Consider the following 144,179-nt stretch of genomic DNA (forward strand, 5'->3'; position numbering starts at 1 on the left):
TCTGGCCATTTTATTGGCACAATCCAAAGCTTGTTTGAACAACCACTGAAATGCTGGATAAAACCAAAACAAATGCTCAATTGTTTCGTTCTCATCGAAACAGAAGTAGCAAGTACTTGCAAGCTGGAAACTTTTGTCTTTCAATTTGCACTGGTTATTAACCTTATCAAGTGCTAAGAGCCACACAAATATCTTGGCTGTAGGAGAGGGATGGAAACCCTGGACGGTGTCATTTGGAAAGTGGTCTACATCTTTACAGCCAAAAGCATGGCTAAATGAAGCTATAGAGAACATAACACATCCGTCACATTTCCATATAAGGAATTCTCGCTGTCAGAAATTTTCCATGGGCCTAAAAATCCAATAGCCATAACCAAAACCAATCTTCTACCTCTTGCTCCTTGAAATTCCTTCTGAATTCAGTGAACTAACTAGCTCTTCCTTTCCAACATTCACTTACAAGTATGCTGTTATCTCTGTTTATGTGAAAAAACGGTGGATATCTTTCAGCAAGAGTTACATCCCTGGACCATAAGTCTGTCTGGAACCTCAGCTTGACCCCTTTGCAAGCTTGATTTGAACCATAAACTTAATTACCAATTCAATCACCCCCCTTTGCAAGGTCGTACTTCCTTGAAGATTTGATTATTTGGTTCCAGCCAACCACACCACCAGCTGAGATAGAGCTACCATTTCCACGTACCAATCCATTTATCCCCTTCACCCAAGCCTATGGGACCAAAAAACAAGTTAGATTCCAGATTTGTTCAAAGCTAACAGTCAGATCTGCCTATGATTCCAGTAAGTGTTTTAAAATTTAACATTCAAAACAAAGAAATCTTCTGAAAAATATTAAATCCATAGAGAAGAAAGAGGTTAGAAGATTAGAGGAAAAAGCATGAAGATGAGATTAATAGATCACTTCGTCATGGCTGCTCTAATTCTGTGTCAATTTTTGTCATTTCAATTTGACTCAATGAAATAGGAAAGAGAAAATGAATATTCTAACTACAACAGGTTGATGTCCCAACTCATTAATCACATGGGATGATCTCTCATAATAGATTAATCCTCACTAGGATTGAGTTAATTTTTTTTTATTAGTCAAGCTAGGTTTGCCTGAATATGGCCCGGTTGAGATAGTGTGACTCCAACTGGTACTACAAATCAATTACACGAGTCATTGATGACAATGATACAATACTAATGCATGTTACGTAAAGCAAAAATAAAAACACATATTGAAGAAATGCCACGTATCCTTACATCTTGTCCTTAAGAGTTAATTAAACAGAAAGATGAGCATTGTCAGGGATAGAATGGGCATGTTACAAGCTGTTTGAAATTACAGAACACAAAAAATTTGACATGAAGCAAGTTGAAGGAACTGGGAAAAGGAGGAGCTCAGTAAAGATTGGAGATCAGCAATAAGCAGGAATATTACTATTGGGGACCATAAGTTTAGCTTTAAGCAACAATGGGATTACAAAGCAAATTGTGGTGCATAAGACAAATACTAGTTTTGATAATAATGGTGTACTTTGCTATTAATTGCATGTTCTGGATTTTCATGAGAAGGTGACAAAGCAATCAAGACCTAGAATGAATTGATTCGGCGTAATATCCCTGTTATGAAAAATGTAGTAGACATTCATTCTATTGTATGTCAATGGCATTCTAGATCCAAAAACCTTGAAAATTCTTAAGCATTTACGGCCTTGTGTGCGGTATTATAATTACCCTTGTTTTCCTAGACTACAAAATGCCTATGTCACACAGACTCGGCTAGGGAGGTGCCGCACCCGAGTCGACACGCCCCGACACGGGTGCGGCTTCGGACTCGGCCCGGACTCGGTCAACGCCGAGTCAGACTCGGTCAACGAGTCCAGGCCGCGTCCGTCCACATTTTGGACTCGGTCAACTTTGACCGAGTCCAAAAATGTCCATTTTTAAGACAAAAAACAAAAAAAAACAATTTTTATATATCTTTTTTTTAATATATAACCAGACTGTGCAATGCATGCAGTTGCACAGTCACAGACTGTGCAACTGCAACTGCACAGTCATTGCACACAGTCTGTGTGACTGTGCACAGTCTGTGTGACTGTGCACAGTCTGCACAGTCACAGACTGCATTGCACAGACTGTGTGCACAGTCTGTGTGACTGTTTCACAAGTCACAACTTATGTAAAAATATGTATAAAACACGATAAAAGGTAACCCAACCATTTGAGATAGCTAAATAAATGCTTTTCCAGTTTAAAAAAATACTGGTTTCACAAGTATTAGAAAAGCTAGCTTAAGAACTACCATAAAGAAATGGGAATGCCAAATTGAAACTTTCGAAAAAATTAAGGTCATAGTTTTGGCTACTTAATTTTAATTGTTTACTAGAATTATATATATATATAGCCGAGTCCCCGTGTCCAAAATTTTTGAAATTGTGCCGCACCCGTGTCGCACCCGCACCCGCACCCGCACCCATGTGACATAGCAAAATGCCATGGTTTAATTTATCAGGCACAATGTAAATCCTATATGGTTTTTTAATTTTCTTTTTGTTTCCTAAATTCTTTTTACACACATTAAAGTAGTGGAAGGCTGTCATGCTTCATCCATGTTTTTTTTTTCTTTATTTTTGATAGATTTTGTCACTATATTTAAGTTGTTCATACTTCTAACTTTTTGGTTCCCATTTGCACAGTCCATCTCTCTTTCTTCCTTTCCCTTCCGCATTAATCCTTTTTAGAAATGTAATGTTAATTACCAAGGTTTGATTTTTAACTTCCTGAACATTTGTCTCACTAACCAGTTGACTATCTTCTGCAGGTTAAGCTTAAGAACATGTTGTACCATACTGCTCGTATAAATTGTGTGGCTTGGTCTCCTGATAGCACAATGGTTGCTACGGGATCTCTAGACACAAGCATAATTATATATGAAGTTGATAAGCCAGCTTCAAGTCGTATAACCATAAAGGGTGCTCACTTGGGAGGTGTTTATGGATTAGTTTTCAATGATGATTGCACTGTTGTAAGCTCTGGTGAAGATGCATGCATTCGTGTGTGGAGATTAGTGCAGCAGTAACGGGATCGTAATTGCAATTGATGGTTGATTTGGTTTTGGAAGCAAGTTGTGTGGCCTTACATTTCTTGCTCTGTGCAGTCTTCGTCAAAAGAATTCTCTGTTTTGTTTGTAGGAAAACCCTTTCCAGTTTGTCTTTGATTGAAGACTAGAAGAACATAGCAGAATGGCTCGTGTTTTGATATGATTTTGCTGATGTGAGTTTTTTGCCTTTTTTGGGTTATATTGGGTGTTTTTTTTTTCCTTCTCCTTTTGTCGGTCTGATCAGCCATGCATACACCTAAATATTTTCCATGATCATATTTGTGTATGCAATGTTCATTGCTGGAATTGTGATGAAATAATAGAAAGCTTAATCCCTTGGCCTATTCGCACTCTCTTCTTTGTTCAAGCATGGATATTGCTTTCTTTTCGGGGGGGGGATGAAAGAGACATTCTTTCGTAGGAAAGAGAACTTTTACTAAGGGAGGTGAAACAAACATCTCCATGGAAAACATGTGGTGGTGTTTACATAATAAAGGCAAACAAGCATCTTTCCTGTCAAAATGGGTTCACACCACTGTTGTCTGTATCGGAATCGGACTTGTATCGTTTGGCCCAATGATTCAGGTGAATCCTCCAATATCCATTCTCAAGTGAATTATTCTGAATTGGCCAAAAAATAATTAAAAAATATTGTGTCAATCAGAACGTGACACATGTTAAAGCCATTAAAATAATAAAAAAAATTAATTTTAATCTATTTTTTACATTTTATTAAAAAATAGCCAATTCAGGTCAATATTTTCTGGTGCATCGACATTCAGGCCAATATCGACAACACTGGTTCACACCTTCCCCCCATGGGAAAGAACTTTTTCTCATGCGTCCCTTCAAGAAGTGGCTTCCCTTGGGTGGGGATGCAATAAATGCCCTCTTGATGATATTTCGATCTTAAGAATGTGAAATAAGTCTCCATATGGGAACTGGTAGTTGGAGGGAGTTTATGCATTTGACAAAGTGGCAGCAGTCCATTTCTGGATTTGGCATCTACCATTTTATGAGGTGGTAGTTGCTAAATCCAGTTTTCAATGCAAATACAAAGGCCGTCTCACCTCCTTTCTCAAATGCATAAAGTGCCTTAACATCATTCTCTGGCACAACTGCCACTCAGTGAATCATATTTTTGATCCTATATCCGACCAAATTTGATTGTTCAGTTGCATTTGATAAGCTAAAACTATTCGAGTATAATTCGATTCTGATTTTGCTATCAAATCTGATAAATATCCAAATTTGAAGGATATCTGAATCTGTTTATATGTAACATATAACGATTACGTAATGATTTATTGTGATAGGTATTATTATGTACAGTGATTACTGTGATAGCGATTACTATGTATAGTGATTATTGTGACCTATGTATAGCGATTAGTACGTATAGCGATTACTTTGATATTGATTATTGTGTATATGATTACAGTGATAGCGAGTGTGCAACGATTATTATATATAGGAATTACTGTGTATAGCGACATGTAAAAGTACAAATGAGAGTAATTTTGATTTGGTACAAATAATATGTTATTTTGTGCTACACAGAGGTCAGAAGATAAGTAGAGCGCCAGGTGAAAAGCTCAAAGGGCGGTGTCAGTGGCCTGCAGTTCTGTCGTAATATGGACATCTGAGTGAATATCAGAATGATCAATTATGAAATATGCACTTCAGTGGCTTTCTCGTGTTGGAACACTATGACCCACCCGGTCAATAAGTGAAATCATAAGATGAACACATTCCAGTTTGATTCTTTTGAGATCACCATGACCCTAGAAGATGTGCCACAAATTACGGGTCTTAAGTGCCATAGAATTGTTGTCCTAGCATGAGATTCAAACTATAATGCAAGGGACAAGTGCACGACCCTTCTAGGAATGTCGATGGAGGATTGGGGTCAATGTATTTTTGGTGAAAGCAATTTCACATTAATGAAAGTTTCTTCTTTTCGTAATAAATGGGAAGGCCGGTCTGCTACATGTGCATCTGAAAGAGCTGACCAAGAGTTGCGCAGCTTCCTTCTTTATTTTTTTGGACTTACTCTATTTTCGGATTTGTCTGGTTCGAGGTTAAGTTACCTGTGGCTGCAGTTCTTGAAAGACTTCGATGAAGTAGACAACTATGCAGGGGGTGCTACTATTCTTGCATTCTTATGCAGTCAACTTTACAGTGTGAGTAAGGGTACAAAAACCGTCGAAGGGTTTTAGCCATTTGTTAAGGTAATTATTTATTACATATTTGGTAGTTATAGACTAATGTCGTTGAAGGTTATAGTCTTACTAATATATTATTTTTGTAGGCCTGAGCATGAGAGCATATTGTCGCCTTTTGTCCTCAGTGTGGCCCTGCGATTTATGGTTTTTCCAAGATCGACCGATAGGCTACAATAAATGTCAAGGAGGATAATGCTAAGTTCATTTTAGATGGTCTGCAATTAAATGAGGTAAATGGTTTAAAATCGTTTATAATCGTTTCAGCATTTATCATTCATTAGTATAAATTGTTGAAATGTTTAGCATTCTTAAGTAATCATCGCTGCAAGAATTTGTCTTCGTTAGTACAAATCATTATCGCATTAGCATTTAGCATTCATTAGTATAAATCGTTCTAATGTTTAACATTCTAAAGTAATGATTGCTTATAAGATTTTGTATTCCTTAGTACAAATCGTTATTGCTTTAGCATTTAACTTTTATTAGTGTAAATCTTTGAAATGTTTAGCATTTTTAAGTAATCATCACTGTAGGATTTTGTCTTCGTTAGTACAAATCATTATCGTATTAGCATTTAGCATTCATTAGTATAAATCGTTCTAATGTTTAACATTATTAAGTAATGATCGTTGCAGGATTTTGTATTCCTTAGTATAAATCGTTATCGCTTTAGTATTTAACTTTTATTAGTGTAAATCGTTATAATCTTTAGCATTCTTAAGTAATGATCGTTGAATGATTTTGTCTTCGTTAGTACAAAGCGGTATCGTTTTAGCATTCATTAGTGTAAATCATTTTAATACAAAACATTCATTAGCAACAATCGTTGTAATATATTTAGCACTCGTTATTATAAATCATTTTAATATTTAGCATTCATTAGCATGAATAATTATGCCTATACCTAAACCATAATCTCCAATGTACAGGTTGTGTGGAGACTGTATGAAGATGGGGAGGACGAGGACCAAGAGGTTATTGCTGAGGCTGCGAGACTGTCTGGCTGCAATATTTGGCTATTTAGCAAATCTGAAGCCAAGTTGCAGCATGGTAGTCAAGTTCTCCTGTAAGCTGGCTTGGGATAGTCTACCCCAAAGCAGCTTGTGGAAGTGAGAAGGAAGATGAATAGTGGTGGGGTCAGGAACGAGAATTAGCACGAACACTTTAGGAAACAATTGGATAGCTGGAACAAATGAGGTGTTTGTAACATAGCATATGATTATAAAGAACGACAATATGACCTCAACTATTTTAAAAAATATTAGGAACCCATGCATCAAAATCTGGAGATTGAGAAGAAGCAACGTGAAAATATTGGGAACCCATGCATCCCTCCCGTCCCCCAACATGTCATCTCCCAGCATAGAAAAAATGTTCATTGTGTCCCTCTGCCTACAACAACGATTCCCTCAGTTGTAGTACACGGTGAGGAGCAAACACAACTCACAAAAAAGAAGGTAGTCTCTGTCACAAGGTTAGAGATGTTGGAGAGAGAGAATAAGGAGTTACGGAAGTAGGTGCAGAATTTGGAGAGATAAATGCGATCACAATATGGTACACTGGTAGAGATGATTACCAGTGGTTTGAATAAGTTCGAGGAAACCAAGAGGCCACCGAGAAAAGAGAGTCCACCAAGAAAAAGAAAGAGACGATTTGTATATCATAGTCCATCTGAGTCGTCAAGTGCTACTGAATAAACATTATGTGATTTTTGTATCCCGATAATTATTTATTGTAATTCTATAATTCTTTGTTGTAATTCTATAATTCTTTTTTGTAATGTGACATTCTATAAATATATAATTCTTTTTTTAATAAGTTCAACACACAAGTGCTACTGAATAAATTGTTGTAATGTTCGGCCTTCATAAAAAAAAATTGAAGAAGCATTTAGCGTTGTGTACTACAGAAATTATGATTTACTTTTACGACCTTTCTTCCTATCGTGATTTACACAAAAAATGATAAAAGGCTGAAAGGATTTGTACGTATAAAGGCTACATGTTATCGCGATTTGCTTGATACCGATTGGCTTGCAATCAGTTCTATAAGAGATCGCGATTTGTTTTTTATAGAAGAAGTGTTCTATCACGATCTGTACACCCATGAACATAAAGCAAAAATGATTTGTCCTATCATGATTTGTGTTTACGAGCTTTGTCTATAAGAATGATATGCCCTATCACGATTAGGGTTTAGGTTTTTGTGTTTTAAGGGTTTAGGGTTTTAGAATTTAAGGTTTAGGGTTTAGGGTCTAGGGTTTAGGGTTTGGTGTTTAGTGTTTTAGGGTTTAGGGTTTTAGGTTTTAGGGTTTGTAGTTTAGGCTTTAGGCTTTAGGGTTTGGGGTTTGGGGTTTGGGGTTTGGGGTTTGGGGTTTATGGTTTAAGTTTTGGATCTATCTATATTTCAAATGGATCATCTTAAATAAAAAAAAATTGGGTTTATTTGATACCCAAATAAATTTAATTAAAAAATATATATGTAAATGTGTATATATATATATATAATAGTTTAGATTGGGTTTGCCTTTACGAGCTTTGTCTAAGTGAACGACACGTCATATCGCGATTTACACAATGACTGATTCATAAAAGGTAAAAAAAGAAAAACAATAAACAAATCGAGACGATGTTTAGACTTAGTAAAGAACAAATCGAGTTAACTTCAATGATACAAATCAATGTAACTTTATAAATACAAATTGATTTCGTTCACAAAGACATATCATTGTCGCGGTAACTTCATAACTACAAATCGATGTGATTTACAACCACATTCATTTACAAAAAATATGAGTATTTAGTTATAATACATCATAATCAATGGTTTGGCTTAGATACAATACATGACCATCATGGATATGGAAATAGTTTAGACTCAGATCAGGGTTTGGACTGGACCTATAAGAGATTTGGATCCGTTTAAGACCCAAATAAATCTAATCTAATGTAAAAGTATTTTAGATCCATTTAGAGACCAAATTGGATCCTACTAAGAAAATAAGATATCGAATCTACTTAAAGACTCAATTTGATCTCATTATGTATATTAACATTTAGACCCATTTGGAGATCCAATTGGATTCCAGTAAGTAAATAAGGCTTTTGGATCTACCTGAGACCTAAATGGTTCTCATGAAGGTAAAATGAATTTGTTTAAATCTGAATTCAATTCGAGGTCCAAATAACTCCTACTTAAGAAAAAAAGAATTGGATTCACTTATGATCTAAATGAATCATTTTAGTGTACTGTGAATTTTACTAAAATATAATAAGTTTTTGATCTATCTAAATTCCAAATGGATCATACTTAAATATAATAACTTTTGGGTTCATTTGAGACCCAAATAAATTTAATTAAAATATATATATGTAAATTTGTATCTCTCTCTATATATAATAGTTTAGATTGGGTTTAAATTTGATGAGAGCTAAATAGGTCTCACATCCAACCCAATCCAATCACTCCCCTACCTAAACCCATCTGACAATCAAATACATCTCATCCCACTAAATCCATTTGAATATCCTATTACGATTTGCCTTTAAGAGCTTTGTCTATATGAATGATATGTCCTATCGCGATTTACAAAATGACTGATTCATAAAAGGCAGAAAAGAAAAACAACAAACAAATCAACACAATGTTTAGACTTAGTAAAGTATAAATTGAGGTAACTTCAGCGATACAAATCGAGGTAACTTCATAAATACAAATCGATTTCATTGAGAAAGACAAACAAAGGCATATTGTTGCTTGATATTGATTGACTTGCAATCAATTATAATTCATTTTTGCAAAAGGCAAATGAAATGATGTTTTTTAATTAATGTGCAATGCAATTTATTTGTGTGCGCTTTTTTAAAATGAGCGGTATGTGAAACGATGTTTCCTTTATAAATGAATGACAGGTCGCACAAGTTTAGGAGGGTGTCGCTTCGCTTTGCTTCGTCAGTAAAGAATAGACGAAGTGACATTTCTTTTATAAATGATGAGTTTGTGGTTTGAACATATAACAGACAAATTATGTAAATCTCTCTGGGTTGAAATAAAAATTAATTTTACTAAACACGTCAATAAGTTGGATTGTTATTTGTAGCAAAGGTAAATCGTTGTCTCCGACATAGATGTCATTGTGTAAATCACTTAAGGACATTATCTGGTATAACGATTCAAATACAATATATGTACAACAATTTGAAGAATTTTGCAAAAGTTTTGAGAAGAAACTTGGAGAAAGAATGGCAATTTTTGTGTTTTGAGCCAAACTTGGAGTATTCGAGCTTGGAGGAACCGAGTAGGATGCCTTCCATCCTCATGGTATCGTGATGGACATGAAGGGCATCCACCATTGTTGTTTTAAGTGCATCTCTGCTACTGTTCGTGACCCATAATGTTGCATGTGTTCCTTGGTGGCAATTTTAGATTACACTTCTTATCTTGTGACCACTAGAATTGAAGAAACATGTTTGTGGCTTGAACTGGCCAATTTTTGTCTCCATCAGTTTGGCTAAAACCCAATTGCTCTATTAAATTTGTGTTGTGGATGTTGTTATTGCTTCTTAAATCTGTCATCTCATTGTTAGAGTTGGATTGTGTTGCACCATATTTGAAACATGCATGTCTTTTGAATGAATACAGATTTGTTAAGTTATTTTCTTGAAAGCTTGTGTGGTTGATTATCTTTCGTGTTTGAGTTGAGCATTGTCTAACCGGAGTTGGGTTTCAGAGAAAGGGCAGTTGAAAATTTGATAAATCACCATTGGAAGTATATTTTTTGTGCAGGTCAAATTTTAACCACCAAAAAATTAAAATTGAAAATCAAAACTTGTGCATTTGTGCTTGATGTGTGTTTATGCATTTTGGTTTGTCTGACCCAGTCCTGATAATCAGAGTGTATCTTCGTAGATATAGGTCTATTTTGTGCTTACTTAGATTTGTTGAAAATCTAATGAACTCTCCTATATTTCCAGTGTTCAGTCCGCTGACAGATTTTGTATTTGCAGTCACCAAAAATAGATCTGAACAAAGAGTACAGTCATTCGAGTGACTGTATTTCTGGTGCATCATTCAAACCGGTTATTCATACCATATCATGGCACCCCGATATCAAAAAATTACAATTATTGATTCGTTGGAAAGATATTTTTGTTTTATGTGTTTTCTCTGTTAATCAGTTTTTTCAAATTTAGTGACCTACTAAGTCAAATTCTAGTAGTATCAGTCATTGTCATATTCCATAAAATTTCACTTTGACTGCTTTTGCAATAGAATTTTATTTCGATGTCTTGATCACGAACTGACTTATTGTCGGTGTGCACCATATTCCATAAAACTAAATAAAAGGATAAAGAAACTACACAAAAATACCTTTTCAACGATACCTGATTTGCAGAAAAACTACGAACGAGATACAACCCTGACAACATTCTTAAAACAAGAGCTGAACAAGCATGGTTATTCCTATCCCAATTATTCTATACTATTTTTTAGCCATTTATACTAGAAACCCAAAAACATAATAAAAAGAATAGAGGCATATCGAGGTGTTATATTTCCAATGCCACCAAGGTTACCATGATCTAATGAGTGGTTGGAGAGAAACATCCTTTAAAAGTTAGACTATTTGGTTGTTCCAGTCTACAAAGCATGTTTCGTTTCCAATTTTGTAACTCCAACGAGAACCTTAGAGGGGTTTTCAGTTCTGACTCAAAATAGAAAACTTATTGACATGTATCTTAACTTTCCAACAACTTAAAAATATATGTTTTCAACGTTGAATCAGAGAGATACATATCTGAGAACAATGAATGTTCAACAAAAATTTGTAAATATGCGAATTTTCTCCTAAATACACGATCTTCCTCTTAAATATGCAAAATTCCTCCTGAATATGTGATTTTTCTCTCAAATATTTAAATTTTCTCTTAAATATGTGTCTAAGTATTGCATCCAAGATTTGCTACAGACTTTACCACTTATTTTTTACCCAAAAAATGAAAGATTATGAAAAAATATAAAGAAGAACAAACAAACTAGGCATAAATACATTACCAACGATACTTGATTTGCTAGAAAATGATAAACGAATGCAGGGATACAACCCTGATAACATTTTTAAAATAAAAGATGAACAAATGTGATTGTGCCTATCCTGATTATTCTATGCTATTTTCTAGCCACGTGCCAAAAATCTAAAAAAATAATAAAAAGTGCAGAGAGATCATGTTGTTCGCTTTTTAATGCCACTAAGATCAGCTTGATCAGATTAGTGGTGGGGAAGAAACATTCTTTGAAAGATAGATTGTTCAATTATTCTAGTTTGTAGGGCATATTTCTGTTCTATTTTTTAAACTCAAAAACATAAACCTTAGAAAAGTTTTCAGTTCTTACTAAAAACAGGAAAGTTACAGGCCTATATCTTCTTCTAACGACTATAAAAATATAGGTTTTCATTATTAGATCAGAGAGATACAGATATGAAAAAAAAATGGTTTTGCAGAAAATACGTGAATATGCAAATTTCTCTTAAACATGTGAATTTTCTCCTATATATGTGTTTTTTTCTCTCAAATATGAAAATATTCTCCTAAATATGTGAATTTCTTCTTAAATATGAGAAATTTCTCTTAAATATGTGAATTTTCTCTTATATATGCAATTTTTTTTCCAAATATATAAATTTTCTCCTAAATATTTATTTTTTCTCTCAAATATATGAATTTCTTCCTAAATATGCAAATTTCCTACCAAATATGTGAATGTCCTCTCAAATATATGATTTTCCTCCTAAATATGTGAATTTCTTCATAAATATGTGGGTTTCTTTCAAATATGCGATTTTTTGCTTAAATATATGATTTTCTTCTCAAATATTTAGGAGAAATCACATATTTAAGAGAAAATTCACATATTTGGAAAAAAATTTGTATATTTGAGAAAAAATGCATATATTTGGAAGAAAATTTATATATTTAGAAGGAAATTTTTATATTTAAGAGAAAAATATCATATATATAAGAGGAAATTCATATGTTTAGAAGGAAATTTACATATTTAGGATGAAATTCGCATATTCACATATTTTTTGCTGAATAATTTTTGTTCTCAAATCTTTATTTCTCATATCCGAAGTTGAAAACCTATATTTTTATAATAGTTGGAAAGCGGAAACACAAGACTGTAACTTTTCTGTTTTAAGTCAGAACCGAAAAGCCCTTTAGGGTTCCCCTTTCTCAGTTTCCTAATCAGAACAGAAATATATTCTGCAGACTGAAACAACCAAACAATCTATCTTCTAGTGGATATTTTTCTCCAACCTTTCATCAGATTAAGGTGATCTTGGTGGTGTTGGAAAGCTAAGGCCTCAATCTGTCTCTTTTCTTTTTATTATTTTTTTGGATTTTTGATGCAGGTGGGCAGAAAATAATATAGAATAATCTAGATAAACACAATCACACCTATTCATCTCTTATTTTAGGAATCATGTCAGGGTTGTTTCTCAATGCTTGTTCATTGTTTTTTAGCGAATTAGGAATCGTTGAAAATGTGTTTTGTCAAGTTTCTTTGTTTTTTTATGTATTTTTCAAAAATCCTTCATTTTCTAAGTAAAAAATTAATGGCAAATTCTAACACATATCTTAAATGCAATACTTTGACACATATTTAGAAAAAAAATCACATATGTAGGAGAAAATCACATATTTAGGAGGAAATTCATATATTTCGGAGAAAATTCACATATTTTAAAGAAAATTTGCATATTTTTTGCATGACAGTCTTTGTTCTCTGATATGTATCTCTCTGATATGATGTTGAAAATTTACATTTTTATAGTTGTTGAAAATGAGATACATGCATGTAACTTTCTTGTTTTGTGTAACAACTAAAAACCCCTTTAGGATTCTCGTTTTTGAGTTCTAAAACTGAAACAAAAACATGCTCTGCAGACTAGAATAACCAAACAGTCTATCTTTCAAAGGATATTTCTCCCCAACCACTCATTAGATTAAGGTGATCTTTATGGTATTGGAAAGTTAATGCCTCGATTTGTCTTTGTCCCTTTTGTTGTTTTTTCAGATTTCTACTGCAGGTGGTCATTAGCATAGAATAATAAGGATAACCACAGTCGTGCCTTTTCATCTCATGTTTAGAAATGTTGTAAGGGTTGTATCTCAACATTTGTTCACAATTTTTCAGCGAATTAGGTATCGTTGAAATGGTATTTATGTCTAATTTCTTTGTTCTTTTGTGTGTGTTTTTGAAATCATTTATTTTTTAGGTAAAAAATCAGTGATAAGGTCTGTCATAAATCTTTGATGCAATACTTGGGAACATATTTGGGGGGAAATTTGCATATCTGAAAGAAAACCACTCATGCAAAGGTTAAAATGGTCTTTTTAATGACAGATATTTGCAATTTTGGACATCAAACAAATTTTTGAAAATTATAAGGTTTTTCGTGAAATGCATCATTTTTGTCGTACAATACTTATGATAATTTTTCATACTTTTATTATCTCCCTTTCTGCCCCTCTTAAAACATATTGGCATCAATGCACTCTTAAAAAGTGTTTGCCATGTAGAACATTTGTCGGTCGAACAAGCAAAGCGACAAATGTTCTGGATATAAGAATCTTGAGTGAGAGACAAATGTTTTGGACTTTTGCATCCCCTCAATTAAATTGAGCACAGAACACACATGATAGGTGAATCAAATGCGGGACAACACCTCAGCAGGGAGTGTGGTGTCCCTCCAAGAGATTCTTCGGTGAATCAAACACCCCCTTAACATGATTGCACATCCACAAAATCATTTTTCGAGTTGCTGGTCCATAATAATTCTACATCCACACACAAGGGCTAGTACCAAGATCTAATCAGTCACCAGCAAGGCACAATCTAATCGGTCAAACCCACCATTAGGTGTAAAAAAACTAATAAAAATATGTAAGTGTGCACAAGTCTCTTTGAGTTTGAGATTAAAGGAGCAGCTAACAACCATGACTATATGACACTAGCCAATCACACGACAGCATTGCATGGGGCCCACAACTACAAAGTTTAGACCCCACGTGAAATGTTGTCATGTGTTTGCCTGTGTCAAATAGCCATGGCACTTAGCCATTCTTTGAAATACTGCTCTAACAACTTATGAAATTGGGATCCTCAAAGGATTTTTAGCTTGACCCCCTTGCCAAAAAGCCTTGCATTTTTGGCAGTTTTAAAGATTTTAGATCCACGGATTTGAGATCTCTCATTTTAGTAATTGGAGGATTTGGCATGAGTTACCAATGGGGCTCGGCGTGGTTGGTAAGAGCTATCAGTGTACGTCTCCTTGTGGTGGGATGTTGCAGGTTAAAAAACCTTAGTGGTACATTGAACAATAACTGGTGGGGTTATGCCTAACCCCATCTTGCCTTTCTAAAAAAAAGGATTTGGCATCTGTCTAATTTGACTTCAATCCAGAGATCTGTAACAAACCAAACTCATCCCTATTGAAAAGTGGATTTTTTTTTTTATAATTGTGGAAACTCTACCCAGAGATCCGGAGCCTTACAGATATAACACAATCCAAACCACAAGGGATCTTACATTAACCCAACAATCGACTAATTAACTTTATTCATCAATAATTAAAGTTTAAAAACATAATCAAATAAATGTCCTTAATTATAGAGCCACACTGTCCCAAACAAAATATCAGAAAGTAGTCATGAAGCCTCATAAGCCCCATATAGTAGATGTCCTCATCATTGGGCTTCAGGACCTATGAAAAACATAAAGAGCACAGGGTCAAAATTAAAGATCCTGTGTACGAATTTTTCTAAAGATACAAATAGGCAAGAGAAGTATAAATCAATTCATATAACATTTTTAGAGGAACATGACTACAACTATCTCATAATCCAAACAACCAATCATGCATTTAATAACAATTAGCATGCAACAACAATATCTCACATGAAATGAAAATAGGTAAAGGTGCATAAACTAATTTCAGAATAGTAAATATGCATGATATCAATGCACATGCATGAATAGCTTATTAAATTCTTGTCAGAGTTTTCTTTTGTATGCATGTCGCTATTAAATGTACACAATTTTAGTTTCACTTTTCATTAAAACCTACGGATATGAAAAAATGGGCACAACAATTCCCGAAGTTCAAGATATCCTAGTTATAGCTTAACACATAATTTGTGTTTTATTAATGGGTTTCAGATTTGGCCCTCGACCGATATCAAAAATCAATGTCATACATCAGAACATTAGAAATCAACATTTAATGTCGGAACACCAGGAAAATCAACATCTACTGATATCACTTTCTTGGTATACCAATAATAACTATGTCTGCACACCACCCTCAGGCAAAGTGACAGAAACTCCCTAAATCGTGGCTGAGAGGTGAACCACCATATCATATTTAGGAGCACAATCGCACACAGAGTTTTAGTATCCTTACGGTTCTCCAAAACCGCCATCTAGGATTCCCATAATGTAAAAGGAACATTCAAGAAGAAACATTAATTACACTATTTTATCTTTTTTATCTTTTATCAAAAGACATTCTTTTCAAAAGATTTATTTTACAAATCAACATGCAAAATACAACATGTGACCTTGGCCCGTTACAAAATTTAACAGTGCAATTAATTCAGAAATCAATAGTTTCAAATGGATTTTTGCAATGCATAGAATAAACTTAGAGCAACACCTGCTCATGGTCCACATGGCCTACAGTGGATCACATCTGACCACTGGTGCATCTTATGCAAAGTGAACATGTGATCACATAATTATCCAAACATGTTCACAAATGCACATTCATTCACACACAATACGAATGTGCATGAATAAACAATTTACATATGCATATGAACACATGCTTTCAATATACATTTTTATTTTCATGATTCATCTCATGCATAATATACAGACGTACACATGATCATGCTGATGCAACAACAATGTAATTTCAGAATTCACGTGTTCACTATATGCATATTTAAGCCAACACAAAACTCAAGTTCATGAGCATATGTAAACAACCACATCTTTACCAAATTCGAGTATGCTCGGGTTACCAATCAAAACATACTGAGCCCGAAGGTATGTTAATCATACACGGCATAACACTAAGACCTCATTGGCAATCGGTTAGGCTTAGGCAAAACCATCACAGCCTCAACCGATAACCATATGCAGTCTCATATTAATTTCTCCACGTATGTGGTGTCGCTTTACGACACAACCATATAAAAATTTTGTGACATTTTTTGATACAAGAACAGTCACATAAAAGCATGCATAATCAGTCACATAACATATTTTTAGTAATATTCATAAGGCATGACAATCCTGTAAAAGTGTGCATAACAGTCATATAGAAGCACACATTATGTAACGTTTTATAAAGCATGAACAGTCTTATCATGACATACATGAACAATCACATGATTATGTATTTAACCAGTCCGATAATTTGTCATGTAACCAGCTGAAAATCAACTATATGACAGGCTGAAATTTTTGTTATGAAACAGGCCATAAACTGACTATATAATAGGTTGAAATTTTTATTATGTAACAGGCCATAAATTGGCTATATGACAGGCTGAAAATATGTCATATATCAGGCCAAGAATTCGGTAATGTACATGCAAAAAATCAACTATATAATAGGCCAAAAAAAATCAGACTTACTACAGTTCATGTGGCAGCAACAAAACAAGCCATATTCAATCTAACAGTGGCAGCATACCTGATCTTAACTTAGAGTTCAAGATAAAACTTTAAAGGTTGTTTTGATGCTGGCCTAAATGGCAGCATCAAACAAAGTTGGATATGGGTCCTAGACGATGATAATCGACTGGGCTAAAACCCACTGACATTAGCTCCATTTCATCATTTTTTTTGTTTGAGTCTATCCCAGCTGACTGCAGTCAGCTGGAGTGTAACACATGAGATCTGCTCAGCTGACTACAGTCAGTTGGGCTTGACAGGCTTAGAAACTGCTCAGCCGACTACAGTTGGCTGGGCATGACAGATTATAAAATATGATCAGCCAACTGTAGTTGGTTGGGCACAGAAGTGTTTGAATTATACTTAGTCGACTGCAGTTGGTTGGGCATATTAGTGTCTCGTATTATTTTTTGAACCCTGCTCAGCTAACAACACTTGGATAAGCCTGTGTACTAGAGAAACTGCTCAGCCGACTTTTGTCAGCTAGGTTGTTCACAGTTCATAAAAAAAATGAAATAAATTTGAAAATCAATCCTAAAACCATAATTTACGAAATTTGGGTTTTGGTGACATAATGTAAAACATGAACAGTCTTATATAATGCATTAAACAATTATATTAGTATGTTATATGACCAGTCTGAACACTTATCATGCCACAGGCCGAGAACTGATCATGTACAGACCAAGAACCAGCCATATAATAGACCAATATCTTAATCATGTAACAGACCAAAAATCTAGTTATGTAACATGCTGAAAATCTATCGCATAACAGGCCAAAAAAAAAAAAACAATCATTGACATCCGTAGATCCGGACCAAATTTGCACGTTTATGAGGCTTGTCAGATCTGTCCACCATTACAACAGGCAGATCTATCCACATTTGTCCATACACATGGTAGGACAGATTTATCCTTGTGAACAGTGGAACAAATCTAACTATATGCACCGAAAATCGAAACAGCATGCATAGGCTAAAAGAATAAAATTTATGGATGGTTATAATATATATATATATATATATATATATTATAACCATATATATATATATATTATAACCATATATATATATATATATATATATATAACTAATGTAATGTTATCTATCAATCTCTCTATATATATATATACCTAGTAAAATCATATTCTCATTTTTTTCTTCTTTTTTCATTCCACCAAAAACATTACATAAACCTCATCTGTGCTATTTCTCTGCATTTGAATCAAGAAGGAAGCCTGTACCTTTTTTTGAAGCTCAAAAGAGACCAGGAGAAAGATCGAATGATCGGAAAGAAAAAGAGCCTTCTTCTCCTTCTTCTTTTCTTCTTATTTTTTCTTCTCTTTCTTTCTCTCCCACGGTTTCTCTCTCTCTCTCTCTCTTTGTTTCTTCTTTCTTTCTTTTTCAAGTTTTATATCAGAGGGGGCCTCTAGAGGGTGACGCCCCTCTAGGGCTTCCTCACATGGACAAGAGATAGAATTTTCCATATGGGATTCTATCTCCAACCTCCTTTCCTAATCTTTCTAGATTTTTTTTGTTGACTTTTCCAACTCCTTCCTCTTTCTAATTACTTACTTTTTTTTTAAAGCAACCAAAGGGGCTCTTATAGAGACCCCACTATTTGGTAACTACCATATCTAACTGAAATTTCAAATTAATTAATTTTTAATAATTAATTAATTAATTAATTAATTAATTAATTAATAATTAATAATTATTCAAAAAATCTAGAGGGTGTCTTATCCCTCTAGGAGTCTTTTTAACCTTAAATTTTCTTAAATTAAACCTTTATACTAAATTTAAAGCTTTGATTTCGTTGGACCTAGATTTTGGATCTGAATTTGGATCCAAGATCCAAATCCATATTCAATATTCATATGGATCTTGAATTGAATTAGATCCTAATTAATATAGGTCTTCGACTGAGTCTAGATCTATATTAATTTGGATCATGCGGATCGGATCTAGTCTGATCCAACCTGAACCCGATCCTATCGAGATGGGCACTTTTTTAAAAAATGTAATTTTTGGGCGAACTATAGTTCGAATTCAGGAAAATAAAATATCATTGAATTCAATATTTCAAGGTGCATCCAATGATGTATAACTTGAATTTTGCCTCCGATTTTCACATGAATTTAACTCAAATTTTGCTTAAATTTTACTTGATTTTAAAGGTAAAAAATAAAAGTTTTTATCATATCTTGTTTAGCTCGTTCAGGTCTTGTCAATGAGACTTGAGCCAAACCCAAACTCAATTGACACCACCTAAAATTGAGGATTTATCAATTTTTCTGCAACACAACCAAAATCTTTGAATTTGACTGTGTAAAAACACACGATATTACATCCCTACCTTCTTAAAAGAATTTCATTCACAAAATTAGAACGTACTGAATAGGTGTGGGTAGTGCTCATGCATATCGACCTTGGGCTCCCAAGTGCACTCGTCCAATCTGTGATGTTGCCAACACACCTTCACGAATAGAATCGTCCTACTGTGCAGTGTCCTCTCCTGGCGATCCACAATTTTTATCAGCTTCTCCTATGTCATCAAGTCAGGTTGTACATCAACCGCCTCATAGTGGATCACATGTGAGGGGTCAGTCACATACTTCTTCAAGATCGAGACGTGAAAGACATTATGAATCTAAGAAAACTAAGGGAGAAGTGTCACACGGTATGCGGTCTACCCAACACTCTCAAGGATCTCTAAGGGTCCAACATATTGAGGACTCAACTTCCCCTTCTTCCCGAACCGGAAGACACTCTTCGTGGGCGAGATCTGTACAAACACGTGGTCACCCATGGCAAAGTTGAGCGTCCTACGCCGTTGATTGGCATAGCTCTTCTGCCTGCTTTGTGCTGCGACCAACCTCTGTCGGATCAACCGTACCTGGTCTGAGTAGTGCTTGATGGCCTCTGGTGACTCCACTGCTCTCACTCCAACCTTATTTCAGCACACTGGGGATCTACATGGTCTGCCATACAGAGCTTCGTATGAGGCCATACCAATGCTGGCAGGGTAACTATTGTTGTATGAAAACTCTACAAGCTTTACAGCCTATCTCACTCTCCTGCCCAATCTAACGCGCATGCTCTAAGCATATCCTCTAGTGTTTGTATCATGCGCTTTGTCTGACCATCAGTTTGTGGGTGAAAAGTCGTGTTGAACTTCAATGTGGCACCAAGGGCCTTCTACAACTGGTGCCAAAAACGAGACATAAAATGAGGGTATCGATCTGACATGATCGAATATGGCACCCCGTGAAGCCAGACTATCTCATCCACATAGAGGTCTGCTAGACTCTCCAAGCTTTGACTGATCCTGATCGGTAGAAAGTGGGCACTCTTCGTTAACATGTTCACTATCACCTAGATGGCATCGTGTTGACAATGGGTCCACGGCAACCCTATGATGAAGTCCATTAAGTTGTCATCCCACTTTCACTCTGGAATGTTTAATGACTGAGGAAGTCCACCAGGTCTCTAATGCTTGATCTTCACCTACTGGTAGGTAGACACCGAGACACAAACTCTGCTACGTCCTGCTTTATCTTGTTCCACCAATACATCCGTTGGAGGTCCATGAACATCTTAGTAGAACTTGGGTGAACAAAATACCTCGACCGGTATGCCTCACTCATCAGCTCCTCCTGCAGTGCCTTTGGAACCCACCATCTGTCTTTGAACATGATGGTTTCATCCTCCTCACGACAAAACTATGCATCATGCTTCTGGGCACTCATGCACAACCTCTCAAACTCTAGATCGATTGACTGAAGCTCCTCAATGTGGTCTATAATCTTAGGTTACGCCTGCATCCCCGCATAAAGGATGCATCCAGAATCATCTGCAAATGGTTGTCATCTCACAAACTCTTTGATCATATCCCAAATATGCCCTATTAAGCTAAGTATCATGACTAAAGCCTTCTGCTAAGTGTGTCTGCCACTACATTTGCCTTACCAGGGTGGTAGGTGATGGAGAACTTGTAGTCCTTCGGGAACTCCAAACACTTGTGTTGCCTCAAATTAAAATCACATTGTGTGAATATGTACTTGAGGCTCTTATGATCAGAGAGGACCTTAAACTATTTCGCATACATGTAGTGACACAAGATCTTCAGTGCAAAGACAATTTCCGCTAACTCCAAGTCATACGTGGGGTAATTCTTCTCATGCACCTTTAGTTGTCGAGAAGCGTACGCGATCACCTTTCTGTGCTGCATCAAGACACAGTCCAGTCCGGTCCCTGAAGCATCATTGTACACAATGAATCTACCTGTCCCAAAAGGTAAAGTTAATATTGGGGCCGTGGTTAACCTCCTCTTCAGCTTCTGAAAGCTCTCCTCACATCAAGGTGACCAAACCAACTTTATCTTCTTCTATAAAAGTCGAGTCATTGGAGCCGCTATACGAGAGAAGTTCTCAATGAATTGACAGTAGTAGCTCACCAATCCCAAGAAACTCTTGATCTCTAAAATTGTCTTCGGTTGCTTCCAAGACAACATTGCCTCCACCTTGGCTGGATTGACCTCAATGCCCTTCTTAGAGATCACGTGGCTGAAAAACATCACCCTGTGGAGCCAAAACTCACACTTCAAGAACTGAACATAAAGTTGATGTTCTCTCGGTGTCTGCAACACAATCCACAGATGCTCTCAGTGCTCCTCCACGCTCTCAGAGTAGATAAGAATGCCATCGGTGAATATAATGACAAAAGAATCCAACCATAAACTGAAGACCCGATTCATCAGGTCCATGAATGTTGCAGGGGCATTGGTAAGTCTAAAAGACATCACCAAAAACTTATAGTCCCCGTATCTGGACCTGAATGTGGTCTTTAGAACATCCTCTGCCCTGATTCACAACTGATGGTACCCGAAACAAAGATCTATCTTACAGAACCAGCTCCTTCTTCAACTCAACCAGCTCTGCAAGTGCCATGTGATACGGTATTCAGGAAACTGGTGTCATGCCAGGCATTAGCTCGATTAAGAACTTGATCTTCCTGTGAGGTAGCAAACCTGGCAAGTCCTCGGGAAAGACGTTCAAAAACTCATGAACCGCGTCCAACTGCTCCAAATGTGTCACCTAACTGTCTGTCGCAGACACACTGGCCAAGAACACCATACAACCTTGCTTATGGTACTTGGAGATCTTCAATGTCGAGACAATCTTCACCTCGCTCGTTGATCAAATCGCCTAAAACACCAATACAGACAAATCAGGGCGCTCTAACGGAACCTCATTTCTCCAACACTAAAGAGTAGCATTGTATTTAGACAACCAGTCTATACCCAAAATGACATCATAGAAAGTCATGTTCAGTATGATCAGGTCAGCAAACAACTCATGCCCCTCGATGATAACTCAGACTGTAGGAAAATATTTCTCGCAAGAAGAAGATGTACCCATCGGAGACATCACGTAAAAAGCCTTCTCGAGGCTAGATGTAACAAGATCAAGCAAACTCGCAAAGGAGGAGGATAAAAAGAATGGGTAGCACCCAAATCAAACATCACACGAGCATAGTGTTCAAAGACTACGAAAATACCTTCGAGCAGGTCATTTTGATTACCCTGTGTGGTAGTTGTTGCAGCGTACACTCTCCTGTTGGTCCTCTGTTGCGCCTATTGTTGAGGCCTATGTTGCTACTATTGTTGTCCTCCATGAGTCGTTGGCTTGTTCGGACAATAGATAACGATATGTTCGAGCTGTTGGCACTAGTAGCAGACTCCCTTAAAGAGTGGACAAGAGCCCTAATGATGACTCTTGTTGCACCTTTGACACATGAACAAAGTCTTCCCCTATTGCTTCCTTTGTTGGGGTCGACCCTTCTGATGCCCTTGTTGTGTACTCTGCCTCTTTACCTTACCCCCTGCCACCCACAGGTGGGTTCTTCCTCGCTTCGCCACTGGTGATGCCCTGGTTACCCCCCACTCTTCTGTGATTCATCCTTGAACCTCTTCCACTCCTCATTCAAGATGGATGCAGACTTGATCACATCACTGAATATAGTAGGACAACTCGTCATCACACGAACCTGGAGTTCGTCTTTCAGCCCACGAACATACTTCGTTGCCCTTGCCTTATCATTAGTAAAAAGGTTCAAGTAGTAGCGCTCCAAACTCCTGAATTTGGTGGTATAGTTCACCAAACTCATGTTCCCCTGAACAAACCCCAAAAAATATTGCTACATACGTTCTCGTGCATAAGCAGGGAACTAAGCATCTAAGAAATTCTCATTGAAAGTCACTCAAGGAATTACCTCCACTCTGTCGTATTTCACTCATCACAGGGTGTCCCACAATTTCTTGGCATCACCCTTCAATTGGAACATGCCAAAATTAGTCTGCCTATCCTCAGGCACAGGCAGGATACAAAACGCCCTTTTAGTCTCCTCAACCCAACTCTCAACTGCCTCTGGGTCGGCCTTCACTGAGAAGGTTGGAGATTCAACCTAAGAAACTTCTTGAACATCACCACGGTGGGGTTTGGAGTGACCTCGGCAAGATAGACACACATGATCTGTTGCGCCACCTGTGCCTGGACGTATGTGGTCACTATCATTGTCAAGGTGTTCAGGGCATTCAACATGAAGTCCCTTTGCTCCTGTCAATCAGCGGGAGCACCAGAAGTCAAAGCTCGGGAGCGGGTATACATCTAAAACATGAAAAATAGTTAAAAAATTTGCACCCTTATCAAACCTACCCCCTTAGGATTGATCCCCTCAACAATCATAATTGCATATTCACATCAAATTCCTAATTCACATAAAAAGGAATTAAATTAAGCCATTCTCACAGTCTATCATATGAAATTTAAATAAATTGATATTAGTAAAAAAAAATACCAGGTAGCCCTTACTAGTGATGGAGACTGCTCTAGAATACAAGTCATGACTTTCTGATAAAATTTGGTATGGCTTGATTATCAAAAGAAAATTCTGGTACACAAAAATGATTAAAATATAATATTTTATGGTCGACTCTGATACCAAACCTGTAGCGACCCCAACTCATCCCTATTGAAAAGTAATTTTTTTTTAAAGCAATCAAAGGGACTCTTTTAGAGACCTCACTATTTGGTAACTACCATATATAACTAAAATTTGGAATTAATTAATTAATTAATAATTAATAAATATCTAGAAAATTTCATAGAGTGCCTTATCCATCTTGGAGTCTTTTTAACCTTAAATTTCCTTAAATTAAACCTTTATACCGAATTGAAAGCTTTAATTTCGTTGGACCTAGATTTTAGATCTGGGTCCAGATCCAAGATGCAAATTCATATCCAATATTTATATGGATCTTGAACTGGATCAGATCCTAATTAATATGGGTTTTGGATTGAGTTCAAATCCATATTAACTTGGATCATACAGATTGGATTTAGTTTGATCCAATCTGGAGCCGGTCCCATCGAGACAGACCCTTTTTTAAAAAATATGATTTTCGAGCAGACCATAGCCTGAGTTCAAAAAAATAAAATATAGTTGAATTCAACATTTTGAGGTACATCTAATGATGTATAACTTGAATTTTGCTCAAATTTTGCTTGATTTTAAAGGTCAAAAATAAAAGTTTTTATCATATCTTGTTTGGCTCATTTAGGTCTTATCAATGACCCATGGGTCAAACCCAAACTCAATTGACGCTACCTAAAATCGAGGATTTATCGATTTTTTTATGGCACTTAGCCAAAACCTCAAATATCTCTAAATTTAATACACGATATTACAAGATCTCGGCACTCAAGCACACCCTCATAATTGTTAGGGAAAAGTAATATGTTTGACTCTATATAATTAGGGGTGTCAACGGGTTGGGTTTACTTCGACCAAACCCTATAGGGTTCGGGTTTGGTGACAAAAAAGAATACCCGATTAAGAATCATGTCCCGACTTGAAGAACCGATTAATATATGGACCCGAGTATAGTTTGTGAAATTTTATACCAGACCCAAGCTTGACTCAAGCTTTGATTAAGACCATAAATTTTCAATGTAAAAATGATAAAAAATTATTATTTTATCAGGTATGATCTGGGTCTGGTTCATGTAGTTCTTATTGGATCTAGGTATGATTTATCTTATAGTAGGCTCGATTAGACCTGGGTCTAGACCCGGTATCCTACCCAAAAATCTGATCCAAGTTTGGTTCCACCTAGGTCGAACCAAAGCCGACCTATTGACACCCTTACATACAATGTCGTAAGCTTAAAGTAAAAACAACCACGATCTAACATTAATGTAAAAGGCTGACATGATTCCTGAATGAGTAGATGCATCATTACGAAGGGCAATATAAGATGGGGAAAGCATTTGACCCTCTAATTGGAACTCACAGGAGAAGGTTGGTTTGAGCAAATGTATTCAACATGGTCGAATTCGTAAGAATGAACACTTAGATCATATTTTTTTATGTAAAAATATTATTTTTTGAAGGTTGAAAGTTTGGTACATTGTAGGCCGTTGATTTTTTAACACTGAAAAAATCTCACATGCATGTTATAATAACATGTTTCAAAGGTCCTTTTCTACTAAACTAAACATGTAGATCGTGTCAAATGTGCAAAAAATAATAAAAATATTACAGTTTTTCACTGAGGGGTTCCTTACCCACGAGGGATAGCAAATATTGTCCCATAAAACGGTCCTGGTTTTTTTGTGAGCAAACTTTCTTGGATGACATCCAATCACTAAAGTGTCATAGTGAGTTTCCACTTTCTCAGTAGGATAGAGTGTGCGCTTAATTGTTGGGTAGTTCTGGGGTAGGACCTTGTCTCTGTGTGCTGGAACAGGTCGCTAAGGACAAATTTCACCATTGTGCGCTTAAAAAGTGACTATTTAGAAAATATTTAAAAAATTTTAATGTTTAATTCTTTAGGATAATGACGGCATCTATTTTACAATTTAACAATATTTTAATCTAAACTTTATTTTCTAATGACAATAAAACCCGTATCGAAGACCAGGTCGCTTAATGGGCTCGGCCCACTGCGATATAAGACCCTCAAAGATTAAGACACAACCACCCTATTTTGTAGATTCTGATCGGGTGCAATCACATGTCACAAAATTTGTGCATTATGCACTTGACTGCCCTCCATCAGGCCCTGGGCCCCACAACTGACAGGCTATCCTCAAGATGGAGGGTGATCAGGTGCTTAATGTTGGTGCAATTATATTGTATCTGATATTTTCATTGTTTTTATGTCCCCCGTACACCTGACGCCCGAACCGGATAAGCAATTCAAATCTTGTGCAGGCCCCTGTCAATTCCTCTGAGTTTCGATCTCGCGACCCTATCGTTGAAGTAAACTTTTCAGTTCAAACTTGATAACTGACAAAATCAATATGCTTCCCAGAAAGTGAATCAACTCACCATGTCAACCAGCCATTAGAATAATTTGGCAATCAAATACTTAAATTGTAAACCATTTTAGATCTCGAATAATTTGGCAATCAAGTACTTAAATTGTAAACCATTTTAGATCTCTCTCTCTCTCTCTTGTAGGGGAGCAATTCTCGTGGTCAAATATGAGGTCTCGCCCTTGCTTGCGGATACTTGATCGCGTTTTTCTCTCCCAGAACTATTTCACGCAGTTCCAGATGTCACTGCTTGTCTGCTGCCATGGACCATGTCCGATCATGGACAAATGACTGTTTCGTGGGGCGCAGGCTTCAAGGCATGTCGTAGGTTCTTCTTTGATGAATGGTGGCTTCGGGTGCCAGACTTTCAGCAGTTGGTAGGTCAATCGTGGGCTCAACCTGCTACGGGATCTTGGGTGGCCATCCGCATCCATGTTAAGCTTCTTCGTCTTCGAAAACGTATTAAGGAATGGCTAAGTTTTAATAACCTGAACAAGTTTAGGTTCATCGGCCAGTGGGAAGCTGAGCTCTCCGATTTGGCCCAACGTTAGGTCGATCTTGTTGGTGTACCGAAGGGTCAAGTGCTTCAATTGCAGGAGCGTATCGTCGTACTCTCTACTCTCGTTGCAGAATGGAGAGCACGAGATGAGCTTAGATGGAAGTTGAGGGCTAGAGTTGCATGGTTGGCTAATAGCGATGATAATACACAATTTTTTCATATGAACGCATCAAATAAATACAGTAAGAACTGTATACTCTCGATCGAGATCGATGGATGCCAGTTTGGTCTGCACAATTGCCTGCCAGCTATTACTTCTTATTTCTCCAGGTTGTATTCGGCCGACTTAGGCGTCAGGGGGGTCATCGGCGATATGGGCTATAAGCAGTTGGCGGCAAACCAATTTGTTTCTTTGCAGGTTAGATTCACTGAAGTGGAGATTTCGAATGCTATTAGCGAACTATCGGGATGGAAGGCACCAGGCCTTAATGGTTTTCACATTGACTTCTTTAAAGCATTTTGGTCAACTGTAAAAACTTACCTGCTCCACTTGTTCGATGAATTCTATCGTAATGCGAGGCTGCCTAAACCATATTATGTGGCAGTCATCTCTTTGATTTCTAAGAGGCAAGGGGCATCAGACATATCCAACTTTAGGCCGATTTCGGTGATGGGTGCTCTGTATCGCATTATATCTAAGGTGTTGGCTAATCGGTTGCGCGCTGTCATTGATCAACTTGTTTTGTCCGAACCAGGGTGCTTTTATTCCAGGTCGAAGTTTGCAAGGATCCTTTATTTGTGCAACTGAGCTTCTTCACTCTTTACAGTCGACTGGATCACCGCACTTCATGCTAAAATTGGATTTTCACAAGACTTATGACAGAATGGCATGGGATTTTCTGATTGAATCTCTAACAAATATGAAGCTTGGCAGCCGATTTATAGCATGGGTTAAGGAGTTGGTCACAAAATCCGTATCATCAGTTTGCATCAATGGAATGAGAGGGGAAGAATTCAAGTTGGCTAGAGGTGTACGACAGGGTTGTCCTCTAGCACCTATCATTTTTAATATCGCGGTAGATGGTTTACCTATTCTCATGAAAAGGGCAGAAGAAACAGGCTTCTTGGAATCCTTGGGCATTCCTGGTTTTGTTGGTCACACAATTCAATATGCAGACGATACTTTAATATTTGGACATGCGAATGTTAATCAAATGTCTAGGTTGTACTTCATTATTAAAGTCTTTGCTGCAATTTCAGACCTTCGCCTGAACGAGAGTAAGTGCGCTCTGGTCTTACTCAATGCTGACCCTCTTCTCCAATCGGCTGCTGCAAGGATCTTCAACTGCCCAATATCCGACTTCCTGTCAATTTCTTGGGTCCATCGTTGCACTCTCTACAATCAGCGGGAACTTCTACTTGGATGTCTACCATAGAGCGGGTGCAAGGAAGATTGCAGGCTTGGAAGGCTCAATATTTATCTTTTGCGGGACGAGTGATGCTCATTCGCCATGTTTTAGCCCGATTACCAGAGTTTCGAATGAGCATGTCTATTATACCGACGACAGTAGAGCAGACGATCAATCGTTTGCTTTCGCACTTCCTTTGGTCTGGGAATGTGTCGCAGAAAAAGTACCTGCTTGTTTCTTGTCAACAGATCGTGCTTCCGAGGCACCAAGGTGGCTTAGAGATTCCAACTATGAGAAAGAGGAGCATCGTTTTAGTCTTGAAGTGGGCTTGGGAAGCTTCTACATCTCAATCTTCTTGGGCTATGATTGTTAGGCAAAAATATGGTAGTCTACATGAATCCCTTCTTTCCACGCCCAGTTCAGTGTGTCATTCGTCCCTCTGGCTAGAGTGGCGGAAGACACTTCGATCCTTCAGTGGCAGAGATTTTAGGCCTGTCCATGGCATGACATGGCTTCACTGGGCCATGGCGAGCGGAGATAGGTTCTCCATTAAGCAAGTTTACCATTCCTTGTTGCCATCCGGGATGAACTGGTTTCCCAGTGATTGTATGTGGGGTAAGGAGCCAGCTCCAAGGGCAAAAGCTTTGGCATGACTTGTGGCGGATCGTGTTCAAACCCAAATTAATGTCAGGAAACGAGGGATTCAATTTCCAAGCATGTGTGTTCTTTACGAGAAGGTTGTAGAGGACACGACTCACCTATTTTGGCTCTGCTCGGTCATTTTAGACTTATTTTTTCAAACTTGGGGTGCGCCACTTGTTCAAACTCGTCCGTGCTCCGTTATTCGGGACCTCTTGCTTGGTCCCAGGATTGTACGACACAAAAAAAATGGAGATTACTGTGGCGGGTTTGGTTGCTTTCAGCATGGTGGGTCATATGGACTGAAAGAAACGACATCTTCTTCAGGGGCATCAAATTCGATTTCGGAAGGCTTCGACAATGGGTCATGTCTGATGTGTATCTGGCTCTTAAATTACATAGTAGGGGGGAGGGGCTGATCGACTTGTACTCTGAACTATGTACAATCGCCATCTAGATTGTGGCTGTTTTGCTCTTATGTTTCTCTTTTGTCTCTCCCATCCAATATTTTGTTGGATGTATTTTGGTAATGTTGAATGGTGAATGTTCTCTCTCTCTCTCTCTCTCTCTCTCTCTCTCTCTCTCTCTCTCTCTTGTACATGCGCTACAGAGTTTGTAACCCAAACTGAAACTACAACACCACACGTATATTTGTGCGGATGCATAAACATGAAATTTTGCCCATCCAAACGGATGGGTTTCATAGATTTAGGCGATGTTTGGAAACTAGTTGTCAGAAGTAGCCAGAGTGGGAATACCAACACCAGAATTGTTGGTGATGGATGGAGTTGTAAGAAATGATGCAAGTGAGATGGTATTTGACACATCCAATTCCACATTTTACATCCCACTTACATGAGGTGGTAGTTACCAAATACTACACCAGATCTCACACAGGTGACTGCTTCAACAACCTTCCTAACGTTCTTTCAGTATTATTTCCAACTTTTTAGTTGCATTCCAAACAGATGCACATGTGGAAGTGGTAAATCTCCCGTAAAATCAAAGTGGGCGATAAAGTAGTCGGAAGTCATAGGAAAAAAAGTTTCATTTCAAAAAAATTGCCTAGACCGGATATGTCTTATTTGCAAAATGGGACACCAGTTGATATGGCATTCAATCCATTAAGAGTACCTTCACGAACGAATGTGGGACAAATATTTGAATGCTCACTCGAGTTAGCGGGAGACCTGTTGGGCAGATATTATAGAATAACACCCTTTGATGAGATATATGTTGGGTTTCCCTCCTTTGTGGGATCCATTGGTTCGATGCACATTCAGTATCACTGCAGAATTTCAAGCACGATGCTTGATCTTTTCGAAGATGATTTGGAGTATTTGCTGGATAGCGATTTGTAGAAGTCCTCTCAGCTAAATGACTATTCAACTGTTCAGAGTTTGAGGTTCAGCGAGTTGTCGATGACGATTTGTGGTGAGTGCCTTCAGTTGCATAGCGATTTGTGGTTAGCGTTATGTGTTTCAGTCGGATGACGATTTGTGGTTATCGTTGGATAGCGATTTGTGGTATCGCTGGATAGCGATTTGTGATAAGGCGCATCGTAAGTTATGCAAGATATTTAGTCTTCCGCATTTAATGTGAGTCTTGTCTTCTATTTAAGGGATGGATGAGAGAGCAAAAGCAATGGGAGAGAGCAAAAGAGGCAGAATATTAGGGAGAGAGTGTGAGAAACACTTTTAGGGCACCGAAAGGGTGCGGAGGAAAAAAAAAACAAGAAGTGTTGCGACACTTCTTTCAAGACAGCTTCGTCAAGCTAGTTCTTCAAATCATTCGTTCTTTGTTCCTCAGTGAGGCATATCCTCTTGTTCATTTCGTTACACCTTGTGTGTTTGTAAGGCTTATGCCTTTTGGCCACTTTGTAATCTTTATTTGAAGATAGTGGAAGTTGTTGACCTATTGGTCGTCGTGGACATACCTCAGTTGAGAGGGAACCACATAAATCGTTGTGTGCTATTTTTATTTTTGCAGCTAGTTTGTTTTGGTTTATTTTTCTACCACTATCATCATCGTATTTTTTTCATCAATTCACACTTGTGGGGAGACCCGGTACATCCATTTTAACCCCAACACATGGTATCAGAGATTTGGTTAGTATATTTGTGTGTGAAGTCATGGAGAATAACATTGGGCGTATGATCAGTTTGAATGGCACAAACTGGATGGCATAGAAAACTAAAATAGAAGACCTCTTGGGTTATAAAGATTTGGATGGACCCATAGACGGTGTGAGAGGCAAACAAGAAGAGATGAAAGATGTCGAATGAAAAAAACTAGACCGAAAGGCGATCAGTTTCATTCGACAATGGATAGATGATAGTGTCTTTCATCATGTATCCATAGAAACTTTGACGCATGGTCTTTGAACCAAACTAGAGAGCCTTTATGATAGAAAGCCAGCAGTGAATAAGGCCTTTCTATTTCGAAAGCTTGTGAACCTCAAGTATAAAGAGGGCGGCTCTATTGCAGAGCATTTGAATGAGATCAAAAGCATTGTAAATCAGTTGGCCACAATGAAAATCACTTTTGATGATGAGTTACAAACTTTGTTGCTCTTATTTCCCTTCCTGAGAGTTGGGAAACCTTGGTGGTCACAGTCAGTAACTCTGCACCTGATGGAATGGTAACGATGAGCAAAGTTACCAGCAGTCTGTTGAATGAAGAGTCCTGGAGAAAGTCATTAGGTCCTTCTACCTCAAAGGCGCTTGTGATTGAAAACAGGGGGAGAAGCAGAAGTAAGAGCAGGGCTTTGCACTACCATGGCAAATCCAGAGGCCACTCACACTCGAGCTCAAAGAAAGACGTCGAGTATTATTATTGCCACAAGAAGGGGCATATGAAGCGACAGTGCAGGAAGCTCAAGCTTAAGGAGTAGAACAGAGAGAAGAGCTCAGAAGAAAAATAAGGTGCCACAGTCACAGATGGAGAGCTCATGGTTGTCTGTGATGGCACTAGCATAAATTTGATCGATCAGGAGACCGATTGGGTGATTGACTCTGGAGCTTCATTTCATGTTACCTCACGGGTTGATTTCTTCACTTCCTACTCACAAGGTGATTTCGGTAATGTCTGAATGGGAAATGAAGATGTGTCAAAGATTGTTGGCGTGGACGACATTTGCTTGGAAACAAGTGTTGGCTGTAAGTTGTTGCTGAAAAATGTGAGGCATGTACCAGACATCCGACTGAATCTGATCTCTGCTGGAAAGTTAGATGATGAGGGCTATAACAACACCTAAAGTGATGGAAGGTGGAAGCTAACCAAAGGCTCATTGGTGATAGCCAGAGGAACAAAGGCTCGTTCCCTTTACACTTTGTAAGCGAAGATCTGGAAGAGTGTTGTGAATGTTGTGGAGACTGGCTCGTCCACAAAATTATGGCATAGAAGGCTTGGGCATATGAGCAAGAAGAGGCTGCAAGTCGTAGTTAAGAAAGAGTTCCTGACAGGTGCAGCAGGTACATCTTTGGAACCTTGTGTTCATTGCTTCCATGGTAAACAAAATAGAGTTTCTTTCCATAGATGCATTGCATCTAGAAAATCTCATGTTCTAAATCTTGTACATTCTGATGTGTGTGGACCTTTAAAGGTCAAGACACTTGGTGGTGCATTGTACTTTATGACTTTCATTGATGATCACTCTAGGAAAGTCTGGGCTTATACACTGAGGACTAAAGACCAAGTTCTAGATGTATTCAAGCACTTTCAGGCCATGGCTAAATAAGAAACTGGCAGGCAGTTGAAGTGTGTTCGCTCGGATAATGGTGGCAAATACATTGGGCCATTTAATCAGTATTGCACCAATCATGGCATCAAGCATGAAAGAACTATAAGGATGACACCTCAACAGAATGGGGTTGCTGAGAGGATGAAGCACATCATTCTTAAGAGAGTCAGATGTTTGCTGTCACACTCTAAATTGCCAAGATCTTTCTGGGGTGAGACAATGAGGACAACAATTGATCTTATCAACTTGTCTCCTTTTATTCCCTTGAAGGGAGATGTTCCAGAGAAAGTTTGGATAGGAAAAGAACCTTTCTATGGACACTTAAGAGTGTTCGGCTGTAGAGCATTTATTCACATTCCGAAGGAAGAGAGGTCCAAGCTTGATCCAAAAGTCAAGCAATGCATATTCATTGGCTATGGACATGAAGAATTTGGCTACAGACTGTATGACCCTATTGATAAAAAGGTGGTCAGAAGTCAAGATGTTGTCTTATTGGAAGATTAGACCATTGAAGACATTGGTGAGTCTGAGCCATCAAAGTCCAGTACAGGTGATCTTATTGATTTAGATCCCCTAGATGCGCCAACTGTTCATGATTTCGTGGAGGAGATTCCACCTCCTCGCAATGATGCAAAGGAAGGAAGTGTTGAGTCAGAAATTGAGGGGGAGCCAACACCCCAAGAGTCACTTCCTCAGACTCCGATAAGGAGATCCACTAGAGAAAAACAGTCATCCAGAAAATACTCATCAAATGAGTATGTGATGATTACAGATCAAGGTGAGCCAGAAACTTTTGAAGAAGTTTTGGAGGATGAAAACAAGTCTGAGTGGTTTAAGGCAATGAAAGAAGAAATGGATTCATTGCATGCGAATCACACCTTTGATCTGGTAAAGACAACTAAAGGGAAGAAGGTGTTAAAGAACAAATGGGTCTTCAAGTAGAAGACTGATGAAAACAACTCTCAACCTAGATACAAGGCACGTCTTGTTGTGAAAGGTTTTGCTCAGAAGAAAAGAGTTGACTTTGATGAGATCTTCTCACCACTTGTGAAGATGCCCTCCATCTGAACTGTGCTCGATATAGCTGCAAGCATGAATTTGGAAGTTGAACAGCTTGATGTGAAGACTGCATTTCTATATGGTGACTTGGAAGAAGAAATTTATATGGAGCAACCTAAGAGTTTCATTGACAAGGGTAAAAAGCACCTAGTTTGCAAGTTGAAGAAGAGCTTGTATGGATTGAAGCAAGACCAAGGCAGTGGTATAAGAAATTTGATTTCTTTATGAATGAGCATGGATACTCAAGAACCTCCACAGACCATTGTGTGTTTGTGAAGAAATTTCCAGATGGTAATTTTATCATTCTCTTGCTTTATATGGATGATATACTGATTGTGAGCCAAGACATCAGCAAGATTAGCAAGTTAAAGTTGGAGCTAAGTGAGACATTTGCCATGAAGGATTTAGGTCCAGCAAAGCAGATTCTTGGGATGAGAATCGTTCATGACAGATCACATGAGATGATATGGTTATCTTAAGAAAAGTATATCAGAAAGGTTCTTGAGAGGTTCAACATGGACAAAGCAAAGCCTTTTAATTGTCCACTTGCAGGCCATTTCAAACTTAGCTCAAGACAATGTCCTACAAATGATGAAGAAGGAACAAAGATGCAGAAAATTCCCTATGCTTCGGCAGTAGGTTCGTTGATGTATGCTATGGTCTGTACTCGACCAGACATAGCTCATGCTGTTGGAGTTGTTAGTCGATTTCTGTCAAATTCAGGGAAAGAACATTGGGCAGCAGTGAAATGGATTCTAAGGTATCTTCAGGGCACATTAAAGATGAGTCTGTGTTTTGGAAAGGGTGAACCCATTCTTGATAGATTCACAGATTCTGATATGGCTGGTGATGTAGACAGTAGAAAGTCTACTTCTGGGTATTTGATTACTTTTGCAGGGGAGCAGTTGTATGGCAGTCGAAATTACAGAAATGTCTAGCTCTCTCCACTATAGAAGTTGAGTTCATTGCCATTATAGAAGCCAGTAAAGAATTGTTGTGGGTGAAGAAATTCTTGCAAGAGTTGGGCTTGAAGCAAGAAGAGTATGTTCTTCATTGTGATAGTCAAAGTCCTATTCATTTGAGTAAGAATTTCTCGTTTCATTCAAGATCGAAACATATTAATGTTTGATACCACTGGATTCGATATGTCTTGAATAAAAAATTGCTGCAACTAGAGAAAGTGCATACTGATGACAATACATCAGATATGCTGACCAAGGACAAGCATGAGAAGTGTCGATTCCTAGCAGGAATGGAAGAAGCTTCCACATAAGTCGGGAAGGGGGAGAATTGTTGCGGTTTCCTCCTTTGTGGGATCCATTGGTTCGATGCACATTCAGTATCGCTGCATAATTCTAAGCACGATGCTTGATCTTTTCGAGGACGATTTGGAGTATTCGTTGGATAGTGATTTGTAGAAGTCCTCTCAGCTGAATGATGCTTTAGTTGTTCAGAGTTTGAGGTTCAGCGAGTTGTCGATGGCAATTTGTGGTGAGTGCCTTCAGCTGCATAGCGATTTGTGGTTAACATTATGTGCTTCAGCTGGATGACGAATTGTGGTTATCACTGGATAGCGATTTGTGATAAGGCACTTCAGGCACATCGTAAGTTATGCAGGACGTTTAGTCTTCCACATTTAATGCGAGTCTCGTCCTCTATTTAGGGGATGGATGAGAGAACAAAAGCAGCGGAAGAGAGCAAAAAAGGCAGAACATTAGGGAGAGAGTGTGAGAAACACTTTTAGGGCACCGAAAAGGTGCGGAGGGAACAAAAAGCAAGAAGTGCTACGATACTTCTTTCAGGACAACTTTGTCAAGCTGATTCTTCAGATCATTCGTTCTTTGTTCCTCAGTGAGGTATATCCTCTTGTTCATTTCGTTACACCTTGTGTATTTGTAAGGCTTATGCCTTTTGGCCACTCTGTAATCTTTGTTTGAAGATAGTAAAAGTTGTTGACCTATTGGTCGTTGTGGACGTACCTCAGTTGAGAGAGAACCACGTAAATCGTTGTGTGCTGTTTTTATTTTCGCTACTGGTTTGTTTTGGTTTATTTTTCTACCAGTGTCATCGTCGTATTGTTTCCATCAATTCACACTCGTGGGGAGACCCAGTACATCCGTTTTAACCCCAACAATATACACACAAAAATTTCCATTCCTGCCACATACTGACAGCTTCCAAACAGGGCCTTACTCAAGTTTATAGAAAAAAAAATCTACCAAATAGAGAGAGAGGCATGGAAATATAATATTAGTAAGAAAGTGAAAGAGGTTGATTTGACATACGCAGGCATGGCTTAGTGATGTATTGGGAGCAAAATTAAAGGCTGCCCTTTTGTATCATATATTAGAATTTTAGTAGGAAATTATCACTTTAAAGTGTAAACATAATGTATACATGTATGCCTTCAACCGTTTCTAATGTGATTGTGATTTTTTCCCATTAATTGCAAGTTACAACAACAATAAAACCCTATGATCTAGAGCTACGACCTTACTTTCTATGCCTCGGTTGTTTGACAATAGATTTCAGTGCACCAAACAGTAGGGGATAAATTGTGAAATTTAATCAAACAAGAATTACTTAAGCCAAAGCCCAGCATAGGCGCGAGGGCGAAAGTCTTGACCTCAGAATTTTACCCCATTGGTGGTTGATCTATGATCTACCTGCGAATGGAACCAAGGTTATATATATATATATATTAATGAGTTTGTGCTAAACTCATTTGTTGCTAAACCACATGCTAAATGGGTTTTTTTGTCCTTTTTTTCATTTTACTTTTAAATTCTGACCGTAATGTGATCTATGTACTTGATTTATAGGGATCAGCTCTTGAAGCATTTGATTCCAATATATGGGTGGGTTTTTATAAGGTTCAAAAAAACAACGGTCCAAAATCTTTGTAAAATTTTTAGGCTCCAAACATTATTCCAGGTGTGGATCCTTAGTAAATCCACCATGCCCAACACATTTATAGAGCTAAAACTGCATAAAAAGCACCGAAGAAGCCCAAAAACCCATTTAGCATGCGGTTTAGCACGGATCCATCTTCCTATATATATATATATATAAAGTAATGCTAAGCTGCTTCGGGATTACCTACACACATAGTAAAATCATAGATGTAGTATCTTCTCAATCGGACTTCGTGTTCAACATAGTTATTTGATAAGAATCATGTCCGGATCATGTTTTTGGACATAAAATAAGATTTTTTAAATCATGAAACTTTGCTACATTTTAGGCCGTTGATTTTTTTAAGGTCTTAAAAAACCTATACAATGATTACAATCGCATGATCTAAAACTTGTTTTCTGTTTAAAAATGCATATAGATCACATTTATAAGGTCTTATCAACAAAAAAAAAAACTACAAGATTTGGAAAACCCAAACCTTTTACTAGATGGGAGTAGGTGCTCTATATATAGGAAGAGGGACCGTCCAACTATAAGAAGGTCCAAAATCTACAACCCATGATAATCCACGGTGTTCTTTTTCTAACAACCGAGTTTTATATCGATCACATTTTTTCAACAAAAGAAACTTTTTTTAAGCTATGAAAAAATTGAGCATTTGTGACCATTGATTTTTGAATCACCAAAAAAAAACACTTGCATAAACTGGATTCCCATGAAACAAAAAATTTGATCCCAACCAAATAGACCATGTAGATCATATCTATAAAGATTCACATAAAATAACACGAGCTATGAGATATTGCTCATTTCAACTCATTAATATTGTATGCACATCCCCACTAACTAACTAACTAACTATGTATATATTGTATGCACATCTCCACTAACTAACTAACTAACTAACTAACTATATATATATAAAAGGAAGACTCTATTAAACATCAAGAAGTCTTTTTTTTATGAGGAATGTTGAAACCACCTGCGAAATCAGACCCTGCGCTGGCTATGCATATCGCACATTCAGCCGTTGATACCACGGTGTAAACCCCCTGAGACACACCTTGTCTTTAGGGAGTCGTCTTGCTTCGGCACGAGCTAAAGGCATGATACCCTTACCCTTCATAATGCAAGGGGCTGACATTTGTGAGAAACTCTAACCACCCGCCTAGCAGCCAAGGGCCCTTCCATTACACAAAACCCTTTGGGGATACCAATCCACGTCTCCATGACTTGCTACTTACTATATTTGTATCCATGACTTACCACCCAAGGAATTGGCATCCACGCCATCTTGTCCGTTGAAGGGCATGACCAGTCTCCCTAAGGTTATAAATTAATGAGACATGATCAACTAGGCTAAGAGACTAATGGCTCTCACTTCTTTTTTTTGAAAGGCAAGGTGGGGTTTGGCAGACCCCATCAGTTATTCAACCTACCATTGGGTTTTGAACCTGCAACTTCCCACTACAAGGAGACATGCACTGACAGCTCCTACCAACAACACAGCTTTGGCTACTAATGACTCACTTAATTAGGAGCAAATATGTATTTTGGCAATGTCTTAACATAATCTTACTTAGGACAAGAAATAAATAGGAAGAGTTTGACTAGCCCTGAACCCATCATCTAGCTTGACTTGACCCATTGCTTGGTTAACTTTGAGTTTCTCATAGCTACATTTACAAACATAAAAAATGAACCAGAAGAGACAAATAAGCTGTGTTGATTGAGGGAGAATTGTCTTTTTCTTTTTATTTTTTTTTGCTGTTTGATGAGCAAGTTGAGGGATAACGCCATGAACCTGAGACCCCAATTTGTATATATTACATAATAATATTTTGTCAAAAAATAATGTTTTTTATATTTCAAAGACCTGTTTGTTCCATTTTCATGGATGGGAATGATCTATCATACAAAAATAGGCATCGATTTTTAAAAGCTCTTGCCAGTTCAATTTAATTGAGAGAAGTATGAAAGGATTAATAAAAGGTAACCAACGGGGGCTCTGCTTGTTTGGTAGGAGCTGTTAGTGCAAGTCACCATGTGATGGAACGTTGCAAGTTCAAAACCCAATGGTATGTAGTGTAACGGGTGGAGTCGGCCTAACCCCATCTTGCTTATTAAAAATAAGAAAGAAAAGGTAACAAAAAAAAAACTGAGACTCACCGATGCCAACATGACAATTTTAACTGTGATGTTTAAGGGGGTGTTTGTGTGTCATGGAAAATTCAAGTTTTTTCGCAAAAAATGCATCGATGGGCGTGCGTTTCTGCAGAACTTACAATGCCAAAACAAACATGGCGTATGGAAAAATGCCTCGACGGGTGTGTCATTTTACACACTTAACTCTCATTTTTCTCGAAAAACTGTTCTCATGTGGGTCCCATTTAGTTTCCGCCGCAGAGGAATCCACTAAAGAAGTGCCGCAGAACCCTATTCCTTGACAAGAAAACGCCGCTAAATGTTTGTTTCATCGTAGCCAAAAGACTAGAAAAAGAGGCGTCACATTTTTTAAATGCGGCCCAACTTTGACAATCCATGCAGCAAACGTCTGGTCGACTCGGAATCGTAGCTTTCTCAAAAGCCAGTCTGGTAAAAGGTCCCTCAAGGACAGAGTAGGATGCCGGACCCACTTGAATCCAGACCGAGTTCGTCCTATCGTTTATGAATGCCAATGGATTCACATAAATGAATGCACCATCTAAATCTAACCCATGGCCTAGTCTCAGAGTGTAACGCCCCGGATTTCCAAAACAAAGCTAAGTTAAAATTTTCATGAATTTCTTTTTTTTTTTTTTTTTTTCATTGCAGCGGAACTTAGAAAAGCTTTTAGCAGCGGAATAAGACGATAATGAGTCGTCAGTTTTAGAAAACTCCGAGCACGTTGCAGGTATGTGGCCAAGCAACTCATTGACCACCAAAGTGTTCCATTTTATCGAAAACATATGTTTATTACAACACTACTGCTTAGGAAAGCAGTGTAGGTTCAATAAAAAGGAAGCAGTACAACTCTGTCTAGAGAAACCCTGGAACTTGATGCCGCCTTGCTCCGCATATCGCCACGCAGGTTCAACACCTGAAATCCCCATTAAACGGGGTCAGAACCACTGATGGTCTGGTAAGTAGGCAAACACCTATCTGTTCAACTCAAGTAAATGCATAGACCACTCAGGGTCGCAGTTCGTAATACGACGCTCAAGCCTCCATGACTTAGCGTATATCGCACAAGCCTCATCAGGGCTATGAGTTGAACATCCACGCAAGTCGTCATGACTTCGCATAAGCCTCTTCAGGGCTGTGAGTTAGAATAACCTCTCAAGTCTCTACGACTTAGCCTTGACTTCCTCAGAGTCACGAATAGATGTCTAGCTCAAGCCTTTATGCTTGGCACATCCGTATCCTACGAATCTAAGGACAGCTCTCCGAGCTTCACTTAGTCGTACGGATATCAATGGGGTTCTTTCCCAATCGGTCCAGTAGTATACCGACCATGACACCTTCACAAAGGTTATGCAGGACTGACTCAACAACGTCATCCACTCATACATTCAAAGTAGCGCTGTACCTAAGCTAATGCTTTGTTTCGATAATTGCACCTCCCCCTGGGCTTAGGGGACTCATATCTGGGCGACAACGCGACGATCTGGGGGTTGATTATTCTATGTATTTTAGATACCCCAGAGGCCTGTTGACCCCATCCCCCTAGTAGGACGGTACAGCATACCGGAAGAGATCCTTACTAGGTATCCGAATGCATTCTGCTACTGCAGTAGTTGGGTTCAATCCTTAGATATTTAAGGATAACCACGACCTCCATACCTCTGAGTGACGAAGGCCATCAATGAACTCTATCAGGTTCGGGTGAAATATATGTCACTCAAGGCTGCGCCATCACCGTCTTCCTCGGTGAGAAATTCTGAAAGGGGCCTGCCGGTCTTACAATTACTTGACGAACATTGCATGCCTATAGGGCAGCCTTTGAGAAGTATGTACCCGACCCCAATCAACCACACGGTTTTCACCGTGGAACAAAAGTTTTATTCATATGCATGCTTAACTCTGCTCTCGGCACTTCGGCTTTGACGAGCACTTCACCTCTTTCGGTGGAAACAACACACTCCGGCTCAGCGGCCCTTACGAGTCTGGTTGTCTGATAATTCTCAATGAGCATGCACATGACTCGATCTCTACGGATCGGCTACTCGGCGTATTTTTACGCAACGGGCTCAGGACCTCGTCAAGGCGCTACCACTACTTTGGCGCAACGGCTCTTACAAGTATGATGCCCTTGCAGGTGTCAGGGAGACGAGTCATTCTGACATCGTTCCAACAAAGGGCATCATTGTGCCACTTAACTGGTTTCGGCAGCTCTTCTGCCAACCATTCTGTCAACACCTTCTCTGCTCTACCGGCAGTGGTGCGACGAACCTTTCTACATCGTAGAAGGCATTCTATAACTGGGTAGCACTTCTGCTACGTTCTTTCTGAGCCATTCTTAGCTCCTTCAGGAATTTCAGCAGCACTTCCTCTCTTTTACGGAGAAAGCGTGCGTTTCTTTTATCCGTTTCAGCGGCATCTCCCCTCTTTGGTGGGAAATCGCTACGCTTAACTCGGGAAATGGATGCGCACCGTTGTGCGTACTTTGCATCCATCAAGGTTGCAGGAACCTTGGGCCATAGCTAGGCCATACGTAATTGATTTAGTCTTTACGTAAAGAGCATTTTGCCAAAAGGCGAAGCCTTTCCAATAGGGGCTTCATTCGTCAAGCAGAATCTTGTACGAGGAGCGGTAAGGGAATCGCATGGGCGATTTTGGAGTTGATCTCCGTTTGAACGCTCACTTACGCGCCATATATGTAATATAAGCAGAAGCCTGTGCTTTATACAGCGGCGGCGTAAAGGAAATGCATATACTATTGTTCAGGGTGTGTAACTGAACGAAATATTCTACATATATAACAAAGCAGAAGCCTTGGCATCGTTCGACGCGACGGCGTAAGTAAATACATTGCAGAAAGCAGGAGCCTTGGCATCGTTCGACGCGACGGCGTAAGTAAATGCATAATCGGAAGTGCAGTAATCGGAAGTACAGAAAGCAGGGAGCCTTGGCATCATACGACGCGACGGCAAAGGTAAATTACATGGCCTGTGCGATATAAGACGCGTCGGCAGTATCAGCAGATATACACCTAGATCTGTATCCAACGATAGTTACGAGGCGAGCGAGTGAACACCGAAGTGTCCTAGAGGGCTCAACCAAGAACTAGGGTGAGATACTATTTTGAAGAACGCATATACTGCGTATTCGAACATATATATCCGACGATAGTTACGAGGCGAGCGCGTGAACACCGAAGTGTCCTAGAGGGCTCAACCAAGAACTAAAGCAAGATACTACTTCAGAAAGTATATTCTATATACAAACAATCAAATACTTGAGAGAGATGGTTTAATGAAGCGAACTTACTTCAAATCGTGGAAGAAACGGCTCCGGGTTGCTTCTTTGGCTTCGAGCCTTCCTTCGAGAGGTCAGACTAAGTCAGATGAAGCTGACTTAGTTGAGAAAGAGGTAGAGCAGGTCAAGCTACTCAACCTAAGTGGTTTGAACCTAACAGGGTTCAATCCAAGTCAACTGGGTTCAGTAGGTTCGAACTCAGCTCAAGTAGGCTAAGTCTGGGTTCAGAAATCCAAACCGGAATCTGGACCAAAAAGGACTTTGACTTTGACTTTAAACCCAACTAGGTTCAAGTCAAGTCAACTGGGTTTGGACCAGGTCAAGTGGGTTCAGACCCAGGTCAGGTGGGTTAGGACCAGGTCAGGCAGGCTCAGGCTAAGTCAGGCAGGCTCAGACCAGGTCAGGTGGGCTCAGGTGGGCTAGGCTAGGTAGGGGAGGTTTAGGAGAGAGAGAGAAGGCAAGAGAGAGAGGGGGGGTCGATTTTTATGAGAAGAGAGAGAGTGGGGAGGGCTATTTATAGCCCAAGCCCACCTCCTCTTGGGTTTTCTCATGCCCAAACTACCCCCTTGGCTTCTTTTTAATTCCAAGAGGTTCCTTGGTGTGGGGCCCACTTGGATATTCCATGGAATATTTTTGTGGGTCCCACCAGATATTTTCTGAGGAATATTTCTGTGGGTCCCACCAATATTTCCGTGGGTCCCGCAAGAATTTCGGGTTTCCGGCAATTTTTTCCGAAAAACTCTGAGTACGCCATTTTCTTCGTATTGACGTAACTAAGAAAGTTGGCTCGTACGAATCTATTGATTTCGTTTAGTTAGGAAGTTATGGCTTCCCGAGTGTTTGAGCATATATTCGCGATTCGACGAATATCCTAAGTATAACTGGCTCGCAGGAATTGATTCGTTTCGCATTCTGAGAAGAAATGCTATTTTTACCGGTAAATGCCTCATGAATTTTATTCAGATATTTTCTGAAAAATTGCGGGTCTTACATCATTACCCCCTTAAAGGAATTTCGTCCGCGAAATTCAGCTAAGAGTACAAGGTGAAGAGTTCAGGATATTTATCCCGCATATCCGATTCGGGCTCCCAAGTGCAATCATCGACTCCGTGATGTTGCCATCTTACTTTGACAAGTGGAATGACCTTTGTCCTTAGCACTTGCTCCCGTCGGTCCATGATCTCTATTGGCCTTTCTTCCACCGTCATATCCTCCTGGATGTCAATATATTCATGTTGGATGACGTGGGAAGGGTCGTGAACGTATTTTCTAAGCATTGACACATGAAATACATTGTGTATCTGTGTATACTGCGGTGGCAATGCTACTCTGTAGGCGGTCTCTCCTATCCGGCTCAAAACCTCGAAGGGACCAACGAATCTGGGGCTGAGCTTCCCCTTCTTTCCGAAACGAAACACACTCTTGGTTGGGGAGACCTTGATAAAAACCTTATCTCCAACCGCAAAAGCGAGTTCCCTACGCCGCTGATCGGCGTAGCTCTTCTGTCGACTCTGAGCAGCCAGTAGCTTCTTTCTGATCATGTGGACCTGCTCAGTGTAATGCTGTAACACAATGGGCGAGTCCAAGGTTCGCTCACCCACTTCACCCCAATGGATCGGTGATCTACAGGGTCGTCCATACAAGGCTTCATACGGCGCCATCCCAATGCTAGCGTGGTGGCTATTATTATAAGCAAATTCAGCCAACGCTAGGTGGGAATCCCAATCACCTTTCCATTCCAGCATACAGGCTCTTAGCATATCTTCAAGAGTCTGTATGGTTCGTTCTGATTGCCCATCTGTTTGGGGATGGAATGTTGTACTGAACTTGAGTTTCGTCCCCAGGGCTCTCTGAAGCTGCTCCCAAAAGTGAGAGGTGAACTTCGGGTCACGATCGGATATGATCGAAATCGGCACTCCATGGAGTCTAACGTTTTCCCGAATGTAGATCTCTGCCAATCGTTCAGTTGAGTATCGAGTGTTGATTGGCAGGAAGTGAGCAGACTTGGTGAGTCTGTCCACGATCACCCATATTGAGTCATGTTGTCTCCTGGATCGAGGCAATCCAACGATGAAATCCATCGTAATGCCTTCCCATTTCCATTCTGGAATCTCGATCCGTTGCATCTTTCCACCAGGTCGCTGATGTTCGATCTTAACTTGCTGGCAGATCAAACACTTCGAGACAAACGTAGCCACATCACGCTTCATACCCTTCCACCAGTACTTTCTCTGCAAATCTCGGAACATCTTCGTACCCCCAGGGTGGATAGTATATTTGCTACTATGGGCCTCCTGGAGTACTTCTTGTCTTAGCTCAGGGTTATTTGGAACCCAAATTCTCTATTCCATCCATATTCCTCCATCTTCTTTCAAATGAAAGAAAGTATCATCTTTTTCAGCACGAGCTTTTAATTCCAAGTACTGGGGATCCTTGAACTGTTCGGCTACGATGCGATCGAGGAACTCAATGTGGATCGTCAAACATGACATTTGGATTCTACCTGAATCAGCCAAAAATGGCTTCCACTTGACGAAATCCTCCATCAACTTCCATTGTCCGGTTAGGCTGGCCAGAGTGCCAACAGTCTTGCGACTAAGGGCATCTGCTACAACATTCGCCTTTCCAGGGTGATAGGAAAGCGTGAATTCATAATCTTTGAGGAATTCCAGCCATCGCCGTTGCCGCATATTGAGTTCTTTTTGAGAAAAGAGGTATTTTAGGCTTTTATGGTCCGACATGACCTCAAATTTCTCTCCATACAGGTAGTGTCGCCAGATTTTAAGCGCGAATACTACCGCGGCAAGCTCCAGATCGTGGGTTGGATAGTTTTTCTCATGGACCCTCAACTGTCGTGATGCATAGGCGATTACTTTGCCATGCTGCATCAACACACAACCCAGACCTGTTCCTGAGGCATCGGTATATGCCACGAAGCCTCCCTGACCAGAAGGTAAGGTAAGGACAGGGGCAGTGGTAAGCCTCTGTTTGAGAACCTCAAAGCACTCCTTACACTGGTCAGTCCATTCAAACTTGGCTCCCTTTTTAAGTAATTTCGTCATCGGTACGGCGATTCGGGAGAAGTCTTGTATGAACTTCCGATAATATCCGGCAAGTCCAAGGAAGCTACGAACCTCAGTGATATTTTCTGGCTGCTTCCAGTCCATCACAGCTTCCACCTTCGCAGGATCCACTGCGATTCCATCTTTTGAGATCACATGACCAAGGAACATCACTTTATCTAGCCAGAATTCACATTTTGAAAACTTAGCATAGAGTTGGTTATCTTGAAGGGTTTTCAAGACGATTTTCAAGTGCTCCACGTGTTGTTCCTTGTTCTCAGAATATACGAGAATGTCATCAATAAAGACGATGACAAAGCTATCCAAATATGGTCTGAATATCCGGTTCATTAGATCCATAAAGGCAGCAGGCGCATTAGTGAGTCCGAAGGGCATTACTACGAACTCATAATGGCCGTATCTCGTTCTGAAGGCTGTCTTGGGTATATCCTCTTCCTTTACTCTAAGCTGATGGTATCCAGACCTGAGGTCGATCTTGGAGAACACTCTCGCTGTTCTGAGCTGATCGAATAAGTCCTCAATCCGAGGCAATGGGTACTTATTTTTAATGGTTGCCTGGTTAAGCATCCGATAATCGATGCATAACCGAAGGGATCCATCCTTCTTCTTTACAAATAGTACCGGGGCTCCCCATGGTGACATACTTGGTCGGATGAACCCTTGTTCCATCAGTTCTTCCAACTGACACTTCAACTCACTGAGTTCAGCTGGCGCCATTCGATACGGGGCTTTGGATATCGGCGCTGTTCCAGGTAAGGATTGAATTCCAAATTCAACCTCACGAAGTGGCGGAAGTCCTGGCAATTCCTCAGGAAACACATCGGGAAACTCCCGCACTACTTCCAAACTCTCAAGGGGTTGGTCGTTGGATTTTTCCACCGAGAGACTCAACAGGAAGGCCACACCACCCTTCCTAAGGTATTTTTGTACCTTAAGTGCTGATATGAGCCTTTTTTGTGGAACTGGTTTGGATAACCGGTATTCCATCTTAGGTAATCCGGGTCGAGATAGAATCACTCTGCCCTCGCGGCACAGAATCTTGGCATTATTCTGAGCCAACCAATTCATTCCCAGAATGACATCGTACTGTATCATATCGATCAGGATGGCATCAGTAGGCAAGTGTTGCCCTGCTATCTCAATATCCAAATTTTTCACACACCGAATACATTTGGTGCGTGAACCCAACGGGTTATATACTTCGATCATTTTATCAATCGGTTGCACCGAAGCGTGGAGTTGTTCGGTGAAATCGTCAGAGATAAACGTATGAGTAGCACCACAATCAAACAAGACGTAAGCTGCATGTCCATTAACAGGTACGGTGCCTTCAATCAGGTCACCATTTTCGACTTGTTCAGTCGTTACAGCATATACACGACCTGCAGCAGGCCTTTGTTCTACTCTAGGTGGGGGTCGTTGGACTTGTGTTCGTTGTGGTACTTGTTGAGAGGGTCCGGCAGATCCGGCATTCCTCCTCTGCTCATCAATAAGCTTCTTCCTGCATTGTCTTGCAATGTGGCCCACTTTGCCACAGTAGAAGCATCCACCTGTGTCACGTGGACATGGTCCTCTTGCGTGATTAACATGGCATTTTGGGCAGTTTGGGTTGAACTGCAGGTTGTTTGGAGCCATGTTCTGCCTTGGCCTTACAACTTGTTGAGTGTTGTTCCCACCTTGGAACCTTTTCTTCTGAAAGGGTTGTCGTGAACCCTGGCCACTTGGAAACATTCTCTTCTTGTTCCCACCATCAACTATGGGCCTTTTTGCTATGATCACTTTTGATCGCTCCCAATCCACTTGTATTTTTGAAGCTGCTGCCACAGCCGTTTGAAACGTTTGGGGCATGCTGGTGATAACCCGTGACCTTAGCCCTTCTCGCAGTCCATTGATGTACTTGTCGGCCCTTTCTTGGTCGGTCTCAAATAACCGGGAGCAGTACCGTTCAAGATTTTGAAATTTGGTGGTATAGTCAATCAGATTCATGCCACCCTGCTCCAATTCCAGAAACTCCATCTTCTTCTTGTTCCTGGAGTGTAATGGAAAGTAATTATCCATGAAAGCTCTCCGGAAGTCAGTCCAAGGAATGACTTCAACTTCCGAGAACTGGATAATCTTAGTGGTATCCCACCACTTCCGTGCGTTGTCTTTCAGCCGATACGTGCCAAAATTGGTTTTCTTTTCCTCTGGTACTCCCAGTACTAAGAAGGCACGTTCCGTCTCTTCGATCCAACTCTCCGCGAGCTCAGGATCGGCTCTGCCAATGAAAACTGGCGGGTCAAGCTTGAGGAACTTCTCATAAGTTACTCCTCCCAGGTGCTCGTTTCGTGGTGCGACTGGTTCTGGCCTCGTTTCACGGATGGCGGTAACCAGGTTGTTGAGTGTCTCTAACAGGAATCCTTGCGTATGAGACTCCTCGCTTGGTATGGTTCTCCTCGTCGTAGGAGCCATTTATCTATGCACACACAAGCACTTGTTTTTAGTTTCTCGATGTATATGAGGAAGTAAAAGCTTTATTTACTTAATATACATCACATTTACACAAGCATTGCCTTAAACAAAACGTCATGCCGCACTGGCAGACTTTAGGCAATGAGAAACTATATACATGAGTCTACTGACTCCAAAACATCACCAGTCTCTTTAAGACTTGGATTTCTTTGATGAAGACGAACTCCAAAAGGTCCATCTATTGCCACATGGCCTTGGTGCAGGCACTACTAGCTTCGGCTTGGGCGGCACTTCCGCACTAGCAAGCGAATACTGGGGATATATGAGAGACTCCAGTCCACTTTCCCAGTTAGCAAGATCAAGACTCTGGGAGTCTGGAATAAGGATTGGCGAACAGAAAGAATCTCCTCTTTTGTTCCTGCCATTTAAGCTCGGCATATGTGATGCCGGATGGTAGCTTGGCGAGTGATAGACTTCTGCAGGGAAGTTCAAATCAAAATCCCTCAGCCTTGGTAATTCATCAAAAGATGTTGGGGTATGGTTGCGCCCAACACTAGAGTGATGCGGTCCACTGACACGCGAAGTCTCATCCCTGAGACCCTTTGAAGCCCGCCGACCCATATCGGCGGTATATTTCCTTTGGCATTCGTTGGCGGAATGCCCATCTTCGCCACAGTATTGGCAGTCTTGGACTTCATACGGGCATATCCACTCATCGTGCATGACCTTGCAGCGATAGCAATATCCACGCGAGTCATGAGTTGCCATCTATACAAAGATGCACCCAGATCAGAACAAAAGTATAAAAACATATACTTACAGTGCGATATCGGTACCATGACGGATCTTGAACCAGGTTTCTCAGACTCATGCTCTGATACCAATTCTGTAACGCCCCGGATTTCCAAAACAAAGCTAAGTTAAAATTTTCATGAATTTCTTTTTTTTTTTTTTTTTCATTGCAGCGGAACTTAGAAAAGCTTTTAGCAGCGGAATAAGACGATAATGAGTCGTCAGTTTTAGAAAACTCCGAGCACGTTGCAGGTATGTGGCCAAGCAACTCATTGACCACCAAAGTGTTCCATTTTATCGAAAACATATGTTTATTACAACACTACTGCTTAGGAAAGCAGTGTAGGTTCAATAAAAAGGAAGCAGTACAACTCTGTCTAGAGAAACCCTGGAACTTGATGCCGCCTTGCTCCGCATATCGTCACGTAGGTTCAACACCTGAAATCCCCATTAAACGGGGTCAGAACCACTGATGGTCTGGTAAGTAGGCAAACACCTATCTGTTCAACTCAAGTAAATGCATAGACCACTCAGGGTCGCAGTTCGTAATACGACGCTCAAGCCTCCATGACTTAGCGTATATCGCACAAGCCTCATCAGGGCTATGAGTTGAACATCCACGCAAGTCGTCATGACTTCGCATAAGCCTCTTCAGGGCTGTGAGTTAGAATAACCTCTCAAGTCTCTACGACTTAGCCTTGACTTCCTCAGAGTCACGAATAGATGTCTAGCTCAAGCCTTTATGCTTGGCACATCCGTATCCTACGAATCTAAGGACAGCTCTCCGAGCTTCACTTAGTCGTACGGATATCAATGGGGTTCTTTCCCAATCGGTCCAGTAGTATACCGACCATGACACCTTCACAAAGGTTATGCAGGACTGACTCAACAACGTCATCCACTCATACATTCAAAGTAGCGCTGTACCTAAGCTAATGCTTTGTTTCGATAATTGCACCTCCCCCTGGGCTTAGGGGACTCATATCTGGGCGACAACGCGACGATCTGGGGGTTGATTATTCTATGTATTTTAGATACCCCAGAGGCCTGTTGACCCCATCCCCCTAGTAGGACGGTACAGCATACCGGAAGAGATCCTTACTAGGTATCCGAATGCATTCTGCTACTGCAGTAGTTGGGTTCAATCCTTAGATATTTAAGGATAACCACGACCTCCATACCTCTGAGTGACGAAGGCCATCAATGAACTCTATCAGGTTCGGGTGAAATATATGTCACTCAAGGCTGCGCCATCACCGTCTTCCTCGGTGAGAAATTCTGAAAGGGGCCTGCCGGTCTTACAATTACTTGACGAACATTGCATGCCTATAGGGCAGCCTTTGAGAAGTATGTACCCGACCCCAATCAACCACACGGTTTTCACCGTGGAACAAAAGTTTTATTCATATGCATGCTTAACTCTGCTCTCGGCACTTCGGCTTTGACGAGCACTTCACCTCTTTCGGTGGAAACAACACACTCCGGCTCAGCGGCCCTTACGAGTCTGGTTGTCTGATAATTCTCAATGAGCATGCACATGACTCGATCTCTACGGATCGGCTACTCGGCGTATTTTTACGCAACGAGCTCAGGACCTCGTCAAGGCGCTACCACTACTTTGGCGCAACGGCTCTTACAAGTATGATGCCCTTGCAGGTGTCAGGGAGACGAGTCATTCTGACATCGTTCCAACAAAGGGCATCATTGTGCCACTTAACTGGTTTCGGCAGCTCTTCTGCCAACCATTCTGTCAACACCTTCTCTGCTCTACCGGCAGTGGTGCGACGAACCTTTCTACATCGTAGAAGGCATTCTATAACTGGGTAGCACTTCTGCTACGTTCTTTCTGAGCCATTCTTAGCTCCTTCAGGAATTTCAGCAGCACTTCCTCTCTTTTACGGAGAAAGCGTGCGTTTCTTTTATCCGTTTCAGCGGCATCTCCCCTCTTTGGTGGGAAATCGCTACGCTTAACTCGGGAAATGGATGCGCACCGTTGTGCGTACTTTGCATCCATCAAGGTTGCAGGAACCTTGGGCCATAGCTAGGCCATACGTAATTGATTTAGTCTTTACGTAAAGAGCATTTTGCCAAAAGGCGAAGCCTTTCCAATAGGGGCTTCATTCGTCAAGCAGAATCTTGTACGAGGAGCGGTAAGGGAATCGCATGGGCGATTTTGGAGTTGATCTCCGTTTGAACGCTCACTTACGCGCCATATATGTAATATAAGCAGAAGCCTGTGCTTTATACAGCGGCGGCGTAAAGGAAATGCATATACTATTGTTCAGGGTGTGTAACTGAACGAAATATTCTACATATATAACAAAGCAGAAGCCTTGGCATCGTTCGACGCGACGGCGTAAGTAAATACATTGCAGAAAGCAAGAGCCTTGGCATCGTTCGACGCGACGGCGTAAGTAAATGCATAATCGGAAGTGCAGTAATCGGAAGTACAGAAAGCAGGGAGCCTTGGCATCATACGACGCGACGGCAAAGGTAAATTACATGGCCTGTGCGATATAAGACGCGTCGGCAGTATCAGCAGATATACACCTAGATCTGTATCCAACGATAGTTACGAGGCGAGCGAGTGAACACCGAAGTGTCCTAGAGGGCTCAACCAAGAACTAGGGTGAGATACTATTTTGAAGAACGCATATACTGCGTATTCGAACATATATATCCGACGATAGTTACGAGGCGAGCGCGTGAACACCGAAGTGTCCTAGAGGGCTCAACCAAGAACTAAAGCAAGATACTACTTCAGAAAGTATATTCTATATACAAACAATCAAATACTTGAGAGAGATGGTTTAATGAAGCGAACTTACTTCAAATCGTGGAAGAAACGGCTCCGGGTTGCTTCTTTGGCTTCGAGCCTTCCTTCGAGAGGTCAGACTAAGTCAGATGAAGCTGACTTAGTTGAGAAAGAGGTAGAGCAGGTCAAGCTACTCAACCTAAGTGGTTTGAACCTAACAGGGTTCAATCCAAGTCAACTGGGTTCAGTAGGTTCGAACTCAGCTCAAGTAGGCTAAGTCTGGGTTCAGAAATCCAAACCGGAATCTGGACCAAAAAGGACTTTGACTTTGACTTTAAACCCAACTAGGTTCAAGTCAAGTCAACTGGGTTTGGACCAGGTCAAGTGGGTTCAGACCCAGGTCAGGTGGGTTAGGACCAGGTCAGGCAGGCTCAGGCTAAGTCAGGCAGGCTCAGACCAGGTCAGGTGGGCTCAGGTGGGCTAGGCTAGGTAGGGGAGGTTTAGGAGAGAGAGAGAAGGCAAGAGAGAGAGAGGGGGGGTCGATTTTTATGAGAAGAGAGAGAGTGGGGAGGGCTATTTATAGCCCAAGCCCACCTCCTCTTGGGTTTTCTCATGCCCAAACTACCCCCTTGGCTTCTTTTTAATTCCAAGAGGTTCCTTGGTGTGGGGCCCACTTGGATATTCCATGGAATATTTTTGTGGGTCCCACCAGATATTTTCTGAGGAATATTTCTGTGGGTCCCACCAATATTTCCGTGGGTCCCGCAAGAATTTCGGGTTTCCGGCGATTTTTTCCGAAAAACTCTGAGTACGCCATTTTCTTCGTATTGACGTAACTAAGAAAGTTGGCTCGTACGAATCTATTGATTTCGTTTAGTTAGGAAGTTATGGCTTCCCGAGTGTTTGAGCATATATTCGCGATTCGACGAATATCCTAAGTATAACTGGCTCGCAGGAATTGATTCGTTTCGCATTCTGAGAAGAAATGCTATTTTTACCGGTAAATGCCTCATGAATTTTATTCAGATATTTTCTGAAAAATTGCGGGTCTTACACAGAGTGCAAGCAAAATATGAGGGACCGACAATCTGCCGTCGGTGATGATTTTTTATTCTTCTTTGGGTTATAAAAAAATATAATAGAAAAAAAATAGATACCAACGGGAGATCCGCTTATCTGGCAAGAGCAGTTAGTGCACGTCACTTGTGTTGGTTGTAAGTTCGAATCCCAATGGTACTGTCGAAAAAAAGGGAAAAAAAAAGTAAATGCGTGTGACCCTGTCCACTAATAACCTAACAGGCTTACACGTTTGGCACTCAGAACCGAACAAACTTTTTTCTCTTAAACAGTTTAATGTTGCTAATTCCATTTAGTGCACGTCACATGTAGTTTTTTTATTATTTATAATTGAATCATTTGCACACAATTAAAAAATGACAAAGCAAGCATGCATAATGTTGCTAATTCCATTTTCTTTTGATACCTCAAAGAGTAAGGAAAGGGTGATTTTTTTGTCTTTCTATCATTGACATTCTGTTTATGATAGAGATAATATCTTTTTTTTTTCTAGCATTATTTACCATATGTGAAGTTTGATTGAGATTGCCTTGATATTTTACATTTAAATTTGTTTCGGTTGTATTTTGTGCTTTGCACAATTTATAGTTTAATCCATCTTTGTCATGGTGATCTCCTTCTCTTTGTTGTATTTTTTGTTTTTGTTTGTAGGTGGGATTCAGGATCAACTGTTGGTGAGTTTGACGGTCATTCAAGACGTGTCTTAAGTTGTGCATTCAAGCCTACAAGACCTTTTCGTATTGTTACATGTGGAGAAGATTACTTGGTGAATTTCTATGAGGGACCACCATTTAGGTTCAAACTGTCACAAAGGTTAGTCTTGTTTATGGTTTTAAGAGATTGATTTATACTATATTAGGTCAAGGATAGTGCAAATTTGCTAAAGGTTCAGCTGTTTTAACATAATTGTTTTGTATGAAGAATCCTTTGGTACATTGTCTTTCTTTTTTGGTAAAGGTATGAGGATCCAATGCAGGAACTGAAGCGTGACATGTTAGCCTGTCGAAGCAAATGAAATTCTAATAGCTATTCAGTATATGATGTGTTAGCTTTTAAGTAAATAATGACCATTCTCAAACTTTAGGAGTGCACTCTGGCTTGAAACATTACTATAACGTTTAACTTGCAATGGAATATAAAATCATGGTATAAATAAGTGTTCCTAGTATCTTCATGCTTGAATGACATTTTCCAAAAGCAATGCACATGATGTAAATAATATTTTCTCCAAATTGTAAGGAATTATGTGCTCTAGTGAGGGAGATGTATACCTGCCCTTTATCTGATGTGTAGTCTGTTTAAAACTAGTAAGAGAATTAACTAATAACATCCAAGGGGAATATATCAGGGTATTGAAGATAACATTTAAACTATTATTCCTAAAATGGCCAACACAGGTTTAAATTAACTGCACCGTCTAGGTAAATGTTTTAATATAATTGATCTTTGTTCTTGTAGGGACAGGACTACCACTTTTTCTACCAAAAATCTAAACAGATTTTTCAAGCCATAACTAGAGAGCTTTTCTGTCCTAGAGGATGGGCCCTGCTGGTTTCCATATCACAGTTCATATCTTGATAATATTGCTTCAAAATACATTATAACTGCCAAGCCCCCTTCATGAGAGCGATATAGTTATGAATCTAGTCTGAGCACATCAGGAACACTTACTAATTTAGGTCTCTCTCCCTCTGTGTTTAAGGCTGGAAGGTTATAAAAATGGCAAAAAGCAGAAAATATGACAAGAACATGAGGGGCTTGGCAAACTTTCTTTTTCTTAACAGTTAACATAGGTTATGGATATATAAATGATAAAAGAGTAAGTTAACCGATAAGGGAAAAGGCTACTAACAAATGACGCTTCTCTAGAAAATCTAATTGCACATTCATAAAGGTTTAAGTTTCATATATACATATGGATTCATACAGTTTGAGGATTTGATTAACATATTTGTTAGATTTGAAATTAGATCAAACTAGATTAGCTTTCTATTCAAAGTAATTTAAACATGTATCTCTATTTGAATCTTTATGGCTATGGCCACATATGAGAAAAAATGGAAAGAATGGAGAATGGGGCATGCCAAGATTATGTCTTGGGTCATTAGTAGTCTTGATATCAAGAAGTGCTTGAGTCTAGCTAAATTTGAACATGCAAATAAATATTTGCATGAGACTATCTTAAGAAAATGTATTCTCTTAAATCTATGTCACATGGGTGCAGGTGCAGGGGCAGGGGTGCGACACTTTAAAAAAACTTGGGTGCGGGGATGCGGCAAAAAGTTGGACATAAATGACCCTGGGTGCATTGACTGCACCCAGGGTCAGGTTGATCGCATCGGGTGCGGGTGCGATGTGAGTGCGGCACCTAGTTGAAGAGTCCCTGTGACATACTCTTAAAGATATTACCCACATTTGCAACTTGTAAGACAAGGTACACACTATGATTCAAGGAGAAAAATGTATTAGAGAATATTTTAGTAAGTTGTTCGACCTTTGGAATGAGTTTGCTCTTCTTGAGTCACAAGGACATTATCCCAAAGACATAGAACTCCGTCAAAGACAAATTGATGTGAAACATTTCTATCAATTCATCAATGGTCTAAGACCGGAGTTTGAGTCTACTAAATCGGCTTTTCTTCATAAAGGAGAAGTTCTCTCTATTGAAGAGCTAAGTATAAAAGAAAATAGACTAAAAAAAAGACATTTAAAGATGATGATAATTCGGTCATAGCCGTGTCTAGGCTGAGAAACCATGTCCATGCTTACCAACTACTACATTATAACTATCACATTATAAGAGACCAAACAATGATAGCTATGGAAAGCAAGACAATGAGTTTGAAAAAAAAAATAAATTATTTGCTATTATTGTCGTGAACCGGGGTATGTCAAGATATATTGTCCTAAACTAAAGATACCCTATGAGAAGAAGGTAGCCTCCGTTGCTCAAGAGTCAAGTGAATTCAAAGCTACACAAGAATCAACTATTGAGAGCATGTCCTTGACTCAAATTGTAGAAGCTCTTCAACCTCTATTCAAAGGAGCTTCACCAACCGAAGCTACGGTCTCTTCTGTTGGCATCTTTGATCCCAGTAAGTCTCTTTGGCTTCTTGGCTCATGTGCCTCATTTCATATGACACTAAATTGTGATATTTTATCTGGATGTCATAACTCAAGCGAGTCAAATGTTTTTTATTGTTGATAGAATATCTCTTGAGATAAAGGGAATAAGAAATTTTGAAAATATTTTAAAGAGATTTTTTATTCAAAAAATTAGATATATTCCCAAGTTAAGCCTAAATCTTTTATTTGTCTCTTAATTATGTGACCTTTGGTATAATGTTTCTTTCTCTTCTATTGGTTTATGAGTGCGGGATCGTCTCTCAGGGAAGCTGATTGGAGAAGGCTGTAAAGAAGGAGGTTTATACTACATAGATTTTTTGGAAATACCTAAGAATACTTTTTGTTATAATGTTTAAAAACTGAATTTTGGATTTTGGAGCTCCCTAACCAAAATCTTCTGAAATATTATCTGCATGAATGCAACCAAAACTGATTGGAGCTCCCATGTGGCAGGTCATGAATCCCCTTGTCATTTTGTGGTTGATGTATGCTTCAAAATTGCCCTTCATATCTTCATCTGGTCTGATACCATCTTCAGATTGATGGTAACATGATTATGTTCCTTTGATGTGTGAAAGAATATGTGGTGTGTGCGAACTGTGAAACAAGGTAAGAGAAATGAGTGAGTGAGGAGGAAGAAGAAGATATAGGAAAAGAGAGGAAGTGAGAAAAGACAAGGGAGAAAGAGAATAGGGCTGGAATCGTGCCCTATCCCTCTCATATTGACCCTTATAAAGGTAATTTAAGTCAGTTTACAAAAATGCCCTTCATAACTATATCTTTTGACCTATTGGGTCTTGAATACAAAAAAGGACTTCACTAGCCAATCAATTTTGACTCTCATGTAATGCTTCCTTATAACATATTGTACTTCAAAGGATAAACCAGAGTTGCCAGTTGGGGAAGCGATTCGGGTAGCGGAAGCGGGAAGTGAGGGGGAAGCGAAAAAAGGAAAAAACAAAAAAAGGAAAAAACAAAAAAAGGAAAAAAAGATGCATTTTGGAAGCGCCACGTTTCGCGCCTCCGAAATACGCTTCGGAGAAGCATGCTTCCCCATGTCCTATGGTACTTCCGGTAACCCTGGGATAAACCTCTAAACTGGTCATCATGATGTATATGAACCCTTTATTTTTGTTACCTCATTAATTCACTGGTCTGCACTCCAGTTAAGCTAACCAAAACAGAAAAAGTGAAAAAGTGGAAAACTTCCCTTAAGTATCCACTAAACCTGCCATCTTTTGATCGATGCAATTGGATTGAGTGTTAGATGTCTTCATCCTTCTAAGATTTTAATTCATGGTAGCCTCTTGGTTCAAGATAGAACGCAGAAACATAACATTTATTCAAGTTTCCTTGCATTGCTTGTTTGGCCCATCAAATATTGTGCATTGGTGTGATTTGGCTACATTGTTTACAAGATGCCTTTCCCCATTAATTGTTGAAGCATACTCTTTATTTTGGAGCAACAGTCGTGTCCTTGATTTGCAGAGTCCAATGCAAAACTTCTGGAAAAATGTTCTAGGGTTCATATTAATTAACATCGAGTGCTTGGTATTTTTTCTTTTTTTTTTTCAAAATTTCTTGTAGGAGAAATGTAGTCATTATTTTAATTTTATGTCAATGATAAAAAACTCATTCATGGCATTGTAGCAATGTAGGCTTGTGGCCATAATAAAATATAATGTTCTGAGGAAGATGTTCTTGATTGTGTCTTACCGAACAAAGGTAGTATGTAAAGGAAACATTATTGTTTGAAGTGCAGGGAACATTCCAACTTTGTCAATTGTGTAAGGTTTTCTCCTTATGGAAGCAAGTTTATCAGTGTAAGTTCAGATAAGAAAGGTATACTATATGATGGGAGGACAGGAGAAAAGATTGGGGAGCTATCTGCTGAAGGTCACAATGGTAGCATCTATGCTGTTAGTTGGAGTCCTGACAGTAAAGAGGTATTTATGATATTCCTATGCTATTTTCATTATTGATTAATAATTATACTTCTAGTGGTGGACTTAGGATGCAAATATCTACATTGAATGATATCTACTTTTTCCTTTTTCAGATTCTTAGATTGATAATATGAACATTTTAATTGGAACACAATTAAATTTAAATGTTAATCATATAATCAAATGCCTGACTAATGGAGAGTTTTTCTTCTACTTTTTTGTTTTTTGGTTGATCGAAGAAGCACATTCATTTATCTGTTGAATGAAAGTTTTATACAATCTGGTTTACCTATATTCTAATGGTCTCCAGCACCATACTGGTTCTGATGGGGCTGTACTTGTCTGTATTACAGGTGTGAGTGGAAGTGTTAATCCAAAGTTTCATTGTGTGCTTTAGTCTGCTTTACTTTGGTATTGATAGAAAATTCTTTCATATTTTCTGTGCAGTTGGATAAACCTGGTTGAGGTTATATTTGTCACAAAATGGCACGGATCCCAATACCCTCCATAATGGACTCCGAGGGTCAAAACATAATTCATTTGAACAAAAACATAAGAACTAAAATGAAACACAATAGAATGTGAGTAAATAACTTCATTAATAAAGAACAGTAAAAATACAAAAAAAATACATTTTAATCCTCATTACAATACACTAAAAAACACACAAGAAGCCTAAAACCATGGTTGCTAGTCGAGGAAGCGGGAAGCGATATGTGAAGTGGAAGCGTGGCACTTTCAAAATTTTAGGAAGCGGGAAACATGGGACGACTTAAAAGCGAATCAAGAATCGTCTCGAAAGCGAACCAGAAGTGAATCTGGAAGCGACCTAGGAAGCGAGGGGGAAGCGAAAAATAAAATAAAAATAAAAATACAAAAAAAGGGAGGAAATGCAGGGAAAGCGAAGGAGAAGCGTGCTTCCCATAAATGGGAAGTGTGTTTCCTATAAATGGGAAGCATGTTTCCCATAAAAGAGAAACGTGCTTCCCATAAATGGGAAATGCGCTTTTCAAAAAAATTGGCGCTTCTCAGTGCGTTTTGGAAGCGCGACGTTTTACGCTTCCGAAACATGCTTCCCCACTAGGCTAGGTGCTTCCAGTAACTCTGCCTAAAACTACTCATCACTCCCTCACCTTACAAAGGCACCCACCCACCCATATTTATAGAGAAAAGAAGGAAGAAGAGAGAGATTAAAGGAGAGAAAAAGGGAGACCACACTAACCATTGGACCATAAGTCAAACAACTAGTCCAAGTCAACCAAAGTTGACTTAACTTTAAAGTATATATATCAGAGTTACCGAAAGCACCTAGCCTAGTGGAAGCACGAAATGTTGTGCTTCCGAAACGCGTTGGGAAGCACCATTTTTTTTAAGAAGCGTGCTTTCCCGTTGCTTACCCCGCGCTTCTCCTGCGCTTCCTCCCTTTTTTCATTTTTTTTTATTTTTATTTTTTCGCTTCCCCCTCGCTTCGTAGGTCGCTTCCGGTTCGCTTCCTAGGTCGCTTCCAAGATGATTCTTGATTCGCTTTTAAGTAGTCTCACGTTTCTCGCTTCCTAAAATTTTGAAAGTGCCACGCTTCCTGCTCCTGCTTCCTCGACTGGCAACCATGATATATGTTAACGCCCCCGCTCAAACTTACATTGACTCACTATAAGTTTGCAATTACAAAAGGAATCCCATTACACAAGATATCGACATGTTCTTCTATAATACAAATTCTTGAAGGAGCTTCTAGATCTTCCTTGATATGCTCGAAAGGTCTCTAGAATCATCAATAATGCCAATATTTTAAAGAGTGCAAAAGGAGCAATCCAACTAAAAATAACTATATATATATATATATATATAGAGAGAGAGAGAGAGTAATGGGTACGTGCTAAATAAAATATGCTAGATGAAACATGCTAAATGAGTTTTTCAGGGTTTTTTTGTTTTATTTTTAAATTCTAATCGTACAAATGTGATCTATGTACTTGATTTTATAGGGTTCAACTCTTTAAGTGTTCGATTCTGACACATGAGCGGGTTTTTATAACGTTTAAAAAATCACCATTCCAAAATCTTTGTTAATTTTTAGGCTCCAAATATCATTTTTTTCATCCAAAACACATGATCCAAGTGTGGATTCCTCGTAAATTGACCATGCCCAACACATTTATGGGGTCAGAACTGCAAAAAAAAAAACCCACACCAAAAGAGCAGAAAAACCCATTTAGCACATTTCATTCGCATATTTCATTTCGTACACACCCATCTCTCTGTCTCTCTCTCTCTCTCTCTCTCTATATATATATATAAATGACCAAACACGCCAAAAATACAATACATATTTAATAAGACATTTTAATAATTTTCAAAATCTTTTAATAGTAAGAAAATTTTTCAACATCAATTTTGAAAGTCATTAAATTTTTATACACAATATTCATTGAGAGTCTCACCTCAATAGATAATTTTACGAAATCATAGTTCTTGATTTATAAGAGAACACAATTGCATATTATCAAAAGAAGAGATGCATGCATAAAATATCTCAAAGATAAACGTATAAATCATTCATCACTTTAAACATTCATGAAAACATGCATTATTGAAAGTCAATACACACATCTATCTCGAAAAGCACATTAATGCATGAAATATGAATTCTCAAACAACATCAATACCATGAATAAATAACTCACAAAAGAGTTTAACCCACACAAAAAATATTCATAAAGCAGGGTTTTTCAAAACAAGTAGCCATATTAAATGTACAACAGAAATAATGGGGAAGTTCAAAATCCCACGTACAAATCATAACAAGAGATATTTTGTAATAATGACAAATATTAATAACAATTTAAATCTCAACAATAGAAACAATATCTATAAATACACTCAAAATATTGCATCCTATGCAACCAAGGCATATCATGATGTAAATCACCCAAGATAACTAATCATGGAACACATTTAAAATATCTTTAAGCATGCAATTAAAACATATTCAATGCAAAATGCATGAAGAATTTTCAATAACCATTTCCCAGACAAGGGTAAATGAGTGAATTTTTTTTAGAAATTTTGTGGAGAGATTTGAAAATCCCACAAATATCAAGAAATGATATTTTGCAAACCTTCACAATAGTTCGACCACCATAAGCAATTTACCTCGCTTGACCTTCAAACCTCAAAATTCAAGTGTAATAGCTGCTAGAACAAGAGATCAATGACAATGCTACTTATGAGCTTAACAAACACACAAAAAGTGTGAACATCTCATCTATATAAAATAACACTTAAATAAGAGACAAACCTCAATGTTTCAGCTACTAGAAAAAGAGCATAATACAAACACACAAAAAGTATGAATAACCAATGGGTGCACCTAACTCATTGCAAACAAATCTTTCTTGTCTACGTAAAATGACACTTAAATAAGAGACAAACCTCAATATTGAAGTGCATCAGCTACTAAAATAAGAGTATAATACAAACACACAAAATGTGAATAACCAATGGGTGCATATAACTCACCACAAAAATATCTTTTAAATAAGAGACATAATAGGAGAAGACACGAAGTAAGAGAGCTTGTAATAAAAACAAACTAATGTCATCAAGAAGGATAAATGTATCAATTTTAACAATCTTTCAAACACCATATTTTCAAAATAGATAACCATCACAGATAAACATAATTATAAGTATTCATAATAACATTGTCCAAATAAACAAATGAGTGATATAACACACTCATAGAACTAGAGATCAAACAACCGTCAATTAGAGCCAAACTATAAGGCGACAATCTATACTGATAAGAAAACCAAGGTGCACACAACTCACCCCAACAAGCATCTCTTGTTCAACAAAAGCAACATGGATGTAGATACCAATCAAACCCAAGACAAGTGACAACACATCACTCATAACCTTTGGGAATCTAGACTAGTAAGATGACATGAGGTGCACACATAACTCACCTCAACGGCTAACTCTGACCCAACAACAAGGCCAAAAATAAATGGCGCATCCTAGAAAAATCTATGATGGACAAAAAACAATGCCAAAAGAAGGCAAAAAATACTCACGGAAATTGTTTTTCAAATAAGTGAGTTCATATATAAAAGTACCGATTTGAAAAAACAAAGTTTTAAATCAAATCCAATAAAGGTAGATGAAGACTTAGAATGAATATAGTTCAATCATATGCACAACAATATGTCAATTGATGCAATCACTTCCAACACAAGATGTCTCATGACAAATTTTACAAACTTTGACAAGCAAATAATGGACAAGAATCATGCCCAATATAAATAATCTGCATAGATGTGATGAAATTATGATGTTAGAGTATCTTTCAAAAGATAATGGAATCATGAATCCACCAATCAAGAAACAAGTGCACTAAGGCACATCATATACAAAAGATCCAATAAATCTCAATAAAAAGACAAAAGTATATGATTTTATTAAAGAAAAGCTTCTAAGAAGCTAGATCTAAATCATTAGTCTACTATTAGACAATTGATGACAAACATATAGAGATTCACAAAGAGCTATATAACTATCAACAACCATGAACTCATATATATCATACAAAGAATTTTATCACAATGTAACAAATATAAAATCTTTAAGAAACATGCAATGAAGTATCAATGCACAAGAAAGAAACCGCTAAGGGTTACAAAAGTGCACAAACAATCAAGTCACTAAGCTACCAAAAAGCACATAAAACTACTAAGGGCTAAGCAACAATCATACAAGAGTCTTTTAAAAAATATAAGTTTTATTCATAAAATGCTCAAGAAGCATACACAAGAACCCACTAAAAAATATAATGCATAATAGAGAAATTAAAATATGCATTCGAGTTCATGATGACAAATCATGCTTATGCCATCCAATAATAATCACAAAGGCTACATAATTAAAATCATGCATGGTCACATAGTTAGAATCACCAAAGAAACATCACTATATATTAAAAATCCCAAAGATAATCTATGTAAATACATACATTAAGAGACACAAAAAAAAAATGTAAAAAATTAATATTTTGCAAAACATGAAACACATAAGATTTTAAGAAACCACATATTTTTGCAAAATATAATTTTTTCAATATACATAACCATAATCTAAAAAATATATTAAAAGACAATAATTTCTATTGAGAATGTACGGTACGGGTCTGGTTCTAGACCCAAAATGATTCTTTTGTATTGTATTTACATGGTTGGTGTTATCGGGTCTGGGTTGACAGACCCGATCCAACTTGTATCATATATATTACATTGAATATAGGGCACAACCTCTCATTGAGAATCGTGCCAGTCATTGCTGCCTCTCCTTCTTGCAAATCCCTTTCTCTTCTGCTGTGGATGAAGATCTGGTCGAAGGTGCGTGACTTCTAACATGGTATCAGAGCAGGCTGAGAAGTAAATACTAGGTCGAGTTCTCTTCTTCCTTTCTTTGATCCAAGATCTGATCTTATCAGATCAGATTCTATTCTCCTTCTGTCCTGAAAATTGATCTTATCATATTGGGTTAAAAATCTCTCTCTTAAAATTTTTAAACATCTTTCTTCCTCTCTAAGTTTTCGATCTCTTAAAACTGAATCTGTTCACGTCAAACAGTCTGGTCAAGTCAAACCAGATCTGTTTTCTTAAATCTTGATTATTTTTTTTCCTCTTTGATGCTGGATCGGATCGTTCCAGATCTAGTGTTTTCGTTCCAAGCCAGACTAAATTAGATCTGGCCATGGCATATTGATTCTTCCCTTCAGCAGCGTTAAATCAAATCTGATCGTATCAGATCAGATTTGTGTTTCCATTTAAACTTAGATCTCTCTTTTGTCTTTCAAGTAAAATCTTATTCTCCAAAACCAAATCAAAGTTTCGGTCCATACAAAAAAAAAATTCAGATCATTAATTTGTCGTGTTCTACTGATTATTTGTTTCCCTGCAATATTATTTTCGTAGCAAAAAGAAAAAAAAAACAAATTTACATTGCTGGTAAATCAAACTGCTGGTCAGAGTGTTCTTTTGTTGTCCTTTCACATGGATTCTCCCTTCCAGTTTCCTTGGACAACTCATATAACTACTTGACCTGGAAGCGACAAAGTTTTCCTTTTATTAAGAGTCTGGATCTCTCTGGATATCTTGATGGAACGATCCATGCACCACTAGAATTCATCCTGCAAGAAGAGCGAGATGATAAAGGGGAGGTTTCCAACAAATTGATTCATAATTCAAAATTTGTAACATGAAGAAGAAAAGATCAGGCAGTTGTGGCTTACATTACCTCTATGCTTTCCCATGAGATATTAGTGGCCATCCTAGATGAATGTTCAGCCAGAGAGTTGTGGCAAATATTGGCGCAGACTTATTCACAGATTTCATAAGCTAGGATTTTGCATTTAAAGAGAGAATTTCAGCTTTTGAAGAAATAGAGTTTATCAGTGACATAATACATGAACAAAATCAAGAGTATTACATATCAACTAGCCATGGTGGGTTGCGTAATTCTTAACAAAGAAAAGGTTCAACAGGCACTGAATGGTCTGGGTTCTGACTACCACATGTTAGTCACCTCTCTTCTATGCCTCCCTTCATTGCCCAGTTTTGAAGATCTATGGACTAAGCTACTACAATATGAAGTTACCATTAGGGGCGAGAAGATGACCCTGAATTCCAACAACCATGAGGTACTTGTCACATGAGTAGTATTAGGGCGAGGACGTGGGGGCTTTTGAGGCGGGCGTGGACATAGAAGAGGTAATCAAGGAGGCCGTGGGCTTTTTCCCATACCCTACATGTCACCTAACTTGTATCCAGGGAACCCTATAAACATCCCGACATGTTTTCAGTGTAATAAAATGGAGCACATTAAAGCAAATTGCTGGCATAATCCGCAAAACAAAGGCAAGTTTAATGGTGCTGGGCCTTCTACTAGGGGACAATCAGGAGACGACCGTAAAGGAGATGAAAAGAAAAATGTGAAGAATCTTTTGATTTTCGCTCTTTCAGAATTGAGCTTCAAGCAAACTGAGTAGGAGACTTGGTACATTAACTCCGGGCTGCTGCACATGTGACATGTGATATTGGTAAGATTTATTAAAACCGGAGATGGTGTTCTTCATCCTATCTCTCATGATGGAAATATTTTCCTTCTACTCCCCAATTCCTCATTACCTTTATCTGATGTTTACCATTCTCCTAGTATTGTTAAAAACATTGTTTCTGTTTCTAAACTTGTCGATGATACTAATTCTTTTGTCGAATTTACTCTTTCTGTATGTGTCAAGGATCTTCTCACGAAGAAGACACTCGTTGAAGGAGAACGACAGGGAAACATGTATGTCTTCAAGGAGTCTCTTCTAGTTCATGATGCATCAATAAATTCACAACCAGTTCGTCCAGTGTCATTCAAAGTTTGTTTTAGTCTATCTCAATGTAATAAGCCAGAGATTTGGCATCGTCGTCTTAGTCATTGTAATCATTCATTTATTGAGAAGCTTGTGTCTAGTGGACTTGTTCCGCAGTCTAGTTTGAATGTCGAGGCTGATTTTCTTCTTTGTTTCCGTTGTCAATTATGTAAAAGTCATGTTCTTCCATTTCATTCAATAAATCAAAGAGATTTTGTGCTTTTTGAAATTGTCTATTCTGATGTCTGGAGACATGCCCCGCAGTCTTCTTTATTGGGCAATCATTATTACATTACTTTCATTGATAGTTACTCTAGATACACCTGTATTTATTTTATCAAATATAAATCTGAAGTTTTCAAGCTTTTTTGCTCATTCTGTGCTTTAGTTTGTAATCAATTTTCAACTAAAATTCAATATTTTCATTGTGACGGTGGATGAGAGTACTTATCAAAGGAATTTACTGAATTTCTCTAAGATAGTGGAATAGGTCGTCGAATATCTTGTCCACACACACCACAACAAAATGGTGCGGCTGAAAGAAAATACTGGCACATTGTAGAGAGTGCGCTGAGTATGTTGCATAACACTCACATTCCTTTAAACTTGTGGATGAAAGTTTTTCATTCAGTTGTCTATGTCATAAATCGACTGCCAATGAAATTGTTAGCAGATCAATCCCCTTATTTTACGCTATTTACACTATTTGGGGTTCATCCTGACTATAATGAGTTGCGAGTGTTTGGCTGCATATGCTATGTTCATATTGACAGTTCTTAACGTGATAAGTTTCAGAAAAAGGCATGCAGGTGTAGGTTTGTTGGATATGTTGATCAATATAGAGGATATCACTGCTATGACTCCACTACCAGTCGCATCAGAGTTTCATGGAATGTCGTGTTTGACGAGACTCATACTGATGATTCAGGAAGTACAGAGGGACACTGTAAGGATGCTAAAAGTTATCAGCCATGGCTTGTTGCTGAGGTGCTTGATCAAATGGTGATGCATGACGTACCCTCATGTCATACACTATCTGCAGAACAAAATAGTACAGGTGTACACCCAGAAAAGGAAATGTCGACAAACACACAAGATATTACTATGCCTGTCATTTCAGATGTTACAAAGTTTTAAGGGATTACCTATGTGCAGTGAAACAAAGACAAAGTTCAACGACCTATTGTGCAACCCAGGAGGCTTGAGAGGATTCACCATCCTATTGAAAGATGGGTAAGTTATGACAACTTCTCTACAGACTTACAACTGTTCATCTCCCAGATTGAAAAGCATGATGAACCTATCAGTTTCTCACAAGCATCTATGTCAATCAAATGGGTTGAGGTCATGAATGAGGAAATGAAAGCTTTACATGAGTGTGGGACTTGGGAGATTGTTCCTAGACCATCGAACAAGAATGTTGTAGGATCTAAATAGGTCTATAAAATCAAGTATAAACTCGATGAATCCATTGAACGCTATAAGGTGAGGCTAGTAGCGAAAGGGTTCACTCAAGAATACGGGCAAGATTATGCCGAAACATTTAGTTCTGTGATCAAGATGGAAACTATTCGATTAGTTCTGTCCTTGTCAGTTCAGTATGGATGGACTCTAAGTCAACTTGATGTCAAAAATGTATTTTTTGCATGGCACTCTCAAGGAAGAGGTGTATATGGAGCAACCCTCTAGTTATACCAAACATAGCCCCAACACGCATGTTTGCAAGCTACGAAGAGCCATCTATGGGCTAAAGCAGGCCTCCCGCTCATGGTTTGATAGTTTCTCTATTGAAGTTCAGAGACATGGGTTCGATCTCATCTTGATCATTCGCTTTTTATTTTTCGAGATTGTCAGGTACGCACCTTAATTCTTATATATGTGGATGATATTATTATTACTGGGAACTCTGATGAACACATAGAAGCTACCAAGATCTTATTGAGTCGACAGTTTAAGATGAAAGATTTGGGGGTTTTGCGTTATTTCTTAGGGGTTGAGGTGGATCGACAGGATGAAACACTTCACTAACCCAACACAAATATACTTTGGATTTGTTGGATAAGGCAGGCATGAAGGATTATAAACCTCTATCCACCCCTAGTGTCCTTAATCATAAACTCGGATCCCGGGATGGGGAAGCATATGAAGATTCCAAGAAATATCGGAGTCTTGTGGGTATGTTCCAATATCTCACCTTCACTAGACCAGACATTGTGTATGCAGTGAATCAAGTTTCACAATTCATGCATGACCCACGAACAAAGCATATGAATGTTGTCAAGAGAATCCTTCAATATTTAAAAGGAACTCTTGGAGATGGTCTAGTTTATCATCAATCCAAGACTAAAGGGGAGCAACATCGACTGGATGTATACACAAATGCAGATTGGGCTGGAGTTCCAGATGACAGGCAGTCGGTTTCTGGATATTGTGCTTTTCTTGATGGGAACTTGATGGCGTAGAGTAACAAGAAACAACGTGCATTTGCACGATCTAGTATTGAAGCTGAGTATCGATCTATGGTGGCTCCTACAATAAAGGCCACATGGCTGAGACATCTTTTGACTGAAGTTGGAGAATCTATGCTACCCACCACTCTCTTGCGCGATAATCAAGGTGTCCTACAAATTGCTTTTAATCCTATTCACCATAGTCGCACAAAGCATATAGAGATTGATCAATACTTCATTCGGCAAAAGATTGAAGATAGAGAAGTTGCACCTACTTATGTTCCTACGGCTGACCAAGTGGCAGATTTGTTCACTAAGGGCCGTACCAATATGCATTTTTGGTTCTTGAAGAACAAGTTGTCCATGTTGCAAAACCATGCACAACTTGAAGGAGGGTATTGAGAATGTAGTGTACAGGTCTAGTTCTAGACCCAAAATGATTCTTTTGTATTGTATTTACATGGTTGGTATTATCGGGTCTGGGTTGACAGACCCAATCCAACTTGTATCATATATATAACATTGAATATAGGGCACAACCTCTCATTGAGAATCCTGTCAATCATTGCCGCCTCTCCTTCTTGCAAATCCCTTTCTCTTCTGCTGTGGATGAAGATCTGGTCGAAGGTGCTTGACTTCTAACAATTTCTACATATTCTAATTTCAAAAGAAGACATTCATTTTTAATATAACCCTTTCAAAACTCCTACCATACATATGAAGGTAGAAAAGCTAAAGATAAATACCGGAATGCAAAATCCTTGAATCCATGCTATTCATTAATACGAATCTTTTTCAAGACCATGATGCCTTGCTCTGATACCATGTCACAAAATGGCATGGACCTCAATGCACTCTATAATGAACTCCAAGAATAAAAACACAATGCATTTGGATAAAAACATAATAACTAAAATAAAACACAATAGAATGTGAATGAATAACTTCATTAATAAAGAACATTAAAAATACAAAGAAAAATACATTTTAATCATCATTACAATACACTCAAAAACACACAAGAAGCTTAAAACTACCCATCACTCTCTTACCTTACAAAGGCACCCATATTTATAGAGAAATGGAGGAAGAAAAGAGATTAAAGGAGAGAAAAAGGGAGTCCACATTAGTTTGACTAGCTGTTGGACCTAGTCCAATGGCTAGATTTCTAGCCGTTGGACCAGCAGTCCAACAACTAGTCTAAGTCAACCACAGTTGACTTAACTTTAAAGTATATAATATATATACAAGTATATATATATGTATATATATATATCTTAACAATATTTGGGTTATATCATTTGAACATCTAAGACAAGTAGTTTGCATTGTATGCTGTATCTTAATAGCCTTTAGTTTGCAAACTTAATCTGTTGATGTAAGACCCGCAATTTTTCAGAAAATATCTGAATAAAATTCATGAGGCATTTACCGGTAAAAATAGCATTTCTTCTCAGAATGCGAAACGAATCAATTCCTGCGAGCCAGTTATACTTAGGGTATTCGTCGAATTGCGAATATATGCTCAAACACTCGGGAAGCCATAACTTCCTAACTAAACGAAATCAATAGATTCGTACGAGCCAACTTTCTTAGTTACGTCAATACGAAGAAAATGGCGTACTCAGAGTTTTTCGGAAAAAATCGCCGGAAACCCGAAATTCTTGCGGGACCCACGGAAATATTGGTGGGACCCACAGAAATATTCCTCAGAAAATATCTGGTGGGACCCACAAAAATATCCCATGGAATATCCAAGTGGGCCCCACACCAAGGAACCTCTTGGAATTAAAAAGAAGCCAAGGGGGTAGTTTGGGCATGAGAAAACCCAAGAGGAGGTGGGCTTGGGCTATAAATAGCCCTCCCCACTCTCTCTCTTCTCATAAAAATCGACCCCCCCTCTCTCTCTTGCCTTCTCTCTCTCTCCTAAACCTCCCCTACCTAGCCTAGCCCACCTGAGCCCACCTGACCTGGTCTGAGCCTGCCTGACTTAGCCTGAGCCTGCCTGACCTGGTCCTAACCCACCTGACCTGGGTCTGAACCCACTTGACCTGGTCCAAACCCAGTTGACTTGACTTGAACCTAGTTGGGTTTAAAGTCAAAGTCAAAGTCCTTTTTGGTCCAGATTCCGGTTTGGATTTCTGAACCCAGACTTAGCCTACTTGAGCTGAGTTCGAACCTGCTGAACCCAGTTGACTTGGATTGAACCCTGTTTGGTTCAAACCACTTAGGTTGAGTAGCTTGACCTACTCTACCTCTTTCTCAACTAAGTCAGCTTCATCTGACTTAGTCTGACCTCTCGAAGGAAGGCTCAAAGCCAAAGAAGCAACCCGGAGCCGTTTCTTCCACGATTTGAAGTAAGTTCGCTTCGTTGATCCATCTTTCTCAAGTATTTGACTGTTTGTATATAGAATATACTTTCTGAAGTAGTATCTTGCTTTAGTTCTTGGTTGAGCCCTCTAGGACGCTTCGGTGTTCACGCGCTCGCCTCGTAACTATCGTCGGATATATATGTTCGAATGCGCAGTATATGCGTTCTTCAAAATGGTATCTCGCTTTAGTTCTTGGTTGAGCCCTTTAGGACACTTCGGTGTTCACCCGCTCGCCTCGTAACTATCGTTGGATGCGGATCTAGGTGTATATCTGCTGATTCTGCCGACGCGTCTTATATCGCACAGGCCATGTAATTTACCTTTGCCGTCGCGTCGTATGATGCCAAGGCTCCCTGCTTTCTGTACTTCCGATTACTGCACTTCCGATTATGCATTTACTTACGCCGTCGCGTCGAACGATGCCAAGGCTCCTGCTTTCTGCAATGTATTTACTTACGCCGTCGCTTCGAACGATGCCAAGGCTTCTGCTTTGTTATATATGTAGAATATTTCGTTCAGTTACACACCCTGAACAATAGTATATGCATTTCCTTTACGCCGCCGCTGTATAAAGCACAGGCTTCTGCTTATATTACATATATGGCGCGTAAGTGAGCGTTCAAACGGAGATCAACTCCAAAATCGCCCATGCGATTCCCTTACCGCTCCTCGTACAAGATTCTGCTTGACGAATGAAGCCCCTATTGGAAAGGCTTCGCCTTTTGGCAAAATGCTCTTTACGTAAAGACTAAATCAATTACGTATGGCCTAGCTATGGCCCAAGGTTCCTGCAACCTTGATGGATGCAAAGTACGCACAACGGTGCGCATCCATTTCCCGAGTTAAGCGTAGCGATTTCCCACCAAAGAGGGGAGATGCCGCTGAAACGGATAAAAGAAACGCACGCTTTCTCCGTAAAAGAGAGGAAGTGCTGCTGAAATTCCTGAAGGAGCTAAGAATGGCTCAGAAAGAACGTAGCAGAAGTGCTACCCAGTTATAGAATGCCTTCTACGATGTAGAAAGGTTCGTCGCACCACTGCCGGTAGAGCAGAGAAGGTGTTGACAGAATGGTTGGCAGAAGAGCTGCCGAAACCAGTTAAGTGGCACAATGATGCCCTTTGTTGGAACGATGTCAGAATGACTCGTCTCCCTGACACCTGCAAGGGCATCATACTTGTAAGAGCCGTTGCGCCAAAGTAGTGGTAGCGCCTTGACGAGGTCCTGAGCTCGTTGCGTAAAAATACGCCGAGTAGCCGATCCGTAGAGATCGAGTCATGTGCATGCTCATTGAGAATTATCAGACAACCAGACTCGTAAGGGCCGCTGAGCCGGAGTGTGTTGTTTCCACCGAAAGAGGTGAAGTGCTCGTCAAAGCCGAAGTGCCGAGAGCAGAGTTAAGCATGCATATGAATAAAACTTTTGTTCCACGGTGAAAACCGTGTGGTTGATTGGGGTCGGGTACATACTTCTCAAAGGCTGCCCTATAGGCATGCAATGTTCGTCAAGTAATTGTAAGACCGGCAGGCCCCTTTCAGAATTTCTCACCGAGGAAGACGGTGATGGCGCAGCCTTGAGTGACATATATTTCACCCGAACCTGATAGAGTTCATTGATGGCCTTCGTCACTCAGAGGTATGGAGGTCGTGGTTATCCTTAAATATCTAAGGATTGAACCCAACTACTGCAGTAGCAGAATGCATTCGGATACCTAGTAAGGATCTCTTCCGGTATGCTGTACCGTCCTACTAGGGGGATGGGGTCAACAGGCCTCTGGGGTATCTAAAATACATAGAATAATCAACCCCCAGATCGTCGCGTTGTCGCCCAGATATGAGTCCCCTAAGCCCAGGGGGAGGTGCAATTATCGAAACAAAGCATTAGCTTAGGTACAGCGCTACTTTGAATGTATGAGTGGATGACGTTGTTGAGTCAGTCCTGCATAACCTTTGTGAAGGTGTCATGGTCGGTATACTACTGGACCGATTGGGAAAGAACCCCATTGATATCCGTACGACTAAGTGAAGCTCGGAGAGCTGTCCTTAGATTCGTAGGATACGGATGTGCCAAGCATAAAGGCTTGAGCTAGACATCCATTCGTGACTCTGAGGAAGTCAAGGCTAAGTCGTAGAGACTTGAGAGGTTATTCTAACTCACAGCCCTGAAGAGGCTCATGCGAAGTCATGACGACTTGCGTGGATGTTCAACTCATAGCCCTGATGAGGCTTGTGCGATATACGCTAAGTCATGGAGGCTTGAGCGTCGTATTACGAACTGCGACCCTGAGTGGTCTATGCATTTACTTGAGTTGAACAGATAGGTGTTTGCCTACTTACCAGACCATCAGTGGTTCTGACCCCGTTTAATGGGGATTTCAGGTGTTGAACCTGCGTGGCGATATGCGGAGCAAGGCGGCATCAAGTTCCAGGGTTTCTCTAGACAGAGTTGTACTGCTTCCTTTTTATTGAACCTACACTGCTTTCCTAAGCAGTAGTGTTGTAATAAACATATGTTTTCGATAAAATGGAACACTTTGGTGGTCAATGAGTTGCTTGGCCACAGACCTGCAACGTGCTCGGAGTTTTCTAAAACTGACGACTCATTATCGTCTTATTCCGCTGCTAAAAGCTTTTCTAAGTTCCGCTGCAATGAAAAAAAAAAAAAAAAAAAAAAAAAAGAAATTCATGAAAATTTTAACTTAGCTTTGTTTTGGAAATCCGGGGCGTTACAGTTGAAGTGATTATGTCACTATGAGAAATAGAGATGGTGAAAAGCCCTTCATTTTCCTTGTTAGCTTCGAATCACATCGGCTACTGCTGGATTTCTGGTTTTGACTGAATTGCCTGTTGCAATTTTACAGGTGGATTAAAGGAAAGTGTTAATGCAATATTTGATACATTGTTTTTTCTTATTTTTAGGTCTTCAAAGAGAATGCACTTGCTGATTATGATTTTTTCTTTTGGTGTGACTCAACAGAAAGATACCTATTCATTCTTTGTTTTATATATTTATTTCTCTAGTAGCCAACTCTCATATCTTACTGCGAAAGCTTATCTTGCTGTTTCAGGTGCTAACAGTGTCTGCAGATAAAACTGCAAAAGTGTGGGAGATTGATGAAAATGGAAACGGTAAGGTGAAGAAGACACTTACTTCATCTGATTCTGGACTGGATGGAATGCTAGTTGGTTGCCTGTGGCAGAATAATCATCTTGTCACTGTTTCCCTTGGTGGCACTATTAGTATATATTCAGCCAATGACCTAGAAAAGATGCCAGTATCATTTTCTGGGCACATGAAGAGCGTCACTGGTTTGGCAGTCACCTCTGAAGGCAGCCAGAATATTATTCTATCTAGCAGTTATGATGGGGTGATTGTCCGATGGATGCAAGGAGTTGGATGTGCAGGAAGGTTACAGAGAAGGGAGAACTCTCAAATTAAATGTTTTGCAGTGGTGGAAGGAGAGCTCACCACATTTGCCTTTGATAACAAGGTAGCACCATTTCTTCATGTACATGTAGTAGTTGCCTTTATTTTTATATCTTGTGGTTTGTGTGCTTGCACCATCTTTTTAAAGCTGATTTTCTTGATGACTTATGATTGCAACTAGGCTGGAGAACATGATGATGTGTCTTTCTATTATCCAATATGATCACTGAAATGAATATATTTCAATTCAATCTTGCACCTTGATGGGGTAGGCAATTTACACACTAGCTAAAATTACTACTCAATGTTGAGTCAGGCATAGTAAGCCAACAAGATCTTGTGTTCTAAATAAAACATGTCTTGAGGGAAAAGACTGACTAGATGTTCATTGCAATTGAATAACAAGAAAATGAAATCTTGCGTTGATGGAGAAATGTTAGATCCCTCAATATAGAAATGGTACAAGAATGTGCTTCACAAAATGCCCTTATGTGATATTACAGAAGTAATTTTGGCATTTTAGAGAACAATGGAGTGAAAAATATAAAATATATAAAGAATATGAAAAGTGAAGTTATTGATGACTAGTATAGTTTTGTGAACTCCATGTATAGTGAACTGTGATAGTGTTAATAATTTTCTCCGGTGGTAAAGGAGCTTGATTGTAAATTATATTTTTATCAATAAAAAATGTCACTGCCTTTAAAAGTAGAACTACAAACTGCAAAGATTTTGTCATAAAATATGACAAATATTGAGATTAGGGGTGGCAAAACCTGACACGACCTCCCAACCCGACCCGCCAACCCGCCTTTTAGGCGGGTTCAGGTTGGGCTTAAACTAACCCGTTTAATAAACGGGTCGACCCGCCTTGATAGAAATCATGGGTTCCTTTCTTCATCTACAAGCAACAACACAACATGGGGAGAGAGAACGTGGCTGCAGCAAAAATCCCTAATCAGGGTATTCATTTTTGATTCTCTGATTAAATACACACAAATACAATAGCTAGGGTATGAAAATACCCATTACATGTTATGATAAAATTACAGCATGCCATTAATGAAACATTAATGAGCATGTGTTTAAAATGAAAGGAATTGGGTCTGGATTCTGAGTTCCAGACCTTATACTAAATGACAGTATCTTTTCACCCCCCCTCCAGTTGTACATGGTTTTGGACCATGAACATCCAAAATCTGTCCTTGATAAGTCCTTTTGTAAACAAGTCAACAACTTGATCAGCAGTCCGCACGTATTCTGGTTCAATTTCCTTCTCTTCAACCTTTTGTCTTACAAAATGTTGATCAATTTCAATATGTTTGGCACGACTGTGGTAGATAGGATTGAATGACATGTTGATAGCACTTTGATTGTCACACAAGAGAATACTTTTAGAAATCGATTCTCTTCTGTCAACAGGTGTCTGATCCATGTTACTTCGGCTGTAGTAGCTGACATTGATCTATATTCATCTTCTGTGCTCGACCTGGCTATGGCTTTTTGTTTTCTACTGCTCCAGGAGACAAGATTTAGCCCAATGAAAACGCAGTATCCTGAGACAGACCTACGTTCATCTGGATCTCTTGCCCAATCTACATCTGTGTAAGTAAGGAGTTCATGCATGTGATGACCAGGCATACTCTTTCTGTACAGAAGACCATCTCCAATAGTACCCTTCAAATATCGAAGAATGCGTTTAACGGTTTTCATATGCCCAATATGTGGTTCATGCATGAACTGAGATACCTGATTGACAGAATAGACAATGTCAGGCCGAGTGAAGGTAAGATATTGAAGCATTCCTACTATCCTGCGATATCCTGTAGGATCCTCGTACAAATCTCCATCTTAGCCACTGAGTTTCTGATGAAGTACATTGGGTGTGCTGAGGGGCTTACAATCTGTCATACCTGCCTTGCTAAGAACATCAATGGTATACTTATGCTGAGTAAGCGTCATGCCTTAAGGAGTCCTGTCAACTTCTACTCCAAGAAAGTATCGCAGTTTACCAAGATCCTTCATCTTGAATTTATGATTCAAAAGTTCTTTAACCTGTTCAATATGTTCATTAGAGTTACCTGTAATGATAATGTCATCAACATATATCAATAATAGGGTAATTATATCTTTGCATTTAAATATGAAAAGAGAATGGTCAAGAAGAGACCGACTAAACCCATATTTTTCTACTTCAAGAGCAAAACTGTCAAACCAAGATCGAGATGCCTGCTTTAGACCATATATAGCTATCTTTAACCTGCACACGTATTCTTTAGAGTTCCCTTTTGCATACCCAGTGGGCTGCTCCATGTATACTTCTTCCTTCGGAGTTCCATGTAGAAACACATTCTTCACATCCAATTGGTTGAGAGTCCACTGGTGCTCAACAGCCAATGATACTATGATGCGGATAGTTCCCATTTTCACAACTAGAATAAAGGTCTCATCATAGTCTTGTCCTTGCTTCTGTGTGAATCCTTTGGCAACCAGCCTTGCCTTATATCGCTCGATAGCACCATCTAGCTTATACTTTATCTTATAGACCCATTTTGACCCAACCACATTCCGATTATGTGGTCTGGGAACAATATCCCAAGTGCCAGACTCATGAAGAGCCGCCATTTTGTTGTTCATAGCTTCAATTCATCTCTTAGAATTTATTGCTTGATAAAATGTTGTCGGTTGATTGTCCTTGCCCAAAGAGGTTAAGAAAAGTTGAAAATCCATCGTGAAGTTCTCATAACTGACCCACCTATCAATAGGATGCCGAGGTCGGGTAGACCTTCTGTGAGCAAGTGATTGAGTGGAAACATAAGGAGAATTATGCTCCTGATTAAAGCTGGGAGGTATCTCCTTCTCATGTCGAGAGTAACCAATGCCTTTATACCTTTCGGGGGCCAATAGTGATTCAGACGTTACACTTTCTTGAGTTCTTTGCGCAACAGTAGATACGTTTCCCTAGTCTCTTTGATTACATTAAGAAGAACATACATTATCAATACTAGAAAAGAGATCTGAGTTCAACCAAGGGTGATAAACTTCAATTTCAGGAGGAGTGCTAGCATTATGACCAAAATTTGATTCATCAAACACAACATTTCTGGATATTTTTATGCGCTTGCTCACGGGATCATAGCATTTGTAGCCTTTGTAATCATCAGCATACCCCACAAATCTGCACTTTAAGGCCTTATCCTGAAACTTGTGCCGCATTGAACTGTCAACATGAACATAACATACACCCGAATACACGCAAATCGTGATAATTTGGATGCACACCATGCAAAGAGAAATAGGATGATTTGTTCTCTAAGATGTTCATAGGCAATCAATTTATGACATAGACAGTTGTGTGAAAAGCCTCTGCCCAGAAGGTAACTGGAAGGTTACTATCATGCATCATGCTCATTGCACTCTTGACAATATGACAATGCTTCCGTTGAGTAATCCCATTCTGTTGAGGTGTGTGAGGGCAAGACACATATCTACTTATTCCATTTGTTTGGAGGAAATTTATGAAGTCATTTGAAGAGAATTCACCCCCTCCATCACATTGGAAACAAATAATATTCTGAGAGAATTGGTTTTGAACAAAAGAATGAAAATTCTGAAATAACTTGAAGGTTTTAGATTTACTTTTCATAAAGAAGATCCATGTATATCGAGAATAACTGTCAACAAATATGAGATAATATCTAGTGCCATACATGGAAGGAACTGGAGCCGGGCCCCAAACATCAGAACATATAATTTCAAATGGTCTTGAAGCTCTTTTATTAATGGAATGAAAAGGAAGAACATGACTCTTACACTGAAGACAACTAGAACACTTTTTATTATCGACACTTAAGTCTAGACTTGACTTGGGAATAAGACTACTTGAAACAAGCTTATCAATAAAGCGACTACTACAATGACCCAGACGACCATGCCAAAGATTCGACTCAATACATTCAGAAAGATTAAAAACACTCTCAGTAGAAACTGAAGATGATGATGTGAGCTTCAAGATGGAATCAACAGGTTGAACACGAGAGGAAGGATTCTCTTGGAACACGTACATATTTCCTTGACGTTTTCCTTCAGTGAATGTTTCTCTCGTTTGAAGGTCCTTAACACAAACAGAAAAAGGAGTAAACTCAACTGAAGTATTAATGCCATCTACAAGTTTAGAGACAGAAACAATATTTTTCTTGATATTAGGAGCATGAATGACATTTGAAAGTGCAAGAGAATAGTTGGACATGGGGATTACAAAATTTTCAATGTGCGAAATATGGTGGTGAGACCCATCTCCAGTGACTATACTATTTCTACCAACATAAGAAACAAGATTTAGGAGCTTACCAGCATCACCAGTGACATGAGTGGCTGCACCCGAATCAACATACCAAGTACCTTGATTATTCTGTTTGATATTCAATTCAGCCAAGGCAAATAATAGTAACTCTTTGACTTCTCCACTATTTTTCAATGTATCTGTTCCCTTTCTTGTCTCCAATTGCTTTCCTCTATTTTGCGGGTTAAACCAGCAATTTGCCTTTATGTGTCCCTTTTTGTTGCAGAGAAAGCAGGTAGGTATTGTCCTTTGCCTTTGCCCATTGGGAGGAACATTGGGTGTAGGTAGTATTCCACGACTTCCTTGTCCATTTCTTTCTTGACCCCATTTGTCTCGAAAATCATACCTACCACGTCCTCGCCCATAGGCAACTCCTGTGGCAAGAACATTGTGTGCTCCAACATGAGCATGAGTATCTTCAGAAAATCCTTTCAACGTCATCTCATACTGTAAAAGCTTGACACGAAGATCTTCAAATGTAGGTAAATCTGGCAAACACAATAAGGAAGTAACCATCATATGATAGTCCGACCCCAGCCTACTCAAAGTTTGTCGCACCATATCTTTGTCACTAACAGGGCATCCCACAATGGCCAATTGATCTGTAATAGTCTTCATTTTGTTCAAATACTCCATAATAGTCATGGAGTCCTTTCTTAGCATTTGAAACTCTTTCTTTAAAAATAATACTCTGGCCTGAGAAACTTGAGAATATGTCTGAACCAGTCGATGCCATAATTGCATTGTTGAGCATGAAATGAAATGGGGATCTTCGAAACACGAGCTTAGATTAACAAGGGCAAGTGTCAAGAATGACACTAAAGCATAACCCTTAAAAAGGGTATAACCGGAAACAAAATAAAAACAAAAATGTATTATTTATTGATATGAAAAACCAATTGCTTAAGAAGCATTGGAATGAAATACAAGAGGGGCTGCACCCCTTTATATACACAGCTGAAAGAGGACTCAATAGAGCTGTTGGACATAGTCCAACAACTCTATTAAGAGCTGTTGGAATGTGTCAGTCCAACAGCTCTATTGCTAGTCAAGTCTGGACAGGACTTGACTAGCAACAGTCATTCTAGTTCAAACTGAACTAGATGACATAAAGACAAAAAATAAAAATAAAGGAAAAAAAATACAGAAAAGAAAGAAATGAAAAATGTATTTATATATATATATATAATAATAACATAATATTATTATATATACATATGTGTACAGTTTTACATTTTAACACTCCCCCTCAAACTTACGGTACAATGAGCGAAAGTTTGTCTAAGAGAAAGTGAAATCGGGGAGCAGCGAGAGGCTTTGTAAAGAAGTCTGCTAACTGATATTCTGGAGTGACATATGGCAGATCAATTATCCCGTGTAGATATTCCTCTCTGACGTAGTGACAATCCATTTCGATGTGTTTGGTGCGTTCGTGGAATGTTCTGTTACTGGCAATGTAGATCGCACTTTTGTTGTCACAACACATTTGTGAAGCCTTTGTTGCTTCAGCTCCCATGTCAGCAAGCAGTCGTCGGAGCCAAACTACTTCCATGGTCGTGGTTGCCATGGCTCTGTATTCAGCTTCGGTGGATGAGAGAGATACCTTCTGCTGCTTTTTACACCTCCACGAGATCAATGATTCCCCTAAAAAGACACAAAAGCCAGTGGTTGAGTGTCTGTTATTGGGATCACCTCCCCAAACAGCATCAGTATATGCAATTAAATCAAGAGAAGAGGAGGAAGATAAGAAAAGTCCTTGTGAAAGAGAGGACTTGATGTATATGATAATACGCATGACTGCTCCCATATGAACAGAAGTAGGAGCATGTTGAAATTGACTTGCTGTATGAACAACATGTGCTATATCTGGTCTGGTAATGGATAGATAGGAAAGTGCCCCGACAAGCTGTCTATAAGGAGTAGGGTCTGCAAGAAGTTCTCCATCATCAATCTTCATTTTAACATTAACAACTTCTGGAGTGTCAACTTTCTTATCATCAGTAATACCAGACCTGAAAACAATATCAAAAGCAAATTTAGTCTAAGATAATAAATATCCTCTAGGAGAATAAGCAACTTCAATGCCTAAAAAGTATCTCAACAAGCCCAAATCAGTCATTTCAAAATGAGATTTAAGAAGTGTTTTGATTGTTTCAACTCCCTGTTTATCGCTTCCGGTGATGATCATATCATCCACATAGAGAAGAAGCACAATGATCCCTGCATCAGAATTCTTAATAAACAAAGCAGTGTCAGTTAAACAGAATTGAAAACCAATATCAATCATAACACGACTAAACCTATCATACCAAGCTTTTGGTGCTTGTTTAAGTCCGTAAAGAGTTTTTTCTAAGCGAAGGACTTTACCCTTAGGAATACTTAGACCAGGAGGGGGTTCCATGTATACTTCTTCAACTAGCTTTCCATTTAAAAAAACATTTTTGAAATCCATTTGAAAAATAGACCATTTTTTTATAGAAGCTAAGGCAATTAAGGTTCGGACAATAGTCATACGAGCCATCGGAGCAAAGGTTTCTTCATAATCAATCCCATATTCTTGGGCATAACCTTTGGCTACTAAACGGGCTTTATATCTTTCAAGAGTACCATCACTCTTGGTTTTAATTTTATAAACCCATCGACATCCTATAGTTTTCTTCCCTGAAGGAAGATCTTGAATATTCCATGTAGAAGCCTTTTCAAGTGCATCTAATTCAGCTTTCATGGCTTCTATCCATTTGATATCATTTTTTGCTTGAAAATATGTGGATGGTTCTTCATATGAGTGAATTAATGCAATAACTGCCCTATATGTGGGTGAGAAAGACTCGTATGATACAAACCAGTGGCGTAGCTAGGATTGACGTGGGGGATGGGCAAACAGGGGTGTAGCAAAAAAAAAAATGGCGTGATAGTCGGGGGCTCGGGGGCAGCGCCCTCGAAAAAAAAAAATTTGAGATAAAATAAAAAATGGCTACAATTATTAATAAAAATCTATTTTATATGGACAAATCAAACTATTTGCTGCAGTCAGGGCTGAGCTGGGCTAGGACTAGGCTTTTAAAAAAAAAAAAATTTAACTGTTTCGAGAGGCAGGACTGGGCTACAGCCCATTCCTGCCCCCGCCCCCTCCAGCTCTGCCTCTGACCACCAAGATTGGCCGTAGAACCCCGAAAAAGCTTTAAGCTAAAAAATGAATACATTTTTTATGACACCGATGATGACCAACATGCACCATATGAAGAATTCAAGCAAAAAGAGTATAAAAATGCCTGTTAGAAAAAAAATACAGACGCCCAATTATTAAAATCTGTCAATGGCCACAGTTACTCACTACAAGAATCCTAGACAATCGAGAACAAGCAATTCACTCACCAACTATCTGGTAGATAAAGATACGCTATCCGTTGCCTTCGTTACATTGATAGACATCCATACCTTGTTTTAGCAGCAGGCACAAATAGAGAGTCCTATGCACGCACGATGACCAAGAAAGGATAGCAAGATTGACTCTTCCAATGAGGTTGCGCCCAAAAAGGAGGAAAGAAACTAGACCCACGTTCAGTTGCGCCCCAAAAAGAAAGGATCAAGAACCAAATTGAAGGATTGGCCTGTATTGCTCCTGTAGAATGGATAACTGGATACTGTATCACCAGAGCCACTGAACATGAACAAAACCCACCCTCAAATTTAGGAGATAAGAGGGTCTTCTTCAAACTGCTAGCGATGGTTGCCGGAGATTGGCAAAGGTCCGACTGACTGCGACACCGGTGCCTCGCATCGCTGGAGATTGCAGCCGAGAGGGAGAAGCTCGGAGGGGGGCACCGCCACCGCGGGTTCACCGAAGGGAGGCCGGCGGCACTGCAGAGCACAAGGGTTGCCGGCGAATGGGGTTGCCGTCTTGCCTGTGACTGAAGGGGAACGCTGGAACGGAGGGGCAGAGCTTTAGAAAACTGGCTAGGGTTTTACCCCTCGCCTCTTTTGGCAGGCTCTAGACTCATCGAGAGCCCGGGTCTCGGTCGACTCGGTTTCACGAGTCCCGATTCGACTCGGTTTTCCGAGTCATGAGTCGACTCGGTTTCAAATTTTAGGGTGGGCGGCCGCCCACCCATGCCCACCCCTGGCTCCGCCACTGATATAAACTTTCCTGGAGGCCTCGAGATTCGGGATGATTGTCTAGTTGGAATGTTAGAATATTTTTCAAGTGCACATGGAGGATTAGACTCTTGTCGCCTGGAATATTGAATACTAGTATCTCTATGAACTTCTTCATTTTCAACATTAAGATCAATAATTCTTTGATCATCATCAAAGTTACAATCAAGGTCATATTCATCAGATGTTGATATTAGATCTAGCAAAAAGGAGTACTCAGTGACGTCTTTTAATTTTCTAAAATCAAAGAAGCTCTCCTTTTCAAGAAAGGAAACATTTCTAGACACATATAGTTTATTATTTTTGAAGTCAAAACATCTATAACCTTTCTGGTTTTCAGCATATCCTAAAAAGGCACAGGGAATCACACGAGGAGAAAGTTTATCATTTTTGTCAGTAAATATGAAACATTTGCACAGTTTTACATTTTAACAGAGCAGTCATCTGGAATTGCCACAAGCACTTCTTGTGACAATGTAGAAGTGATATAGGCAACCAACGCCTAATCTCACTTCATCCAGGATACATACTCAGGATTTCTAACATAGGTAATAGAAAGATCTTTCTCACCATTCTTTTCTTCTTGTGGTATGAATTCTGGAGGAACAGGAACAGAACCATCCAGATGTCCAGAAAGGTCCTGACTTCTTATGAATGGTATGATTTGTTGCTTCCAAGTTAGGAAATTGGAATTGTTCAGTTTCTCAGACACGAGTTGGCTGAGAAAGTTTGAGGAAAGACCAGACTGAGAATGAGGGAATGAGTCCATATTCTTTTGAAGCCAAAAACAAGAAGGAATAAGATCCAACCAAGAGAAGGAATAAAAAATAAGAAATGGCCTTACGACAAAGACCCAACCACAATTGAATTCTAGTATAATTCAGAACATAAATTTTAATATCAGAGAAGTCTAAAGACCAGACTAGTTTTTTTTTTTTAACTGATGAACACGAGGCAAAAAAACAGGACTGCACAGTAAAGAATCTGTTCTGAATAAAATTCAATCAGTAATAGGTACGTTATTTTGAAAATAATGTGTTTTCCTTTTAGAATAATGAGAAAACAGGCAAAACAGAGATGAAAATGAATTCGAAGATGAAATTATTTTAATCAAGATAGATATGGGCGTGCAGATCACAATCTGATCTGACGTCAATATGCAAATGAGTTTGGAGTGATCCTTTTCAACTCTTGTAATCACACATAGATCAAAAAAATTGATCTTGCTTGATTATTTTGCTTATGGATGGGTAAGATCACGTGCAGCGATGTGAAAGAAGTAGTAGATATGACAGAAGAACAACAGGGAATGAAAGAAGGAGGAAATATGCCAACGTGACCAAATTTCAGTTTTGGATTTTGGAAATAAGAGAAACACGTTGGCTTAAATAAAAAAGGGGAATCAAAAGGAGGTACTTGAAGAAGACAATAAGCAGATTAATGATGTATTTCAAAAGAGCAAAAAGAAAAAGGAGAGTACGAAGAAGAGATTTCAGTCAGGACTGCAGATTTAAATACAAGAGAAATCGATAGAAAAAATGAGAAAACAGGTACCTTAGAAGGAGACAAATCAGTCATAGAAGGAACCGATCTTCAATATTGAACCTGCTGCTCTGATACCATGATAGAAATCATGGGTTCCTTTCTTCATCTACAAGCAACAACACAGCATGGGGAGAGAGAACGAGGCTGCAGCAAAAATCCCTAATCAGGGTATTCATTTTTGCTTCTCTGATTAAATACACACAGATACAATAGCTAGGGTACGAAAATACCCATTACATGTTATGATAAAATTATAGCATATCATTAATGAAACATTAATGAGCATGTGTTTAAAATGAAAGGAATTGGGTCTGGATCCTGAGATCCAGACTTTATACTAAATGACAGTATCTTTTCACGCCTAACCCGTTTATTAAACGGGTTGGGTTCGTGTTAGGGGTATGCCAACCCAGCTGACCCGTTTAATAAACGGGTTAGGCGGGCGGGTCAACCTGCTAACCTGCCAATCCGTTTACCCGACCCAACCCGTTTATAAACGGGTTGGCGGGTCATGTCGGGTTACCCGTTTAATAAACGGGTCGGGTTCGTGTTTGCCACAGCCGACCCGTTTAATAAACGGGTCGGGTTGAGGTATGCTGACCAGCCAACCCGCTGGGTCGACCTGCCAACCCGATCCGATTGCCACCCCTAATTGAGATAGGCAACAATGCTCCATCTTGAGGTGTTGCAAAGATATCTATCGAATTGATTTATGAAGTCAAGCCTTGAACTCTCTTGGAGAATTTGCAATTCTGTTCAGAAAATTTGAAGTGCTAAACATCTTGAATGCAACTCTTTCTTATTAAAGTGGCAAGTCACCAATATATGGTTGCTTCTTTTCATAGATATTATTTATCACCATAAAGCTTCCTAGAAGTTTCACCTGAATCTCTGCCTTTTGTAATATTGCTTTTATATGAATTCTTTTCAAATGGCCCAAAAGACATGGCTTTATAATTTGGCTTCAACATTTAAGCTTATGATCATTTGTCTCTTTTCTATTCAATGGTACGGAATTCACTCTCAAAGAAAATAAAACCAGAGGCGGTTCTTTTATGCACATACATGCAGGTCATCTATTTTGTACTTCAAAGGAATTGGCATAGAAGATTCCTTTTTGATGAGTAGCCTTCAATTTTTTGAATATTCATGGCCCATCTCAGTATCATTTCATTGTGCATGAATTGATTAATCAGGCTAATCGGATAACAGATATGTTAGTTAATTCACAAGGCTCCAAACTGACTAATAACAGTATCTTCCAACATATTCTCTCTAAAAGATAAATATACTCTTTGTTGTTCTTGTAACTTCAATCTCTAAGAGGTACGTAAATGAGACCAATTTCTTGATGTCAAATTCTTGAATTAGAAACTTAAATAGCCTTTGAAATTCTATATAATATTCCATTGAAATAGTTTGACAAAAATATGCAAGTAATATCATTTTCAATACTCCTTGAGAAGAAATAAAAAATGAATTGAGATTTGTTCACGCCCATGCTTGAAATGAGCAGTACTACATCTTTTAAGCAAGTAATTCAACTTTATGTTCATGTGGTGAAGACGAAGAATAGAGAAGAGATAACAGGAGGTACCACAGGGCTGTAAAGTGCCTCATATGGTGGGTGATGTCGTAGTCAACTCTCTTGTATGTTATGTCTAACTTTAGGTTAACCTAATTACACATATACCTTTTGAAAGGTACACCTTGCCATGTAATGATATAATATGACGAGCAGTGCTTCATTGGCCTAATCATAGCACTATGGATATTGTTTTGTTCTGACATTGTTACCGTGCCAGTTGTAATTTTGACATATAAAATGTCATGAGCAGAAATTCTCTTGATCCAATGTTCACAGCATAAGGAATTGATTTGTATGTGACAGTTGACACTATTTGTTATTCATTATGTAAGTTGTACAAGTGGAATTTGATTTTCGCACGTGCATGGTATAGTCAACCTCTCTCACGCTCTATATAAACAGGCAACTAACTACAATTTGTATTCATACATGTGCATATATGTATTGGATAAACTGGGAGCTATGTCACATAGGTACGGGTGCAGATGCGGGGGCGGCGATGCGGCACTTTAAAAGAACTTGGGTGTGGGGGTGCGGGAGGGTATATATATATATATATATATTTTAACACCACCCCTTTACCCTTTCTCGTGGTACCCCATTCTCAAGCCCCATCCCTCTTTACCCCTTCTCGAGGTACCCCTTTATTTTTTTCATTGGGGGGGGGGAGGGGGGTGCTCGAGGTACCCTTACCCATTATCGAGCCCTGTCCCTTTTTTTAATGGACAAAGTTAACCAAGTCCATTTTGGACAATGATAACCTTGGGTGCGGGTTGACCGAATTGGGTGCCACACCCGCGTCGCGTCGACGTGGGTGCAGAGGCCTCTTTGGTGAGTCCCTGTGACATAGACTGGGAGCATGTCTGTGCTCGCTAGTATGTCTAATGGCAATAACATGTGAAAGATTTCCAAAGGCTATTCGGTTGGAGATTTTCTCCTCGTTTTTAAGTTATATTGTCCTAGTCCAATTTGATGATTTTATCAGGTGTTCTCCAAATATTTGGTCCTCTTCTTTGATGTTCGGATAGTAAATATCAGGGATAGTCCATATATTCTTGTCTGGAAAGCTTTCCAGCCAATTATAAAAGTTCAATACACGGTAGTATTGCTCACCAAGTCTGATGAATAGCATATTCCTTTAATAAGGAACAATTTCTTAATCTACCTGCCAAATTCCAATTGATGATATCCTGCTGTGGGGCTTATATTTTGCTGACTGTACAACAACTGTAGCTATGTACAATATGTTCAACTTGCTTTTGCTACAAGAGATGATCCTTTTCCCAAAATTTTACAGGTAAGGAGAATTCCACTGCATGCTGATCAGTGTGGTGATGAAGAACAAATTGATATTGGTGCACAACCAAAGGACTTAAATATTGCACTTGATAAGCCCGAGCTGGCATTGCTTTCAACTGATTCAGGAGTAATCATGCTTCGTGGATCCAAAGTGTTGTCAACTCTGAATCTTGGGTTTGCTGTGACGGCATCTGCAATTTCACCTGATGGAAGTGAGGCCATTGTTGGTGGCCAAGATGGGAAACTCCACGTCTATTCTGTCAATGGGGACACTCTCACTGAAGAGTCAGTCCTTGAGAAGCATCGTGGTGCTATTAACGTCATTCGTTTCTCCCCAGATGCCTCTATGTTTATTTCTGGTGATCTCAATCGAGAAGCTGTTGTATGGGACCATGTCACTCGAGAGGTACCATCTCTCTCTCTCTCTCTCTCTCTCTCTCTCTCTCTCTCTATATATATATATATATATATATATATATATATATATATATATATATATATGTGTGTGTGTGTGTGTGTGTGTGTGTGTGTGTGTGTGTGTATCAATCCTTGAACACAAGCACACACACATAACAAAAAGAAAACAAGAATTGGTGTATGTACAGAGTCTACAGACAGTATGCGAGGGAGATGCACATTATAACACTTTGCAAACCATGTAAATCCTTTTTTTTTTGTCTAAGAGAAATAATTTAAGCCAGGGGATAAGAAATCTTTCAACAAGCTTACAGAATAGATCAAATTAAGATTCTTAATCACCAGTCCTATTCCGACCAATCCAAGCTAAATCCCCATCTGGCCATTTTATTGGCACAATCCAAAGCTTGTTTGAACAACCACTGAAATGCTGGATAAAACCAAAACAAATGCTCAATTGTTTCGTTCTCATCGAAACAGAAGTAGCAAGTACTTGCAAGCTGGAAACTTTTGTCTTTCAATTTGCACTGGTTATTAACCTTATCAAGTGCTAAGAGCCACACAAATATCTTGGCTGTAGGAGAGGGATGGAAACCCTGGACGGTGTCATTTGGAAAGTGGTCTACATCTTTACAGCCAAAAGCATGGCTAAATGAAGCTATAGAGAACATAACACATCCGTCACATTTCCATATAAGGAATTCTCGCTGTCAGAAATTTTCCATGGGCCTAAAAATCCAATAGCCATAACCAAAACCAATCTTCTACCTCTTGCTCCGTGAAATTCCTTCTGAATTCAGTGAACTAACTAGCTCTTCCTTTCCAACATTCACTTACATGTATGCTGTTATCTCTGTTTATGTGAAAAAATGGTGGATATCTTTCAGCAAGAGTTACATCCCTGGACCATAAGTCAGTCTGGAACCTCAGCTTGACCCCTTTGCAAGCTTGATTTGAACCATAAACTTAATTACCAATTCAATCACCCCCCTTTGCAAGGTCGTACTCCCTTGAAGATTTGATTATTTGGTTCCAGCCAACCACACCACCAGCTGAGATAGAGCTACCATTTCCACGTACCAATCCATTTATCCCCTTCACCCAAGCCTATGGGACCAAAAAACAAGTTAGATTCCAGATTTGTTCAAAGCTAACAATCAGATCTGCCTATGATTCCAGTAAGTGTTTTAAAATTTAACATTCAAAACAAAGAAATCTTCTGAAAAATATTAAATCCATAGAGAAGAAAGAGGTTAGAAGATTAGAGGAAAAAGCATGAAGATGAGATTAATAGATCACTTCGTCATGGTTGCTCTAATTCTGTGTCAATTTTTGTCATTTCAATTTGACTCAATGAAATAGGAAAGAGAAAATGAATATTCCAACTACAACAGGTTGATGTCCCAAGTCATTAATCACATGGGATGATCTCTCATAATAGATTAATCCTCACTAGGATTGAGTTAATTCTTTTTTATTAGTCAAGCTAGGTTTGCCTGAATATGGCCCGGTTGAGATAGTGTGACTCCAACTGGTACTACAAATCAATTACCCGAGCCATTGATGACAATGATACAATACTAATGCATGTTACGTAAAGCAAAAATAAAAACACATATTGAAGAAATGCCACGTATCCTTACATCTTGTCCTTAAGAGTTAATTAAACAGAAAGATGAGCATTGTCAGGGATAGAATGGGCATGTTACAAGCTGTCCGAAATTACAGAACACAAAAAATTTGACATGAAGCAAGTTGAAGGAACTGGGAAAAGGAGGAGCCCAGTAAAGATTGGAGATCAGCAATAAGCAGGAATATTACTATTGGGGACCATAAGTTTAGCTTTAAGCAACAATGGGATTACAAAGCAAATTGTGGTGCATAAGACAAATACCAGTTTTGATAATAATGGTGTACTTTGCTATTAATTGCATGTTCTGGATTTTCATGAGAAGGTGACAAAGCAATCAAGACCTAGAATGAATTGATTTGGCGCAATATCCCTGTTATGAAAAATGTAGTAGACATTCATTCTATTGTATGTCAATGGCATTCTAGATCCAAAAAGCTTGAAAATTCTTAAGCATTTATGGCCTTGTGTGCGGTATTATAATTACCCTTGTTTTCCTAGACTACAAAATGCCTATGTCACACGGACTCGGCTAGGAGGTGCCGCACCCGAGTCGACACGCCCCGACACGGGTGCGGCTTCGGACTCGGCCCGGACTCGGTCAACGCCGAGTCAGACTCGGTCAACGAGTCCAGGCCGCGTCCGTCCACATTTTGGACTCGGTCAACTTTGACCGAGTCCAAAAATGTCCATTTTTAAGACAAAAAACAAAAAAAAACAATTTTTATATATCTTTTTTTTTAATATATAACCAGACTGTGCAATGCATGCAGTTGCACAGTCACAAACTGTGCAACTGCAACTGCACAGTCATTGCACACAGTCTGTGTGACTGTGCACAGTCTGCACAGTCACAGACTGCATTGCACAGACTGTGTGCACAGTCTGTGTGACTGTTTCACAAGTCACAACTTATGTAAAAATATATATAAAACACGATAAAAGGTAACCCAACCATTTGAGATAGCTAAATAAATGCTTTTCCAGTTTAAAAAAATACTAGTTTCATAAGTATTAGAAAAGCTAGCTTAAGAACTACCATAAAGAAATGGGAATGCCAAATTGAAACTTTCGAAAAAATTAAGGTCATAGTTTTGGCTACTTAATTTTAATTGTTTACTAGAATTATATATATATATAGCCGAGTCCCCGTGTCCAAAATTTTTGAAATTGCGCCGCACATGTGTCGCACCCGCACCCGCACCCATGTGACATAGCAAAATGCCATGGTTCAATTTATCAGGCACAATGTAAATCCTATATGGTTTTTTAATTTTCTTTTTGTTTCCTAAATTCTTTTTACACACACTAAAGTAGTGGAAGGCTGTCATGCTTCATCCATGTTTTTTTTTTCTTTATTTTTGATAGATTTTGTCACTATATTTAAGTTGTTCATACTTCTAACTTTTTGGTTCCCATTTGCATAGTCCATCTCTCTTTCTTCCTTTCCCTTCCGCATTAATCCTTTTTAGAAATGTAATGTTAATTACCAAGGTTTGATTTTTAACTTCCTGAACATTTGTCTCACTAACCAGTTGACTATCTTCTGCAGGTTAAGCTTAAGAACATGTTGTACCATACTGCTCGTATAAATTGTGTGGCTTGGTCTCCTGATAGCACAATGGTTGCTACGGGATCTCTAGACACAAGCATAATTATATATGAAGTTGATAAGCCAGCTTCAAGTCGTATAACCATAAAGGGTGCTCACTTGGGAGGTGTTTATGGATTAGTTTTCAATGATGATTGCACTGTTGTAAGCTCTGGTGAAGATGCATGCATTCGTGTGTGGAGATTAGTGCAGCAGTAACGGGATCGTAACTGCAATTGATGGTTGATTTGGTTTTGGAAGCAAGTTGTGTGGCCTTACATTTCTTGCTCTGTGCAGTCTTCGTCAAAAGAATTCTCTGTTTTGTTTGTAGGAAAACCCTTTCCAGTTTGTCTTTGATTGAAGACTAGAAGAACATAGCAGAATGGTTCGTGTTTTGATATGATTTTGCTGATGTGAGTTTTTTGCCTTTTTTGGGTTATATTGGGTGTTTTTTTTTTCCTTCTCCTTTTGTCGGTCTGATCAGCCATGCATACACCTAAATATTTTCCATGATCATATTTGTGTATGCAATGTTCATTGCTGGAATTGTGATGAAATAATAGAATGCTTAATCCCTTGGCCTATTCGCACTCTCTTCTTTGTTCAAGCATGGATATTGCTTTCTTTTCGGGGGGGGGGATGAAAGAGACACTCTTTTGTAGGAAAGAGAACTTTTACTAAGGGAGGTGAAACAAACATCTCCATGGAAAACATGTGGTGGTGTTTACATAATAAAGGCAAACAAGCATCTTTCCTGTCAAAATGGGTTCACACCACTGTTGTCTGTATCGGAATCGGACTTGTATCGTTTGGCCCAATGATTCAGGTGAATCCTCCAATATCCATTCTCAAGTGAATTATTCTGAATTGGCCAAAAAATAATTAAAAAATATTGTGTCAATCAGAACGTGACACATGTTAAAGCCATTAAAATAATATAAAAAATTAATTTTAATCTATTTTTTACATTTTATTAAAAAATAGCCAATTCAGGTCAGTATTTTCTGGTGCATCGACATTCAGGCCAATATCGACAACACTGGTTCACACCTTCCCCCCATGGGAAAGAACTTTTTCTCATGCGTCCCTTCAAGAAGTGGCTTCCCTTGGGTGGGGATGCAATAAATGCCCTCTTGATGATATTTCGATCTTAAGAATGTGAAATAAGTCTCCATATGGGAACTGGTAGTTGGAGGGAGTTTATGCATTTGACAAAGTGGCAGCAGTCCATTTCTGGATTTGGCATCTACCATTTTATGAGGTGGTAGTTGCTAAATCCAGTTTTCAATGCAAATACAAAGGCCGTCTCACCTCCTTTCTCAAATGCATAAAGTGCCTTAACATCATTCTCTGGCACAACTGCCACTCAGTGAATCATATTTTTGATCCTATATCCGACCAAATTTGATTGTTCAGTTGCATTTGATAAGCTAAAACTATTCGAGTATAATTCGATTCTGATTTTGCTATCAAATCTGATAAATATCCAAATTTGAAGGATATCTGAATCTGTTTATATGTAACATATAGCGATTACGTAATGATTTATTGTGATAGGTATTATTATGTACAGTGATTACTGTGATAGTGATTACTATGTATAGTGATTATTGTGACCTATGTATAGCGATTAGTACGTATAGCGATTACTTTGATATTGATTATTGTGTATATGATTACAGTGATAGCGAGTGTGCAACGATTATTATATATAGGAATTACTGTGTATAGCGACATGTAAAAGTACAAATGAGAGTAATTTTGATTTGATACAAATAATATGTTATTTTGTGCTACACAGAGGTCAGAAGATAAGTAGAGCGCCAGGTGAAAAGCTCAAAGGGCGGTGTCAGTGGCCTGCAGTTCTGTCGTAATATGGACATCTGAGTGAATATCAGAATGATCAATTATGAAATATGCACTTCAGTGGCTTTCTCGTGTTGGAACACTATGACCCACCCGGTCAATAAGTGAAATCATAAGATGAACACATTCCAGTTTGATTCTTTTGAGATCACCATGACCCTAGAAGATGTGCCACAAATTACGGGTCTTAAGTGACATAGAATTGTTGTCCTAGCATGAGATTCAAACTATAATGCAAGGGACAAGTGCACGACCCTTCTAGGAATGTCGATGGAGGATTGGGGTCAATGTATTTTTGGTGAAAGCAATTTCACATTAATGAAAGTTTCTTCTTTTCGTAATAAATGGGAAGGCCGGTCTGCTACATGTGCATCTGAAAGAGCTGACCAAGAGTTGCGCAGCTTCCTTCTTTATGTTTTTGGACTTACTCTATTTTCGGATTTGTTTGGTTCGAGGTTAAGTTACCTGTGGCTGCAGTTCTTGAAAGACTTCGATGAAGTAGACAACTATGCATGGGGTGCTACTATTCTTGCATTCTTATGCAGTCAACTTTACCGTGTGAGTAAGGGTACAAAAACCGTCGAAGGGTTTTAGCCATTTGTTAAGGTAATTATTTATTAAATATTTGGTAGTTATAGACTAATGTCGTTGAAGGTTATAGTCTTACTAATATATTATTTTTGTAGGCCTGAGCATGAGAGCATATTGTTGCCTTTTGTCCTCAGTGTGGCCCTGCGATTTATGGTTTTTCCAAGATCGACCGATAGGCTACAATAAATGTCAAGGAGGATAATGCTAAGTTCATTTTAGATGGTCTGCAATTAAATGAGGTAAATGGTTTAAAATCGTTTATAATCGTTTCAGCATTTATCATTCATTAGTATAAATTGTTGAAATGTTTAGCATTCTTAAGTAATCATCGCTGCAAGAATTTGTCTTCGTTAGTACAAATCATTATCGCATTAGCATTTAGCATTCATTAGTATAAATCGTTCTAATGTTTAACATTCTAAAGTAATGATTGCTTATAAGATTTTGTATTCCTTAGTACAAATCGTTATTGCTTTAGCATTTAACTTTTATTAGTGTAAATCTTTGAAATGTTTAGCATTTTTAAGTAATCATTGCTGTAGGATTTTGTCTTCGTTAGTACAAATCATTATCGTATTAGCATTTAGCATTCATTAGTATAAATCGTTCTAATGTTTAACATTATTAAGTAATGATCGTTGCAGGATTTTGTATTCCTTAGTATAAATTGGTATCGCTTTAGCATTTAACTTTTATTAGTGTAAATCGTTATAATCTTTAGCATTCTTAAGTAATGATCGTTGAATGATTTTGTCTTCGTTAGTACAAAGCGGTATCGTTTTAGCATTCATTATTGTAAATTGTTGTAATATGTAGCATTCATTAGTGTAAATCATTTTAATACAAAACATTCATTAGCAACAATCGTTGTAATATATTTAGCACTCGTTATTATAAATCATTTTAATATTTAGCATTCATTAGCATGAATAATTATGCCTATACCTAAACCATAATCTCCAATGTACAGGTTGTGTGGAGACTGTATGAAGATGGGGAGGACGAGGACCAAGAGGTTATTGCTGAGGCTGCGAGACTGTCTGGCTGCAATATTTGGCTATTTAGCAAATCTGAAGCCAAGTTGCAGCATGGTAGTCAAGTTCTCCTGTAAGCTGGCTTGGGACAGTCTACCCCAAAGCAGCTTGTGGAAGTGAGAAGGAAGATGAATAGTGGTGGGGTCAGGAACAAGAATCAGCACGAATGCTTTAGGAAACAATTGGATAGCTGGAACAAATGAGGTGTTTGTAACATAGCATATGATTATAAAGAACGACAATATGACCTCAACTATTTTAAAAAATATTAGGAACCCATGCATCAAAATCTGGAGATTGAGAAGAAGCAACGTGAAAATATTGGGAACCCATGCATCCCTCTCGTCCCCCAACATGTCAACTCCCAGCATAGAAAAAATGTTCATCGTGTCCCTCTGCCTACAACAACGATTCCCTCAGTTGTAGTACACGGTGAGTTGCAAACACAACTCACAAAAAAGAAGGTAGTCTCTGTCACAAGGTTAGAGATGTTGGAGAGAGAGAATAAGGAGTTACGGAAGTAGGTGCAAAATTTGGAGAGATAAATGCGATCACAATATGGTACACTGGTAGAGATGATTACCAGTGGTTTGAATAAGTTCGAGGAAACCAAGAGGCCACCGAGAAAAGAGAGTCCACCAAGGAAAAGAAAGAGACGATTTGTATATCATAGTCCATCTGAGTCGTCAAGTGCTACTGAATAAACATTATGTGATTTTTGTATCCCGATAATTATTTATTGTAATTCTATAATTCTTTGTTGTAATTCTATAATTCTTTTTTGTAATGTGACATTCTATAAATATATAATTCTTTTTTTAATAAGTTCAACACACAAGTGCTACTGAATAAATTGTTGTAATGTTCGGCCTTCATAAAAAAAAATTGAAGAAGCATTTAGCGTTGTGTACTACAGAAATTATGATTTACTTTTACGACCTTTCTTCCTATCGTGATTTACACAAAAAATGATAAAAGGCTGAAAGGATTTGTACGTATAAAGGCTACATGTTATCACGATTTGCTTGATACCGATTGACTTGCAATCAGTTCTATAAGAGATCGCGATTTGTTTTTTATAGAAGAAGTGTTCTATCACGATCTGTACACCCATGAACATAAAGCAAAAATGATTTGTCCTATCGTGATTTGTGTTTACGAGCTTTGTCTATAAGAATGATATGCCCTATCACGATTAGGGTTTAGGTTTTTGTGTTTTAAGGGTTTAGGGTTTTAGAATTTAAGGTTTAGGGTTTAGGGTCTAGGGTTTAGGGTTTGGTGTTTAGTGTTTTAGGGTTTAGGGTTTTAGGTTTTAGGGTTTGTAGTTTAGGCTTTAGGGTTTGGGGTTTGGGGTTTGGGGTTTGGGGTTTGGGGTTTGGAGTTTAGGGTTTAAGTTTTGGATCTATCTATATTTCAAATGGATCATCTTAAATAAAAAAAATTTGGGTTTATTTGATACCCAAATAAATTTAATTAAAAAATATATATGTAAATGTGTATATATATATATATAATAGTTTAGATTGGGTTTGCCTTTACGAGCTTTGTCTAAGTGAACGACACGTCATATCGCGATCTACACAATGACTGATTCATAAAAGGTAAAAAAAGAAAAACAATAAACAAATCGAGACGATGTTTAGACTTAGTAAAGAACAAATCGAGTTAACTTCAATGATACAAATCAATGTAACTTTATAAATACAAATTGATTTCCTTCACAAAGACATATCATTGTCGCGGTAACTTCATAACTACAAATCGATGTGATTTACAACCACATTCATTTACAAAAAATATGAGTATTTAGTTATAATACATCATAATCAATGGTTTGGCTTAGATACAATACATGACCATCATAGATATGGAAATAGTTTAGACTCAGATCAGGGTTTGGACTGGACCTATAAGAGATTTGGATCCGTTTAAGACCCAAATAAATCTAATCTAATGTAAAAGTATTTTAGATCCATTTAGAGACCAAATTGGATCCTACTAAGAAAATAAGATATTGAATCTACTTAAAGACTCAATTTGATCTCATTATGTATATTAACATTTAGACCCATTTGGAGATCCAATTGGATTCCAGTAAGTAAATAAGGCTTTTGGATCTACCTGAGACCTAAATGGTTCTCATGAAGGTAAAATGAATTTGTTTAAATCTGAATTCAATTCGAGGTCCAAATAACTCCTACTTAAGAAAAAAAGAATTGGATTCACTTATGATCTAAATGAATCATTTTAGTGTACTGTGAATTTTACTAAAATATAATAAGTTTTTGATCTATCTAAATTCCAAATGGATCATACTTAAATATAATAACTTTTGGGTTCATTTGAGACCCAAATAAATTTAATTAAAATATATATATGTAAATTTGTATCTCTCTCTATATATAATAGTTTAGATTGGGTTTAAATTTGATGAGAGCTAAATAGGTCTCACATCCAACCCAATCCAATCACTCCCCTACCTAAACCCATCTGACAATCAAATACATCTCATCCCACCAAATCCATTTGAATATCTTATTACGATTTGCCTTTACGAGCTTTGTCTATATGAATGATATGTCCTATCGCGATTTACAAAATGACTGATTCATAAAAGGCAGAAAAGAAAAACAACAAACAAATCGACACAATGTTTAGACTTAGTAAAGTATAAATTGAGGTAACTTCAGCGATACAAATCGAGGTAACTTCATAAATACAAATCGATTTCATTGAGAAAGACAAACAAAGGCATATTGTTGCTTGATATTGATTGACTTGCAATCAATTATAATTCATTTTTGCAAAAGGCAAATGAAATGATGTTTTTTAATTAATGTGCAATGCAATTTATTTGTGTGCGCTTTTTTAAAATGAGCGGTATGTGAAACGATGTTTCCTTTATAAATGAATGACAGGTCGCACAAGTTTAGGAGGGTGTCGCTTCGCTTTGCTTCGTCAGTAAAGAATAGACGAAGTGACATTTCCTTTATAAATGATGAGTTTGTGGTTTGAACATATAACAGACAAATTATGTAAATCTCTCTGGGTTGAAATAAAAATTAATTTTACTAAACATGTCAATAAGTTGGACTGTTATTTGTAGCAAAGGTAAATCGTTGTCTCCGACATAGATGTCATTGTGTAAATCACTTAAGGACATTATCTGGTATAACGATTCAAATACAATATATGTACAACAATTTGAAGAATTTTGCAAAAGTTTTGAGAAGAAACTTGGAGAAAGAATGGCAATTTTTGTGTTTTGAGCCAAACTTGGAGTATTCGAGCTTGGAGGAACCGAGTAGGATGCCTTCCATCCTCATGGTATCGTGATGGACATGAAGGGCATCCACCATTGTTGTTTTAAGTGCATCTCTGCTACTGTTCGTGACCCATAATGTTGCATGTGTTCCTTGGTGGCAATTTTAGATTACACTTCTTATCTTGTGACCACTAGGATTGAAGAAACATGTTTGTGGCTTGAACTGGCCAATTTTTGTCTCCATCAGTTTGGCTAAAACCCAATTGCTCTATTAAATTTGTGTTGTGGATGTTGTTATTGCTTCTTAAATCTGTCATTTCATTGTTAGAGTTGGATTGTGTTGCACCATATTTGAAACATGCATGTCTTTTGAATGAATACAGATTTGTTAAGTTATTTTCTTGAAAGCTTGTGTGGTTGATTATCTTTCGTGTTTGAGTTGAGCATTGTCTAACCGGAGTTGGGTTTCAGAGAAAGGGCAGTTGAAAATTTGATAAATCACCATTGGAAGTATATTTTTTGTGCAGGTCAAATTTTAACCACCAAAAAATTAAAATCGAAAATCAAAACTTGTGCATTTGTGCTTGATGTGTGTTTATGCATTTTGGTTTGTCTGACCCAGTCCTGATAATCAGAGTGTATCTTCGTAGATATAGGTCTATTTTGTGCTTACTTAGATTTGTTGAAAATCTAATGAACTCTCCTATATTTCCAGTGTTCAGTCCGCTGACAGATTTTGTATTTGCTGTCACCAAAAATAGATCTGAACAAAGAGTACAGTCATTCGAGTGACTGTATTTCTGGTGCATCATTCAGACCGGTTATTCATACCATATCATGGCACCCCGATATCAAAAAATTATAATTATTGATTCGTTGGAAAGATATTTTTGTTTTCTGTGTTTTCTCTGTTAATCAGTTTTTTCAAATTTAGTGACCTACTAAGTCAAATTCTAGTAGTATCAGTCATTGTCATATTCCATAAAATTTCACTTTGACTGCTTTTGCAATAGAATTTTATTTCGATGTCTTGATCACGAACTGACTTATTGTCGGTGTGCACCATATTCCATAAAACTAAATAAAAGGATAAAGAAACTACACAAAAATACCTTTTCAATGATACCTGATTTGCAGAAAAACTACGAACGAGATACAACCCTGACAACATTCTTAAAACAAGAGCTGAACAAGCATGGTTATTCCTATCCCAATTATTCTATACTATTTTTTAGCCATTTATACTAGAAACCCAAAAACATAATAAAAAGAATAGAGGCATATCGAGGTGTTATATTTCCAATGCCACCAAGGTTACCATGATCTAATGAGTGGTTGGAGAGAAACATCATTTAAAAGTTAGACTATTTGGTTGTTCCAGTCTACAAAGCATGTTTCGTTTCCAATTTTGTAACTCCAACGAGAACCTTAGAGGGGTTTTGAGTTCTGACTCAAAATAGAAAACTTATTGACATGTATCTTAACTTTCCAACAACTTAAAAATATATGTTTTCAACGTTGAATCAGAGAGATACATATCTGAGAACAATGAATGTTCAACAAAAATTTGTAAATATGCGAATATGCGAATTTTCTCCTAAATACACGATCTTCCTTTTAAATATGCAAAATTCCTCCTGAATATGTGATTTTTCTCTCAAATATTTAAATTTTCTCTTAAATATGTGTCTAAGTATTGCATCCAAGATTTGCTACAGACTTTACCACTTTTTTTTTACCCAAAAAATGAAAGATTATGAAAAAATATAAAGAAGAACAAACAAACTAGGCATAAATACATTACCAACGATACTTGATTTGCTAGAAAATGATAAACGGATGCAGGGATACAACCCTAATAACATTTTTAAAATAAAAGATGAACAAATGTGATTGTGCCTATCCTGATTATTCTATGCTATTTTCTAGCCACGTGCCAAAAATCTAAAAAAATAATAAAAAGTGCAGAGAGATCATGCTGTTCGCTTTTTAATGCCACTAAGATCAGCTTGATCAGATTAGTGGTGGGGAAGAAACATTCTTTGAAAGATAGATTGTTCAATTATTCTAGTTTGTAGGGCATATTTCTGTTCTATTTTTTAAACTCAAAAACATAAACCTTAGAAGGGTTTTCAGTTCTTAATAAGAACAGGAAAGTTACAGGCCTATATCTTCTTCTAACGACTATAAAAATATAGGTTTTCATTATTAGATCAGAGAGATACAGATATGAAAAAAAAATGGTTTTGCAGAAAATACGTGAATATGCAAATTTCTCTTAAACATGTGAATTTTCTCCTATATATGTATTTTTTTCTCTCAAATATGAAAATATTCTCCTAAATATGTGAATTTCTTCTTAAATATGAGAAATTTCTCTTAAATATGTGAATTTTCTCTTATATATGCAATTTTTTTTCCAAATATATAAATTTTCTCCTAAATATTTATTTTTTCTCTCAAATATATGAATTTCTTCCTAAATATGCAAATTTCCTACCAAATATGTGAATGTCCTCTCAAATATATGATTTTCCTCCTAAATATGTGAATTTCTTCATAAATATGTGGGTTTCTTTCAAATATGCGATTTTTTGCTTAAATATATGATTTTCTTCTCAAATATTTAGGAGAAATCACATATTTAAGAGAAAATTCACATATTTGGAAAAAAATTTGTATATTTGAGAAAAAATGCATATATTTGGAAGAAAATTTATATATTTAGAAGGAAATTTGTATATTTAAGAGAAAAATATCATATATATAAGAGGAAATTCATATGTTTAGAAGGAAATTTACATATTTAGGATGAAATTTGCATATTCACATATTTTTTTGCAGAATAATTTTTGTTCTCAAATCTTTATTTCTCATATCCGAAGTTGAAAACCTATATTTTTATAATAGTTGGAAAGCGGAAACACAAGACTGTAACTTTTCTGTTTTAAGTCAGAACCGAAAAGCCCTTTAGGGTTCCCCTTTCTCAGTTTCAAAATCAGAACAGAAATATATTCTGCAGACTGAAACAACCAAACAATCTATCTTCTAGTGGATATTTTTCTCCAACCTTTCATCAGATTAAGGTGATCTTGGTGGTGTTGGAAAGCTAAGGCCTCAATCTGTCTCTTTTCTTTTTATTATTTTTTTGGATTTTTGATGCAGGTGGGCAGAAAATAATATAGAATAATCTGGATAAACACAATCACACCTATTCATCTCATATTTTAGGAATCATGTCAGGGTTGTTTCTCAATGCTTGTTCATTGTTTTTTAGCGAATTAGGAATCGTTGAAAATGTGTTTTGTCAAGTTTCTTTGTTTTTTTATGTATTTTTCAAAAATCCTTCATTTTCTAAGTAAAAAATTAATGGCAAATTCTAACACATATCTTAAATGCAATACTTTGACACATATTTAGAAAAAAAATCACATATGTAGGAGAAAATCACATATTTAGGAGGAAATTCATATATTTGGGAGAAAATTCACATATTTTAAAGAAAATTTGCATATTTTTTGCATGACAGTCTTTGTTCTCTGATATGTATCTCTCTGATATGATGTTGAAAATTTACATTTTTATAGTTGTTGAAAATGAGATACATGCATGTAACTTTCTTGTTTTGTGTAACAACTAAAAACCCCTTTAGGATTCTCGTTTTTGAGTTCTAAAACTGAAACAAAAACATGCTCTGCAGACTAGAATAACCAAACAGTCTATCTTTCAAAGGATATTTCTCCCCAACCACTCATTAGATTAAGGTGATCTTTATGGTATTGGAAAGTTAATGCCTCGATTTGTCTTTGTCCCTTTTGTTGTTTTTTCAGATTTCTACTGCAGGTGGTCATTAGCATAGAATAATAGGGATAACCACAGTCGTGCCTTTTCATCTCCTGTTTAGAAATGTTGTAAGGGTTGTATCTCAACATTTGTTCACAATTTTTCAGCGAATTAGGTATCGTTGAAATGGTATTTATGTCTAATTTCTTTGTTCTTTTGTGTGTGTTTTTGAAATCATTTATTTTTTAGGTAAAAAATCAGTGATAAGGTCTGTCATAAATCTTTGATGCAATACTTGGGAACATGTTTGGGGGACAATTTGCATATCTGAAAGAAAACCACTCATGCAAAGGTTAAAATGGTCTTTTTAATGACAGATATTTGCAATTTTGGACATCAAACAAATTTTTGAAAATTATAAGGTTTTTCGTGAAATGCATCATTTTTGTCGTACAATACTTATGATAATTTTTCATACTTTTATTATCTCCCTTTCTGCCCCTCTTAAAACATATTGGCATCAATGCACTCTTAAAAAGTGTTTGCCATGTAGAACATTTGTCGGTCGAACAAGCAAAGCGACAAGTGTTCTGGATATAAGAATCTTGAGTGAGAGACAAATGTTTTGGACTTTTGCATCCCCTCAATTAAATTGAGCACAGAACACACATGATAGGTGAATCAAATGCGGGACAACACCTCAGCAGGGAGTGTGGTGTCCCTCCAAGAGATTCTTCGGTGAATCAAACACCCCCTTAACATGATTGCACATCCACAAAATCATTTTTCGAGTTGCTGGTCCATAATAATTCTACATCCACACACAAGGGCTAGTACCAAGATCTAATCAGTCACCAGCAAGGCACAATCTAATCGGTCAAACCCACCATTAGGTGTAAAAAAACTAATAAAAATATGTAAGTGTGCACAAGTCTATTTGAGTTTGAGATTAAAGGAGCAGCTAACAACCATGACTATATGACACTAGCCAATCACACGACAGCATTGCATGGGGCCCACAACTACAAAGTTTAGACCCCACGTGAAATGTTGTCATGTGTTTGCCTGTGTCAAATAGCCATGGCACTTAGCCATTCTTTGAAATACTGCTCTAACATCTTATGAAATTGGGATCCTCAAAGGATTTTTAGCTTGACCCCCTTGCCAAAAAGCCTTGCATTTTTGGCAGTTTTGAAGATTTTAGATCCACGGATTTGAGATCTCTCATTTTAGTAATTGGAGGATTTGGCATGAGTTACCAATGGGGCTCGGCGTGGTTGGTAAGAGCTATCAGTGTACGTCTCCTTGTGGTGGGATGTTGCAGGTTAAAAAACCTTAGTGGTACATTGAACAATAACTGGTGGGGTTATGCCTAACCCCATCTTGCCTTTCTAAAAAAAAGGATTTGGCATCTGTCGAATTTGACTTCAATCTAGAGATCTGTAACAAACCAAACTCATCCATATTGAAAAGTGGATTTTTTTTTTATAATTGTGGAAACTCTACCCAGAGATCCGGAGCCTTACAGATATAACACAATCCAAACCACAAGGGATCTTACATTAACCCAACAATCGACTAATTAACTTTATTCATCAATAATTAAAGTTTAAGAACATAATCAAATAAATGTCCTTAATTATAGAGCCACACTGTCCCAAACAAAATATCAGAAAGTAGTCATGAAGCCTCATAAGCCCCATATAGTAGATGTCCTCATCATTGGGCTTCAGGACCTATGAAAAACATAAAGAGCACAGGGTCAAAATTAAATATCCTGTGTACGAATTTTTCTAAAGATACAAATAGGCAAGAGAAGTATAAATCAATTCATATAACATTTTTAGAGGAACATGACTACAACTATCTCATAATCCAAACAACCAATCATGCATTTAATAACAATTAGCATGCAACACCAATATCTCACATGAAATGAAAATAGGTAAAGGTGCATAAACTAATTTCAGAATAGTAAATATGCATGATATCAATGCACATGCATGAATAGCTTATTAAATTCTTGTCAGAGTTTTCTTTTGTATGCATGTCGCTATTAAATGTACACAATTTTAGTTTCACTTTTCATTAAAACCTGCGGATATGAAAAAATGGGCACAATAATTCCCGAAGTTCAAGATATCCTAGTTATAGCTTAACACATAATTTGTGTTTTATTAATGGGTTTCAGATTTGGCCCTCGACCTATATCAAAAATCAATGTCATACATCATAACATTAGAAATCAACATTTAATGTCGGAACACCAGGAAAATCAACATCTACTGATATCACTTTCTTGGTATACCAATAATAACTATGTCTTCACACCACCCTCAGGCAAAGTGACAGAAACTCCCTAAATCGTGGCTGAGAGGTGAACCACCATATCATATTTAGGAGAACAATCGCACACAGAGTTTTAGTATCCTTACGGTTCTCCAAAACCGCCATCTAGGATTCCCATAATGTAAAAGGAACATTCAAGAAGAAACATTAATTACACTATTTTATCTTTTTTATCTTTTATCAAAAGACATTCCTTTCAAAAGATTTATTTTACAAATCAACATGCAAAATACAACATGTGACATTGGCCCGTTACAAAATTTAACAGTGCAATTAATTCAGAAATCAATAGTTTCAAATGGATTTTTGCAATGCATAGAATAAACTTAGAGCAACACCTACTCATGGTCCACATGGCCTACAGTGGATCACATCTGACCACTGGTGCATCTTATGCAAAGTGAACATGTGATCACATAATTATCCAAACATGTTCACAAATGCACATTCATTCACACACAATACGAATGTGCATGAATAAACAATTTACATATGCATATGAACACATGCTTTCAATATACATTTTTATTTTCATGATTCATCTCATGCATAATATACAGACGTACACATGATCATGCTGATGCAACAACAATGTAATTTCAGAATTCACGTGTTCACTATATGCATATTTAAGCCAACACAAAACTCAAGTTCATGAGCATATGTAAACAACCACATCTTTACCAAATTCGAGTATGCTCGGGTTACCAATCAAAACATATTGAGCCCGAAGGTATGTTAATCATACACGGCATAACACTAAGACCTCATTGGCAATCGGTTAGGCTTAGGCAAAACCATCACAGCCTCAACCAATAACCATATGCAGTCTCATATTAATTTCTCCACGTATGTGGTGTCTCTTTACGACACAACCATATAAAAATTTTGTGACATTTTTTGATACAAGAACAGTCACATAAAAGCATGCATAATCAGTCACATAACATATTTTTAGTAATATTCATAAGGCATGACAATCCTGTAAAAGTGTGCATAACAGTCATATAGAAGCACACATTATGTAACGTTTTATAAAGCATGAACAGTCTTATCATGACATACATGAATAGTCACATGATTATGTATTTAACCAGTCCGATAATTTGTCATGTAACCAGCTGAAAATCAACTATATGACAGGCTGAAATTTTTGTTATGAAACAGGCCATAAACTGACTATATAATAGGTTGAAATTTTTATTATGTAACATGCCATAAATTGGCTATATGACAGGCTGAAAATATGTCATATATCAGGCCAAGAATTCGGTAATGTACATGCAAAAAATCAACTATATAATAGGCCAAAAAAAATCAGACTTACTACAGTTCATGTGGCAACAACAAAACAAGCCATATTCAAACAGTGGCAGCATACCTGATCTTAACTTAGAGTTCAAGATGAAACTTTAAAGGTTGTTTTGATGCTGGCCTAAATGGCAGCATCAAACAAAGTTGGATATGGGTCCTAGACGATGATAATCGATTGGGCTAAAACCCACTGACATCAGCTCCATTTCATCATTTTTTTTGTTTGAGTCTATCCCAGCTGACTGCAGTCAGCTGGAGTGTAACACATGAGATCTGCTCAGCTGACTACAGTCAGTTGGGCTTGACAGGCTTAGAAACTGCTCAGCCGACTACAGTTGGCTGGGCATGACAGATTATAAAATATGATCAGCCAACTGTAGTTGGTTGGGCACATAAGTATTTGAATTATACTTAGTCGACTGCAGTTGGTTGGGCATATTAGTGTCTCGTATTATTTTTTGAACCCTGCTCAGCTAACAACACTTGGATGGGCCTGTGTACTAGAGAAACTGCTTAGCCGACTTTTGTCAGCTAGGTTGGTTGGGCATATTAGTGTCAGTTGACTTTTGTCAGCTAGGTTGTGTACATGAGATCTGCTCAGCTGACTACAGTCAGTTGGGCTTGACAGGCTTAGAAACTGCTCAGCCGACTACAGTTGGCTGGGCATGACAGATTATAAAATATGATCAGCCAACTGTAGTTGGTTGGGCACATAAGTGTTTGAATTATACTTAGTCGACTGCAGTTGGTTGGGCATATTAGTGTCTCGTATTATTTTTTGAACCCTGCTCAGCTAACAACACTTGGATGGGCCTGTGTACTAGAGAAACTGCTCAGCCGACTTTTGTCAGCTAGGTTGTTCACAGTTCATAAAAAAATGAAATAAATTTGAAAATCAATCCTAAAACCATAATTTACGAAATTTGGGTTTTGGTGACATAATGTAAAACATGAACAGTCTTATATAATGCATTAAACAATTATATTAGTATGTTATATGACCAGTCTGAACACTTATCATGCCACAGGTCGAGAACTGATCATGTACAGACCAAGAACCAGCCATATAATAGACCAATATCTTAATCATGTAACAGACCAAAAATCTAGTTATGTAACATGCTGAAAATCTATCGCATAACAGGCCAAAAAAAAAAAAATCATTGACATCCGTAGATCCGGACCAAATTTGCACGTTTATGAGGCTTGTCAGATCTGTCCACCATTACAATAGGAAGATCTATCCACATTTGTCCATACACATGGTAGGACAGATTTATCCTTGTGAACAGTGGAACAAATCTAACTATATGCACCGAAAATCGAAACAGCATGCATAGGCTAAAAGAATAAAATTTATGGATGGTTATAATATATATATATATATATATTATAACCATATATATATATATATATATATATATATATATATAAAACTAATGTAATGTTATCTATCAATCTCTCTCTATATATATACCTAGTAAAATCATATTCTCATTTTTTTCTTCTTTTTTCATTCCACCAAAAACATTACATAAACCTCATCTGTGCTATTTCTCTGCATTTGAATCAAGAAGGAAGCCTGTACCTTTTTTTGAAGCTCAAAAGAGACCAGGAGAAAGATCGAATGATCGGAGAGAAAAAGAGCCTTCTTCTCCTTCTTCTTTTCTTCTTATTTTTTCTTCTCTTTCTTTCTCTCCCACGGTTTCTCTCTCTCTCTCTCTTTGTTTCTTCTTTCTTTCTTTTTCAAGTTTTATATCAGAGGGGGCCTCTAGAGGGTGACACCCCTCTAGGGCTTCCTCACATGGACAGGAGATAGAATTTTCCATATGGGATTCTATCTCCAACCTCCTTTCCTAATCTTTCTAGATTTTTTTTGTTGACTTTTCCAACTCCTTCCTCTTTCTAATTACTTACTTTTTTTTTAAAGCAACCAAAGGGGCTCTTATAGAGACCCCACTATTTGGTAACTACCATATCTAACTGAAATTTCAAATTAATTAATTTTTAATAATTAATTAATTAATTAATAATTAATAATTATTCAAAAAATCTAGAGGGTGTCTTATCCCTCTAGGAGTCTTTTTAACCTTAAATTTTCTTAAATTAAACCTTTATACTAAATTGAAAGCTTTGATTTCGTTGGACCTAGATTTTGAATCTGAATTTGGATCCAAGATCCAAATCCATATTCAATATTCATATGGATCTTGAATTGAATCAGATCCTAATTAATATAGGTCTTCGACTGAGTCTAGATCTATATTAACTTGGATCATGCGGATCGGATCTAGTCTGATCCAACCCGAACCCGATCCTATCGAGATGGGCACTTTTTTAAAAAATGTAATTTTTGGGCGAACTATAGTTCGAATTCAGGAAAATAAAATATCATTGAATTCAATATTTCAAGGTGCATTATAACTTGAATTTTGCCTCCGATTTTCACATGAATTTAACTCAAATTTTGCTTAAATTTTACTTGATTTTAAAGGTAAAAAATAAAAGTTTTTATCATATCTTGTTTAGCTCGTTCAGGTCTTGTCAATGAGACTTGAGCCAAACCCAAACTCAATTGACACCACCTAAAATTGAGGATTTATCAATTTTTCTGCAACACAACCAAAATCTTTGAATTTGACTGTGTAAAAACACACGATATTACATCCCTACCTTCTTAAAAGAATTTCATTCACAAAATTAGAACGTACTGAATAGGTGTGGGTAGTGCTCACGCATATCGACCTTGGGCTCCCAAGTGCACTCGTCCAATCTGTGATGTTGCCAACACACCTTCACGAATAGAATCGTCCTACTGTGCAGTGTCCTCTCCTAGCGATCCACAATTTTCATCAGCTTCTCCTATGTCATCAAGTCAGGTTGTACATCAACCGCCTCATAGTGGATCACATGTGAGGGGTCAGTCACATACTTCTTCAAGATCGAGACGTGAAAGACATTATGAATCTAAGAAAACTAAGGGAGAAGTGTCACACGGTATGCGGTCTACCCAACACTCTCAAGGATCTCTAAGGGTCCAACATATTGAGGACTCAACTTCCCCTTCTTCCCGAACCGGAAGACACTCTTCGTGGGCGAGATCTGTACAAACACGTGGTCACCCATGGCAAAGTTGAGTTTCCTACGCCGGTGATTGGCATAGCTCTTCTGCCTGCTTTGTGCTGCGACCAACCTCTGTCGGATCAACCGTACCTGGTCTGAGTAGTGCTTGATGGCCTCTGGTGACTCCACTGCTCTCACTCCAACCTTATTTCAGCACACTGGGGATCTACATGGTCTGCCATACAGAGCTTCGTATGAGGCCATACCAATGCTGGCAGGGTAACTATTGTTGTATGAAAACTCTACAAGCTTTACAGCCTATCTCACTCTCCTGCCCAATCTAACGCGCATGCTCTAAGCATATCCTCTAGTGTTTGTATCATGCGCTTTGTCTGACCATCAGTTTGTGGGTGAAAAGTCGTGTTGAACTTCAATGTGGCACCAAGGGCCTTCTACAACTGGTGCCAAAAACGAGACATAAAATGAGGGTATCGATCTGACATGATCGAATGTGGCACCCCATGAAGCCAGACTATCTCATCCACATAGAGGTCTGCTAGACTCTCCAAGCTTTGACTGATCCTGATCGGTAGAAAGTGGGCACTTTTCGTTAACATGTTCACTATCACCTAGATGGCATCGTGTTGACAATGGGTCCACGGCAACCCTATGATGAAGTCCATTAAGTTGTCATCCCACTTTCACTCTGGAATGTTTAATGACTGAGGAAGTCCACCAGGTCTCTAATGCTTGATCTTCACCTACTGGTAGGTAGACACCGAGACACAAACTCTGCTACGTCCTGCTTTATCTTGTTCCACCAATACATCCGTTGGAGGTCCTTGAACATCTTAGTAGAACTTGGGTGAACAAAATACCTCGACCGGTATGCCTCACTCATCAGCTCCTCCTGCAGTGCCTTTGGAACCCACCATCTGTCTTTGAACATGATGGTTTCATCCTCCTCACGACAAACTATGCATCATGCTTCTGGGCACTCATGCACAACCTCTCAAACTCTAGATCGATTGACTGAAGCTCCTCAATGTGGTCTATAATCTTAGGTTACGCCTGCATCCCCGCATAAAGGATGCATCCAGAATCATCTGCAAATGGTTGTCATCTCACAAACTCTTTGATCATATCCCAAATATGCCCTATTAAGCTAAGTATCATGACTAAAGCCTTCTGCTAAGCGTGTCTGCCACTACATTTGCCTTACCAGGGTGGTAGGTGATGGAGAACTTGTAGTCCTTCAGGAACTCCAAACACTTGTGTTGCCTCAAATTAAAATCACATTGTGTGAATATGTACTTGAGGCTCTTATGATCAGAGAGGACCTCAAACTATTTCGCATACATGTAGTGACACAAGATCTTCAGTGCAAAGACAATTGCCGCTAACTCCAAGTCATACGTGGGGTAATTCTTCTCATGCACCTTTAGTTGTCGAGAAGCGTACGCGATCACCTTTCTGTGCTGCATCAAGACACAGTCCAGTCCGGTCCCTGAAGCATCATTGTACACAATGAATCTACCTGTCCCAAAAGGTAAAGTTAATATTGGGGCCGTGGTCAACCTCCTCTTCAGCTTCTGAAAGCTCTCCTCACATCGAGGTGACCAAACCAACTTTATCTTCTTCTATAAAAGTCGAGTCATTGGAGCCGCTATACGAGAGAAGTTCTTAATGAATTGACAGTAGTAGCTCACCAATCCCAAGAAACTCTTGATCTCTAAAATTGTCTTCGGTTGCTTCCAAGACAACATTGCCTCCACCTTGGCTGGATCGACCTCAATGCCCTTCTTAGAGATCACGTGGCTGAGAAACATCACCCTGTGGAGCCAAAACTCACACTTCAAGAACTTAACATAAAGTTGATGTTCTCTCAGTGTCTGCAACACAATCCACAGATGCTCTCAGTGCTCCTCCACGCTCTCAGAGTAGATAAGAATGCCATCGGTGAATATAATGACAAAAGAATCCAACCATAAACTGAAGACCCGATTCATCAGGTCCATGAATGTTGTAGGGGCATTGGTAAGTCTAAAAGACATCACCAAAAACTTATAGTCCCCGTATCTGGACCTGAATGTGGTCTTTAGAACATCCTCTGCCCTGATTCACAACTGATGGTACCCGAAACAAAGATCTATCTTACAGAACCAGCTCCTTCTTCAACTCAACCAGCTCTGCAAGTGCCATGTGATACGGTATTCAGGAAACTGGTGTCATGCCAGGCATTAGCTCGATTGAGAACTTGATCTTCCTGTGAGGTAGCAAACCTGGCAAGTCCTCGGGAAAGACGTTCAAAAACTCATGAACCGCGTCCAACTGCTCCAAATGTGTCACCTAACTGTCTGTCGCAGACACACTGACCAAAAACACCATACAACCTTGCTTATGGTACTTGGAGATCTTCAATGTCGAGACAATCTTCACCTCGCTCGTTGATCAAATCGCCTAAAACACCAATACAGACAAATCAGGGCGCTCTAACGGAACCTCATTTCTCCAACACTAAAGAGTAGCATTGTATTTAGACAACCAGTCTATACCCAAAATGACATCATAGAAAGTCATGTTCAGTATGATCAGGTCAGCAAACAACTCATGCCCCTCGATGATCACTCAGACTGTAGGAAAATATTTCTCGCAAGAAGAAGATGTACCCATCGAAGACATCACGTAAAAAGCCTTCTCGAGGCTAGATGTAACAAGATCAAGCAAACTCGCAAAGGAGGAGGATATAAAGAATGGGTAGCACCCAAATCAAACATCACACGAGCATAGTGTTCAAAGACTACGAAAATATCTTCGAGCAGGTCATTTTGATTACCCTGTGTGGCAGTTGTTGCAGCGTACACTCTCCTGTTGGTCCTCTGTTGCGCCTATTGTTGAGGCCTATGTTGCTACTATTGTTGTCCTCCATGAGTCGTTGGCTTGTTCGGACAATAGATAACGATATGTTCGGGCTGTTGGCACTAGTAGCAGACTCCCTTAAAGAGTGGATAAGAGCCCTAATGATGACTCTTGTTGCACCTTTGACACATGAACAAAGTCTTCCCCTATTGCTTCCTCTGTTGGGGTCGACCCTTCTGATGCCCTTGTTGTGTCCTCTGCCTCTTTACCTTACCCCCTGCCACCCACAGGTGGGTTCTTCCTCGCTTCGCCACTGGTGATGCCCTGGTTACCCCCCACTCTTCTGTGATTCATCCTTGAACCTCTTCCACTCCTCATTCAAGATGGATGCAGACTTGATCACATCACTGAATATAGTAGGACAACTCGTCATCACACGAACCTGGAGTCCGTCTTTCAGCCCACGAACATACTTCGTTGCCCTTGCCTTATCATTAGTAAAAAGGTTCAAGTAGTAGCGCTCCAAACTCCTGAATTTGGTGGTATAGTTCACCAAACTCATGTTCCCCTGAACAAACCCAAAAAAATATTGCTACATACGTTCTCGTGCATAAGCAGGGAACTAAGCATCTAAGAAATTCTCATTGAAAGTCACTCAAGGAATTACCTCCACTCTGTCGTATTTCACTCATCACAGGGTGTCCCACAATTTCTTGGCATCACCCTTCAATTGGAACATGCCAAAATTAGTCTGCCTATCCTCAGGCATAGGCAGGATACAAAACGCCCTTTTAGTCTCCTCAACCCAACTCTCAGCTGCCTCTGGGTTGGCCTTCACTGAGAAGGTTGGAGATTCAACCTAAGAAACTTCTTGAACATCACCACGGTGGGGTTTGGAGTGACCTCGGCAAGATAGACACACATGATCTGTTGCGCCACCTGTGCCTGGACGTATGTGGTCACTATCGTTGTCAAGGTGTTCAGGGCATTCAACATGAAGTCCCTTTGCTCCTGTCAATCAGCGGGAGCACCAGAAGTCAAAGCTCGGGAGCGGGTATACATCTAAAACATGAAAAATAGTTAAAAAATTTGCACCCTTATCAAACCTACCCCCTTAGGATTGATCCCCTCAACAATCATAATTGCATATTCACATCAAATTCCTAATTCACATAAAAAGGAATTAAATTAAGCCATTCTCACAGTCTATCATATGAAATTTAAATAAATTGATATTAGTAAAAAAAAATACCAGGTAGCCCTTACTAGTGATGGAGACTGCTCTAGAATACAAGTCATGACTTTCTGATAAAATTTGGACATGGCTTGATTATCAAAAGAAAATTCTGGTACACAAAAATGATTAAAATATAATATTTTATGGTCGACTCTGATACCAAACCTGTAGCGACCCCAACTCATCCCTATTGAAAAGTAATTTTTTTTTAAAGCAATCAAAGGGACTCTTTTAGAGACCTCACTATTTGGTAACTACCATATATAACTAAAATTTGGAATTAATTAATTAATTAATAATTAATAAATATCTAGAAAATTTCATAGAGTGCCTTATCCATCTTGGAGTCTTTTTAACCTTAAATTTCCTTAAATTAAACCTTTATACCGAATTGAAAGCTTTAATTTCGTTGGACCTAGATTTTAGATCTGGGTCCAGATCCAAGATGCAAATTCATATCCAATATTTATATGGATCTTGAACTGGATCAGATCCTAATTAATATGGGTTTTGGATTGAGTTCAGATCCATATTAACTTGGATCATACAGATTGGATTTAGTTTGATCCAATCTGGAGCCGGTCCCATCGAGACAGACCCTTTTTTAAAAAATATGATTTTCGAGCAGACCATAGCCTGAGTTCAGAAAAATAAAATATAGTTGAATTCAACATTTTGAGGTACATCTAATGATGTATAACTTGAATTTAACCTGAATTTTGCTCAAATTTTGCTTGATTTTAAAGGTCAAAAATAAAAGTTTTTATCATATCTTGTTTGGCTCATTTAGGTCTTATCAATGACCCATGGGTCAAACCCAAACTCAATTGACGCTACCTAAAATCGAGGATTTATCGATTTTTTTATGGCACTTAGCCAAAACCTCAAATATCTCTAAATTTAATACACGATATTACAAGATCTCGGCACTCAAGCACACCCTCATAATTGTTAGGGAAAAGTAATATGTTTGACTCTATATAATTAGGGGTGTCAACGGGTTGGGTTTACTTCGACCAAACCCTATAGGGTTCGGGTTTGGTGACAAAAAAGAATACCCGATTAAGACTCATGTCCCGACTTGAAGAACCGATTAATATATGGACCCGAGTATAGTTTGTGAAATTTTATACCAGACCCAAGCTTGACTCAAGCTTTGATTAAGACCATAAATTTTCAATGTAAAAATGATAAAAAATTATTATTTTATCAGGTATGATCTGGGTCTGGTTCATGTAGTTCTTATTGGATCTAGGTATGATTTATCTTATAGTAGGCTCGATTAGACCTGGGTCTAGACCCGGTATCCTACCCAAAAATCTGATCCAAGTTTGGTTCCACCTAGGTCGAACCAAAGCCGACCTATTGACACCCTTACATACAATGTCGTAAGCTTAAAGTAAAAACAACCACGATCTAACATTAATGTAAAAGGCTGACATGATTCCTGAATAAGTAGATGCATCATTACGAAGGGCAATATAAGATGGGGAAAGCATTTGACCCTCTAATTGGAACTCACAGGAGAAGGTTGGTTTGAGCAAATGTATTCAACATGGTCGAATTCGTAAGAAAGAACACTTAGATCATATTTTTTTATGTAAAAATATTATTTTTTGAAGGTTGAAAGTTTGGTACATTGTAGGCCGTTGATTTTTTAACCCTGAAAAAATCTCACATGCATGTTATAATAACATGTTTCAAAGGTCCTTTTCTACTAAACTAAACATGTAGATCGTGTCAAATGTGCAAAAAATAATAAAAATATTACAGTTTTTCACTGAGGGGTTCCTTACCCACGAGGGGTAGCAAATATTGTCCCATAAAACGGTCCTGGTTTTTTTGTGAGCAAACTTTCTTGGATGACATCCAATCACTAAAGTGTCATAGTGAGTTTCCACTTTCTCAGTAGGATAGAGTGTGCGCTTAATTGTTGGGTAGTTCTGGGGTAGGACCTTGTCTCTGTGTGCTGGAACAGGTCGCTAAGGACAAATTTCACCATTGTGCGCTCAAAAAGTGACTATTTAGAAAATATTTAAAAAATTTTAATGTTTAATTCTTTAGGATAATGACGGCATCTATTTTACAATTTAACAATATTTTAATCTAAACTTTATTTTCTAATGACAAGAAAACCCGTATCGAAGACCAGGTCGCTTAATGGGCTCGGCCCACTGCGATATAAGACCCTCAAAGATTAAGACACAACCACCCTATTTTGTGGATTCTGATCGGGTGCAATCACATGGCACAAAATTTGTGCATTATGCACTTGACTGCCCTCCATCAGGCCCTGGGCCCCACAACTGACAGGCTGTCCTCAAGATGGAGGGTGATCAGGTGCTTAATGTTGGTGCAATTATATTGTATCTGATATTTTCATTGTTTTTATGTCCCCCGTACACCTGACGCCCGAACCGGATAAGCAATTCAAATCTTGTGCAGGCCCCTGTCAATTCCTCTGAGTTTCGATCTCGCGACCCTATCGTTGAAGTAAACTTTTCAGTTCAAACTTGATAACTGACAAAATCAATATGCTTCCCAGAAAGTGAATCAACTCACCATGTCAACCAGCCATTAGAATAATTTGGCAATCAAATACTTAAATTGTAAACCATTTTAGATCTCGAATAATTTGGCAATCAAGTACTTAAATTGTAAACCATTTTAGATCTCTCTCTCTCTCTCTTGTAGGGGAGCAATTCTCGTGGTCAAATATGAGGTCTCGCCCTTGCTTGCGGATACTTGATTGGGTTTTTCTCTCCCCAGAACTATTTCACGCAGTTCCGGATGTCACTGCTTGTCTGCTGCCACGGACCATGTCCGATCATGGACAAATGACTGTTTCGTGGGGCGCAGGCTTCAAGGCATGTCGTAGGTTCTTCTTTGAGGAATGGTGGCTTCGAGTGCCAGACTTTCAGCAGTTGGTAGGTCAATCGTGGGCTCAACCTGCTACGGGATCTTGGGTGGCCATCCGCATCCATGTTAAGCTTCTTCGTCTTCGGAAACGTATTAAGGAATGGCTAAGTTATAATAACCTGAACAAGTTTAGGTTCATCGGCCAGTGGGAAGCTGAGCTCTCCGATTTGGCCCAACGTCAGGTCGATCTTGTTGGTGTACCGAAGGGTCAAGTGCTTCAATTGCAGGAGCGTATCGTCGTACTCTCTACTCTCGTTGCAGAATGGAGAGCACGAGATGAGCTTAGATGGAAGTTGAGGGCTAGAGTTGCATGGTTGGCTAATAGCGATGATAATACACAATTTTTTCATATGAACGCATCAAATAAATACAGTAAGAACTGTATACTCTCGATCAAGATCGATGGATGCCAGTTTGGTCCGCACAATTGCCTGCCAGCTATTACTTCTTATTTCTCCAGGTTGTATTTGGCTGACTTAGGCGTCAGGGGGGTCATCGGCGATATGGGCTATAAGCAGTTGGCGGCAAACCAATTTGTTTCTTTGCAGGTTAGATTCACTGAAGTGGAGATTTCGAATGCTATTAGCGAACTATCGGGATGGAAGGCACCAGGACTTAATGGTTTTCACATTGACTTCTTTAAAGCATTTTGGTCAACTGTAAAAACTGACCTGCTCCACTTGTTCGATGAATTCTATCGTAATGCGAGGCTGCCTAAACCATATCATGTGGCAGTCATCTCTTTGATTTCTAAGAGGCAAGGGGCATCAGACATATCCAACTTTAGGCCGATTTCGGTGATGGGTGCTCTGTATCGCATTATATCTAAGGTGTTGGCTAATCGGTTGTGCGCTGTCATTGATCAACTTGTTTTGTCCGAACCAGGGTGCTTTTATTCCAGGTCGAAGTTTGCAAGGATCCTTTATTTGTGCAACTGAGCTTCTTCACTCTTTACAGTCGACTGGATCACCGCACTTCATGCTAAAATTGGATTTTCACAAGACTTATGACAGAATGGCATGGGATTTTCTGATTGAATCTCTAACAAATATGGGGCTTGGCAGCCGATTTATAGCATGGGTTAAGGAGTTGGTCACAAAATCCGTATCATCAGTTTGCATCAATGGAATGAGAGGGGAAGAATTCAAGTTGGCTAGAGGTGTACGACAGGGTTGTCCTCTAGCACCTATCATTTTTAATATCACGGTAGATGGTTTACCTATTCTCATGAAAAGGGCAGAAGAAACAGGCTTCTTGGAATCCTTGGGCATTCCTGGTTTTGTTGGTCACACAATTCAATATGCAGACGATACTTTAATATTTTGACATGCGAATGTTAATCAAATGTCTAGGTTGTACTTCATTATTAAAGTCTTTGCTGCAATTTCAGACCTTCGCCTGAACGAGAGTAAGTGCGCTCTGGTCTTACTCAATGCTGACCCTTTTCTCCAATCGGCTGCTGCAAGGATCTTCAAATGCCCAATATCCGACTTCCTGTCAATTTCTTGGGTCCATCGTTGCACTCTCTACAATCAGCGGGAACTTCTACTTGGATGTCTACCATAGAGCGGGTGCAAGGAAGATTGCAGGCTTGGAAGGCTCAATATTTATCTTTTGTGGGACGAGTGATGCTCATTCGCCATGTTTTAGCCCGATTACCAGAGTTTCGAATGAGCATGTCTATTATACCGACGACAATAGAGCAGACGATCAATCGTTTGCTTTCGCACTTCCTTTGGTCTGGGAATGTGTCGCACAAAAAGTACCTGCTTGTTTCTTGTCAACAGATCGTGCTTCCGAGGCACCAAGGTGGCTTAGAGATTCCAACTATGAGAAAGAGGAGCATCGTTTTAGTCTTGAAGTGGGCTTGGGAAGCTTCCACATCTCAATCTTCTTGGGCTATGATTGTTAGGCAAAAATATGGTAGTCTACATGAATCCCTTCTTTCCACGCCCAGTTCAGTGTGTCATTCGTCCCTCTGGCTAGAGTGGCGGAAGACACTTCGATCCTTCAGTGGCAGAGATTTTAGGCCTGTCCATGGCATGACATGGCTTCACTGGGCCATGGCGAGTGGAGATAGGTTCTCCATTAAGCAAGTTTACCATTCCTTGTTGCCATCCGGGATGAACTGGTTTCCCAGTGATTGTATGTGGGGTAAGGGGCCAGCTCCAAGGGCAAAAGCTTTGGCGTGACTTGTGGCTCTGGATCATGTTCAAACCCAAATTAATGTCAGGAAACGGGGGATTCAATTTCCAAGCATGTGTGTTCTTTACGAGAAGGTTGTAGAGGACACGACTCACCTATTTTGGCTCTGCCCGGTCATTCTAGACTTATTTTTTCAAACTTGGGGTGCGCCACTTGTTCAAACTCGTCCGTGCTCCGTTATTCGGGACCTCTTGCTTGGTCCCAGGATTGTACGACACAAAAAAAATGGAGATTACTGTGGCGGGTTTGGTTGCTTTCAGCATGGTGGGTCATATGGACTGAAAGAAACGACATCTTCTTCAGGGGCATCAAATTCGATTTCGGAAGGCTTCGACAACGGGTCATGTCTGCTGTGTATCTGGCTCTTAAATTACATAGTAGGGGGGAGGGGCTGATCGGCTTGTACTCTGAACTATGTACAATCGCCATCTAGATTGTGGCTGTTTTGCTCTTATGTTTCTCTTTTGTCTCTCCCATCCAATATTCTGTTGGATGTATTTTGGTAATGTTGAATGGTGAATGTTCTCTCTCTCTCTCTCTCTCTTGTACATGCGCTACAGAGTTTGTAACCCAAACTGAAACTACAACACCACACGTATATTTGTGCGGATGCATAAACATGAAATTTTGCCCATCCAAATGGATGGGTTTCATAGATTTAGGCGATGTTTGGAAACTAGTTGTCAGAAGTAGCCAGAGTGGGAATACCAACACCAGAATTGTTGGAGATGGATGGAGTTGTAAGAAATGATGCAAGTGAGATGGTATTTGACACGTCCAATTCCACATTTTACATCCCACTTACATGAGGTGGTAGTTACCAAATACTACACCAGATCTCACACAGGTGACTTCTTCAACAACCTTCCTAACGTTCTTTCAGTATTATTTCCAACTTTTTAGTTGCATTCCAAACAGATGCACATGTGGAAGTGGTAAATCTCCCGTAAAATCAAAGTGGGCGATAAAGTAGTCGGAAGTCATAGGAAAAAAGGTTTCATTTCAAAAAAATTGCCTAGACCGGATATGTCTTATTTGCAAAATGGGACACCAGTTGATATGGCATTCAATCCATTAAGAGTACCTTCACGAACGAATGTGGGACAAATATTTGAATGCTCACTCGAGTTAGCGGGAGACCTGTTGGGCAGATATTATAGAATAACACCCTTTGATGAGATATATGTTGGGTTTCCCTCCTTTGTGGGATCCATTGGTTCGATGCACATTCAGTATCACTGCAGAATTTCAAGCACGATGCTTGATCTTTTCGAAGATGATTTGGAGTATTTGCTGGATAGCGATTTGTAGAAGTCCTCTCAGCTAAATGACTATTCAACTGTTCAGAGTTTGAGGTTCAGCGAGTTGTCGATGACGATTTGTGGTGAGTGCCTTCAGTTGCATAGCGATTTGTGGTTAGCGTTATGTGTTTCAGTCGGATGACGATTTGTGGTTATCGTTGGATAGCGATTTGTGGTATCGCTTGATAGCAATTTGTGATAAGGCGCATCGTAAGTTATGCAAGATATTTAGTCTTCCGCATTTAATGTGAGTCTTGTCTTCTATTTAAGGGATGGATGAGAGAGCAAAAGCAATGGGAGAGAGCAAAAAAGGCAGAATATTAGGGAGAGAGTGTGAGAAACACTTTTAGGGCACCGAAAGGGTGCGGAGGAAAAAAAAAACAAGAAGTGTTGCGACACTTCTTTCAAGACAGCTTCGTCAAGCTAGTTCTTCAAATCATTCGTTCTTTGTTCCTCAGTGAGGCATATCATCTTGTTCATTTCGTTACACCTTGTGTGTTTGTAAGGCTTATGCCTTTGGGCCACTTTGTAATCTTTGTTTGAAGATAGTGGAAGTTGTTGACCTATTGGTCGTCGTGGACATACCTCAGTTGAGAGGGAACCACATAAATCGTTGTGTGCTATTTTTATTTTCGCAGCTAGTTTGTTTTGGTTTATTTTTCTACCACTATCATCATCGTATTGTTTTCATCAATTCACACTTGTGGGGAGACCTGGTACGTCCATTTTAACCCCAACATATGGTATCAGAGATTTGGTTAGTATATTTGTGTGTGAAATCATGGAGAATAACATTGGGCGTATGATTAGTTTGAATGGCACAAACTGGATGGCATAGAAAACTAAAATAGACGACCTCTTGGGTTATAAAGATTTGGATGGACCCATAGACGGTGTGAGAGGCAAACAAGAAGAGATGAAAGATGTCGAATGAAAAAAACTAGACCGAAAGGCGATCAGTTTCATTCGACAATGGATAGATGATAGTGTCTTTCATCATGTATCCATAGAAACTTTGACGCATGGTCTTTGAACCAAACTAGAGAGCCTTTATGATAGAAAGGCAGCAGTGAATAAGGCCTTTCTATTTCGAAAGCTTGTGAACCTCAAGTATAAAGAGGGCGGCTCTATTGCAGAGCATTTGAATGAGATCAAAAGCATTGTAAATCAGTTGGCCACAATGAAAATCACTTTTGATGATGAGTTACAAACCTTGTTGCTCTTATTTCCCTTCTTGAGAGTTGGGAAACCTTGGTGGTCACAGTCAGTAACTCTGCACCTGATGGAATGGTAACGATGAGCCAAGTTACCAGCAGTCTGTTGAATGAAGAGTCCAGGAGAAAGTCATTAGGTCCTTCTACCTCAAAGGCACTTGTGATTGAAAACAGGGGGAGAAGCAGAAGTAAGAGCAGGGCTCTGCACTACCATGGCAAATCCAGAGGCCACTCACACTCGAGCTCAAAGAAAGACGTCGAGTATTATTATTGCCACAAGAAGGGGCATATGAAGCGACAGTGCAAGAAGCTCAAGCTTAAGGAGTAGAACAGAGAGAAGAGCTCAGAAGAAAAATAAGGTGCCACAGTCACAGATGGAGAGCTCATGGTTGTCTGTGATGGCACTAGCATAAATTTGATCGATCAGGAGACCGATTGGGTGATTGACTCTGGAGCTTCATTTCATGTTACCTCACGGGTTGATTTCTTCACTTCCTACTCGCAAGGTGATTTCGGTAATGTCTAAATGGGAAATGAAGATGTGTCAAAGATTGTTGGCATGGACGACATTTGCTTGGAAACAAGTGTTGGCTGTAAGTTGTTGCTGAAAAATGTGAGGCATGTACCAGACATCCGACTGAATCTGATCTCTGCTGGAAAGTTAGATGATGAGGGCTATAACAACACCTAAAGTGATGGAAGGTGGAAGCTAACCAAAGGCTCATTGGTGATAGCCAGAGGAACAAAGGCTCGTTCCCTTTACACTTTGTAAGCGAAGATCTGGAAGAGTGTTGTGAATGTTGTGGAGACTGGCTCGTCCACAAAATTATGGCATAGAAGGCTTGGGCATATGAGCAAGAAGGGGCTGCAAGTCGTTGTTAAGAAAGAGTTCCTGACAGGTGCAACAGGTACATCTTTGGAACCTTGTGTTCATTGCTTCCATGGTAAACAAAATAGAGTTTCTTTCCATAGATGCATTGCATCTAGAAAATCTCATGTTCTAAATCTTGTACATTCTGATGTGTATGGACCTTTAAAGGTCAAGACACTTGGTGGTGCATTGTACTTTATGACTTTCATTGATGATCACTCTAGGAAAGTCTGGGCTTATACACTGAGGACTAAAGACCAAGTTCTAGATGTATTCAAGCACTTTCAGGCCATGGCTAAATAAGAAACTGGCAGGCAGTTGAAGTGTGTTCGCTCGGATAATGGTGGCAAATACATTGGGCCATTTAATCAGTATTGCACAAATCATGGCATCAAGCATGAAAGAACTATAAGGATGACACCTCAACAGAATGGGGTTGCTGAGAGGATGAAGCACATCATTCTTAAGAGAGTCAGATGTTTGCTGTCACACTCTAAATTGCCAAGATCTTTCTGGGGTGAGACAATGAGGACAACAATTGATCTTATCAACTTGTCTCCTTTTATTCCCTTGAAGGGAGATGTTCCAGAGAAAGTTTGGATAGGAAAAGAACCTTTCTATGGACACTTAAGAGTGTTCGGCTGTAGAGCATTTATTCACATTCCGAAGGAAGAGAGGTCCAAGCTTGATCCAAAAGTCAAGCAATGCATATTCATTGGCTATGGACATGAAGAATTTGGCTACAGACTGTATGACCCTATTGATAAAAAGGTGGTCAGAAGTCAAGATGTTGTCTTATTGGAAGATTAGACCATTGAAGACATTGGTGAGTCTGAGCCATCAGAGTCCAGTACAGGTGATCTTATTGATTTAGATCCCCTAGATGCGCCGATTGTTCATGATTTCGTGGAGGAGATTCCACCTCCTCGCAATGATGCAAAGGAAGGAAGTGTTGAATCAGAAATTGAGGGGGAGCCAACACCCCAAGAGTCACTTCCTCAGACTCCGATAAGGAGATCCACTAGAGAAAAACAGTCATCCAGAAAATACTCATCAAATGAGTATGTGATGATTACAGATCAAGGTGAGCCAGAAACTTTTGAAGAAGTTTTGGAGGATGAAAACAAGTCTGAGTGGTTTAAGGCAATGAAAGAAGAAATGGATTCATTGCATGCGAATCACACCTTTGATCTGGTAAAGACAACTAAAGGGAAGAAGGTGTTAAAGAACAAATGGGTCTTCAAGTAGAAGACTGATGAAAACAACTCTCAACCTAGATACAAGGCACGTCTTGTTGTGAAAGGTTTTGCTCAGAAGAAAAGAGTTGACTTTGATGAGATCTTCTCACCACTTGTGAAGATGCCCTCCATCTGAACTGTGCTCGATATAGCTGCAAGCATGAATTTGGAAGTTGAGCAGCTTGATGTGAAGATTGCATTTCTATATGGTGACTTGGAAGAAGAAATTTATATGGAGCAACCTGAGAGTTTCATTGACAAGGGTAAAAAGCACCTAGTTTACAAGTTGAAGAAGAGCTTGTATGGATTGAAGCAAGACCAAGGCAGTGGTATAAGAAATTTGATTTCTTTATGAATGAGCATGGATACTCAAGAACCTCCACAGACCATTGTGTGTTTGTGAAGAAATTTCCAGATGGTAATTTTATCATTCTCTTGCTTTATATGGATGATATACTGATTGTGAGCCAAGACATCAGCAAGATTAGCAAGTTAAAGTTGGAGCTAAGTGAGACATTTGCCATGAAGGATTTAGGTCCAGCAAAGCAGATTCTTGGGATGAGAATCGTTCATGACAGATCACATGAGATGATATGGTTATCTTAAGAAAAGTATATCAGAAAGGTTCTTGAGAGGTTCAACATGGACAAAGCAAAGCCTGTTAATTGTCCACTTGCAGGCCATTTCAAACTTAGCTCAAGACAATGTCCTACAAATGATGAAGAAGGAACAAAGATGCAGAAAATTCCCTATGCTTCGGCAGTAGGTTCGTTGATGTATGCTATGGTCTGTACTCGACCAGACATAGCTCATGCTGTTGGAGTTGTTAGTCGATTTCTGTCAAATTCAGGGAAAGAACATTGGGCAGCAGTGAAATGGATTCTAAGGTATCTTCAGGGCACATTAAAGATGAGTCTGTGTTTTGGAAAGGGTGAACCCATTCTTGATAGATTCACAGATTCTGATATGGCTAGTGATGTAGATAGTAGAAAGTCTACTTCTGGGTATTTGATTACTTTTGCAGGGGAGCAGTTGTATGGCAGTCGAAATTACTGAAATGTCTAGCTCTCTCCACTATAGAAGTTGAGTTCATTGCCATTATAGAAGCCAGTAAAGAATTGTTGTGGGTGAAGAAATTCTTGCAAGAGTTGGGCTTGAAGCAAGAAGAGTATGTTCTTCATTGTGATAGTCAAAGTGCTATTCATTTGAGTAAGAATTTCTCGTTTCATTCAAGATCGAAACATATTAATGTTTGATACCACTGGATTCGATATGTCTTGAATAAAAAATTGCTACAACTAGAGAAAGTGCATACTGATGACAATACATCAGATATGCTGACCAAGGACAAGCATGAGAAGTGTCGATTCCTAGCAGGAATGGAAGAAGCTTCCACATAAGTCGGGAAGGGGGAGAATTGTTGGGGTTTCCTCCTTTGTGGGATCCATTGGTTCGATGCACATTCAGTATCGCTGCAGAATTCTAAGCACGATGCTTGATCTTTTCGAGGACGATTTGGAGTATTCGTTGGATAGTGATTTGTAGAAGTCCTCTCAGCTGAATGATGCTTTAGTTGTTCAGAGTTTGAGGTTCAGCGAGTTGTCGATGGCAATTTGTGGTGAGTGCCTTCAGCTGCATAGCGATTTGTGGTTAACGTTATGTGCTTCAGCTGGATGACGAATTGTGGTTATCACTGGATAGCGATTTGTGATAAGGCGCTTCAGGCACATCGTAAGTTATGCAGGACGTTTAGTCTTCCACATTTAATGCGAGTCTCGTCCTCTATTTAGGGGATGGATGAGAGAACAAAAGCAGCGGAAGAGAGCAAAAAAGGCAGAACATTAGGGAGAGAGTGTGAGAAACACTTTTAGGGCACCGAAAAGGTGCGGAGGGAACAAAAAGCAAGAAGTGCTACGATACTTCTTTCAGGACAACTTTGTCAAGTTGATTCTTCAGATCATTCGTTCTTTGTTCCTCAGTGAGGTATATCCTCTTGTTCATTTCGTTACACCTTGTGTATTTGTAAGGCTTATGCCTTTTGGCCACTCTGTAATCTTTGTTTGAAGATAGTAAAAGTTGTTGACCTATTGGTCGCTGTGGACGTACCTCAGTTGAGAGAGAACCACGTAAATCGTTGTGTGCTGTTTTTATTTTCGCTACTGGTTTGTTTTGGTTTATTTTTCTACCAGTGTCATCGTCATATTGTTTCCATCAATTCACACTCGTGGGGAGACCCAGTACATCCGTTTTAACCCCAACAATATACACACAAAAATTTCCATTCCTGCCACATACTGACAGCTTCCAAACAGGGCCTTACTCAAGTTTATAGAAAAAAAAATCTACCAAATAGAGAGAGAGGCATGGAAATATAATATTAGTAAGAAAGTGAAAGAGGTCGATTTGACATACGCAGGCATGGCTTAGTGATGTATTGGGAGCAAAATTAAAGGCTGCCCTTTTGTATCATATATTAGAATTTTAGTAGGAAATTATCACTTTAAAGTGTAAACATAATGTATACATGTATGCCTTCAACCGTTTCTAATGTGATTGTGATTTTTTCCCATTAATTGCAAGTTACAACAACAATAAAACCCTATGATCTAGAGCTACGACCTTACTTTCTATGCCTCGGTTGTTTGACAATAGATTTCAGTGCACCAAACAGTAGGGGATAAATTGTGAAATTTAATCAAACAAGAATTACTTAAGCCAAAGCCCAGCATAGGCGCGAGGGCGAAAGTCTTGACCTCAGAATTTTACCCCATTGGTGGTTGATCTATGATCTACCTGCGAATGGAACCAAGGTTATATATATATATATATTAATGAGTTTGTGCTAAACTCATTTGATGCTAAACCACATGCTAAATGGGTTTTTTTGTCCTTTTTTTCATTTTACTTTTAAATTCTGACCGTAATGTGATCTATGTACTTGATTTATAGGGATCAGCTCTTGAAGCATTTGATTCCAATATATGGGTGGGTTTTTATAAGGTTCAAAAAAACAACGGTCCAAAATCTTTGTAAAATTTTTAGGCTCCAAACATTATTCCAGGTGTGGATCCTTAGTAAATCCACCATGCCCAACACATTTATAGAGCTAAAACTGCATAAAAAGCACCGAAGAAGCCCAAAAACCCATTTAGCATGCGGTTTAGCACGGATCCATCTTCCTATATATATATATATATATATATATATATATATATATAAAGTAATGCTAAGCTGCTTCGGGATTACCTACACACATAGTAAAATCATAGATGTAGTATCTTCTCAATCGGACTCCGTGTTCAACATAGTTATTTGATAAGAATCATGTCCGGATCATGTTTTTGGACATAAAATAAGATTTTTTAAATCATGAAACTTTGCTACATTTTAGGCCGTTGATTTTTTTAAGGTCTTAAAAAACCTATACAATGATTACAATCGCATGATCTAAAACTTGTTTTCTGTTTAAAAATGCATATAGATCATTAATGTGAGTAAATGAAACACAATAGAATGTGAGTAAACACAATAGAATGTGAGTAAATAACTTCATTAATAAAGAACAGTAAAAATACAAAAAAAATACATTTTAATCCTCATTACAATACACTAAAAAACACACAAGAAGCCTAAAACCATGGTTGCTAGTCGAGGAAGCGAGAAGCGATATGTGAAGTGGAAGCGGGAAGCGTGGCACTTTCAAAATTTTAGGAAGCGGGAAGCATGGGACGACTTAAAAGCGAATCAAGAATCGTCTCGAAAGCGAACCAGAAGCGAATCTGGAAGCGACCTAGGAAGCGAGGGGGAAGCGAAAAATAAAATAAAAATAAAAATACAAAAAAAGGGAGGAAATGCAGGGAAAGCGAAGGAGAAGCGTGCTTCCCATAAATGGGAAGTGTGTTTCCTATAAATGGGAAGCATGTTTCCCATAAAAGAGAAATGCGCTTCCCATAAATGGGAAATGCGCTTTTCAAAAAAATTGGCTCTTCTCAGTGCGTTTTGGAAGCGCGACGTTTTACGCTTCCGAAACATGCTTCCCCACTAGGCTAGGTGCTTCCAGTAACTCTGCCTAAAACTACTCATCACTCCCTCACCTTACAAAGGCACCCACCCACCCATATTTATAGAGAAAAGAAGGAAGAAGAGAGAGATTAAAGGAGAGAAAAAGGGAGACCACACTAACCATTGGACCATAAGTCAAACAACTAGTCCAAGTCAACCAAAGTTGACTTAACTTTAAAGTATATATATCAGAGTTACCGAAAGCACCTAGCCTAGTGGAAGCACGAAATGTTGTGCTTCCAAAACGCGTTGGGAAGCGCCATTTTTTTTGAGAAGCGTGCTTTCCCGTTGCTTATCCCGCGCTTCTCCTGCGCTTCCTCCCTTTTTTCATTTTTTTTTATTTTTATTTTTTCGCTTCCCCCTCGCTTCGTAGGTCGCTTCCGTTCGCTTCCTAGGTCGCTTCCAAGATGATTCTTGATTCGCTTTTAAGTAGTCTCACGTTTCTCGCTTCCTAAAATTTTGAAAGTGCCACGCTTCCTGCTCCTGCTTCCTCGACTGGCAACCATGATATATGTTAACGCCCCCGCTCAAACTTACATTGACTCACTATAAGTTTGCAATTACAAAAGGAATCCCATTACACAAGATATCGACATGTTCTTCTATAATACAAATTCTTGAAGGAGCTTCTAGATCTTCCTTGATATGCTCGAAAGGTCTCTAGAATCATCAATAATGCCAATATTTTAAAGAGTACAAAAGGAGCAATCCAACTAAAAATAACTATATATATATATATATATATAAAGAGAGAGAGAGAGAGAGTAATGGGTACGTGGTAAATAAAATATGCTAGATGAAACATGCTAAATGAGTTTTTCAGGGTTTTTTTGTTTTATTTTTAAATTCTAATCGTACAAATGTGATCTATGTACTTGATTTTATAGGGTTCAACTCTTTAAGTGTTTGATTCTGATATATGAGCGGGTTTTTATAACGTTTAAAAAATCACCATTCCAAAATCTTTGTTAATTTTTAGGCTCCAAATATCATTTTTTTCATCGAAAACACATGATCCAAGTGTGGATTCCTCGTAAATTGACCATGCCCAACACATTTATGGGGTCAGAACTGCAAAAAAAAAACCCACACCAAAAGAGTAGAAAACCCATTTAGCACATTTCATTCGCATATTTCATTTCGTACACACCCATCTCTCTGTCTCTCTCTCTCTCTCTCTCTCTCTCTATATATATATATATATATATATATATATATATATATATATATATATATATATATATATATATATATATATAAATGACCAAACACGCCAAAAATATAATACATATTTAATAAGACATTTTAATAATTTTCAAAATCTTTTAATAGTAAGAAAATTTTTCAACATCAATTTTGAAAGTCATTAAATTTTTATACACAATATTCATTGAGAGTCTCACCTCAATAGATAATTTTACGAAATCATAGTTCTTGATTTATAAGAGAACACAATTGCATATTATCAAAAGAAGAGATGCATGCATAAAATATCTCAAAGATAAACGTATAAATCATTCATCACTTTAAACATTCATGAAAACATGCATTATTGAAAGTCAATACACACATCTATCTCGAAAAGCACATTAATGCATGAAATATGAATTTTCAAACAACATCAATACCATGAATAAATAACTCACAAAAGAGTTTAACCCACACAAAAAATATTCATAAAGAAGGGTTTTTCAAAACAAGTAGCCATATTAAATGTACAACAGAAATAATGGGGAAGTTCAAAATCCCACGTACAAATCATAACAAGAGATATTTTGTAATAATGACAAATATTAATAACAATTTAAATCTCAACAATAGAAACAATATCTATAAATACACTCAAAATATTGCATCCTATGCAACCAAGGCATATCATGATGTAAATCACCCAAGATAACTAATCATGGAACACATTTAAAATATCTTTAAGCATGCAATTAAAACATATTCAATGCAAAATGCATGAAGAATTTTCAATAACCATTTCCCAGACAAGGGTAAATGAGTGAATTTGTTTTAGAAATTTTGTGGAGAGATTTGAAAATCCCACAAATATCAAGAAATGATATTTTGCAAACCTTCACAATAGTTCGACCACCATAAGCAATTTACCTCGCTTGACCTTCAAACCTCAAAATTCAAGTGTAATAGCTGCTAGAACAAGAGATCAATGACAATGCCACTTATGAGCTTAACAAACACACAAAAAGTGTGAACATCTCATCTATATAAAATAACACTTAAATAAGAGACAAACCTCAATGTTTCAGCTACTAGAAAAAGAGCATAATACAAACACACAAAAAGTATGAATAACCAATGGGTGCACCTAACTCATTGCAAACAAATCTTTCTTGTCTACGTAAAATGACACTTAAATAAGAGACAAACCTCAATATTCAAGTGCATCAGCTACTAGAATAAGAGTATAATACAAACACACAAAATGTGAATAACCAATGGGTGCATATAACTCACCACAAAAATATCTTTTAAATAAGAGACATAATAGGAGAAGACACGAAGTAAGAGAGCTTGTAATAAAAACAAACTAATGTCATCAAGAAGGATAAATGTATCAATTTTAACAATCTTTCAAACACCATATTTTCAAAATAGATAACCATCACAGATAAACATAATTATAAGTATTCATAATAACATTGTCCAAATAAACAAATGAGTGATATAACACACTCATAGAACTAGAGATCAAACAACCGTCAATTAGAGCCAAACTATAAGGCGACAATCTATACTGATAAGAAAACCAAGGTGCACACAACTCACCCCAACAAGCATCTCTTGTTCAACAAAAGCAACATGGATGTAGATACCAATCAAACCCAAGACAAGTGACAACACATCACTCATAACCTTTGGGAATCTAGACTAGTAAGATGACATGAGGTGCACACATAACTCACCTCAACGGCTAACTCTGACCCAACAACAAGGCCAAAAATAAATGGTGCATCCTAGAAAAATCTATGATGGACAAAAAACAATGCCAAAAGAAGGCAAAAAATACTCACGGAAATTGATTTTCAAATAAGTGAGTTCATATAAAAAAGTACCGATTTGAAAAAACAAAGTTTTAAATCAAATCCAATAAAGGTAGATGAAGACTTAGAATGAATATAGTTCAATCATATGCACAACAATATGTCAATTGATGCAATCACTTCCAACACAAGATGTCTCATGACAAATTTTACAAACTTTGACAAGCAAATAATGGACAAGAATCATGCCCAATATAAATAATCTACATAGATGTGATGAAATTATGATGTTAGAGTATCTTTCAAAAGATAATGGAATCATGAATCCACCAATCAAGAAACAAGTGCACTAAGGCACATCATATACAAAAGATCCAATAAATCTCAATAAAAAGACAAAAGTATATGATTTTATTAAAGAAAAGCTTCTAAGAAGCTAGATCTAAATCATTAGTCTACTATTAGACAATTGATGACAAACATATAGAGATTCACAAAGAGCTATATAACTATCAACAACCATGAACTCATATATATCATACAAAGAATTTTATCACAATGTAACAAATATAAAATCTTTAAGAAACATGCAATGAAGTATCAATGCACAAGAAAGAAACCACTAAGGGTTACAAAAGTGCACAAACACTCAAGTCACTAAGCTACCAAAAAGCACATAAAACTACTAAGGGCTATGCAACAATCATACAAGAGTCTTTTAAAAAATATAAGTTTTATTCATAAAATGCTCAAGAAGCATACACAATAACCCACTAAAAAATATAATGCATAATAGAGAAATTAAAATATGCATTCGAGTTCATGATGACAAATCATGCTTATGCCATCCAATAATAATCACAAAGGCTACATAATTAAAATCATGCATGGTCACATAGTTAGAATCACCAAAGAAACATCACTATATATTAAAAATCCCAAAGATAATCTATGTAAATACATACATTAAGAGACACAAAAAAAAATGTAAAAAATTAATATTTTGCAAAACATGAAACACATAAGATTTTAAGAAACCACATATTTTTGCAAAATATAATTTTTTCAATATACATATCCATAATCTAAAAAATATATTAAAAGACAATAATTTCTATTGAGAATGTAGGGTACGGGTCTGGTTCTAGACCCAAAATGATTCTTTTGTATTGTATTTACATGGTTGGTGTTATCGGGTCTGGGTTGACAGACCCGATCCAACTTGTATCATATATATTACATTGAATATAGGGCACAACCTCTCATTGAGAATCGTGCCAGTCATTGCTGCCTCTCCTTCTTGCAAATCCCTTTCTCTTCTGTTGTGGATGAAGATCTGGTCGAAGGTGCGTGACTTCTAACATGGTATCAGAGCAGGCTGAGAAGTAAATACTAGGTCGAGTTCTCTTCTTCCTTTCTTTGATCCAAGATCTGATCTTATCAGATCAGATTCTATTCTCCTTCTGTCCTGAAAATTGATCTTATCATATTGGGTTAAAAATCTCTTTCTTAAAATTTTTAAACATCTTTCTTCCTCTCTAAGTTTTCGATCTCTTAAAACTGAATCTGTTCACGTCAAACAGTCTGGTCACGTCAAACCAGATCTGTTTTCTTAAATCTTGATTATTTTTTTTCCTCTTTGATGCTGGATCGGATCGTTCCAGATCTAGTGTTTTCGTTCCAAGCCAGACTAAATTAGATCTGGCCATGGCATATTGATTCTTCCCTTCAGCAGCGTTAAATCAAATCTGATTGTATCAGATCAGATTTGTGTTTCCATTTAAACTTAGATCTCTCTTTTGTCTTTCAAGTCAAATCTTATTCTCCAAAACCAAATCAAAGTTTCGGTCCATACAAAAAAAAATTCAGATCATTAATTTGTCGTGTTCTACTGATTATTTGTTTCCCTGCAATATTATTTTCGTAGCAAAAAGAAAAAAAAACAGATTTACATTGCTCGTAAATCAAACTGCTGGTCAGAGTGTTCTTTTGTTGTCCTTTCACATGGATTCTCCCTTCCAGTTTCCTTGGACAACTCATATAACTACTTGACCTGGAAGCGACAAAGTTTTCCTTTTATTAAGAGTCTGGATCTCTCTGGATATCTTGATGGAACGATCCATGCACCACTAGAATTCGTCCTGCAAGAAGAGCGAGATGACAAAGGGGAGGTTTCCAACAAATTGATTCATAATTCAAAATTTGTAACATGAAGAAGAAAAGATCAGGCAGTTGTGGCTTACATTACCTCTATGCTTTCCCATGAGATATTAGTGGCCATCCTAGATGAATGTTCAGCCAGAGAGTTGTGGCAAATATTGGCGCAGACTTATTCACATATTTCATAAGCTAGGATTTTGCATTTAAAGAGAGAATTTCAGCTTTTGAAGAAATAGAGTTTATCAGTGACATAATACATGAACAAAATCAAGAGTATTACATATCAACTAGCCATGGTGGGTTGCGTAATTCTTAACAAAGAAAAGGTTCAACAGGCACTGAATGGTCTGGGTTCTGACTACCACATGTTAGTCACCTCTCTTCTATGCCTCCCTTCATTGCCCAGTTTTGAAGATCTACGGACTAAGCTACTACAATATGAAGTTACCATTAGGGGCGAGAAGATGACCCTGAATTCCAACAACCATGAGGTACTTGTCACATGAGTAGTATTAGGGCGAGGACGTGGGGGCTTTTGAGGCGGGCGTGGACATAGAAGAGGTAATCAAGGAGGCCGTGGGCTTTTTCCCATACCCTACATGTCACCTAACTTGTATCCAGGGAACCCTATAAACATCCCGACATGTTTTCAGTGTAATAAAATGGAGCACATTAAAGCAAATTGCTGGCATAATCCGCAAAACAAAGGCAAGTTTAATGGTGCTGGGCCTTCTACTAGGGGACAAGCAGGAGACGACCGTAAAGGAGATGAAAAGAAAAATGTGAAGAATCTTTTGATTTTCGCTCTTTCAGAATTGAGTTTCAAGCAAACTGAGTAGGAGACTTGGTACATTAACTCCGGGCTGCTGCACATGTGACATGTGATATTGGTAAGATTTATTAAAACCGGAGATGGTGTTCTTCATCCTATCTCTCATGTTGGAAATATTTTCCTTCTACTCCCCAATTCCTCATTACCTTTATCTGATGTTTACCATTCTCCTAGTATTGTTAAAAACATTGTTTCTGTTTCTAAACTTGTCGATGATACTAATTCTTTTGTCGAATTTACTCTTTCTGTATGTGTCAAGGATCTTCTCACGAAGAAGACACTCGTTGAAGGAGAACGACAGGGAAACATGTATGTCTTCAAGGAGTCTCTTCTAGTTCATGATGCATCAATAAATTCACAACCAGTTCGTCCAGTGTCATTCAAAGTTTGTTTTAGTCTATCTCAATGTAATAAGCCAGAGATTTGGCATCGTCGTCTTAGTCATTGTAATCATTCATTTATTGAGAAGCTTGTGTCTAGTGGACTTGTTCCGCAGTCTAGTTTGAATGTCGAGGCTGATTTTCTTCTTTGTTTCTGTTGTCAATTATGTAAAAGTCATGTTCTTCCATTTCATTCAATAAATCAAAGAGATTTTGTGCTTTTTGAAATTGTCTATTCTGATGTCTGAAGACATGCCCCGCAGTCTTCTTTATTGGGCAATCATTATTACATTACTTTCATTGATAGTTACTCTAGATACACCTGTATTTATTTTATCAAATATAAATCTGAAGTTTTCAAGCTTTTTTGCTCATTCTGTGCTTTAGTTTGTAATCAATTTTCAACTAAAATTAAATATTTTCATTGTGACGGTGGATGAGAGTACTTATCAAAGGAATTTACTGAATTTCTCTAAGATAATGGAATAGGTCGTCGAATATCTTGTCCACACACACCACAACAAAATGGTGCGGCTGAAAGAAAATACTGGCACATTGTAGAGAGTGCGCTGAGTATGTTGCATAACACTCACATTCCTTTAAACTTGTGGATGAAAGTTTTTCATTCAGCTGTCTATGTCATAAATCGACTGCCAATGAAATTGTTAGCAGATCAATCCCCTTATTTTACGCTATTTACACTATTTGGGGTTCATCCTGACTATAATGAGTTGCGAGTGTTTGGCTGCATATGCTATGTTCATATTGACAGTTCTTAACGTGATAAGTTTCAGAAAAAGGCATGCAGGTGTAGGTTTGTTGGATATGTTGATCAATATAGAGGATATCACTGCTATGACTCCACTACCAGTCGCATCAGAGTTTCATGGAATGTTGTGTTTGACGAGACTCATACTGATGATTCAGGAAGTACAGAGGGACACTGTAAGGATGCTAAAAGTTATCAGCCATGGCTTGTTGCTGAGGTGCTTGATCAAATGGTGATGCATGACGTACCCTCATGTCATACACTATCTGCAGAACAAAATAGTACAGTTGTACACCCAAAAAAGGAAATGTCGACAAACACACAAGATATTACTATGCCTGTCATTTCAGATGTTACAAAGTTTTAAGGGATTACCTATGTGCAGTGAAACAAAGACAAAGTTCAACGACCTATTGTGCAACCCAGGAGGCTTGAGAGGATTCACCATCCTATTGAAAGATGGGTAAGTTATGACAACTTCTCTACAGACTTACAACTGTTCATCTCCCAGATTGAAAAGCATGATGAACCTATCAGTTTCTCACAAGCATCTATGTCAATCAAATGGGTTGAGGTCATGAATGAGGAAATGAAAGCTTTACATGAGTGTGGGTGTAAGACCCGCAATTTTTCAGAAAATATCTGAATAAAATTCATGAGGCATTTACCGGTAAAAATGGCATTTTTCTCAGAATGCGAAACGAATCAATTCCTGCGAGCCAGTTACACTTAGGATATTCGTCGAATCGCGAATATATGCTCAAACACTCTGGAAGCCATAACTTCCTATCTGAATAAAATCAAAGGATTCCTGCGAGCCAACTTTCTTAGTGGCATCAATACGAAGATAATGGCGTACTCAGAATTTTTCGGAAAAAAATCGCCGAAAACCCGAAATTCTTGCGGGACCCACAGAAATATGGGTGGGACCCACAGAAATATTTCTCAGAAAATGTTCTAGAATATTCTGGCACCTTCCAGGATGCTTCGGTGTTCACGCGCTCGCCTCGTAACTATCGTCGGATATATATGTTCGAATGCGCAGTATATGCGTTCTTCAAAATAGTATCTCACCCTAGTTCTTGGTTGAGCCCTCTAGGACACTTCGGTGTTCACTCGCTTGCCTCGTAACTATCGTTGGATACAGATCTAGGTGTATATCTGCTGATACTGCCGACGCGTCTTATATCGCACAGGCCATGTAATTTACCTTTGTCGTCGCGTCGTATGATGCCAAGGCTCCCTGCTTTCTGCAATTTACGATTACTGCACTTCCGATTATGCATTTACTTACGCCGTCGCGTCGAACGATGCCAAGGCTCTGCTTTCTGCAATGTATTTACTTACGCCGTCGCGTCGAACGATGCCAAGGCTTCTGTTTTGTTATATATGTAGAATATTTCATTCAGTTACACACCCTGAACAATAGTATATGCATTTCCTTTACGCCACCGCTGTATAAAGCACAGGCTTCTGCTTATACTACATATATGGCGCGTAAATGAGCGTTCAAATGGAGACCAAACTCCAAATCGCCAATGCGATTCCCTTACCGCTCCTCGTTCAAGATTCTGCTTGACGAATGAAGCCCCTATTGGAAAGGCTTCGGTTTTTGGCAAAATGCTCTTTACGTAAGGACTAAACAAATTACGTATGGCCTGGCTATGGCCCAAGGTTCCTGCAACCTTGATGGATGCAAAGTACGCACAACGGTGCGCATCCATTTCCCGAGTTAAGCGTAGCGATTTCCCACCAAAGAGGGGAGATGCTGCTGAAATGGATAAAAGAAAACGCACGCTTTCTCCGTTAAAGAGAGGAAGTGTTGCTGAAATTTCTGAAGGAGCTAAGAATAGCTCAGAAAGAACGTAGCAGGAGTGCTACCCGGTTTATGGAACGCCTTCTACGATGTAGAAAGGTTCGTCGCACCACTGCCGGTAGAGCAGAGAAGGTGTTGACAGAATGGTTGGCAGAAGAGCTGCCAAAACCAGTTAAGTGGCACAATGATGTCCTTTATTGGAACGATGTCAGAATGACTCGTCTCCCTGACACCTGCAAGGGCATCATACTTGTAAGAGCCGTTGCGCCAAAGTAGTGGTAGCGCCTTGACAAGGTCCTGAGCTCATTGCGTAAAAATACGCCGAGTAGCCGATCCGTAGAGATCGAGTCATGTGCATGCTCATTGAGAATTATCAGACAACCAGACTCGTAAAGGCCGCTGAGCTGGAGTGAGTTGTTTCCACCGAAAGAGGTGAAGTGCTCGTCAAGGCCGAAGTACCGAGAGCAGAGTTAAGCATGCATATGAATAAAACCTTTGTTCCACGGTGAAAACCGTGTGGTTGATTGGGGTCGGGTACATACTTCTCAAAGGCTTCCGTATAGGCATGCAATGTTCGCCAAGTAATTGTAAGACCGGCAGGCCCCTTTCAGAATTTCTCACCGAGGAAGACGGTGATGGCGCAGCCTTGAGTGACATATATTTCACCCGAACCTGATAGAGTTCATTGATGGCCTTCGTCACTCAGAGGTATGGTGTAAGACCCGCAATTTTTCAGAAAATATCTGAATAAAATTCATTAGGCATTTACCGGTAAAAATGACATTTTTCTCAGAATGCGAAACGAATCAATTCCTGCGAGCCAGTTACACTTAGGATATTCGTCGAATCGCGAATATATGCTTAAACACTCTGGAAGCCATAACTTCCTATCTGAACAAAATCAAAGGATTCCTGCGAGCCAACTTTCTTAGTGGCATCAATAAGAAGATAATGGCGTACTCAGAATTTTTCGGAAAAAAATCGCCGAAAACCCAAAATTCTTGCGGGACCCACAGAAATATGGGTGGGACCCACAGAAATATTTCTCAGAAAATATTCTAGAAGATTCTAGAATATTCCAGCACCTTCCAGAGCCTTCCAGCTCCTTCCAGCACCTTCCATGGAAGGGATTCTCAGAAAAGCCCAAGGGTAAAGAGGGGATTCTGAAACTTGGGGCCCAAGTTTCAGAACCTATAAATAGAGGACCCCCCCTCCTTTAGAAAATCGCCAACCCCTCTCTCTCTCCTCCTTTTCCAAACCTCCCCTACCTAGCCTAGCCCACCTGAGCCCACCTGACCTGGTCTGAGCCTGCCTGACTTAGCCTGAGCCTGCTTGACCTGGTCTGAGCCTGCCTGACTTAGCCTGAGCCTGCTTGACCTGGTCTGAGCCTGCCTGACTTAGCCTGAGCCTGCTTGACCTGGTCTGAGCCTGCCTGACTTAGCCTGAGCCTGCTTGACCTGGTCTGAGCCTGCCTGACCTGGTCCTAACCCACCTGACCTAGGTCTGAACCTACTTGACCTAAGTCTGAACCCAGTTGACTTGACTTGAACCTGGTTTGGTTCAAAGTCAAAGTCCAAGTCTTTTTTCGTCCAAAGTTCGAAGTTGATCCTTTTTCGAAGTCGAGCCTCGTTCGAAGCGTTTGAAGCAATTGGAGTCATTTCTTCCTTAAATTGAAGTAAGTTCGCTTCATTAAACCATCTCTCTCAAGTATTTGATTGTTTGTATATAGCATATACTTTCTGAAGTAGTATCTTGCTTTAGTTCTTGGTTGAGCCCTCTAGGACACTTCGGTGTTCACGCGCTCGCCTCGTAACTATCGTCGGATATATATGTTCGAATACGCAGTATATGCGTTCTTCAAAATAGTATCTCACCCTAGTTCTTGGTTGAGCCCTCTAGGACACTTCGGTGTTCACTCGCTCGCCTCGTAACTATCGTTGGATACAGATCTAGGTGTATATCTGCTGATACTGCCGACGCGTCTTATATCGCACAGGCCATGTAATTTACCTTTGTCGTCGCGTCGTATGATGCCAAGGCTCCCTGCTTTCTGTACTTCCGATTACTGCACTTCCGATTATGCATTTACTTACGCCGTCGCGTCGAACGATGCCAAGGCTCCTGCTTTCTGCAATGTATTTACTTACGCCGTCGCGTCGAACGATGCCAAGGCTTCTGCTTTGTTATATATGTAGAATATTTCGTTCAGTTACACACCCTGAACAATAGTATATGCATTTCCTTTACGCCGCCGCTGTATAAAGCACAGGCTTCTGCTTATATTACATATATGGCGCGTAAGTGAGCGTTCAAATGGAGATCAACTCCAAAATCGCCCATGCGATTCCCTTACCGCTCCTCGTACAAGATTCTGCTTGACGAATGAAGCCCCTATTGGAAAGGCTTCGCCTTTTGGCAAAATGCTCTTTACGTAAAGACTAAATCAATTACGTATGGCCTGGCTATGGCCCAAGGTTCCTGCAACCTTGATGGATGCAAATTACGCACAACGGTGCGCATCCATTTCCCAAGTTAAGCGTAGTGATTTCCCACCAAAGAGGGGAGATGCCGCTGAAATGGATAAAAGAAACGCACGCTTTCTCCGTAAAAGAGAGGAAGTGCTGCTAAAATTCCTGAAGGGCTAAGAATAGCTCAGAAAGAACGTAGCAGAAGTGCTACCCAGTTATGGAACGCCTTCTACGATGTAGAAAGGTTCGTCGCACCACTGCCGGTAGAGCAGAGAAGGTGTTGACAGAATGGTTGGCAGAAGAGCTGCCAAAACCAGTTAAGTGGCACAATGATGTTCTTTGTTGGAACGATGTCAGAATGACTCGTCTCCCTGACACCTGCAAGGGCATCATACTTGTAAGAGCCGTTGCGCCAAAGTAGTGGTAGCGCCTTGACAAGGTCCTGAGCTCGTTGCGTAAAAATACGCCGAGTAGCCGATCCGTAGAGATCGAGTCATGTGCATGCTCATTGAGAATTATCAGACAACCAGACTCGTAAGGGCCGCTGAGCCGGAGTGTGTTGTTTCCACCGAAAGAGGTGAAGTGTTCGTCAAGGCCGAAGTGCCGAGAGCAGAGTTAAGCATGCATATGAATAAAACCTTTGTTCCACGGTGAAAACCGTGTGGTTGATTGGGGTCGGGTACATACTTCTCAAAGGCTGCCCTATAGGCATGCAATGTTCGTCAAGTAATTGTAAGACCGGCAGGCCCCTTTCAGAATTTCTCACCGAGGAAGACGGTGATGGCGCAGCCTTGAGTGACATATATTTCACCCGAACCTGATAGAGTTCATTGATGGCCTTCGTCACTCAGAGGTATGGAGGTCGTGGTTATCCTTAAATATCTAAGGATTGAACCCAACTACTGCAGTAGCAGAATGCATTCGGATACCTAGTAAGGATCTCTTCCGGTATGTTGTACCGTCCTACTAGGGGGATGGGGTCAACAGGCCTCTGGGGTATCTAAAATACATAGAATAATCAACCCCCAGATCGTCGCGTTGTCGCCCAAATATGAGTCCCCTAAGCCCAGGGGGAGGTGCAATTATCGAAACAAAGCATTAGCTTAGGCACAGCACTACTTTGAATGTATGAGTGGATGACGTTGTTGAGTCAGTCCTGCATAACCTTTGTGAAGGTGTCATGGTCGGTATACTACTGGACCGATTGGGAAAGAACCCCATTGATATCCGTACGACTAAGTGAAGCTCGGAGAGCTGTCCTTAGATTCGTAGGATACGGATGTGCCAAGCATAAAGGCTTGAGCTAGACATCCATTCGTGACTCTGAGGAAGTCAAGGCTAAGTCGTAGAGACTTAAGAGGTTATTCTAACTCACAGCCCTGAAGAGGCTTATGCGAAGTCATGACGACTTGCGTGGATGTTCAACTCATAGCCTTGATGAGGCTTTTGCGATATACGCTAAGTCATGGAGGCTTGAGCGTCGTATTACGAACTGCGACCCTGAGTGGTCTATGCATTTACTTGAGTTGAATAGATAGGTGTTTGCCTACTTACCAGACCATCAGTGGTTCTGACCCCGTTTAATGGGGATTTCAGGTGTTGAACCTGCGTGGCGATATGCGGAGCAAGGCGGCATCGAGTTTCAGGGTTTCTCTAGACAGAGTTGTACTGCTTCCTTTTTATTGAACCTTCACTGCTTTTCTAAGCAGTAGTGTTGTAATAAACATGTGCTTTCGATAAAATGGAACACTTTGGTGGTCAATGAGTTGCTTGGCCACACACCAGCAACGTGCTCGGAGTTTTCTAAAACCGACGACTCATTATCGTCTTATTCCGCTGCTAAAAGCTTTTCTAAGTTCCGCTGCAAAGAAAAAAAAAAGAAATCCATGAAAATTTTAACTTAGCTTTATTTTGGAAATCTGGGGCGTTACAGAATTGGTATCAGAGCAAGAGTCTGCGAAACCTGGTTCGAGATCCGACTTGTCCACTATATCGCACTGTAAGTATATTTTATACTTCTTGTTCTGATCTGGGTGCATCTTTGTATAGATGGCAACTCACGACTCCCGAGGATACTGCTATCGTTGCGGGATCATGCACGATGAGTGGGTATGCCCATATGAAGTCCAAGACTGTCAATATTGTGGCAAAGAAGGGCATTCCGTCAACGAATGCCAAATGAAGCATACCGCCGATATGGGTCGGCGGGGATCGCTTGGTCTTAGGGATGAGACCTCGCGTGTTAGTGGGCCACATTACTCCAGTAGAGAGAGTAGCCGTACTCCAGCAACTTCTGATGAACTACCGTCTCTGGTAGGATTTGACTTGAACTTCCTTGAGGGATTTGGTCAATCGCAAGGCTATCAACAGGCATCATGTACGCCTAGCTTGCATAGTTGGGAGGAGGAATGCAACAACTCCTTCTATAATCCCATTATGATTTCAGATTCCTCGAATCAAAGTACTATTATATGGGGGAACAGAGCGGCTACACCAACGCCGAGTCTGAATGGCCAGGAAGAGGGATACAACCTATATCATCCCGTTATGGTCTCGGATTCTCCGAGCCATGATGCCACTGAATGGGCAAGTGGACCGGCATCACTGATCTATCCACAAGAGTCGCTTGAGAGTGCGGAAGTGCCGCCCAAGCCAAAGCTAGTTGTGCCTGCACCAAGGCAATGTGGAAGTAAACTATACTTCGGGTTCTTTGGGTCAAGAAAGAAATCCAGTTCCTAGAAGAGACTGGTAGTGTTTTGGAGTCAATAGACTCATGTACCTAGTTTCTCAACGCCTAAAAGTCTGCCAGTGCGGCATGACGTTTTGTTTAAGGCGATGCTTGTGTAAATGTGATGTATATTAAGTAAATAAAACTTTGCTTCGATATATACATTGTGAAACTAAAACACGTTGTTTGTATGTGGTAGATAAATGGCTCCTACGACGAGGAGAACCATACCAAGCGAGGAGTCCCATACTCAAGGATTTCTGCTGGAAACACTCAACAATTTGGTTACTGCCATTCGAGAAACAAGGCCAGAACCAGTCGCACCTCGAAGCGAAAACCTTGGTGGAATAACCTATGAAAAATTTCTCAAGCTTGATCCACCAGTCTTCGCCGGTAGAGCCGATCCTGAACTGGCAGAAAGTTGGGTCGAAGAGACCGAACGTGCCTTCCTGGTGCTGGGAGTACCAGAAGAAAAGAAGACCAACTTTGGCACGTACAGGCTGAAAGACAACGCACGGAAGTGGTGGGATACCACTAAGATTATCCAGTTCTCGGAAGTTGAAGTCATTCCTTGGACTGACTTCCGGAGAGCTTTCATGGATAATTACTTCCCATTACACTCCAGAAACAAGAAGAAGATGGAGTTTCTGGAATTGGAGCAGGGTGGCACGAATCTGATTGACTATACCACCAAATTTCAAAATCTTGAACGGTACTGCTCCCGGTTATTTGAGACCGACCAAGAAAGGGCCGACAAGTACATCATTGGACTGCGAGAAGGGCTAAGGTCACGGGTTATCACCAGCATGCCCCAAACGTTTCAAACGGCTGTGGCAGCAGCTTCAAAAATACAAGTGGATTGGGAGCGATCAAAAGTGATCATAGCAAAAAGGTCCATAGTTGATGGTGGGAACAAGAAGAGAATGTTTCCAAGTGGCCAGGGTTCACGACAACCCTTTCAGAAGAAAAGGTTCCAAGGTGGGAACAACACTCAACAAGTTGTAAGACCAAGGCAGAACATGGCTCCAAACAACTTGCAGTCCAACCCAAACTGCCCAAAATGCCATGTTAATCACGCAAGAGGACCATGTCCACGTGACTGTAACGCCCCGGATTTCCAAAACAAAGCTAAGTTAAAATTTTCATGAATTTCTTTTTTTTTTTTTTTTTTTTCATTGCAGCGGAACTTAGAAAAGCTTTTAGCAGCGGAATAAGACGATAATGAGTCGTCAGTTTTAGAAAACTCCGAGCACGTTGCAGGTATGTGGCCAAGCAACTCATTGACCACCAAAGTGTTCCATTTTATCGAAAACATATGTTTATTACAACACTACTGCTTAGGAAAGCAGTGTAGGTTCAATAAAAAGGAAGCAGTACAACTCTGTCTAGAGAAACCCTGGAACTTGATGCCGCCTTGCTCCGCATATCGCCACGCAGGTTCAACACCTGAAATCCCCATTAAACGGGGTCAGGCACCACTGATGGTCTGGTAAGTAGGCAAACACCTATCTGTTCAACTCAAGTAAATGCATAGACCACTCAGGGTCGCAGTTCGTAATACGACGCTCAAGCCTCCATGACTTAGCGTATATCGCACAAGCCTCATCAGGGCTATGAGTTGAACATCCACGCAAGTCGTCATGACTTCGCATGAGCCTCTTCAGGGCTGTGAGTTAGAATAACCTCTCAAGTCTCTACGACTTAGCCTTGACTTCCTCAGAGTCACGAATGGATGTCTAGCTCAAGCCTTTATGCTTGGCACATCCGTATCCTACGAATCTAAGGACAGCTCTCCGAGCTTCACTTAGTCGTACGGATATCAATGGGGTTCTTTCCCAATCGGTCCAGTAGTATACCGACCATGACACCTTCACAAAGGTTATGCAGGACTGACTCAACAACGTCATCCACTCATACATTCAAAGTAGCGCTGTACCTAAGCTAATGCTTTGTTTCGATAATTGCACCTCCCCCTGGGCTTAGGGGACTCATATCTGGGCGACAACGCGACGATCTGGGGGTTGATTATTCTATGTATTTTAGATACCCCAGAGGCCTGTTGACCCCATCCCCCTAGTAGGACGGTACAGCATACCGGAAGAGATCCTTACTAGGTATCCGAATGCATTCTGCTACTGCAGTAGTTGGGTTCAATCCTTAGATATTTAAGGATAACCACGACCTCCATACCTCTGAGTGACGAAGGCCATCAATGAACTCTATCAGGTTCGGGTGAAATATATGTCACTCAAGGCTGCGCCATCACCGTCTTCCTCGGTGAGAAATTCTGAAAGGGGCCTGCCGGTCTTACAATTACTTGACGAACATTGCATGCCTATAGGGCAGCCTTTGAGAAGTATGTACCCGACCCCAATCAACCACACGGTTTTCACCGTGGAACAAAAGTTTTATTCATATGCATGCTTAACTCTGCTCTCGGCACTTCGGCTTTGACGAGCACTTCACCTCTTTCGGTGGAAACAACACACTCCGGCTCAGCGGCCCTTACGAGTCTGGTTGTCTGATAATTCTCAATGAGCATGCACATGACTCGATCTCTACGGATCGGCTACTCGGCGTATTTTTACGCAACGAGCTCAGGACCTCGTCAAGGCGCTACCACTACTTTGGCGCAACGGCTCTTACAAGTATGATGCCCTTGCAGGTGTCAGGGAGACGAGTCATTCTGACATCGTTCCAACAAAGGGCATCATTGTGCCACTTAACTGGTTTCGGCAGCTCTTCTGCCAACCATTCTGTCAACACCTTCTCTGCTCTACCGGCAGTGGTGCGACGAACCTTTCTACATCGTAGAAGGCATTCTATAACTGGGTAGCACTTCTGCTACGTTCTTTCTGAGCCATTCTTAGCTCCTTCAGGAATTTCAGCAGCACTTCCTCTCTTTTACGGAGAAAGCGTGCGTTTCTTTTATCCGTTTCAGCGGCATCTCCCCTCTTTGGTGGGAAATCGCTACGCTTAACTCGGGAAATGGATGCGCACCGTTGTGCGTACTTTGCATCCATCAAGGTTGCAGGAACCTTGGGCCATAGCTAGGCCATACGTAATTGATTTAGTCTTTACGTAAAGAGCATTTTGCCAAAAGGCGAAGCCTTTCCAATAGGGGCTTCATTCGTCAAGCAGAATCTTGTACGAGGAGCGGTAAGGGAATCGCATGGGCGATTTTGGAGTTGATCTCCGTTTGAACGCTCACTTACGCGCCATATATGTAATATGAGCAGAAGCCTGTGCTTTATACAGCGGCGGCGTAAAGGAAATGCATATACTATTGTTCAGGGTGTGTAACTGAACGAAATATTCTACATATATAACAAAGCAGAAGCCTTGACATCGTTCGACGCGACGGCGTAAGTAAATACAGTGCAGAAAGCAGGAGCCTTGGCATCGTTCGACGCGACGGCTTAAGTAAATGCATAATCGGAAGTGCAGTAATCGGAAGTACAGAAAGCAGGGAGCCTTGGCATCATACGACGCGACGGCAAAGGTAAATTACATGGCCTGTGCGATATAAGACACGTCGGCAGTATCAGCAGATATACACCTAGATCTGTATCCAACGATAGTTACGAGGCGAGCGAGTGAACACCGAAGTGTCCTAGAGGGCTCAACCAAGAACTAGGGTGAGATACTATTTTGAAGAACGCATATACTGCGTATTCGAACATATATATCCGACGATAGTTACGAGGCGAGCGCGTGAACACCGAAGTGTCCTAGAGGGCTCAACCAAGAACTAAAGCAAGATACTACTTCAGAAAGTATATTCTATATACAAACAATCAAATACTTGAGAGAGATGGTTTAATGAAGCGAACTTACTTCAAATCGTGGAAGAAACGGCTCCGGGTTGCTTCTTTGGCTTCGAGCCTTCCTTCGAGAGGTCAGACTAAGTCAGATGAAGCTGACTTAGTTGAGAAAGAGGTAGAGCAGGTCAAGCTACTCAACCTAAGTGGTTTGAACCTAACAGGGTTCAATCCAAGTCAACTGGGTTCAGTAGGTTCGAACTCAGCTCAAGTAGGCTAAGTCTGGGTTCAGAAATCCAAACCGGAATCTAGACCAAAAAGGACTTTGACTTTGACTTTAAACCCAACTAGGTTCAAGTCAAGTCAACTGGGTTTGGACCAGGTCAAGTGGGTTCAGACCCAGGTCAGGTGGGTTAGGACCAGGTCAGGCAGGCTCAGGCTAAGTCAGGCAGGCTCAGACCAGGTCAGGTGGGCTCAGGTGGGCTAGGCTAGGTAGGGGAGGTTTAGGAGAGAGAGAGAAGGCAAGAGAGAGAGGGGGGGTCGATTTTTATGAGAAGAGAGAGAGTGGGGAGGGCTATTTATAGCCCAAGCCCACCTCCTCTTGGGTTTTCTCATGCCCAAACTACCCCCTTGGCTTCTTTTTAATTCCAAGAGGTTCCTTGGTGTGGGGCCCACTTGGATATTTCATGGGATATTTTTGTGGGTCCCACCAGATATTTTCTGAGGAATATTTCTGTGGGTCCCACCAATATTTCCGTGGGTCCCGCAAGAATTTCGGGTTTCCGGCGATTTTTTCCGAAAAACTCTGAGTACGCCATTTTCTTCGTATTGACGTAACTAAGAAAGTTGGCTCGTACGAATCTATTGATTTCGTTTAGTTAGGAAGTTATGGCTTCCCGAGTGTTTGAGCATATATTCGCGATTCGACGAATATCCTAAGTATAACTGGCTCGCAGAAATTGATTCGTTTCGCATTCTGAGAAGAAATGCTATTTTTACCGGTAAATGCCTCATGAATTTTATTCAGATATTTTCTGAAAAATTGCGGGTCTTACATCATTACCCCGTTAAAGGAATTTCGTCCGCGAAATTCAGCTAAGAGTACAAGGTGAAGAGTTCAGGATATTTATCCCGCATATCCGATTCGGGCTCCCAAGTGCAATCATCGACTCCGTGATGTTGCCATCTTACTTTGACAAGTGGAATGACCTTTGTCCTTAGCACTTGCTCCCGTCGGTCCATGATCTCTATTGGCCTTTCTTCCACCGTCATATCCTCCTGGATGTCAATATCTTCATGTTGGATGACGTGGGAAGGGTCGTGAACGTATTTTCTAAGCATTGACACATGAAATACATTGTGTATCTGTGTATACTGCGGTGGCAATGCTACTCTGTAGGCGGTCTCTCCTATCCGGCTCAAAACCTCGAAGGGACCAAC

The 144,179-nt window shown here is 39.1% G+C and overlaps 2 protein-coding genes across 2 annotated transcripts in view; both read left to right on the forward strand.

The window, feature by feature from the left end:
- The window catches only part of LOC149829672 (actin-interacting protein 1-2-like), a 23,484-nt gene extending 20,396 nt beyond the window's left edge, over nt 1–3,088 (forward strand). The window contains exon 6 of the mRNA XM_090015235.1: nt 2,831–3,088. Coding sequence (XP_089871361.1) covers nt 2,831–3,088 — 258 coding nt within the window. The remainder of the gene's footprint in view (nt 1–2,830) is intronic.
- Nucleotides 3,089–25,400: 22,312 nt separating this feature from the next.
- LOC149829673 (actin-interacting protein 1-2-like) lies at nt 25,401–89,865 on the forward strand. Its single transcript, XM_090015236.1, has 6 exons — nt 25,401–25,444; nt 52,994–53,155; nt 57,231–57,414; nt 72,721–73,143; nt 86,007–86,414; nt 89,608–89,865. Exons 1-6 carry the CDS (start codon nt 25,401–25,403, stop codon nt 89,863–89,865), a joined length of 1,479 nt encoding a protein of 492 aa, XP_089871362.1.
- The last annotated feature ends 54,314 nt before the right edge of the window (nt 89,866–144,179 follow it).

Source organism: Nuphar pumila, chromosome 8 (genome assembly GCF_984573655.1).
Source record: "Nuphar pumila chromosome 8, dmNupPumi1.hap1.1, whole genome shotgun sequence".
Classification (NCBI taxonomy): Eukaryota; Viridiplantae; Streptophyta; class Magnoliopsida; order Nymphaeales; family Nymphaeaceae; genus Nuphar; species Nuphar pumila.

What these genes read in the sequence shown, in the direction of transcription:
- LOC149829673 (XM_090015236.1), top strand. Translation starts at nt 25,401, where the DNA reads ATGGGGAAAGCATTTGACCCTCTAATTGGAACTCACAGGAGAAG. An exon ending in ATTGGAACTCACAGGAGAAG is followed by an intron (nt 25,445 to 52,993) that starts GTTGGTTTGAGC and finishes TTTTGTTTGTAG; the next exon opens with GTGGGATTCAGGATCAACTG. An exon ending in AGGTTCAAACTGTCACAAAG is followed by an intron (nt 53,156 to 57,230) that starts GTTAGTCTTGTT and finishes TTTGAAGTGCAG; the next exon opens with GGAACATTCCAACTTTGTCA.